At 46.1% G+C, this 117,494-nt stretch overlaps 3 protein-coding genes and 1 long non-coding RNA gene across 4 annotated transcripts; 2 read left to right on the top strand and 2 right to left on the bottom strand.

The window, feature by feature from the left end:
- The first annotated feature begins 14,375 nt into the window (after nucleotides 1–14,375).
- Nucleotides 14,376–54,833, top strand: dnase2b (deoxyribonuclease II beta). The gene is made up of 7 exons (XM_052010676.1): nucleotides 14,376–14,484; nucleotides 24,560–24,623; nucleotides 29,698–29,875; nucleotides 34,708–34,786; nucleotides 45,036–45,197; nucleotides 46,945–47,142; nucleotides 54,422–54,833. Exons 1-7 carry the CDS (start codon nucleotides 14,427–14,429, stop codon nucleotides 54,787–54,789), a joined length of 1,107 nt encoding a protein of 368 aa, XP_051866636.1. The 5' UTR covers nucleotides 14,376–14,426; the 3' UTR covers nucleotides 54,790–54,833.
- Nucleotides 54,834–55,740: 907 nt separating this feature from the next.
- LOC127567715 (uncharacterized) lies at nucleotides 55,741–57,219 on the bottom strand. The gene is made up of 3 exons (XR_007955939.1): nucleotides 56,633–57,219; nucleotides 55,968–56,048; nucleotides 55,741–55,887 (listed from the first exon to the last, which is right to left on the bottom strand). It is a non-coding gene; the product is annotated as an uncharacterized LOC127567715 (long non-coding RNA).
- A 978-nt stretch (nucleotides 57,220–58,197) lies between these two features.
- On the top strand, nucleotides 58,198–90,630 carry rpf1 (ribosome production factor 1 homolog). Its single transcript, XM_052010677.1, has 9 exons — nucleotides 58,198–58,420; nucleotides 69,128–69,184; nucleotides 80,069–80,149; nucleotides 80,472–80,567; nucleotides 82,154–82,307; nucleotides 84,324–84,406; nucleotides 85,275–85,456; nucleotides 88,872–88,998; nucleotides 90,262–90,630. Exons 1-9 carry the CDS (start codon nucleotides 58,223–58,225, stop codon nucleotides 90,301–90,303), a joined length of 1,020 nt encoding a protein of 339 aa, XP_051866637.1. The 5' UTR covers nucleotides 58,198–58,222; the 3' UTR covers nucleotides 90,304–90,630.
- A 3,838-nt stretch (nucleotides 90,631–94,468) lies between these two features.
- Nucleotides 94,469–117,254, bottom strand: LOC127567714 (guanine nucleotide-binding protein G(I)/G(S)/G(O) subunit gamma-5-like). Its single transcript, XM_052010681.1, has 4 exons — nucleotides 117,190–117,254; nucleotides 115,906–115,922; nucleotides 107,437–107,590; nucleotides 94,469–96,086 (listed from the first exon to the last, which is right to left on the bottom strand). The coding sequence occupies exons 1-3, from the start codon at nucleotides 117,252–117,254 to the stop codon at nucleotides 107,463–107,465; spliced, it is 210 nt and encodes a 69-aa protein (XP_051866641.1). The 3' UTR covers nucleotides 94,469–96,086; nucleotides 107,437–107,462.
- Between the last annotated feature and the right edge of the window lie 240 nt (nucleotides 117,255–117,494).

The following is a 117,494-nucleotide window of genomic DNA, read 5'->3' as shown; positions in this document are numbered from 1 at the left end:
CGATTCAGGAACAGCTTCTTCCCCTCCGCCATCAGATTTCTGAACGGTCCATGAACCCATGAACACTACCCTGTTATTCCTTCTTTTCTGCACTGTTTATTGATTTTTGTATCTTTTTTTAAATCGTAATTTTATGTCTTTCCACTCAACTGCTGCCACAGAACAAGACATTTTGTGCCAGTTAAGTCAGTGATAATAAATCTTATTCTGATTCTGCTAGTGATATGAATGCCTAGGAACATTGTGGGCCAAAGGGCCTGTTCTGTGCTATACTGTTCTATATTCTATGTTTCACATTGTGGTACTCCCTCCACAGATGCCGGCTGACCCACTTAGTTGCTCCAGCAGTTTGTCGTTTCCCACCCGTTCTAACGCTCCTTCAAATCAGCATTGTCATGTCTCAGGGTTCAACAGGAGTCAAGGAAACCAACAGAGAAGGAAAATTAAAGCATTGAATTACAGTCGTGTCTGTAGCCATTTACACCCACACCAAGTTAATAACTACAGACACACATCCCACAATCACAGCTGTTACCTGGTATGAATAGTCAGATATTTACCCAGTTAGGTTTCATTGAAGCATTGATGATTCCTTCAGGGTCCCTGGGGTAGTGGCCACATGTTTTGCGGCAGATGTTAGGTTTTAAGTGACCATCAAGTTCCTGATCCTTTAACTCAAGACATCCCCTCAGGTCCCACTGTGTCCCCCACTCTCAGACCAGCAGCATAGATGCCAGGGGAAATGTGGTGATCAAGACAGCTTGTCCATTCCCCAAATCTGGCTTTGACACCCCACCACATCCCACAGGAGAATCCTCCCTTCGTTTAGGCTCACCTCTAAAGATAAGGAGGATCCCTAAGTCTTTTCCTGTGATGCCACCTGGTCTCTGGATGTTTTCAAGGACGTGGTTCCACTGTACAGGATGGAGACACAGGAGACTGCAGATGCTGGAATCTGGAGCAACACACAAACTGCTGGAGGAGCTCAGTGGGATCTGTTGGGGGGAGGGGGGTGCGTTGGGGAGGTGTTAGAGGAATTGTCAATGCTTCAGGTCAAAGCCCTGCATCAGGGCAGCAGATTTGTCTGGGATGGAGTGTTTCAGCTGTGAGAAGACACTGAAGAGGCTGGGATCAAAGATCCCCACCATCCAGACCGTGCCATCTTCTCGCAGCTCCCATCGGGCAGGAGGTACAGAAGCCTGAAGTCCCACACCACCAGGTTCAGGAACAGCTACTTCCCTTCAACAATTTGGTTCTTGAACCGACCAGCACAACCCCAATCACAAAGTTTAGCAACACTGTGACCACTTTGATCACTTTGCACTAAAATGGACTTCGCATTTTTTGTTCTAATTTTTATAAGACTATAAGATATCTTTATTAGATAGATAGATAGATAGATCTCTTTATTAGTCACATGTACATCAAAACACACAGTGAAATGCATCTTTGCATAGAGCGTTCTGAGGGCAGCCCGCAAGTGTCGCCACGCTTCTGGCGCCAACACAGCATGCCCACAGCTTCCTAACCTGTACGTCTTTGGAATGTGGGAGGAAACCGGAGCACCCGGAGGAAACCCACGCAGACACAGGGAGAACGTACAAACTCCTTACAGACAGCGGCTGGAATTGAACCCAGGCTGCTGGCACTGTAAAACATTACGCTATCACATGTACATTGAAACACACAGTGAAATGCATCTTTTGCATCGAGTGTTCTGGGGGCAGCCCGCAAGTGTCGCCACACTTCCGGCACCAACATGTTCTTTCTTGTAAAAGTTGTGTATAATTGATGTTTAATGTTTGTTTTTCTTGTGAATGCTGCTTATCTGATGCTCTGTGCCTGTGATGCTGCTGCAAGTAAGTTTTCCATTGCACCTGTACAGACATGTACTCGTGCAGATGACAATAAACTCGATTTTGACTTTGACTTTGGTTTCTTTGGAGCAGAAGGGCCTGAGGGGAGACCTGATTGAGGGATACAAAATTATGAGGTCATTGATAAAGTAGACAGTAGGAAGCTTTTCCTCATAATGGAGATGTCTAAGCCCAGAGGGCACAGGTTGAAGGCTAGGAGTAAGAGCGCAGGCACTTGCCTCGCCAAGCTCATGGACTGCAGTATGGTCTGTAACCCTGGTGACTCAAGTGCTTGCTTAGACACTTCCTAAATGTTGCAAAAGTCTCTGCCTCCACTACCTTCTCAGAGAGTCTATTCCAGATTGCAGTCTCTCTCTGGGTGGAAAAATTCTTCCTCAGATCCCCTCTAACCGTCTTATTTTTCCATTATTTGGGAGAAAGTTTCCCTACCCCTATCTATGATTTTATCATTTCATCCATGGACTCTGTTTACACTTCTCGCTGCCTCGGAAAAGCAGCCAACATCATCATATTAACTCTATCTATGATTTCATACTTTGTACACCTCAGTCAGGTCCCCCCTCTACCTCCTCCGCTCGAAGGAAAACAAGCTCAAACCATCCAGTGTCTCCTCATATCTGAGACATTCCGTTCCAGCAAACTTCCTGGTGAACCTCTGCACCCTCTGCAGTGGACACCTCGTCCAATTTTCCCATCACAAATCCTGGTACCTGTTCCCACAAAACACTTGCTCACTAACTCTCACACTAGCATCGATGGGCTGAATGGCCTGCTTTTCTGCTGTTACAATTCCATGCTTCTTGTCCACCTGTTTACCAACGCTGTCCACTGCCACCAATTTCATCCTTCTCAAAATACCCCTCGCCACCCACTTTAAAAATAATACCCACCCTAACCCATCACAGAAACCAGCCTCCCCTCCATGGACTCTGTCTACACTTCTCGCTGCCTCGGTAAAGCAGCCAACATAATCAAAGACCCCATCCGCCCCAGACATTCTCTCTTCTCCCCCCTCCCATCAGGCAGAAGATACAAAAGCCTGAAAGCACGTACCACCAGGCTCAAAGACAGCTTCTATCCCACTGTTACACGACTTTTGAATGGTTCCCTTATATGATGAGATGGACTCTTGACCTCATAATCTACTTTGTCATGACCTTGCACCTTATTGTCTACCTGCACTACACTCCCCTGTAGCTATGACACTTTACTCTGCATTCTGTATTGTTTTACCCTGTACTACCTCAATGCACTGTGTAATGAATTGATCTGTACGGTCGGTGTGCAAGACAAGTTTTTCACTGTACCTCGGTACAAGTGATAATAATAAACCAATACTAAGTTGCTCCTCAGGTTCCTATTAAATCTCTTCCCTCTCACCTTAAACCTATGCCCTCTAGCTCTTGATTCCTCAACACTGGGAAACAGACTGTGCACATTGTCACAGAGTCATACAGTTGCCTTTTTCTGTGTTGTACAACTTTATGACTCTATATGTCAACAAATGTCATAGAAATGGACGACCTTTTTGCCCATCTAAACTAATTCTTTTTGCCTGCATTAGGACTGCATCCTCTGTACCTTGTCTATTTAAGTGTCTGTCAAAATACCTTTTAAAGATCGTTTGTGTTATTTTTGACAATAAAAACAGAAAATGCTGGAAACTCTTGGCAGGTCAGGCAGCATCTGTGGAAAGAGAAACAGCCAACATTTCAAGCCCTAGAATTGACAAAGGGTATTTGATCTGAATCATTATTTCTCTCTCCACAGATGCTGCCTGACCTGCTGAATGTTTCTAGCATTTTCTGTTTTTATTTTCGATTTCCTGCATCTGCAGTTTTTTGATTTTCAATTCCTGTTTTGATTTGTCTTTTAGCACCTGGGCCTCCCTCCCCATCACACTCTCGCTCTGACATGACTTAAATTGGTAAATTGGTTTATTATTATCACATGTACCAAGGTACAGTGAAAAACTTTGTTTTGCATGCTGATCGTACAGATCATTTCACCACCTCAGTGCACTGAGGTAGTAGAAGGGAAAACAATAACAGAATGTACAATGAAGTGTTACAGTCACAGAGAAAGTGCAGTGCTGGCAGACTTTTTTATCTCCAATAAGGCGCAAGGCCAGGACAAGGTAGATTGTGAGGTTAAGGGTCCATCTTAATATACTAGGGGACTATTCAATAGTCTTATAACAGCAGGATAGAAGACTAAAAATAAAGAAACACTTCCTTTACTCCCGCCTTTACACCAGCCAACTGCAGCTGAGGCCAAGATTAGATCAGCCATGATTTTATCCAATGACAGGACAGGTTTGAGGGACCAAACAGCCTACTCCTGCTCCCAATTTACATGTAACCTGCTGCTCCATCTCGACAGATTGCTTCGCTCAGCACCCTTACCATTCCCGTTGTTTTTAAGAAGGAGCTGAATTTGCAGATACATTACACATTAAATTCACCGCAGCAAATTAAACTGGTAATTAACCATTTTAATGAGGTGATAATTGCCAACACAATTCCAATCAACCTCTTTACCCTACAAAAGAAACTCAAACAGTTGAGTGGCACCTCTGCAGGTGCTAATCCTTTTTTGGGAACTTAAAAATGTATAAGAACTAATAGGGCAGATATTGAGGGCAGCACAGTGGCAGGTTGGTAGTTAGACTGGATTGGATTAGCTAAATTACCCTTAGACTACGTGGTGGCAGGAAATTTAGAATCAGAATCAAGTTTATTATCACTGGGCAGGCATGGTAGTGTAGCGGTTAGTGTAACGCTATTACAGCGGCAGCGACCCGGGTTCAATTCCTGCCTCTGTCTATAAAGAGTTTGTACATTCTCCCCGTGTCTGCGTGGGTTTCTTCCGGGTGCTCCGGTTTCCTCCCACATTCCAAAGACGTATGGGTTAGGGAGTTGTGGAAGTTGCCATGTTGGCGCCGGAAGCATGGCGACACTTGCGGGCTGCCCCCAGAACACTCTACACAAAATGATGCATTTCACTGTGTGTTTCGATGTGCATGTGACTAATAAAGATATGTCGTGAAATTTGTTGTTTTGCAGCAACAGTACAGTGCAAAGGTATGAAATTACTATAAATTACCAAAAAAATCAATAGTGCATGTAATAAGGAATAACAAGGTAGTGTTCATGGGTTCATGGACCGTTCAGAAATCTGATGGCGGAGGGAAAGAAGCTGTTCCTGAATCATTGAGTGTGGATCTTCAGGTACCTGTACCTCCTCCCCGATGGTAGTGACGAGAAGAGGGCATGTGCCAAATAGTGAGGGTCCCTAGTGATGGATGCTGCCTTCTTGAAGGTGGGGAGGATTGTGCCCGTGATGGAGCTGGCTGAGTCTACAACCCTCTGCAGCCTCTTGCGATCCTGTGCATTGGAGCCTCCATACCAGGCTGTGATGCAACCAGTCAGAATGCTCTCCACTGTACATCTGTAGAAATTTGTAAGTCTTTGGTGACGTACCAAATCTCCTCAAACTCCTAACAAAGTAGAGCTGCAGGCGTGCCTTCTTCCTGATTGCATCAATATGTTGGGCCCAGGATAGGTCCTCTGAGCTGTTGACGCCCAGGAACTTGAAGCTGCTCATCCTTTCCACTGCTGACCCCTCAATGAGGACTGGTGTGTGTTCTCCCGACTTCCCATTCCTAATGTCCACAGTCAATTCCTTGGTCTTGCTGACGTTGAGTGTGAGGTTGTTGTTGTGACACCGCCTAACCAGCCGATCTACCTCACTCCTGTACACCTCCTTGTTGTCATCCGCGATTCTGCCGACAACAGTGGTGTCATCAGCGAATTCATAGATGGCGTTTGAGCTGTGCTTAACCACATCGTCATGAGTGTAGAGAGAGTAGAGCAGTGGGCTAAGCACACATCCTTGAGGTGAGCCTGTGTTGATTGGAGAAGTTGACGGACATGCAACAGGGATTAGGTTACGGAGATGGGATTTTTCTCAGAGTTTACATTGGCTGAATCACCTCCTTCTAACGATTTTACAGAGAGGTAACAGACTATCAATGAGGGCAGTGTAGTTGATGTAGTCTACATGGACTTCAGTAAGTCCTTTGACAAGGTCCCACATGGGAGACTGGTGCAAAGGTTTGTAGCCCAAGGGATCCAGGGCAGGTTGGAAAATTGTATCTGAAATTAGTTTGGCAATGGAGAGCAGAGGGCGGTAGTGGACGGTTGTTTTCATGACTGGAAACCTGTGACCAGTGTTGTACCTCAAGGATTGGTGCTGGGACCTTACCGTTTGTTATATCCATTAACAACCTGGATGTGAATGTAGGAGGAATGATTTATAAATTCACCAACGGTATGGATTGGTGGTGTTGTTGATAGTGAGGAAGTTAGTCTTCAGGTACAGAACAACTTTGAGGCATTGGGGAGATGAGGGGAGAAATGGCAGGAGGTAAATTGGTAAATTAGTTTATTATTGTCACATGCACTGAGGTACAGTGAAAAACTTGTCTTGCAGATCAATTCATTACACAGTGCATTGAGGTAGTACAAGGGAAAACATTAACAGAATGCAGAATAATGTGTTACAGTTACAGAGAAAGTGCAGTGCAGGCAGACAATAAGGTGCAAGGTCATAACGAGGTAGATTGTGAGGTTAAGAGTCCATTTTATCGTACTAGGGGACTGTTCAATAGTCTTATAACAGCGGGATAGAAGCTGTCCTTGAGCTTGGTGGTGCGTGCTTTCAGGCTTTTGTATCTTCTGCCTGATGGGAGGGGGGAGAAGAGAGAATGTCCGGGGTGCAAAGGGTCTTTGATTATGTTGGCTGCTTTGTCGAGGCAGCGAGAGGTATAAACAGAAGTCCATGGAGGGGACTCCGGTTTCCGTGATGTGCTGAGCTGTGTCCACAACTCTCTGTAGTTACTTGCGGTCTCAGGCAGAGAATGTTGGAACTTAATCTTGAAAAGTGTGAGATGTATTTTGGAAGGACTAATAAGGTTACAATGTAGACAATAAAAGAAAGGGCTCTAGGAGGTTCTGAGGAACAGAGAGACCAAGGACCCTTGAATGCAATAGCAGAGGTGATGAAGCAGGCACACAGGGGACTTGCCATCACTGGTCAGGGCACTGAATACCACAGCTTTATAAACGGTTAGTTTGGCCACAGCTGGTATAGTTCTCTATGTGCAGCCACACTGTAGGGAGGATGTGATTGAAGTGCAGAGGGTGCCAAGGAGATTCACCAGGATGTTGCCTGGGATGGACCACTTCAGTGAGACTGGAGAAGGTTCGGTTTGTTTTCTTTGGAAAGGAGGATGCTGAGGGGGCCCTGATAGAGGTGTATATAATTAGATAGATAGATAGGTGGATAGTGAGAAACTTTACCCCTTAGCAGTGCGGTGTCTATACCAGAGCACATCAGTTCAACCACTTAGTTCTTGAACCAACCGGCACAACCCTAATCACTACAGTTTAGCAACACTGTGACCACTTTGATCACTTTACACTAAAATGGACTTTGTATTTTTTGTTCTAATTGTGTTATTTCTTGTAAAAATTGTGTATAATTGATGTTTAATTTATGTAGTAAATTGGATCAGCAAGTTTGCTGATGACACTAAGATTGGAGGCGTTGTGGACAGCGAGGAAGGCTTTCAAAGCTTGCAGGGGGATCTGGAACAACTGGAAGAATGGGCCAGAAAATGGCAGATGGAATTTAATGCAGACAAGTGTGAGGTGTTGCATTCTGGAAGGACAAATCAAGGGAGGACATACACAGTAAATGGTAGGGCACTGAGGAGTGCGGAGGAACAAAGGGATCTGGGAGTTCAGATACATAATTCCCTGAAAGTGGCGTCGCAGGTAGACAGGGTTGTAAAGGCAGCTTTTGGCATCCTGGCATTCATAAATCAAAGTACTGAGTATAGGAGTTGGGATGTTATGGTGAGGTTGTATAAGACATTGGTGAGGGCAAATTTGGAGTATTGTGTGCAGTTCTGGTCACCTAACTATAGGAAGGATATCAGTAAGATTGAAAGAGTGCAGAGGAGATTTACTAGAATGTTGCCGGGTCTTCAGGAGTTGAGTTACAGGGAAAGATTGAACAGATTAGGATTTTATTCCTTGGAGCGTAGAAGAATGAGGGGAGATTTGATAGGGGTTTACAAAATGATGAGGGGCATAGACAAAGTTAATGCGAGTAGGCTCTTTCCACCTAGATTAGGAAAGATAAATACGAGAGGACATGGCTTTAGGGTGAAAGGGGAAAGGTTTAGGGGGAACATTAGAGGGAACTTCTTCACTCAAAGAGTGGTGGGAGTGTGGAACAGGCTGCCATCTGATGTAGTAAATGCGGGCTCACTCTTAAGTTTTAAGAATAAATTGGATAGATACATGGACGGGAGAGGTCTGGAGGGTTATGGACTGGGTGCAGGTAAATGGGACTAGGGGAATAACATTTCGGCCCAGACTAGAAGGGCCGAATGGCCTGTTTTCTGTGCTGTAGTGTTCTATGGTTCTATGGTTTTTCTTGTGAATGCTGCTTATGTGCTGCTATGTCCCTGCAATGCTGCTGCAGGTAAGTTTTTCATTGTACCTGTGCACATGTACAGGCATGGTACACGGGCAGGCACGATAGTGTAGTGGTTAGCGTAACGCTATTATAGCGCCAGTGACCTGGGTTCAATTCCGGCCGCTATCTGTAAGGAGTTTGTACGTTCTCCCCGTGTCTGCGTGGGTTTCCTCCGGGTGCTCCGGTTTCCTCCTACATTCCAAAGACGTATGGGTTAGGAAGTTGTGGGCATGCTATGTTGGTGCCGGAAATGTGGACACACCTGCAGGCTGCCCCCAGAACACTGTACGCAAGGATGCCTTTCTCTGTGTGTTTCAATGTACATGTGACTAATAAAGATATCTTATGTACGTGTGCATATGACAATAAACTCAATTTTGACTTTAAGGTAAGGGGTAAGAGATTTTCAGGTGGTTTGAGGAAGACTTCTGTTTCCCCAGAGGGCAGCTGAAATCTGGAACTGACTGTCTGAGGGGTGGTAAATGATGTGGATGGACCAGCCAGGTAAATCAGCTTAGAAACGACACCTCCCTTTCTCACAAGCTTCCCAAACCTCCCCAGAGCTCACAGCAACTGACATGGCCAGTAAGGCCAGAAAAGGCTGGAGGGTGTTTTGCCAGCGGAACCTCAGCCGAACAACTGCCAATTTCCGCTCCTAATTCATTGATGGCATCCAGATTTCAACACCTGTGACTGGAACTCAATTAGGGATAGAACACTTACAGTAAATGGTAGGATGCCAAGGAATTTGGAATATTGTGAGCAATTTTGAGCCCCCTATCTGAGGAAGGATGTACTGGCCCTGGAGACGGTCCAGAGGAGGTTCACAAGAATGATCCCAGGAATGAAAGGGTTAATGTATGTGGAGTGTTTGATGTTTCTGGGCCTGTATTTGTTCGGAAGGATGAGGGGGGATCTCACTGAAACCTACCAAATGCAGAAAGGCCTGGATAGAGTGGACGTGGAGAGGATGTTTCCATCAGTGGGAGAGTCCAGGATCCAAGGGCACAGCCTCAGAATAAAGGGACATCCCTTTAGAACTGAGATGAGGATGAATTCAGTCAGAGGGTGATGAATCTGTGGAATTCGTTGCCACAGAGGGCTGAGGAGGCCAAGTCATTGGTGTATTTAAGGCAGAGATTCATAGGTTCTTGATTGGTAAGGGGGTTAAAGGTTACGGGGAGAAGGCGGGAAAATGGGGTTGAAAAAAAAATCAGCCATGATTGAACAGCGAAGCAGACTCGATGGGTTGAATGGCCTGATTCTGCTTCTATATCTTATGGAATGTTGATGAATAGAGGGACATAGAACAGTGAAGCACAGGAACAGGCCATTCAGCCCACAATGTCTGCACTGACCATGATGCCAATCTAAACTAATCCCACCTCTCTGCACCAGGTCCATATCCCTCTATTTCCTGCCTGTTCGTGTGTCTGTCATTGGGGTCCAAATCCAGTTCCCAGAAAGTGATAGCACAGGTGGATAGGGTGGTGAGGAAGGGGTGTGGCACGCTTGACTTCAGAGGTCAGGGCATGGAATATAAAGCTTGGGACATTATGTCACAACTTTGCAAATCAGTGGTTAGACCACACTTGGAGCATTGGGTGCAGTTCTGGTCACCACACTGTAGGAAGGATGTGGTTGCATTGGAGAGAGTGCAGAGGAGACTCACCAGGATGTTGCCTGGATTGGAGGACTTTAGTTATGGGGAGACATCGGACAGGCTGGGCTTGTTTTCCCTGGAGCAAAGGAGGCTGAGGGGTGACCTGGTAGATTATGAGAGGTATAGATAGGGTAGATAGCCAAAGTCTTTTACTCATGGTCGGGGTATCAGATGCAAGGGGGCATGGGTTTAAGGTGAGAGGAAGGAGTTTTAAAGAGGTGGGGGAGGGTTACAGCAAAACGAAAGAGCTGGTTGTTGGATGGGTAGGAATAGAGAGGGTTAATAACTAGTGAAACAGGATGTAGCTCATGCTGATGTGGTCACAGGGAATCACCGATAAGGTTGTAACTGCACCGTGGTGCAGAAGTTTGATGACTATGTTACGGCACGCCACTATTGTGGCCAAGCTTAGATTTGCTGTTAACTAAGTTAGATTTACAGATAACTAAATGTTTTATTCTGTAATCAACACTTAGTTTTACTGTCAGTTAAGCCTTCTGTTTATTGGAATTGGTATTGATTTATTATTGTCACTTATACCGAGGTACAGTGAAAAACTTGTCTTGCATACTGATCGTACAGGTCAATTCATTACACAGTGGAGTTACATTGAGTTAGTACAGAGTGCATTGAGGTAGTACAGGTAAAAACAGTAACAGTACAGAGTAAAGTGTCACAGCTACAGAGAAAGTGCAGTGCAATAAGGTGCAAGGTCACAACAAGGTAGATCGTGAGGTCAGAGTCCATCTCATTGTATAAGGGAACCGTTCAATAGTCTTATCACAGTGGGGTAGAAGCTGTCCTTAAGTCTGGTGGTACGTGCCCTCAGGCTCCTGTATCTTCTACCTGATGGAAGAGGAGAGAAGAGAGAATGTCCCGGGTGGGTGGGGTCTTTGATAATGACATAATCAGGGAAATGTAACAATCAAAACTTAGTTAATTAAGTTTTCTGTGTAATCACGTATGCAGAGAGGTGTACAAGGCTGTCCCGAAATCGTGTTCGGCTAGTTCAGCTTTGTCTGGTCTCCCGCTGCGCACCAGTTTCAATAAGTCGCCCGTTGTTCGGACACCAACTCTGTGTTGCCTTTCTCGTTCGCTCCGACACTTAGGAAGTGGAGGGTGGTGAACACAACCCCGTCATCATCAGCGGAGCTGCAGTGGAGATGCTGTAGAGTCCATGCCGATCTTCAACAACCTAGTCACATTAATCCCATTTCATTCTCCCTGTAATCCCATCAAATCCCATCAACAGTGAACTGTGGGTTGTATCTGGTTGTCAACCAATTGTTAAGGTGCTTCAAAACAGGAAGATGAGCAAAAGGTAATGAGCGAAAGCAAAAGGTAAAAGGAAGATGACCAAACCACAGGTAATCAGAATCGGGTTTATTATCACTGACTTACAGTAGATGGCACGAAATGTGTTGTCTTGTGGCAGCAGTACAGTGCAAAGACAGAAAGTTACTATAAATTACAAAAATAAATAAATAGTGCAAAAAAAGGGAATGACGAGGCAGTGTTCATGGGTTCATGGACCGTTCAGAAATCTGATGGCGGAGGGGAAGAAGCTGTTCCTGAATCGCTGAGTGTGGGTCTTCAGGCTCCTGTACCCCCTCCCCAATGGTAGTAACGAGAAGAGGGCATGTAAACTCTGATGGGAGGCTTACTGACTAGAGGAATCCAGCACAGTGCCAATTGCGCAGTGACTGGTTGCATCACGGTCTGGTATGGCAATTTGCTCTCCACTAAGCTGCAGAGCGTAGTGGACTCGGCCCAATACATTACGGGCACATCCCTCCCCACCATCGGGAGTATCTACGGGAGGCGCTGCCTCAAGAAGGCAACATCCATCATCAAAGATCCCCACCATCCAGGCCATGCCATCTTTTCGCAGCTCCCATCGGGCAGAAGGTACAGAAGCCTGAAGTCCCACACCACCAGGTTCAGGAACAGCTACTTCCCTTCAACCATTCGGTTCTTGAACCAACCGGCATAACCCTAATCACTACAGTTTAGAAACACTATGACCACTTTGATCACTTTGCACTAAAAAGGACTTTGGTTTTTTAGTTCTAATTGTGTACTTTATTGGAAAAATTGTGTTTAATTTATGTTTAATTTATGCTTAATTCATGTTTTTCTGTGAATGTTGTGTATCAGATACTATGTGCCTGTGTTGCTGTTGCTATGTTGGCGCCGGAAGTGTGGCGATACTTGCGGGCTGCCCCCAGAACACGCTACACAAAAGGTGCATTTCACTGTGTATTTCGATGTACATATGACTGATTAAGATATCTTATCTTATCTGCAAGTAAGTTTTTCATTGCACCTGTGCATACATGCACTTGTGCAGATGACAATAAATGTGATTTTGACTTTCAAAAGGAAATGGGGTCTCTGCTCGAACTGGATGACGGTGCAGGGTTATGAGCTGGGACTCTGGACTGGACAACACAGAGGGTGGCAGCTCCTCCCTCCTGCACTGGAAGGTGATGGGGTTCAATGCCTTTGGGAACTTTCACACCCATTTCTGTATTTCCTCCAGACACAGGAGGAAGCCATTTCAGCTCAGTGCGTCTACGGTGGTTTACAGAGCAATCCCACTCTTCCCGCACTCCCAACAACTCCCCCCAGATTCCACCCCTCACCCACACAATGGGGGAATCTTACAGTGGCCAATTAACCGACCGACCCGTACGTCCTCGGGATGTGGGAGAAAACCGGAGCACCCAGGGGAAACCCACTCGATCACAGGGAGAACGTGCAAACTCCACACAGACGGCGCTGGAGGTTGGGATCGAACCCGGGTCTGTGGAGCTGTGCTGTTTGTGATTTTTTAATGCATTTGTTTCAATTTCTTCTTTCTTAAATCTACTAATGAATTTTATTTTATTTCTTGAGACTTACTCAAGTACAAGAAGACACATTGAAACAACTGTTCAAAAGTATTGTGTGCAGTTCTGGTCACCCCATTACAGGAAGGATGTGGAGACTGTGGGGAGAGTGCAGACAAAGTTCATCAGGACGCTGCCTGGATCAGAGGGCATGAGCTATAAGGAGAGATTGGACAAACTTGGATTGTTCTCTCCAGAGTGTTGGAGGCTCTGGTGAAACCTGATAGAGGTTTTTTTTAAATTATGAGAGGCATAGACAGGGTAGACAGTCAGAATCTGTTCCCCAGGGTAGAAATGTCAAACACCAGAGGACATGCTTTTAGAGGGGGGATGTTCAAAGGTGACGTGAAGGGCAAGTTTATTACACAGAGAATGGTAGGTGCCTAGGGGTAGCATGCTATGTTGGCACTGGAAGAGTGGCAACACTTGCGGGCTGCCCCCAGCACATTCTTACCAACGTAAAAAGACGCATTTCACTGTGTGTTTCGATGTACATGTGACCAATAAATAAATATTAGTGGTGGAAGCAGGCAGTTTGGTGGAGTACAAGAGGCTTTTAGATAGACACATGAATATGAAGGGAACGGAGGGATGTGGATGATACACAGGAGGAGGACGTTTAGTATAAATTGCTATCAAGATCGGCACAACATTGTGGGCCGAATGGCCTGTCCAGTGCTGTACTCTTCTGTGTTCTATGTTTTATGTTCTATGTAAAAGCCTTTGGCATTGGTTGAACTGTAACCAGTCATCTGAGCATTGGGGGAGCAGGGGGGCAGGGTGCACTGCCTGAGGTCTAATCGCTGCTCAGGGCCCACCCCACGAGCTCGCCAGACGCCCCCCCCCCACCTCTGGGGAGGGTATGTGCGGGATGTATGGAGAGTGGGTTCAGGCAGCGGGATGTTGGGGAGGAGAGGAAGGAGTGGGGAGAACAGTGAGATACAGAACACCGCAGTTGCCCGAAATCTGAAATGAAAGAGAAAGCCTTAAATACCCAGCAGGTCAGGCAGCAGCTGTGGAGAGTTAATGTGGCAGATTGTTGACTTTTCATCAGAAGTTGACAGCTCTGATATAAACCGGATACAAGCTGGAAGGTGATGTGATGTTGTTGAATTTAATGTTGACTACTGAGGGCTGTGACATGCCTCGTTGGAACATTAGTTTCATTGCAACAGTGTAAGAAGCCAAACGCTGAGAGGTCAGAGGGGGAAAGATAAAGTTAACCAGGTTTTATGACACAAAACTCATGTTTAATGATTCCCAGGTAGTGTTCTAGTGCTGTCATTGATGCTGTTGAAACAAAGGCCAAATCCCTTCAACCATTCAGTTCTTGAACTAACCTGCGCAACCCTAATCACTACCTCAGTATAGCAACACTAGGATCACTCTGCACTACGAAAAGTGTTTTCTATCCTAATTCTGTTCTTTCTTGTATAATTTTGTATAATGCGTGATGTCGTGGATGTTGTGAATCTGACGCTGTGTACCTGTGATGCTGCTGCAAGTAAGTTTTTCATTGCACCTGTGCACACATGCAGTTGTGCAGATGACAATAAACTTGACTTTTTGCTCAGATATGATATTACAGTGGGACGGACACAAAGAAGCTCACCTCCTCCAGAAATGCAAGTACTCTGCTTGCCTCCAACTCTAACCTACTGCGAAGATCCCACTTTCCAAATTCTTCTGTCCTGTCCTTGCCAGCTACATCTTTCCCTGTCTGCGCTCTAAACTTTGGAATTCTTTCCTCAGGAGCTGGAACTCCTCCCACCCCTCTGCAGAAAACCTTTCAGAAGCATTCCATAATGTCCTCTTGTGAGCATAGGAGCAGGAGCAGGCCACTCGGCCCCTGGGCTACCATTTAATAGGATCAGGACCATTCTGACTGTGACCTTGATCCTCATACCCGTCAACACCCCAGTAACCTTACACCTCCTTGATTAGGAAGAATCCATCTAATCTGCCTTAAAAAAAGACTCAGCTTCCACCGTCTTTTGAGGAAGAGAGTTCCAAACACTCATAACCCTCAGAGATAAAGAATTTCACCTCACTTCCATCTTAAGAGGGCAACCCTTTATTTGTAAACAGTGAAACCTAGTTGTAGTAGACATATCCTCTCTGCGTCCACCCTCAATGTTTCACGCCCTTTCATTCTTCTTAACCAGATGATACGAGCCAAGCCTGTCCAATCTTTCCTCATAAAATAGCATTACCTTGAACTTTCTTGTGGGTTTTTTTATGCGAAAATGGGTGGAAAGATATGTTGTGATGGGGACATTGTGATTTTGCAATGGGATATAGATAGATAGGGTGATTGGGTGAAAATCTGGCAAATGGAGATTGTTGCAGGGAAGTGTGAGGTCATATATCTGGGATCAAGAGCATATGGAGGAATTTAAAATAGAGGGATATGTGGGAGGAAGGGGTTAGATAGTCTTAGGCGAGGTTTAAAGGTTGGCACAACATTGTGGGCTGAAGGGACTGTATTGTGCTGTACTGTTCTATGAGTCTTAGAGGAATCAAAAGGTGGATTATTATCTAAATGGAGACAGGCTGCAAATGGGTGAAGTTCAGAGGGATCTAGGTGCACTGGTGCATGAATCACAAAAAACTAACAGGCAGGTCCAGCAAGTCGTTAAGAAGGCATACGACCTGTTGGCCTTTATTGCAAAGAGGCTGGAGTTTAAGAAGAGGGAGGTCTTGTTACATTTGTGTACAGGGTGTTGGTGAGGACTCTTCTGGAATACTGTGCACAGTTTTGACCTCCTTATGTAAGAAAAGATGTAGTAACGTTGCAGGCAGTCCAAGGGAGATTCACCAGGCTAATTCTTGGGATGAGAGGGATGTCCTCTGAAGAGAGGCTGAAGAGTTTGGGTCTGTATTTCTTGGAGTTTAGAAGAATGAGGGGTGAACTTATTCAAAGTGTAGTGGTTAGCGTAACGCTATTACAGCGCCAGCGACCCAGGTTCAAATCCAGCTACTGTCCATGAGGAGTTTGTATATTCTCCCCTTGTCTGCGTGAGTTTCCTCCAGGTGCTCCGGTTTCCTCCCACATTCCAGAGACGTACAGGTTAGGAAGTTGTGGGCATGCTATGTTGGCACCGGAAGCTTGGCAACACTTGCGGGCTGCCCCCAGAACACTACGCAAAAAGATCTATTTAACAGCGTGTTTTGATGTACGTGTGACTAATAAAGGTATCTTATCTTAGATTCTAAGGGGGTTTGCCAGGGTAGATGTTAAGATGTTTTCACTAATGGGTGAATCATGAACAAGGGCACATAAGGGGGCTGCTTATTTAAAACTGAGGTGTGCAGAAATTTCTTCTCTCAGAGGGAAGTGAATCTCTGGAATTCTTTGCCCCCGAGAGTGGTGGAGGCCAGATCATCGGATATATTTAAGGTGGAGAGAGATAAATATTTCAATGATCGAGGACATAAGGTTATGGGGAACGGGCACAGAAGGAGTTAAGAACATTGAACATAGGACAGTATAGCACAGTACAGGCCCTTTGGCCCACAATGTTGTGATGACCTTTAAACCTCACCTAAGACCATCTAACCCCTTCCTCCCACATATCCCTCTATTTTAAATTCCTCCATATGCTTATCTCTTGAATTTGACCAATGTACCTACCTCCAACACTGCCCCAGGCAGCGCATTCCATGCCCCAACCACTCTCTGGGTAAAAAACCTTCCTCTGACATCTCCCTTGAACTTCCCACCCATTACTTTAAAGCCATGCCCTTTTGCATTGAGCATTGGTGCCCTGGGAAAGAGGCGCTGGCTGTCCACTCTATCTATTCCTCTTAATATTCTGTACACCTCTATCATGTCTCCCCTCATCCTCCTTCTCTCCAAAGAGTAAAGCCCTAGCTCCCTTAGTCTCTCCTCATAATGCATATTCTCTAAACCAGGCAGCATCCTGGTAAATCTCCCCTGCATCCTCTCCAATGCTTCCACATCCTTCCTATAATGAGGCGACCAGAACTGGACACAGTACTCTAAGTGTGGTCTAACCAGAGTTTTGTAGAGCTGCATCATTACTTCGCGGCTCTTGAACTCAATCCCTCGACTTATGAAAGCTAACACCCCATAAGCTTTCTTAACTATCCTATCCACCTGTGAGGCAACTTTCAGGGATCTGTGGATATGGACCCCTAGATCCCTCTGCTCCCCGAAACCAGGCTTGAAGCCCCGAGTGGCCTCCTTCTGCTCCTATTTCCTGGTGTTCTTGTCTCTGGTAGTCGTGCTGCGATGCATCTGAGGTATCTCACTGTGTGAAAGGCACAGCAAGAATGTTGTTGTAATCTGGTCCAGGTCCAAACCGTTGCAGTCAATAGGATGGGAAAAGGGCAACCAGTTAACCATGAAAATCAAAACCAAAAAGCCTGCAGACAATGGAACTCTGAAACACAAAGAGAAAATGCTCAACAGGTCAGGCAGCATCCGTGGAAAGAGAAACCATCAATGTTTTGTGTCTGTGACCCTATGTCAGAACTGGGAAAGTGAGGGATGCAAATTAGCTTTCAGTAGGAGACAGGGTAGGAGGGATGTGCAGAACAAAGGGAGTGTCTGTAATCGGAGAAGGTTCCTCTCACTGCAATAGTGTCTGACCTGCTTAGTTTTTCCAGCATTTTCCATTTTCCATTTATCTCTCATTTCACCTGCATAGGTCTGGCGTGCTGGGCAGGTCCATCATCTTATCATTAAGAACTCTTTGCACAGACCAGGATGATTAAAGTGCTGGTAACTGCCCCCATTCAGCCTCGACCATGAAAGCTCCCCAACCGCTCTACTTCCTCAGGAGGCTAAAGAAGTTTGGCATGTCCCCGCCCGACCATCACCAATCTTTATCGATACACCATAGAAAGCATCCTAATCAGATGCATCACGGCTTGGTATGGCAACTGCTCTGCCCGAGACCACAAGAAACTGCAGAGAGTTGTGGATACAGCCCCACGCATCATAGAAACCAGCCTCTCCTCTATGGATTATGTCTACACTTCATGCTACCTTGGTAAAGCAGCCAACATAATCAAAAACCCTCCCACCCCGGACATTCTCTCTTCTCCCCCCTCCTGTTGGGCAAAAGATACAAAAGCCTGAAAGCACGTACCACCAGGCTCAAGGAGTCCTGAAGAAGGGTCCTGACCTGAAACGTTGACCACCTGCTTTTCTCCACGGATGCTGCCTGGCCTGCTGAGTTCCTCCAGCATCATCGTGTTTTTCATCAAGAACAGCTTCTATCCCCTTGTTATAAGATTATTGAATGGTCCCCTTGTACGATAAAATGGACTCTTGACCTGACAATCTACCTCATTATGGCCCTACACATTGTCTGCCTGCATCGCACTTTCTCTGTAACTGTAACACTTCATTCTGCATTCTGTTATTGTTTTCCCTTGTACTGCCTCGATGCACTGATGTGATGAAATGATCTGTATGGATGGCATGCAAAACAATGCTTCTCACTGTACCTCGATACATGTGACAGTAATAAACCAATTTACCACAGATACTGCCTGACCTGCTCAGCTTCCCAGCATTTTCTGTTTTTGTAGCCAATTAACCATCACTCATTTCATGCTATCGTTCACTGTCAAGAACCACCCCCTCTGTGTGGGCAGTGAAGTTTGACACTCGAAGTCAGCAATCTCACAGGCAGGGAGCTTGCACCCCTCTCTCGCAGCCCAAGAGAATGCACTCTTCAGTTCTGAGTAGGACAGGCTGAAGGAGACACAATTAAAGATCCCCAAGAGATGTCTGGGTACAAAAATATACAATGTTTGCCTAAAGTGTTTCACTTCTCCTGCATGTTAGGCGCAGGTGAGGGGTTAAACTTCAGATTTTTTTGTGAAGTTTTATCACCCAAGATTTTGGATGTGGTAACAATGGTTAAATGACTGGACTTTTTATCCAGAGGGCTGCTCAGTTGGTCCAGAGTCAATGGTTCAAATCCCACCATGAACTGGCAATTTAAATTCAAGGACACAAAGTCCGCGTGATCCACCGACTTAATATCTCTGGATCCGCGCACTTGCGTGGTTGGCTGGGTGTGGCTGGGAGTGTTGGTAGGTACAGTCCGTCCTCTGGAGCTCTCTCCAGTGGCATTGGGTTCATTCTGTTTGGAATAAGATGGATTGCTTTTGATGTCTTGTGCTCTCAAGTAGAACAAAGAACATAGAACAGAACAGCACAGGAATAGTCCATTCGGCCCACAATGTCTGTGCCGACCATGATGCCAATCGAAACTAATCCCATCTGCCTTCACATATCCTTCCATTCCCTGCCAGTTCATGTGCCTGCTTAAATGCCTGTTGAACACTGGTATTGTATCTGCCTCCATCACCTCCCCTGGCAGCATGTTCAGGTATCTACCACTCTCTGAGTAAAAAACTTGCCTTGTAAATCTCCTTTAAGCTTTACCTCTCTCACCTTAAACCTATGCCCTCTAGTATTTGATGGTTCCAGCCCAGGAGAAAGACTGTCTATCCTATCTATGCCTCTCATAATTTTATAAACCTCTATCAGGTCTCCCTTCAGCCTCCGATGCTCCAGAGAAAACAACCCAAGTTTGTGCACCCTCTCCCTATAGCTAATACTCTGCAATCCAAGCAACATCCTGGTGAACCTCTTCTGAACCCTCTACAAAGCCCGCAACAGAAATGCCAATGGATGGTGTGTGGTCAGAGCCAGGGTTGGGGTGGCTTTGACCAGTTGAAACCAACAAGCTGAAACTTACATGCCAGTTGTTCCCTCCCTAGGGGCACCGATCGCTGGACGTTGCTGCAGTTGTCAGATGTCTTTGTGGTATCCCCTTTTATTTGTTATCAGTGGGAAGTCCATGCCCCTATCCCTCAAGAATAACAAGGATTCGGTGTAATTAGACAAGGAAGGACAAAAGATTATTGTCATTAATACCGTTGTTGGCCACAGGTGAAGTACTGGAAGACTGGAGGGGGGCTAATGTTGTACCTATATTTAAGGAGGGCTGCAAGGACAAGCCAGGGAACTACAGGCCTGTGAGCCTAACACCAGTAGTGGGGAAGTTACTGGAGGGGATTCTGAGGGACAGGAACTCCTGGCATTTGGGCGGGCAAGGACAGATTAGGGACAGTCAGCATGGCTTTATTTGTGGGAGGTCATCTCCCACTAATTTGATTGAGGTTTTGAGGAGGCGACCAAGAGAATTGATGGGGGCAAGGTCATGGAAAAACTACTGGACCTACTAAACCATTACATTCACCTGTGATCTTCCAGGGAGGAAATGTGGCTGATATGTGACTCCAGACCCATTAATATAATTGACCCTTATCTGCTGCACTCAGATTCAGATTGGTTTCTTGTCAGATCCACCAGGTTACAATGAAATTCCTTGCTCCTGCTATTCTACTGTGATCTGCACTTGTGCAGTGTGATAGCAAGTTGGCTACAAAGCAGACAGTTAGGGTTAAAGACAGTTACCAGGGCTGGCGACTGATAAAGTGGGCTCAACAAGGATCGAGGATAAGATAAGATCTCTTTATTAGTCACATGTACATTGAAACACACAGTGAAATGCATCTTTTACGTAGAAGTGTTCTAGGGGCAGCCCGCAAGTGTCACCACACTTCCGGCGCCAACATGGCATGCCCACAACTTCCTAACCCGTACGTCTTCGGAATGTGGGAGGAAACCGGAGCACCCGGAGGAAACCCACGCAGACACGGGGAGAACGTACAAACTCGTTACAAGACAGCGGCCGGAATTGAACCCGGGTCGCTGGTGCTGTAATAGCATTACGCTAACCGCTACACTACCGTGCCTATAATACAACATAGAACACTACAGCACAGTACAGGCCCTTCGGCCCACAATGTTGTGCCGACATTTTTTCCTGCTCTAAGATCTACTTAACCCTTCCTTCCCACATAGCCCCCTATTTAAAGTGATTTATGCACAATATTAGCCTTTTAAAAGATTTATTGTTAAAACAAAAAGATTGATGATGTAAAATGTATCACCAGCTCAGGTGTGAAGAAATCAAAAGCAATTTTTAAATCGCTCTTTGCAGGGGTGGTATTGGGGGAGTTGGTTATTTTTACTAAATAATGAAAAGTTAAAGCTCTGGAGATACCTCATGTCAAAATACTGACAGGATGATTTTAAAGCAAAGTTAATGCCAACCAAATGCCCACCTGAGCTAATCCCATTTGCCTGCATTTGGCCCAAGTCCCTCCAAACCTTTCCTATCCATGGGCCTGTCCAAAGGACTTTAATATATTGTTATTATATCTGCCTCCACCACTTCCACAGAATCAGAATCAGGTTTGTTATCACTGACACATGTCATGAAATGTGTTGTTTTGTGGCAGCAGTACAGAGCAAGACATAAAAATTACTATAAGTTACAAAAATAAATAAATAGTGCAAAAGAGGAATAACGAGGTAGTGTTCATGGGTTCATGGACCGTTCAGAAATCTGATGGCGGAGGGGAAGAAGCTGTTCCTGAATCGCTGAGTGTGGGTCTTCAGGCTCCTGTGCCTCCTCCCCGATGGTAGTAACGAGAAGAGGGCGTGTCCCGGGCGGTGATGCAACCAGTCAGAATGATCTCCACTGTACATCTATAGAAATTTGCAAGAATTTTTGTTGACATACCGAATCTCCTCAAACTCCAAATGAAGTAGAGCCACTGGCGTGCCTTCTTCATGATTGCATCAACGTGTCGGGCCCAGGATAGATCCTCTGAGATGTTGACGGCCAGGAACTTGAAGCTGCTTGGCCTTTCCACTGCCAACCCCTCAATGAAGACTGACAGTTGGTTCCGTATACCCACCACCCTCTGTGTGAAAAACTTGCCCCTCAGGTCCCCTTTAAATCTTTCCTCTCCCACTACCCTGGGACAAAGACCGAGACCATCTACCCTGTCTGTGCTCCTCATCATTTTATAAATGTCTATAACCTCAGCCTCCTTCGCCCTGGGGAAACAGTCCCAGCCCATCCAGTCTCTCCTTATAGCGCAAGCCCTCCAGTCCAGGCAACATCCATGTGAATCTTTCCTGTACCGCCTGTAGCTTAATCACAGCCTTCCTGTAGTGTGACGGCCAGAATTGTACACAATACTCCTAGTGCAGCCTACCCAATACCTTGTGCAACTTTAACATGACATCTTGTTCCCAGTCCCTCATCCGATGAAGGCAAGCATACCATATGACTTCTTCACCACCCTGTCTACCTGTTGCCACTTTCAGGGAAGTGTACACTTGTACCCCTAACTCTCTCTGTTCTAAAACACTACAAATGATTTGAATGCGAATGCTTGATCAGTAAGTTTGCGGATGACACGAAATTAGGAGGTGGTGTTGGTAGTGGAGAAGGTCATCGTAGATCACAGGGGGATCTCGATCAGTTCGGGAAGTGGGCCATGGAGTGGCAAATGAATTTCAATACAGGTAAGTGTGAGGTGATGCATTTCGGAAAGTCAAATCAGTGTAGGATTTATATTGTGAACAGTAGGACACTAGGGAGTGTAATGGAACAGAGGGACCTAGGAGTACAAGTGCATAGTTCGTTGAAAGCAGCGTCACAGGTAGACAGGGTGGTGAAAAAGGCGTTTAGCACGCTGGCCTTCATCAGTCAGGGCACTGAGTACAGGAGTTGGGACATTATGTTGCAGTTGTATAAGTCATTGGTGAGGCTGCACTTGGAGCACTGTGGACAGTTTTGGTCACCGCGTTATAGGAAAGACGTGGTTAAACTGGAAAGAGTGCAGAGAAGATTTACGAGGTTGTTGCCAGGACTCGAGGGACTGGGTTATAGGGAGAGGTTGGCCAGGGTAGGTCTTTATTCCCTGGAACGTAGGAGAATGAGGGGCGACCTTACAGAAGTTTTTAAAATTCTGAGAGTCATAGATAAGGTGGACAGTAACAGTCTTTTCCCCAGGGTAGGGGAGTCCAAAACCAGGTGCATAGGTTTAGGGTGAGAGGGGAAAAGGGACCTGAGGGGCAACTTTTTCACGCAGACGGTGGTGAGTATATGGAACGAGCTGCCAGAGGAAGTGGGTGAGGCAGGTACAACAGTATCATTTAAGAAGAACTTGGACAGGTACGTGGAGGGGCGGGGCTTGGAGGGATATGGGCCGGACGCAGGAAATTGGGACTAGTTGGGCGGGCACTGTGGTTAGCATGGACTGGTTGGGCCGAAGGGCCTGTATCTGTGCTGTATTACTCTATGACACTATGACTCTACAACCCAGGGCCCTGCCATTCACTGTGTATGTCCTGCCCAAAATGCATCACTTCGCACTTGTCCGAGTTCAATTCCATCTGTCATTCTCTTACCCACTTTCCCAGTTGATCCAGATCCTGTTGTAACCTTAGACGACCTTCACTGTCCACCACACCACTGATTCTGGTGTGACCTGCACACTTACTGATCATGCCACCTACACTCTTAGCCAAATTTTAATGTCAATGACAAACACAGGAGTGGCACACCAGTGGTCACACACTTCCAATCTGAAAAACAACCCTCCACTACCACCCTCTACCTCCTACCACCAGGCAAGTTTTGTATCCAATTGGCCAGCACACCTTGGATCCCATGTGTTCTCACCTTCTGGATCAGCGTACCATGCGGATAACTTCCAGCGGCCTGCCCTCATCAACCCTCTTGGACACCTTTTCAAAAAACTCGATCAAATTCATCAGACACAATTTCCCATGCATGAAACTACACCTTCACTTCAATTGCCCGAACCAGGCTCAGATGAAGGGCAGATGGTGCTGTTATATGGTGGCGATTTAAAGATTGTATGCATGACCTTCCCCCAGGACCAGACCTACTGATGGTTCAGCACACTCTGGCCAAGGTGCGGGCAAGGGAGGCTGAGAGCCATGTTGGCTGAGTTGTCTCCACTGGGATCCATTCAGAGAGGGAATGTCAGAGGGAATGAGTTCCTAGATTCAACAGGGAACAGGAAACAGAAACTGTTGTGACGAGATGATCTGTATGGATGACACACAAAACAAAGTTTTTCACTGTACATGTGACAATAATAAACCAATTTGCCAATTTACTTGCTGGATGATTGGAGTTTTGCTGTACATTGTGTCTGTATACCTTTAAGAACTACGTTCACCATGCGGTATGACTTTGGATGCATTGGTGTATCAGCCACTGCAGTTGGTTGCGTGATTTTCATCTTCAATGAAGGACAAATGGCTAAGAGCTTGGTGTGGTTCACTGGTCTTTCAAACTGGTGAAGACGCTCGAAACTCCACAGTGTGAGGGTGTCACAGCTCAGCTGCATTCTAACTGTCTGACCGTGTTGTTCTGAAGATGTCGATCTCCCCGGGCATGTGAAAGACAAACAAATCCCGAGCGCAGCAGGATTTGTGTAAAGAGGAACCGGTGACTTGACTAATTGACCACAGTGTCACTTCTGCTTTCACAGAGAAATTCGGTGGATCGAATCTGGCTGGTGAGAGCTTCTTCTGCAGGAGCTGAACAAGTGACAGTGAGAGGATTGGATTGTTAATTGAGCAGCTCCTGAAATGAAGGCAGAAGCTCTCTGTAATCTGCTCTTTCTGATAACAGGTCACGTCGGTCCCAGTGTCGCTGAGATCTCCTGCAGAAATGAATTGGGCCAAGCAGTGGATTGGTGAGTACAAATCAGATGGCTGTACATGGAACATACAACACAGGAACAGGCCATTTGACCCCACCAGTCCATGCTAGTATTTTCTCCACTTAAGCCTCTTTCTGTCTTTCTTCATCTAAATGAGTAGTCTAGGACTTCATTCCTTGGAATGTGGGAGATTGAGGAGTGACCTTATAGAGGTGTATAAAGTCATGAGGGGCATAGATAGGGTGAATGCACACAGTCTGTTTCCCAGGGTTGGGGAATCAAAAACTAGAGGGCACAGGTTTAAGGTGAGTGGTGAAAGATTTAAAAGGGACCTGAGGGGCAACTTCTTCACACAAAGAGTGGTCAGTATATTGGAACGAGCTGCCAGAGGAAGTGGTTGAGGCAGGTACAATAACAACATTTAAAAGACACTTGGATAAGTACATGGATAGGAGAGATTTGGAGGGATATGGGCCAAACGCGGGCAAACGAGACTAGCTTGTGGGCACCATGGTGGGCATGGATGAGATGGGCTGAAGGGCCTATTTCCATGCTGTATTGCTCTCTGACTCTAAATCCATCAGCGAGACCCTCTGTATATTCCCTTCTATCTCATGGGCTTGTTCAGCTTCACCTTAATCCCTCTCCCTTTCTTCGCCAACTCGTTTCCCTCTTTCCCAGTTCTGATGAAGGGTCCTGGATCTGAAAGATTAACTGTTTCTCTCTCCACAGGTGCTGACTGACCTGCTGAGTGTTTCCAGCATTTTCTTTTTTATTTCAGATTTCCAGCAACTGCAATTTTCTCCTTCAACCCATCCATACCAGTCACTTGGCATTCAGGATGAAGTAGCTAATTGGATTCAACATTGGCTTAGAGGGAGAAGCCAGATAGTGGTAGTGGATGGTTGTCTCTCTGACTGGAGGCCTGTGACTAGTGGTGTGCTGCAGGGATCGGTGCTGGGTCTGTTGTTGTTTCTCATCTATATTAATGATTTAGATGATAATGTGGTAAACTGGATCAGCAAATTTGCAGATGAAACCAAGATTGGAGGCGTAGTGGACAGCGAGGAAGGCTATCGAAGCTTGCAGCGTGATCTTGACCAGCTGGGAAAATGGACTGAAAAATTTCAGATGGAATTTAATGCAGACAAGTGTGAGGTGATGCACTTTGGGAGGACAAACCAAGGTAAGACTTGTACAGTGAATGGTAGGGCTCTGAGGTGTGCGGTAGGACAGAGGGACCTGGGAATACAGATCCATAATTCCTTGAAAGTGGCGTCACAGGTAGATAGGGTCGTAAAGAGAGCTTTTGGCATATTGGCCTTCATAAATCAGGGCATTGAGTACAGGGGTTGACCAGTGGTGTACCACAGGGATCAGTGCTGGGACCCTTGTAGTTTGTGATAAATATTGTTGATCTGGATGTGAACGTAGGAGGTGTGATTCGTAAATCTGTGGATGACACAAAAGTTAATGGTGTTGTGGACAGCGAGGAAGGTTGTGTAAGGCTAGATATCGATCAGATGGAAAGTTGGGCAGAGTGTTGGCAGATGCAATTTAATCCTGACAAGTGTGAGATGATGCATTTTGGCATTAAATTGGAGCATTAAGGAATATTGATGCAGAGAAGACTTTTTTCCTGATGCCTTCAACCTGAAGTGTCGACAGTTCTTCTCCCCCCCCCCACATATGCTGCTCGACCCGCTGGGATCCCCCAGCAGATTGCGCGTTGCTCCAGATTGTTCTTCCTTTTCTGATTCCCAGCAGGCCTGATATCATCCCGATAAACCTCTGCATCCTCTCCCATGCCTTTTGATGATATGGCAACAAGAACTGTACACAGTACCCCACCTGTGCTGTAACCAAGTCTCAAAGCAGGCGTTAAATGTCAAAGGTGTCAAAGTCAAGTTTATTGTCAGATGCACAGGTACATGTATGCACAAGTACAAACTTACTTGCAGCAGCATCATAGGAACGTAGCATCAGGTACAAAACATTCACAAGAAAAACATAAATTAAACATAAATTATACAAGAAAACACAATTAGAACAGCAAAAAACAAAGTCAATTGTAGTGGTCAATGTGTTGTTATTCTGCAGTGATTAAGATTGTGCCGGTTGGTTCAAGAACCAAATGGTTGAAGGGAAGTAGCTGTTCCCAAACCTGGTGGTGTGGGACTTCAGGCTTCTGTGATGCATCCGGATAGAATGGTTTCTCTGGTGCATCGATAAAAATTGGTGAGGGTCAAAGGGGACATGCCAAATTTCTTTAGCCTCCTGAGGAAGTGGAAGAGCTGGTGAGCTTTATTGGCCGTGGCGTCTCCGTGGTTGGACCAGGACAAGCTATTGGTGATGTTCGCTCCTAGGAACTTGGAGCTCTCAACCCTCTCGACCTCAGCACCATTGTAGACAGGAGTGTGTGCACTGACCCCCTTCCTGAAGCTCTTTTGTTTTGCAGGAGTAGCTCTACACTGCATTTCTTGCAGTCCAGCTGACCTGTGACTCTGTTGGTTCTGTGCCAGACTGTGAGCATCTGAAACAAAATATTCCCTGGCGCTGGCATTCCTATTGCTTGGCAAACATCTTGCGCATGAAGGAAGCTTCCTGCAATTAAGGGATGGTGGAGAGTGAGTGAGAATTTTTTGTGAATGAGGTGGTTTGTCTGCCAGACTCAGGGGATCACTGTGCTTCATTTATGCCACATGTTCCAAGCACCGGGTGTTAACGTTGGTCAACAGTAAGTGAATTCATTTCACTTTGGAATCTTTTGGTTTAAGGAAACCATTTTCTGCACAGAAGCAGCTGAGGCAGCCATTGTCTTCAGGTGAAGTGAGCAGGGGAGGGTTGGGCGATGATTAGACCAATTGCTTTGCATCAGTATTTACCAAGGAGAAGGACGTGGAGGTTTATTCCTCCCAGACTGGCACACATCTTACACTCATTCTGCATGCTAATTATGTTAAAGTCAAGGTCTAAGTTGAGTTTATAGTCACATGCACAAGTCCATGTGTGCACAGGTGCAATGAAAAACTTACTTGCAGCAGCATCACAGGCACAGAGCATCAGATAAGCAGCATTCACAAGGAAAACATAAATTAAACATAAATTATACACAATTTTTACAAGAAAGAACACAATTAGAGCAAAAAAAAGTACAGTCTAGAACAAAGTGGTCATAGTGTTGCTAAACTCTAGTGATTAGGGTTGTGCCGGTTGGTTGAAGGGAAGTAGCTGTTCTAGAACCTGGTGGTGTGGGACTTCAGGCTTCTGTACCTCCCGCCCGCTGGTAGCTGCGGGAAGATGGCACGGCCCAGGTGGTGGGGACCTTTGATGATGGATGTTGCCTTCTTGAGGCAGCGCCTCCTGTAGATACTCCCGATGGTGGGGAGGGATGTGCCCGTGATGTACTGGGCTGAGTCCACCACTCCCTCCAGCTTCTTACATTCCTGCACATTCGAATTGCCGTCCCAGACCACGACGCGGCCAGCCGGGATACTCTCAACAGTACATCTGTCAAAGTCTTTTGGAGTGTTTGGTGACAAGCCGAATATCCTTAACCTCCTAAGAAAGTAGAGAGACTGGTGCGCTTTCTGAAGGAGACTGTTTGGCCCATCATATCCATACTGGCTAAAGATAAAACTTTAAGTTAATTCTACTTCTCACCTCTGGGTCCATATCCAGATAAAAACAAAAACAGATCGGTAAGTTCCTCACCCCTCTCCATAATGGATTAGAATATGAAGAACACAAGATTTTTAATTATGATATGTAAATATTTGTGTGCATGTAAAATACATATTTTATGCATATAATAAAGAATGGCCACCTTGGATGTGTGTCATCATTCCACTGAATCATTGAGGGAGAATTATTTTGTGACTGATGGAAAGTTGAATCCTCACAGTTCCACAGAAGAGGGCAATTGAAGCAAGGCTGTGATCAGTGGTGATTGGACATTCTTGAGTTTTCTATGTTTCACCCTCTTATATGATTATAAGGGGCATAGATTAGGTAGATAGAGTCTTTTTCCCAGGGTAGAAATGTCAAATACTGGAGGGCATAGAGTCATAGAGTCATACAGCACGGAAACAGGCCCTTCGGCCCAACTCTTCCGTGGTGCCCACCAAGCTAGTCCCATTTGCCTGCGCTTGTCCCTTATGCTTCTAGACCTTTCCTATCCATATACTTACGGAAATGTCTTCTGAATGTTGTTATAGCTTTAAGGAGGAAAATTTAAACAAAATTTGTGAGGTAAGTTATTTACACAGAGAGTGGTGGGTGCCAGGAATGTGCTGTCAGGGGAGGTGGTGGAGGCAGATACAATAGGGACGTTTAAGAGGCATTTAGACAGGCAGGGAATGGAGGGATATGGATCATTGTTGGGGCACGGTAGCGTAGTTAGCATAACACTATTACAGCGCCAGTGACCCGGGTCCAATTCCGGCCTCTGTCTGTAAGGAGTTTGTACGTTCTCCCCGTGTCTGCGTGGGTTTCCTCCGGGTGCTCCGGTTTTCTCCCACATTCCAAAGACGTACGCATTAGGAAGTTGTGGGCATGCTATGTTGGCGCCGGAAGCGTGGCGACACTTGCGGGCTGCCCCCAGAACACTCAACGCAAAAGATGTATTTCACTGTGTGTTTTGACGTACGTGTGACTAATAAAGATATCTTATGATGGGATTAGTTTAATTTCGCATTAAGGACCCAAGGACAGTTTCTATCCCACTGTCATAAGACAATCAAAAAGTCCCCTAGTACGATAAAATGGACTCTTGACCTCACAATCTACCTCGTTGTGGCCTTGCACCTTACTGTCTGCCTGCACTGTACTTTCTCTGTAACTGTAACACTTTATTCTGCATTCTGTTACTGTTTTCCCTTGTACTACCTCAATGTACTGATGTGATGAAATGATCTGTATGGACGGACGGCATGCAAAACAGAGTTTTTCACTGTATCTCAGTACATGTGACAATAATAAACCAATTTACCAATGTACCAAATTAAGACACCATCATGTTCCTGTGCTGTACTGGTCTAAATACTATGCACTATGTACCGTTTATCTGATTTCCTTCTATCTTTTCTCCCATGCCTCTTTGCCATAGGTTTGCTATGTACAAGTTGCCCAGGCACATGGAACATGAAGCAGCTGGGCTGGGGCTGCGGTATATGTACCTGGATCCATCGACTGTAGACTGGCAGCAAGGCAAATTCCTGGTCAACGCGACAGAGAGTGCGGTGGGGAGAACCTTACAGCAGCTTTATTCAACATATAAGACAAAGGCAAGTGTAAACAGTGCACCGTGGCCAAACTGCGTCTACAGAAAGGAAACATGTCCCCTGGAGCATTCCATGCGTGTGGTGGTATAATGTTTAACTTATTAGAACCATAGAACCATAGAACACTACAGCACAGAAAACAGGCCATTCAGCCCTTCTAGTCTGTGCCGAAATTTTATTCTGCTAGTCCCATTGACCTGCACCCAGTCCATAATTCTCCATACCTCTCCTGTCCATGTATCTATCCAATTTATTCTTAAAACTTAAGAGTGAGCCCGCATTTACCACGTCAGATGGCAGCCCGTTCCATACTCCCACCACTCTTTGAGTAAAGAAGTTCCCCCTAATATTCCCCCTAAACCTTTCCCCCTTCACTCTAAAGCCATGTCCTCGCCAGAATGATGAGTTCAAATCCCACCAGGGAAAGAAATTCAAATAACTAATAAATATGGAATTTTTAAAAAAATCTAGCCTAACTGATGGAGATAACTGAATTGTTGCAAAACCCATCTGGTTCACTAATGGGCTTCAGGGGAGGTAACCCTGGTCAGGTCTGTGGTACCTGGAGGTATGTGGTCTGGTCGATATGTGACTCCAGACCCACTAACGTGGTTGACTCTTTCCAGTGAAGTGGCTCAGAATTGGTCATTGGTAAATTGGTTTATTATCGTCAAATGCACTGAGGTACAGTGAAAAACTTTGTTTTGCATGCCATCCATACAGAGCATTTCATTACAACAATACATTGAGGTAGTACAAGGGAAAACAATAACAGAATGCAGAGTAAAGTGTTACAGTCACAGAGAAAGTGCAGTGCAGGCAGTTCAAGGGCCATGACAAGGTAGATTGTGGTCAAGAGTCCATCTTATCGTACAAGGGGACCATTCAGTAGTCTTATAACAGTGGGATAGAAGCTGTCCTTGAGCCTGGTGGTCCGTGCTTTCAGGCTTTTGTATCTTCTGCCCGAAGGGAGGAGGGAGAAGAGAGAATGTCTGGGGTGGGTGGGGTCTTTGATTATGTTGGCAAATAAATGTTGACCTTGTCAGCAAACCTCCACATTCTGTGAGCCAACCAAATTATTCCTTCGGCACTTCAGGAGTAATTTGGGAATTTGGGAGTAACTGAGAAATTTTATCACCTCTCAGGCTCAGCATTTTCACTAGAAATTGATCTGCTAGATCTTGAAACAGTGAAGAGCACAAACCAAGAGAGGATGCTCGCATAATGCAGACCACACAATCCCTTCCAACGGCCGCAACCCCATGGAGTAACACTGGAGAGCCAAGCATTTAGGGTGGGATCATGTGGAGGCGAAAGTGGTCCCATCTTACATGGAATGATATTGTGTAGGGGGATTCAGCCCAACTGATACTGAGATTCCTCCACCTTCTTGTTGAGGCATCATGGGCAACCCATAAATCCACCTCTGATATTTGCTTCAGACATTCCCTGAGGGAATGAGTTCCACATTCCTACTGCTCCTGGGGTAAAGAGGTTTCTGCTGAATTCCTGGAGCAACACACAAAGGTCAGGCAGCATCTGTGGAGGGAAATGGACTGTTGACGTTTCATGTTGTGCTGAATTCCTTCCCTGTTCAATTAAAGACTACCTTACCCGGACTCTCCGACGGGGAAACCATGCTCTCCAAGTCCATTCTATCATAATTCATCCCACCTGATAGCTACAAGCTTGCAGTTTTGATACCTTCCTTGCAAATTGATAGGACGCAGAGCTGGGCTGAGAAATGGCAGATGGAGTTCAATCCGGAGAAGTGTGAAGTGGCACACTTTGGAAGGACAAATTCCAAGGCAGAGTACAAAGTTAATGGCAGGATTCTTGGCAGTGTGGAGGAGCAGAGGGATCTGGGGGTTCATATCCACAGATCCCTGAAAGTTGCCTCACAGGTGGATAGGATAGTTAAGAAAGCTTATGGGATGTTAGCTTTTATAAGTCGAGGGATCGAGTTTAAGAGCCGCGAGGTAATGATGCAGCTCTATAAAACTCTGGTTAGACCACACTTGGAGTACTGTGTCCAGTTCTGGTCACCTCATTATAGGAAGGATGTGGAGGCATTGGAGAGGATGCAGGGGAGATTTACCAGGATGCTGCCTGGTTTAGAGACCATGCATTATGAGGAGAGACTAAAGGAGCTAAGGCTTTACTCTTTGGAGAGAAGGAGGATGAGAGGAGACATGATAGAGGTGTACAAAATATTAAGAGGAATAGATAGAGTGGACAGCCAGCACCTCTTTCCCAGGGCACCAATGTTCAATACAAAAGGGCATGGCTTTAAAGTAATGGGTGGGAAGTTCAAGGGAGATATCAGAGGAAGGTTTTTTAGCCAGAGAGTGGTTGGGGCATGGAATGTGCTGCCTGGAGCGGTGGTGGAGGCAGCTACATTGGTCAAATTCAAGAGATTACCAGATAGGCATATGGAGGAATTTAAAATAGAGGAATATGTGGGAGGAAGGGGTTAGATAGTCTTAGGCAAGGTTTAAAGGTCAGCACAACATTGTGGGCCAAAGGGCCTGTATTGTGCTGTACTGTGCTATGTTCTATGTTCTAAATCTTCATCTACTCGAGGTTGTCACTGCTGGCAAGGACTATTTATTATCCATCCCCAAACCATGGCTTATTCAGTGAGTGCTGAAGAGCCATTTACATTGCTAGGACCTGGAGATATATTCAGGCCAGACTAGGTAGGCATGGGAGATTTCATAGAGTCATACAGCGCAGAAACAGACCCTTCGGCCCACCACATCCATGCTAACCATACTAGTCCCATTGATCAGCACTTGTCCAGTAGCCTTCTATGCCTTGGGGATTCAGATACTTCTTAAATGTTGTAAGAGTCTCTGCCCCCACCAACCCCTCGGTGTGTTCCAGATGCCAACCCCCCTCTGGGTGAAAAGATTCTTCCTCAGGTCCCCCCCTAAGCCTTTTACTCCTCACCTTAAGCTTGTGGTCTTAGATACCTCTGCCATGGGGAAAGGTTTCCTACTATTGACCGTGTTTATGCCTCTTAAACACCTCCTTAGCTTCCTCTGCTCCAAGGTAAACAAATCCGGCCCTCCTCTCCTCTCTGCATCACTGAAATGCTCCATCCCAGGCAACATTCTGGTCAATCTCCTCTACACTCTCTCCAGTGCAATCACATCCTCCCTCTAGTGTGGTGACCAGAACTAAAGACACTAATGAACCAGATAGGTGTTTATGAAAATCTGGTAGTTTCATGATCATTGTTACTGGGTCTGGTTTGTTTAATTGCAGTAATTACATGGGATTCAATCTCATGTCTCTACCTCTACAGTCAGCAACTTAACAATTCTCATGTTCCACCTTCCCCTCCTATCAGATTTCACCATCTGCAGCCCTTTGTCACCTCCACCTATCACAGCAGTGTAGCGGTTAGCGTGACGCTATTACAGCGCCAGTGATCGGGGTTCGATTCCCGCCGCTGTCTGTAAGGAGTTTGTACGTTCTCCCCGTGTCTGCGTGGGTTTCCTCCGGGTGCTCCGGTTTCCTCCCACATTCCAAAGACGTACGGGTTAGGAAGTTGTGGGCGTGCTATGTTGGCGCTGGAAGTGTGGTGACACTTGTGGGCTGCCCCTAGGACACTGCACAAAAAGATGCATTTCACTGTGCGTTTCGATGTACACGTGACTAATGAAGATACCTCGACTATCACCTCCCAGCCTCTGTCACTATCCCCACCCTCCCCTCCTCCATCTGCCGATCACCCCTCCTTGCCTGGATCCACCTATCTTGCTCCACCCCTTCCCCTCACCTCTTTATACCGACTATCTCCCCTCTATCTTTCAGTCCAGATGAAGGGTCTCGACCCAAAACGTCCTGTCCATTTCCCTCCTGTCCAGCTGAGTTCCTCCAGCATCTTATTTCTTACTGCCCAAGCCCCCTTATAGTCAGAGTTATAGCATGGAAACAGGCCCTTCGGCCCAACTGGTCCATGCCGACTGGCCCATCTAAGCTAGTCCCATTTGCCTGCATTTGGCCCATATCCCTCTAAACCTTTCCTATCCATGTACCTGTCCAAGTGCCCTTTAAATGTTGTTAATATTCCTGCCTCAACCACTTCCTCTGGCAGCTCGTTCCATGTACTGACCACCCTCTGGGTGAAAATGTTGCCCCTCGGGTTCCTAGTAAATCTCTCCCCTCTCACAAACCTGTGTCCTCCAGTTCTTGATTCCCCAACCCTGGGTAAAAGTCTGTGAGCATTGACCCTATCTATGTTGTTCAATTTTGATGGTCCATTAACTTCCATTGCTCTGCCCTCCTGGATCCCTTCACTCCTTTGCTCCCTTTAGACTCTACTTCCCAGGAGGATGTGGCCTCTTTAAGATAAGATAAGATAAGATAAGATAAGACAAGATCTCTTTATTAGCCACATGTACATCGAAACGCACAGTGAAATGCATCTTTTTTGCGGAGAGTGTTCTGGGGGCAGCCCGCAAGTGTCGCCACGCTTCCGGCGCCAACATAGCACGCCCGCAACTTCCTAACCCGTACGTCTTTGGAATGTGGGAGGAAACCGGAGCACCCGGAGGAAACCCACGCAGACACGGGGAGAACGTACAAACTCCTTACAGACAGCAGCCGGAATTGAACCCAGGTCACTGGCACTGTAATAGCGTTACGCTAACCGCTACACTACCGCGCCTGTCCACTTCCAAACTGCAGTCCTCACCCTCAGCTACTTTGAAGATTACATGCCACTTACCTGCCCAGTCTATAAGTTTATAACAGCTTTACTTGTGCGGCTTTATGGGACGTATTTCTTGGGTCAGTGTCTGTCATCATTATTTCCTTGGAAACAGGTCAACGACAGTGCTTATCTCCTCTACAATGATGCTGCGCCATCGATGCCCTATGACAAGTACCATGGACATACAAAAGGTAAGTAAACCTTACACACTGTTGGCGCAAGAGTTGTTTGACTGGGATTGGAGCTGATTGTGAACGGCAACGGGAATGTGTGTGCCTTGCATCCATCAGCCAAACGTCACTGAATCATAGAACGGATGGCCAATCAGCCCGCTGAGTCTGTGTCAGCTCCCAGTTGATTCCATTCAATTCCATTCCCCCACCCTTTCCTCATGGCTTGGTAAGTTATTCCCTTTCAAGTGCGAGAAACAATCTGCGGGAGGAACTCAGTGGGTCGAGCAGCATCTGTGGGAGGAAAGGAACTGTTGATGTTTTGGGTCGAGACCCTGCATCAGGGACCTTCTGGCCATTTGGCCTGAAACGTTAATGTTGTTTCTCTCTCTACAGACGCTGCCTGGCCTGCTGAGTGTTTCCAGCATTTTCTGTTGTTATTTAGTCCTGCTGATGTCAAGCTTCTTAAGTACTGTTGGAACGGCACTCAGCCAAAACGTTCGATTGATCAAATGTATTTTCCAGCAGGCTGCAGTGAGATGAAGGAATCTGAGCCGATTTCTTCATCTCCACTAGACAAAACAGTCCGTCTAAGTTCAGTGCTTTTACCGATACTCCAGCAGACATCAGTTAACTCTGCAGGGACTGCAAGCTGAACTTGGTCTATATAGACGGATATGCACCAAACACAGGCAAATAGGACTAGCTAAGTTAGGCAACTTGGTCCGCATGGATGAGTTGGGCCGAAGGGCCTGTTTTCTGTGCTGTTTAGCTCAATGACTCGATATCTGTCATTCTGTAATTGACATCTCCGAACCTTTTGGCCCGGTGTAGTGGTATAAAATACCTTCAAGGAGACAACTCTGTTTCATTTTGTGTTAAGTATCTTTCTCATTGGGAATGCGTAGAGTGCACTGAAACCAATAACAATTGTTATTGGATCACTGGAGTTGGAATTGGTTTATTATTGTCACATGTAACAATGCACAGTGAAAAACTTTTGTCTACCTCATCAGGTCCTTGTCTCCCTGCACTGCGCTTGGATGAATGATCTAACCATCCAGATAGATCATTCATCCAAGTGCACTGCAGGGAGAGAAGGGCCATGATGAGGTAGATTGAGAGATCAAGAGTTAATCCTTATCGTAATAGGGAACCATTCAAGAGTCTTATAACAGCAGGATAGAAGCTGTCCTTGAGCCTGGAGGAGCACGCTTACAAACTTCTGTATCTTCTGCCTGATGGCAGGGGGGAGAAAAGAGAACATCCGGGGTGGGAGGGGTTCCTTGGCTGCTTTCCTGAGGCTGCAGGAAGTGTAGGCAGAGTCAACGGAGGGGAGGCTGGTTTGGAATGAGTGGCAGCAGACCTGTGTACAGCTTTCAAGGGATATCGTATTTTGGAGTCATATTTGAATAATCTAATCAATAATGGAAGAACATTACACATTAACTGATGGCTGTTGACCATTGGGTGATATATTGGCCAACAAATGTCACGTTCTCCCATTGGTAGATAACAGGGTGGAGAGAAGTAAAATCCTCAATAACTATTTAGTATTGCACTGTGTTTGCTCAATACACACACACGCACGCACGCGCGCGCAGTTGCTGACCAAATCTTATCGCAGGTTTCCTCCTTCCCCCCCCTCTCCCCCCAACCAATGGTTCGGGGCGAAATTGTCACTTTTAAACTTTGCTTTTATATTTGTCTCTCCAAGTTCAGTTCAGTTGTTCTGTGAATTCACCTTTCGTGGCCAGCCCTCAAACTTCACGTCAGCGAGAGTTTGTGAGCCAAGGCAAGACTGTCCTGTGTTAGCGGAATGTTTAAACCTAGGAACAGCACAGCTAAATTTGGTCTCATTCTTCAACCCAATTCATCCTTCCAACAGGGGATGGACCCACAGCAGAACAATCCTCATCTCATACAAGTAGATAGGGTGGTAAAGAAGGCATACGGCACGCTTGACTTCACTGGTCGGGGCATTGAGTATAAGAGTCAGGAAGTCATGTTGCAGCTGTATGAAGCTTTGGATAGGCCGCACTTGGGGTATTGTGTGCAGTTCTGGTCGCCCCATTACAGGAAGGGTGTGGAGGCTTTCGAGAGGGTGCAGAAGAGGTTCACCGGGATACTGCCTGGATTAGAGAGTACTAACTATAAGGAGAGGTTGGACAAAGTTGGGTTGTCTTCTCTGGAGTGTCGGAGGCTGTGGGGAGACCTGATAGTTTATAAAATTATGAGAGGCATAGGGTCTTTTTCCCAAGATGGAAATACCAACCACTAGAGGGCTTTGCTTTGAGGTGAGACGGGGAAAAGTTTAAAGGAGATTTATGAGGCAAGTTTTTTACACAGAGGGTGGTCGGTGCCTGGAACATGCTGCCGGGGAGGTATTGGAAGCAGATATGATAGCAATGTTTAAGAGGCATTTAAACAAGTGCATGAACGGGCAGGGAATGGAGGGGTTCGGATCGTGTGCAGGCAGACGGGATTAGTTAATGTTGGCGTCATGGTCAGCACAGACATGGTGGGCCGAAGGGCCTGTTCCTGTGCTGTACTGTTCTGTGTTCTATGTTCCATAGCTTAATGACTTAGATAAACAAAAAGATTTGCATTCCCTGGTCTGTCTCCCAACCTGTGGTTATAAAAGTGTGCACAGGAAGATCCCACAAACAGGAAGGTGAACGGGTAATTTGGTCTGGGTGTTAGTTGAGGGATCCTAGGAGAGCTAATATACTTGAGGAATGTTCTTCCTCAAAGTAATGGCATGGGATCTTTTATGCTTTACGTTCCATCCTTCCATTCCCTTCAAACATTCAGTTCGGCACAACCCTAATCACTACAGTTTAGAAACACTATGACCACTTTGATCACTTTGCATTAAAATACAATTCCTTTATTCTAATAGTGTTCCTTCTTGTAAAGATTGTGTAGAATTTATGTTTAAAGTATCTTTTTCTTGTGAATGTTGTGACCCTAATGCTATGTGCCTGTGATGCTGCTGCAGGTACATTTTTGGTATTGGTATTGGTTTATTATTGTCACTTGTACCGAGGTACAGTGAAAAACTTGTCCTGCATACCGATCGTACAGGTCAATTCATTACACAGTGCAGTTACATTGGGTTAGTACAGAGTGCATTGATGTAGTACAGGTAAAAACAGTAACAGTACAAAGTGTCACAGCTACAGAGAAAGTGCAGTGCAATAAGGTGCAAGTTCACAACAAGGTAGATCGTGAGGTCAAGAGTCCATCTCATCGTATAAGGGAACCGTTCAATAGTCTTATCACGGTGGGGTAGAAGCTGTCCTTGAGTCTGGTGGTACGTGCCCTCAGGCTCCTGTATCTTCTGTCTGATGGGAGAGGGGAGAAGAGAGAATGACCCAGGTGGGTGGGGTCTTTGACTATGCTGGCTGCCTCACCAAAGTAGCAAGAGGTTAAAGACAGAGTGCATACATGTACTTGTGCATATGACAATAAACTCGACTTTGACTTTTCTGGGAGGGGCTGAGGGGACCTCAGTTTATGTCAGCACCAAAAAAGGTACCTCAGACAGGGCAGCACTCCATACTGTACTGCACTGACAGCCCAAGTCTTTTGGAAGAGGGATTCTGGATACCTGAACCTGTGACCCAGAGGCCTCATTGTTGAGATCAGCGAAATAGTCTGTAAAAAATGTCAGATGACTCACAACCTGTGAAGGGCAGAGGTCCCAACATGCTCAGCTGTGAGAAGGCTCCTCCACCTGTGGTTTTGATTTTAATTTGTTCATAGAATGTCACTGACGGTGCCAGAATGTATTGTTCTTCCCTCTTTACCCCTTTAGTTAACCAAGTTGTTGTTATGGATTCATAGAGTCATTAGTGGTACTTGGTTTCACATGTACCGAGGTACAGTGAAAAACTTTTGTTTGCGTACCATCCATACGGATCATTCCAAATATCAGTGCATTGAGGTAGTACAAAGGGAAAACGATAACAGAATGCAGAATAAAGTGTTACAGCTACAGAGAAAGTGCAGTGCAGGCAGACAATAAGGTGCAAGGGGCACAGGGTGGATTGAGAGGTCAAGAGTTCATCTCTTAGTGCATGAGAGGTCCATTCAAGAGTCTTATAACAGTGGGATAGAAGCTGTATTTGAGCCTGGTGGTCCGTGCTATCAGGCTTTTGCATCTTCTGCCCATGGGAGGGGGGAGAAGAGAGAACGTCCGGGGTGGGAGGGGTCCTTGATTATGTCGGCTGCTTTCCTGTGGCAGCAGGAAGTTATACAGCATGAAAACAGGCCCTTCAGCCCAACTTGTCCATGCTGACCAACTTGCCTACCTCAGCCAGTCCCAGTTGCCTGCACTTGGCCCATATCCCTCTGAACCTTTCCTATCCATGGACCTGTCTAAATTGCTTTTAAATGCTGTAATCATACCTGCCTCTACCACTTCCTCTGGCAGCATTTTCCACACACCCACCGCCCTCTGTGTGGTAAAATTGCCCCTCAGGTCCCCTTTAAATTTTTCCCCTTTCACCTTAAACCTGTGCCTCTAGTTTTGTTACCATTCACCTTATCTATTCCCCTCACGATCTTATAAACCTCCATAAGGTCACCCCTCAGTTTCCTTTGCTCCAGGAAAAGAAAACCAGCTTATCCAGCCTCTCCTTATAACTCAAGTCCTCCAGTCCTGGGAACATCCCTGTGAATCTTTGTTGCACCTTCTCCAGCTTAACGACATCCTTCAGCTGGGTGACCAGAACTGCACACAGTACTCCAGGTGTGGGCCCACCAACATCTTGTACAGTTGTTTCGGCCGGACCAAGTAAAGAGAGCAGTTCCCTGAAAAATATTTGGGAACCAAACGGACTTTTGCAACGGTCCTATCGCTTCAGGGTCTCTGTTACGGAGGGAAACCTCACGATTTATTTAATTACTTTAAGTTCCTCAGTGGCTCTGGTGGGACTTGAACTCATGTGTCTGAATTAATAGTATCTGAACCACCAGGCAACCGTATCACTCTTGTAGCAAGTTGATAAAGTAACCATGGGCCATCTGCATTGCAAACCTGCTCTCCAATAACCTTTGTATGTAAACCTTTATCCTTAAGCAGTAATTTTCCATTCGTTAGCTATGTCACTGGATTTGTTGAACTGCTGCCAATACTTTGTTTGAGGATCGTTTGGTCTTATGGAGGCAAATAGGTGATTGAATGTCAGAAGGTAACCAGTGGACATTAGGACGCTGGTGATAGAATCCTATCATCACACCCTCTAGTGGTTGAGCTACCCAAAATATAAAAACAGCTTCGTAAACAGAGCTCCAAGTTAAACTCCTGAATTGTCAGTGTTGTTCTCCAGATCGATAATTGCCATTATAACAGCAACACCACCCACAGAGCAGAGCAGAAACATACAGAGGTTCTTAAATTAACTTTTGGTCTGTATTCCTAAAACAGAAATAGGCTAAATTAGACTTTTTGAAGGTAAATGTACCTCCTCCCCGTTTTCACCTTTTAAAAATAGTAGTGACGAGAAGAGGACGTCTTCAAGGGGCGGTGCCACATGAAGGCAGCATCCATCACTAAGGACCCTCACCATCTGGGACATGCCCTCTTCTCATTACTACCATCAGGGAGGAGGTACAGGAGCCTGAAGACCCACACTCAGTGATTCAGGAACAGCTTCTTCCCCTCCACCATCAGATTTCTGAATGGTCCATGAACCCATGAACACCTTTATTTTGCACTATTTATTTATTTTTGTAATTTATAGTAATTTTATGTCTTTGCACTGTACTGCTGCCGCAAAACAACACATTTCACGTTATTTAAGTCGGTGATAATAAACCTGATTCTGATTCTGAAGAAACTTATTTTTAACATAAAAGCTTGAGGAACTCAAGAGTCTGCAGATGCTGGAACCTGGAGCAACAAACAATCTGCTGGAGGAACTCAGTGGGCCGAGCAGCATCTGTTGGGGGAAAGGAATTCCTGATTCAGGGTTTCGACCCAAAACATCCACAGTTCCTTTCCCCCCACAGATGCTGCTCGACCCACTGAGTAGATCCAGCAGATGATTTGTTGCTGGAAGGACTCAGCCAGTCAAGCAGCATAAGATAAGATAAGATAAGATATCTTTATTAGTCACATGTACATCGAAACACACAGTGAAATACATCTTTTTGCGTAGAATGTTCTGGGGGCAGCCCGCAAGTGTCGCCACGCTTCCGGCGCCAACACAACATGCCCACAACTTCCTAACCCGTACGTCTTTGGAATGTGGGAGGAAACCGGAGCACCCGGAGGAGACCCACGCAGACACGGGGAAAATGTACAAACTCCTTACAGACAGCGGCGGGAATTGAACCCGGGTCGCTGGCGCTGTAAAGTGTTACGCTAACTGCTACACTACTGTGCTTGTACACTACACTATCTGTAGAAAGAGAAGCTAGTCAACGTTTCAGGTCAAAGACCCTTCATCAGAACTGAGAAAGGGAGAGAAGGCAAGTTGGTTTAGGTAGCAGAGGAGGTGGGAGAAGACACCAGGTGGAATAAAGGAAATGTCAGTACAAGTCCTCCCCAGGTTACGAATGCTGGACTTACGAACAGCGGTATGTATGACCGTGTGTTTGGGAGACCGGCAGGATGGATTTTTCGGCTGTTGTGGGGCTGCAGGCATCTTCTGCCAGGTAGGAATGGGGCATTTCTCCGTGCCCTCTCTCCTTCTCTCCCCGCCCACACTGAGCTGCAACAATCGGGGGCTGGGTGGAGCTGGGCAGAGCTGGGAGAGCTGAGCAGACTCACTCGCTCACTCACTGAGTCAGTGACACCGGCTCGCGGCCGCTCTCCCCATGCCTGCTCGGCCTCCCCTCACCGCTGTTTCTGTGACCCTCTCCCACACACTGTTCTTGCTCATTTCCGACTTACTAACAGTTCAGGTTGCAAACAGCTCTCAGGAACAGATCCAGTAATCGGGGGCTGCCTGTAATAGAAAGAAATATTGGACCAGTGTTAATGGACAGTAAAGCTCCCTTGTCTGTGTAACGAGTTGCTGTTGTGGAGCTGGGGGTGATGTTGTTGAGTCTGGCCTGCTGGGATGTGCTGTGCAGTTCGGAATAAAATCATCCAGTCATACAGCACGGAAACAGGCCATTCGGCCCAACTCGTCCATGCCAACCAAGGTGCCCTTCTAAACTAAACCCATCCCTCCCTAAGCCCACATCCCTCAAAACCTTTCCTATCCATGTACCTGTCCAAGTGTCTTTTGAATGTTGTTATTGTACCTGTCTCAATCACTTCCTCTGGCAGCTTATTGTGGCAGGCACGGTAGTGTAGCGGTTAGTGTAACGCTATTACAGCGCCAGCGACCTGGGTTCAATTCCGGCCGCTGTCTGTAAGTAGTTTGTATGTTCTCCCCATGTCTGCATGGGTTTCCTCCGGGTGCTCCAGTTTCCTCCCACATTCCAAAGACGTACAGGTTAGGAAGTTGTGGGCATGCTATGTTAGCGCCGGAAGCGTGGCAACACTTGCGGGCTGCCCCCAGAACACTCTACGCAAAAGATGTATTTCACTGTGTGTTTCGATGTATATGTGACTAATAAAGATATCTTATCTTATCATCTTATTTTATCTTATCTTATACAGATCACCCTCTGGGTGAAAAAATTGCCCCTCAGATTCCCATTAAATTTCTCCCCTCTCACCTTAAACCTATGCCCTTTAGTTCTTGATTCCCCAACCCTGGGAAAAAGACTGTGTGCATTTGCCCTATCTGTGCCCCTCATGATTTTATACACCTCCATAAAATCACCTCTCATCCTCCTAATCGCCAATGGTAAAAGTCCCAACCCGCTCAACCTCTCTCCATAACTTGGTCCCTCCAGTCCTGGCAACATCCTCATAAATCTCCTCTGCACTCTTTCCAGCTTAATGGCGCCTTTTCTATAACAGGGTGACCAAAACTGAACACAATACTCCAAATTCTTCTTCACCAATGCCTTGTACAATTGCAACATAACATCCCAACTTCTATACTCAATGCCCTGACTGATGAAGGCCAGTGTGCCAAATGCCTTCTCCACCACCCTGGAACAAAGAAGGCAGCAAGGAATGGTAGCACGAGTGACCAGTCCTGAAACAAGCAGAAGGCGCAGGTTATCTGAAGTTGGCTCTCCAAAATGTCCTCATTCTTCCTGGAATGTGGCTTCCCCTCGGTCAGAGTGGATGGAGCTCTCAATAGCATTGAGTACAGCAGCCAGCAGGACACTGTTAACAACAAGACCCTTAATGGTGCTAATGTAAAGAGGGATCTTGGGGTCCAAGTCCATATCTCCCTGAAAGTGGCTGCACAGGTTGATAGGGGGGTAAAGAAGGCGTATGGAATGCTTGCCTTTATTAGTCGAGGCACTGAGTTCAAGAGCCAGGAAGTTATGTTGCAGCTTTATAAAACTCTGGTTAGGCCAAATCTGGAGTATTGCATTCAATTCTGGTCACCCCATTACAGGAAGGGTGTGGAGGCTTTGGAGAGGGTGCAGAAGAGGTTCACCAGGATGCTGCCTGGATTAGAGGGCATGAGCCATGAGGAGAGGTTGGACAAACTTGGGTTGTTTTCTCTGGAGCGGCGGAGGCTGAGGGGAGACCTGATAGAAGTTTATAAAATTATGAGAGGCATAGATAGGGTAAACTATCTATGGGGTAGACTATAGGGTCAAAATGTCTAATACTAGAGGGCATGCTTTTCAGGTAAGAGGGGGTAAGTTTAAAGATAAGATAAGAGTTCTTTATTAGTCACATGTACATCGAAACACACAGTGAAATGCATCTTTTGTGTAGAGTGTTCTGGGGGCAGCCCGCAAGTGTTGCCACGCTTCTGGCGCCAACATAGCATGCCCACAACTTCCTAACCCGTATGTCTTTGGATTGTGGGAGGAAACCGGAGCACCCGGAGGAAACCCACGCAGACACGGGGAGAACGTACAAAATCCTTACAGACAGCAGTGGGAATTGAACCCGGGTCACTGGCGCTGTAATAGCGTTATGCTAACCACTGCACTACCGTGCCTGCCCAACTGCTGTGGGGCAAGGTTTTTACACAGAGAGTGGTGGGTGCCTGGAATGCACTGCCAGGGGTGGTGGTGGAGGCTGATGAGATAGAGGCACTTAAGAGGCTCTTAGACAGGCTCGTGGATGTGTAGAGAATGGAGGGGTACGGACATTGTGTAGGCAGAAGGGATTAGTTTAGTTCAGTATTTAATTACTAGTTTAATTAGTTTGGCACAACATTGTGGGCCGAAGGGCCTGCTCCTGTGCAGTACTGTTCTATGTTCTATGTTCTATGACACTAGTTTGGAAGAAGTGTAAGTGAATGAGAATCAGGTTTATTATCACTGACAAATGTCATGAAATGTGTTGTTTTGCGGTAGCAGTACAGTGCAAGACATAAAATTACTATAAGTTACACACTCAGTGTAAGTCCCTTTAAGATAGAGAGTGTGTGTGTTTGTGTGTGCGTGGCGTGCTTACGTCGATAGAAGATAAAGGACGTAATGACGTTGTTGAAGAGGTCAGAAGAAGAAGGAGAGAGAGAGAGAAGGGAGAGAGACACCAGCCTGCTAGTTTTCTCTATCGATGGATGAGAAACTATAACTGTGTCTGCCAGTGAAATCCATGTATGGAAGTGGGAGGTAATCCGGTGGAGTTCACTTTGTTGCTGAACTGTAGAAGGAAACAGGTATTTGTGTGTGGACGACCACGATTCGGATGCTTTTCGGGGTGAGGAAGTCACTACCGAGTAAACACTGAAGTGTCGCTTGGGTTCCATCGTGGAACATTTGGATTTCGTATTTACTCTCTCTGTTTCTCTACGTCTACGTCTTATCTTCAGACAACGGTGGTTGTTGAAGAAGCCCTTGCTCATGTTTCACCTTATGGCTTGCGGAACTGAACTTTAAGAACCATTCCTGAACTGGGAGTTTTGGACTTTGTCACACACACACGAAGAGTTTAGTTTTGGGGTTAACGTTCAAAGTTTAACATTTTTGAATTCTAACATACTAACATTTTTACTTTTATTTTACGTATTATCATAAGTAGTGATTAATAAAATAGTTTTTAACACTGAATCATACTCAGTGTGTTTCTTTTGTTGCTGGTTCGTGACAGAAATAAATAGATATTGCAAAAGAGGAATAATGAGGTGGTGTTCATGGGTTCATGGACCGTTCAGAAATCCGACGGCAAATGTTTGAGACTAACATTTGTGGCCTTCAATATTCCACCGTCTTCTAATTCCAGGGGTCCTGATGTTTGACAAAGTCCAGGGCTTCTGGCTGATGCACAGTGTCCCAAACTTTCCTCCTGATGTCACAAAGGGGTATTCATGGCCATCTTCTGGACGGAAATACGGACAGACTTTCCTGTGTGTTACAGTCAAATACGATCAGGTGACGGTAATCGGTAAGGAATTATTATTGTGCCTTGTTTGGGTGAATCTTTCTGTGGCATGTGTTGGAGATAAGCAGATGTATAAACTCTGCTCCATCTTCCTCACCCACAGTGTGTGTCGTTCTGGTCACTGCACTACAGGAAGGATGTGGTTGCACAGGAGAGAGGGCAGAGGGGATTCACCAGGATGTTGCCTGGATTGGAGGGTTTTAGTTATGGGGAGAGAGTGGAGAAGCTGGGTCTGTTTTCCCTGGAGCAAAGGAGGCTGAGAGGTGTATAAAATAATGAGAGGCATAGATCGGGTAGATAGTCAGGATCACTTTCCAGTGGCAGGAAAACAGGAGGGTATAGGTTTAAGGTGAGAGGTGTGATATTTAAAGAGTATCTGTGGGAAATGTTTTCTTTTTAACAGAGGGTGGTTGATATCTGGAACATGCGGCCAAAGGAGCCGGTGGAATCAGGGACAATTACTTTGTTTAAAGACATTTAGACAGGTACTTAAATAGGCAAGGCATAGAAGGATACAATCCTAGTGTGGGCAAATGGGATAGGTGTAGATGGGCAGAAAGGTCAGCATAGATAGGGTGGACCGAAGGGCCTCTTTCTGTGCTGTAGGACTCCGTGACTCTAGTAGCAGGCAAGAGGCACAAAGGGAAGGGGGGTGACTAGGAGATAAGATTTCTTTATTATTCACATGTACCTCAAAACACACAGTGAAATGCATCTTTTGCGTAGAGTATTCTGGGGGCAGCCCGCAGGTGTCGCCACGCTTCCGGCGCCAACATAGCATGCCCACAACTTCCTAACCCGTACGTCTTTGGAATGTGGGAGGAAACCAGAGCACCCGGAGGAAACCCACGCAGACACAGGGAGTGCATACAAACTTCTTACAGACAGTGGCTGGATTTGAATCCAGGTCGCTGGCCCTGTAAAGCATTATGCTAACCGTTACACTACCGTGCCTGCCGTGATGAGATTAGGATTATGTGTTTTCTATCTTAGTCCTCACTGCTGTCACTTGGCATTCAGGGCTCCCAGAGGGGACTGGCTGGAAGCAGAGTGAAGTTGTACTACTTTGAAAGAGCCATCCCCTTAACCCCACTGCCTTGCCTATTATCCCCACCCTGCTCTCTGTTTCTCCCCTCTCCCCATTTCTCCCACTCCCTTGTCCATTAATTGGTAATCAGTTTATTATTGTCACATGTACCAAGATAGAGTGAAAAGCTTTTGCTTGCGTGCCATCCAGACAGATCATTCCGTGTGTAAGTACATCCAGGCAGTACAACAGGATAACAGAATGCAGAATAAAGTGTTACAGCTACAGAGAAGGTGCAGTGCAGGCAGACAATAAGGTGCAAGGGCCACAACGAGGTAAATTGAGAGATCAAGGGTTCATCTTTACCGTTCAAGAGTCTTATAACAGCAGGACAGAAGCTGTCCTTAAATCTGGTCTTACATGTTCACAAGCCTTTGTACCTTCTGCTCAATGGGAGGGGGGAGAAGAGAGAATGTCCGGGGTGGGTGGGGTCTTTGATTACGTTGGCTGCTTTACCGAGGCGGTGGGAAGTGCAGACAAGAGTCAATGGACCTGCTGAGTTCCTCCAGCAGTTTGTTTTTTTGCTTCAGATTCCAGGATCTGCAGTCTCTTGTGTCTCCATTGGTCTAAGGTGGAGCTTATTTCCACCTTTGCCTTTCACTGTGGTGAACGACAGCCCCTCTCACTGACACCTCTAATGGGCATGAACATTTGTCTTTGTAGGTGACCAGTTCTTATACTCGAACCCCCATGTCTACAGTTGGACACTTCCTCACCTCTTCCTGCCTGAACTCTCCCACCTGCAATTTGTCGCGAAAGGTGGTAGCACTGCTCGGTCTCCGTGGAAGCGGCACGCCAAACTCACGTCCTCGGGGGGAGTCCAGTTTCAGAGCTTTGCAAAATACAAGCACTTTGGAGATGGTAAGGGTGCAGGTAGTTGGGCAAAGCAAACTCCCAGCAATGTGCTCCTGTCAGGGAATGGAACGGGGGAGGGGGAACAAATTGTGGAATCCTGTAATACAGAAGAAGGCCACTTGGTCCATCATATCCGGTCTAGCTCTTTCAATGGATCTCTTCTCCCTACTGCAATCTTTCCCACCTTATCCAGTTTACATGGAACACAGAACATAGAACAGTACAGCACAGGAACAGGCCCTTTGGCCCACAATGTCTGTGCCAAACACAATGCCAAAGTAAACTAAACCTCTTCTGCCTGCACATGATCCGTATCTCTCCACTCCCTGTATATTCATGTGTCTGTCTAACAGACTCTTAAACGCCGTGATCGTATCTGCCTCCACCCCCACCCCTGGCAGCACATTCCAGGCGCCCACCACTCTCTGTGTAAAAAAACCTGCCTCGCACATCTCCTTTAAACTTTCCCCCTCTCACCTTAAATGCATGACCTCTGCGATTGGACATTTCTACCCTGGGAGAAAGACTCTCTGCCCTAACTATGCCTCTCTTAATCTTAGAAGTTTATAAGGTCTCCCCTCAGCCTCTGATGCTCCAGAGAAAACAACCCAGGTTTGTCCAACCTCTCCTTATAGCTCATACCCTCTAATCCAGGCAGCAACCTGGTGAACCTCTTCTGCACCCTTTCCAAGGCCTCCACATCCTTCCCGTAATGGGGGCGACCAGAACTGCACACAATACTCCAAGTGCGGCCAAACCAAAGTTTTATACAGCTGCAACATGACCTTCTGACTCTTATACTCAATGCCCCGACCGATGAAGGCAAGCGTGCTGTACGCCTTCCTTACCACCCTATCTACTTGTGTGGCCACTTTCAGGGATCTATGGTCTTGGATCCCAAGATCCTTGTGTACATCAATGCTATTAAGGGTCCTGCCATTAACTGTAGACTTTCCCTTTACAGTTGGCCTCTGAAAGTGTAATACCTTAGATGTGCCTGGATTAAACTCCATCCGCCATTTCTCTGCCCATATCTGTCACTGATCTGTATCAGAATCAGAATCAGAATCAGGTTTATCATCACTAACATATGTCGTGAAATGTGTTGTTTTGCGGCAGCAGTACAGTGCAAGACATAAAGATGTAAAAATTACCATAAATTACAAAAATGAATAAATAGTGCAAAAAAAAGGAATAACCAAGGCAGTGTTCATGGGTTCATGGACCGTTCAGAAATCTGATGGCGGAGGGGAAGTAGCTGTTCCTGAATCATTGAGTGTGGGTCTTCAGGCTCCTGTACATCCTCCCCAATGGTAGTAATGAGAAGAGGGCATGTTCCGGGTGGTGAGGGTCCTTAGTGACGGATGCCGCCTTCTTGAAGGCAGGTAGGGTTGTGCCCGTGATGGAGCTGGCTGAGTCTACAACTCTGTGCAGCCTCTTATGATCCTGCACATTGGAGCCTCCATACCAGGCGGTGACGCAACCAGTCAGAATGCTCTCCACCGTACATCTGTAGAAATTTGCAAGAATCTTTGGTGACATACCAAATCTTCTCAAACCCCTAACAAAGTAGAGCCACCAGCGTGCCTTCTTTGTGTTTGCATCAATGTGTTGGGCCCAAAGTAGATCCTCTGAGATGTTGACACCCAGGAACTTGAAGTTCCTGCTGTCCCCTTTGACAGCCCTCTACACTGTCCACAACGCCACCAATCTTTGAGTCATCTGCAAACCTACTAACCCACTCATGTACATTTTCATTAAAGTCATTTATATATATGTCACAAACAACAGTGTCCCTGTGGAACACCACTGGTCATAGACCTCCAGCCAGAATAACACCCTTCCACTACCCTCTGTCTTCCTTGGGCAAGCCAACACTTTATCCAGCTTCCCTTTGAAAGTTGAGACTAAACCTGGCCTGGATCAGAACAACTGACTGCAGAAATCAATTCCTGCCTCTTATCCGTCTGCCAATTATCGATCCAGTTATTGATCCTCCTGTTTGCTCGTTTTTCCCATGTTCAGTTTCCATGTACACCACTGAGGTAAGGTTTCTTTATTAGTCACATGCACACAGAAACACGCAGTGAAATGCATCTTTTGCGTAGAGTGTTCTGGGGGCAGCCCGCAAGTGTCGCCACGCTTCTGGCACCAACATAGCATGCCCACAACTTCCCTAACCCATACGTCTTTGGAATGTGGGAGGAAACCGGAGCACCCGGAGGAAACCCACGCAGACACAGGGAGAACGTACAAACTCCTTACAGACAGCGGCTGGAATTGAACCCGGGTCGCTGGTGCTGTAATAGTGTTACGCTAACCGCTACACTACTGTGCCCAGTGAGCCGCTCACACTTTATCTAATTGAATAATTTTTTGGGTGTCATGGAACAGGCTGACATTTATTGCCCATCACTAATTGCCCTTCAACAGTGTGATTCTAAGACCATTTAAGGATGAACCACATTGGTGGGTTTATCAAGTCAAGTCAAGTTTATTGTCATGTGCACAAGTGCGGTGAGGTACAGGTACAATGAAAAACTTGCTTGCAGCAGCATCACAAGCATGTACTGTGGCATGCAGAAGTTTGGGCACCCCTGGTCAAAATTTCTGTTACTGTGAATAACTAAGTGAGTAAAAGATGACCTGATTTCCAAAAGGCATAAAGTTAAAGATGACACATTTCTTTAATATTTTTAGCAAGATTACTTTTAATTTCCATCTTTTACAGTTTCAAAATAACAGAAAAAGGAAAAGGGCCCGAAGCAAAAGTTTGGGCACCCTGCATGGTCAGTACTTAGTAACACCCCCTTTGGCAAGTATCACAGCTTGTAAACGCTTTCTGCAGCCAGCTAAGAGGCTTTCAATTCTTGTTTGAGGGATTTTCACCCATTCTTCCTTGCAAAAGGCTCCTAGTTCTGAGAGGTTCTTGGGCAGTCTTGCATGCACTGCTCTTCTGAGGTCTATCTTAACAGTTGGAGAGGTGTTCTTTTCATGAAATTCTGCACCCTTTTTTCTCCAAACATACCTTTGCTCATTGCGGCCAAAAATTTCTATTTTAACTTCATCAGTCCACAGGACTTGTTTCCAAAATGCATCAGGCTTGTCTAGATGTTCCTTCGCAAACTTCCGATGCTGAATTTTGTGGTGAGGATGCAGGACAGATTGGAGAAAAACGGGTGCAGAATTTCATGAAAAGAACACCTCTCCAACTGTCAAGCACGGGGGTGGATCGATCATGCTTTGGGCTTGTGTTGCAGCCAGTGGCACGGGGAACATTTCACTGGTAGAGGGAAGAATGAATTCAATTAAATACCAGCAAATTCTGGAAGCAAACATCACACCGTCTGTAAAAAAGCTGAAGATGAAAAGAGGATGGCTTCTACAACAGGATAATGGTCCTAATCACACCTCAAAATCCACAATGGACTACCTCAAGAGGCACAAGCTGAAGGTTTTGCCATGGCCCTCACAGTCCCCCGACCTAAACATCATCGAAAATCTGTGGATAGACCTCAAAAGAGCAGTGCATGCAAGACGGCCCAAGAACCTTTCAGAACTAGGAGCCTTTTGCAAGGAAGAATAGGCGAAAATCCCTCAAACAAGAATTGAAAGACTCTTAGCTGGCTACAGAAAGCATTTACAAATTGTGATACTTGCCAAAGGGGGTGTTACTAAGTACTGACCATGCAGGTTGCCCAAACTTTTGCTTCGGGCCCTTTCCTTTTTTTGTTATTTTGAAACTGTAAAAGATGGAAATAAAAAAGTAATCTTGCTGAAAATATTAAAGAAATGTATCATCTTTAACTTTATGCCTTTTGGAAATCAGGTCATCTTTTACTCGCTTAGTTATTCACAGTATATTCACAGTAACAGAAATTTTGACCAGGGGTGCCCAAACTTTTGCATGCCACTGTAGGTACAGACAATACACAGAATATAAAGTATTGTGTTCAGTTTTGGTCACCTCATTATAGGAAGGATGTGTAAACTTTAGAGAGGGTGCAGAGGAGATTTACCAGCATGCTGCCTGGATTGGAGAGCATGTCTTATGAGGATAGGTTGAGTGAGCTCGGGCTTTTCTCTTTGGAGAGAAGGAGGATGAGAGGTGACTTGATAGAGGTGAACAAGATGATAAGAGGCATAGATCGAGTGGACAGAGACTTTTTCCCAGGGCGACAATGGCTATCACAAAGGGACGTAATTTTAAGGTGATTGGAGGAAGGTATAAGGGGGATGTCAGGGGTAAGTTTTTTACACAGAGAGTGGTGGGTGCATGGAACGTACTGCCGGCAGAGGTTGTGGGGGCAGATACATTAGGGACATTTAAGAGACTCTTAGACAGCCACATGAATGATAGAGAAATGGGGGGCTATATGTGGGAGGGAAGGGTTAGATAGATCTTAGAGCAGGATAAAATGTCGGCACAACATCGTGGACTGAAGGGCCTGTACTGTGCTGTAATGTTCTATGTTCTATACTACGATGGGATTGGAGTGATCTTCTGCTTTAATGCTCCCATCAGGTGAAGGGAGACAAAAATCTGGCTATAATAAGTTAGGTTTTATGGGCTGGGATTGGGGTGGGGGTTGGTGATGGGTGGGGATGGGTTTGGTGAAGGATTATAGAACATAGAACAGTACAGCTCAGGAACAGGCCCTTTGGTCCACAATGTGCCGAACGAATTAAACTAGTAATTAAACACCTAACTAAACTAATCCCTTCTGCCTACACAAGGTCCATATCCCTCCATTCTATGCACATTCATGTGCCTATCAAAGAGCCTCTTAAGCATCGTACCTGCCACCACCACCAACCCTTTCAGCACATTCCAGGCACCCACCACTCGCTTGGAACAAAAAGCTTGCCCCGCACGTCTCCTTTGAACTTTCCCCCTCTCATTTTAAATGCATGTCCTCTAGTATCAGACATTTTGACCCTGGGAAAGAGATACTGACTGGCCACTCTGTCTACGCCTCTCATAATCTTAGAAACTCCTGTCAGGTCTCCCCCCAGCCTCTGATGCTCCAGAGAAAACAACCCAAGTTTGTCCAACCTCTCTTTATCGTTCATGCCCTCTCATCCAGGCAGCATCCCGGTAAAACTAGAGAAACAAAGGACTGCAGATGCTGGAATCTAGATGAAAAACACGATGATGCTGGAGGAACTCAGCAGGCCAGGCAGCATCCGTGGAGAAAAGCAGGCGGTCAACGTTTCGGGTCAGGACCCTTTTTCAGAACTGAAGGTGGGAACAGGGGAAGCCCAGTATATAGGAGGGAAAAGCAGAGCAGTGATAGGTGGACAAAAGAGGGGCGGCGGGGTGGGCACAGGGTGGTGATAGGGAGATGCAGGTAAGAGATAGTGATGGGCAGGTGTGGGGGAGGAGGGGAGAGCAGATCCACCCGGGGATGGGTCACAGGTAAGGAGAGAGAGGAAAAAAGGCTAGGAAAGGGAAGAAGAGAAGAAGCGTGGTGGGGGGGGGGGGTGTGTGGGGAAGGGAGGTGGGGATTACCTAAAGAGGGAAAATTCAATGCTCATGCCGTTAGGCTGCAAGGTTCCAAGATGGAAAATGAGGTGCTGTTCCTCCAGTTTGCGCTTGGACTTCTCCTGGCAGTGGAGGAGGCCGAGGACTGACTCATCAGTGATAGTGTGGGAGGGGGAGTTGAAGTGACTGGCAACGGGGAGATGCAGATCGTGGTTACGGACAGAGCGCAGGTGTTCTGCGAAACGGTCACCTAGTCTGCGTTTGGTCTCACCAGTGTAGAGGGGGCCACACTTGGAGCACCGAATGCAGTAGATGATGTTAAGGGAGGTGCAGGTGAATGTTTGGGTCCCTGGATGGAGGTGGTGTAGGGGCAGCATTCAGGTGAACCTCTTCTGCACCCTCTCCAAAGCCTCCACATCCTTCCCTTTAATGGGGTGACCAGAACTGAATGCAATTCTCCAGATGCGGCCTAACCACAGCTTTATAAAGCTGCAATATAACTTCCTGGCTCTTGAACTCAAAGCCTAAACTAATAAAGGCAAGTGTGCCGTATGCCTTGTTTACCACTCTATCTACTTGTGCAGCCCATTTCAGGGAGTTATGGACTTTGACCCCAAGATCCTTCTGTACGTCAATACAGCACGGAAACATGCTCTTTCGTCCAACTGGTCCATGCCGACCAAGATTCCCATCTAAGTGATTCCCATCCGCCCGCATTTGGCCCATATCCCTCTAAACCTTTCCTACCCTTGTACCTGTCCAAGTACCTTCAGAATCAGAATCAGGTTTATTATCACTGTCTTAGATGACGTGAAATATGTTATTTTGCGGCAGCAGTACAGTGCAAAGACATAAAAAATCTATAAATTCCAAAATCAATAAATAGTGCAAAGAAAAGGAACAATGAGGTAGTTTATGGTTCATGGATGGTTCAGAGATCTGATAACAGAGGGGAAGAAGCTGCTCCTGAATTGTCAAGTGTGGGTTTTCAGGCTCCTGTACCTCCTCCCTGATGGTAGTAACGAGAAGAGGGCATGTCCCGGGTGGTGAGGGTCCTTAGTGATGGATGCCGCCTTCTTGAGGCACCGCCTCTTGAAGATGTCCTCAATGGTGGGGAGGGTTGTGCCCGTGATGGAGCTGGCTGAGTCTACAACCCTCTGCAGCCTCTTGCAATCCTGTGCATTGGAGCTTCCATACCAGGCAGTGATGCAACCAGTCAGAATGCTCTCCACCGTACGTCTGTGGGTCTTTTAAATGTTGTTAATGTACCTGCCTCAACCACCTCATCTGGCAGCTCATTCCATAAATGGACCACCCTCTTGGTCAAAATGTTGCCCCTCAGGTTCCTATTAAATCCCTCCCCTCTCACCTTAACCTGTGCCCCCTAGTTCTTGATTCCCCAACCCTTGGAAAAAGGCTGTGTGCATGATTTTATACACCTCTATAAGATCATCCATTCTCCTACGCTCCGATGAATAAAGTCCCAACCTGCTCAACCTCTCTCCATAACTCAGTCCCTTGATTTCCAGTAACATCCTGGTAAATCTCCTCTGCGCTCTTTCCAGCTTAACGGCATCTTTCCTATAGCAGGGTGACCAAAACTGAATGCAATATTCCAAATGGCATCTTGTACAACTGCAACATAACATCCCAACTTCTATACTCAGTGCCCTGACTGATGAAGGCCAGCGTGCCAAACACTTTCTTCACAATGAAACGGGTTAGGGTGACAAGTGTGCGACTTATTCTTGTGATACTTTAGTGCATACAATGCATTCACTGTTGGGAGTTCTCTTGTAGATATATACACAGCGTGGGCTGCTCAGACCTTGGAGACGGATTTGTTGTCGGAGACTTGGAACAACGGTAAATACGAGCTGCCTACCAACTGCTCCCTCCCCAAACACGTTTACAATGTCAAGAGGGTCAAACTGCCAGGACCTGCTTTCTTCTACACCAACAACGACCACTCCAAGTGGTGCGTGTCTCTGCGCCCTGTCGACGGGTGGACTTGCGTCGGGGATCTCAATCGCGCCGTCGGCCAGATGTGGAGGAGCGGTGGGCTTCTGTGCACGCGGAACCCCCTGCTGTACAGAGCCTTCAGGCAATCTGTGTCCTGGTACAAGAATTGTTCGGGGTACCCTGTGATGGAACAGGGAGAACTTTGACGTTGAGGTTTAACAATTATTTCAGAATCAGAATCAGGTTTATTATCAGACTTATACAACGTGAAATGTGTTGTTTTGCAGCAGCAGTACTGCGCAAAGACATAAAAATCTTTATATTACAAAATAAATAAACAGTGCAAATAAAAGGAATAACAAGATAGTGTTCATGGGTTCATGGACCGTTCAGAAATCTGATGGCGGAGGAGAAGAAGCTGTTCCCGAATTGTTGAGTGTGGGTCTTCAGGCTCCTGTACCTCCTCCCTGATGGTTGTAACGAGAAGAGGGCATGTCCCGGGTGGTGAGAGTCCTTAGTGATGGATGCCGCCTTCTTGAGGCACCGCCTCTTGAAGATGTCCTCGATGGTGGGGAGGGTTGTGCCCGTGATGGAGCTGGCTGAGTCTACAACCCTCTGCAGCCTCTTGTGATCCTGTGCATTGGAGCCTCCATACCAGGCGGTGATGCAACCAGTCAGAATGCTCTCCACCGTACATCTGTAGAAATTTGTAAGTCTTTGGTGACGTACCAAGTCTCCTCAAACTCCTAACAAAGTAGAGCTGCAGGCGTGCCTTCTTCCTGATTGCATCAATGTGTTGGGCCCAGGATAGATCCTCTGAGATGTTGGTGCCCAAGAACTTGAAGCTGCTCACCCTTTCCACCGCTGACCCCTCAATGAGGACTGGTATGTGTTCTCACGACTTCCCCTTCCTGAAGTCCACAATCAGTTCCTTGGTCTTGCTGACGTTGAGCACGAGGTTGTCGTTGCAACACCACTCAACCAGCCGTTCTATCTCACTCCTATACGCCTCCTCATGGCCTCCCCGCATCATGTCTGACATGGAATTTGTTGGTTTGCAGCAGCAGTACAGTGTAAAGGCATAAACATTACTATAACTTACAAAATAAATAAATTGTGTAAAAAATGGAATAATGAGGAAGTGTTCATGGGTTCATGGACCATTCACGCTTTCACACAATGGCTCTTGGAGGATAATCTTGGCCCTCCTTCCCCAGCAGACCGGTGTGACCACCTCTAGATAGAGAACAGGCATGTTGCTTCTGGCTCGGCTGATCAGTTGAACCAGTGTCACCAACCTGTGACTTTGGTAAGAAATAAATTAATTCTTGTTGGTTGGATGACTTCCATCGAATCCCGTTCCCTCCCGACTAGCATTACTCACGTTTATGGAGGCACAGGAGATGGCAGATGCTGGAACCTGGAGCAACAATCTGCTGGAGGAACTCAGCCGGTCGAGCAGCGTCTGTGGAGGGAAAGGAATTGTCGACGTTTCAGGTTGAGACCCGGCATCAGGGCTGAGAGCGGAGAGGGGAGATGGCCGGTACAGAGAGGGGAGGGGGAGTGGCGAGACAGGAGGCCGAGGTGATTGGTGGACTGAGGAGGGGTGAGGGATGACGGGCAGGTGGTGCCTGGTAGGGGAGGGGATGGAGTTGGGAGACAGAGGGAGGTGGATGGAGGCCGAGAAAGTAAAATAAGAGGCAAATAGAACGAGGTAGGCAGAGGGGAGGTGAAGGTGGGAGACGGCTGCTGGAGGGAGATGAGCGGGAACACAGAGGGCCACCAGAGCTGGACTCTGATAAGTAAAGGTGGTGAGACTGGGAACCATTAGGGGAGAGGTGTACAGCAGGTAGAACCAGAACCAGGTAGGGGAGGGAGGGAGGGGGGGTGAAGCCTGTGGGTGAACTGTGTGTGTAGTGGGTGGTTGGATCCAGGAGGGGAGGGGGATGGAGATGGGAGGGGCTGGGGAGGGGGGATATGGGAAAGAAACGGGAGGATTGGATCTGAGGGGGGGGGGAGGGGTTAAAGCACACTAGGAGCAATGATTACCTGAAACTGGAAAACTCAATGTTCATGCCATTGGGTTGTAGATGACCCAGGCGGGATATGAGGTGTTATAGAAACATAGAAAACCTACAGCACAATTCAGGCCCTTCGGCCCACAAAGCTGTGCTGAACATGTCCCTACCTTAGAAATCACTAGGCTTACCCATAGCCCTCTATTTTTCTCAGCTCCATGTACCTATCCAACAGTCTCTTAAAAGATCCTATCGTATCAGCCTCCACCACCGCTGCCGGCAGCCCATTCCACACACTCACCACTCTCTGAGTAAAAAACTTACCCCGGACATTTTGAATTGAACCTGGGTCACTGGCGCTGTAATAGCATTACACTAACTGCTGCACTACCATGCCTGTCCTGAAACTCTCCCCTGAAGATAAACCAGAAGATGTAGCAGCAGAACTAGGCCATTCGGCCCATAGAGTCTGTTCCAACATTCAACCAGGGCTGATATTCTGTTCCTAACCCCATTCTTCCCCCTTCTCCCCGCAACCCTAAACTCTCATACCAATCAAGAACCTATCCGTCTGTGATTGACAAGGATCAGCTTCAGTCTTTAAGGAGACAAAGCCTCAAAGCCTTGGTGTGTGTGTGGGGTGGGGGGGGAGAGAAACAGAGAGAGAGAGAGAGAGAGAGAGAGAGAGAGAGGGAGGGAGAGAGAGGGAGGGAGAGAGAGAGAGGGGAGAGAGGGAGGGAGGGGGAGAGAGGAAGGGAGGGAGGGGGAGGGAGGGAGGGAGGGAGGGAGGGGGAGGGAGGGGGAGAGAGGGAGGGACGGGGAGAGAGGGAGGGAGGGGGAGAGAGGGAGGGAGGGGGAGAGGGGGAGAGAGGGAGGGAGGGGGAGAGAGGGAGGGAGGGGGAGAGAGGGAGGGAGGGGGAGAGAGGGAGGGAGAGGGGAGAGGGGGAGAGGGAGGGAGAGGGGGAGAGGGAGGGAGGGGGGGAGAGGGAGGGAGGGGGGAGGGGGAGAGGGAGGGAGGGGGGAGGGGGAGAGGGAGGGAGGGGGGAGAGGGAGGGAGGGGGGAGAGGGAGGGAGGGGGAGAGGGAGGGAGGGAGGGAGGGAGAGGGAGAGGGAGGGAGGGGAGAGGGAGGGGGAGAGGGAGGGAGAGGGGAGAGGGAGGGAGGGGAGAGGGGGAGAGGGAGGGAGGGGGAGAGGGAGGGGGAGGAGGGGAGAGGGGGAGAGAGGGGGAGAGAGGGAGAGGGAGGGAGGGGGGGAGAGGGAGAGGGAGGGAGGGGGGGAGAGGGAGAGGGAGGGGGAGAGAGGGAGAGGGAGGGAGGGGAGAGGGGGAGAGGGAGGGAGGGGGGGAGGGAGGGGGAGGAGGGGAGAGGGGGAGGGAGAGGGGGAGAGGGAGGGAGGGGGGAGAGGGAGAGGGAGGGAGGGGGGGAGGGAGGGGGAGGAGGGGAGAGGGGGAGGGAGAGGGGGAGGGAGGGGGGGAGAGGGGGAGGGAGGGGGGGAGAGGAAGACTCTGCGCCTGCGCACTCGGCTCCGCGGGAGCCCGGCGGGAGCGCCGCTAGGTGGCGGTGCGGGCCGCTGACGTCACGGGCCCTTTCCCCGGAAGCGGAAGCGGTGTGCGAGGGTTGCCATGAGCCGGCGCGGCGCCACGATGGGGCCGAAGGAGCGGCGGCGGCGGGAGGTGGAGGCCGAGGCCCCGGGCCCCTCCCCGGGCCCCTCCCCGGCCCCGGCCGAGCCCCAGCTCCCCGCCCGCCTCCCCGTCTCCGAGATCAAGAACAAGCAGCGGCGGCAGCTGATGTACCGGCGGTGGCGGCAGCTCCAGCGCAGGGTGAGGGCAGCGGGGTCAAAGGGATCTGGGGTCAGGGTGAGGGGGCAGCGGGGTCAAAGGGATCTGGGGTCAGGTTGAGGTGGCAGCGGGGTCAAAGGGATCTGGGGTCAGGTTGAGGTGGCAGCGGGGTCAAAGGGATCTGGGGTCAGGGTGAGGGGGCAGCGGGGTCAAAGGGATCTGGGGTCAGGGTGAGGGGGCAGCGGGGTCAAAGGGATCTGGGGTCAGGGTGAGGGGGCAGCGGGGTCAAAGGGATCTGGGGTCAGGGTGAGGGGGCAGCGGGGTCAAAGGGATCTGGGGTCAGGGTGAGGGCAGCGGGGTCAAAGGGATCTGGGGTCAGGGTGAGGGGGCAGCGGGGGTCAAGGGGATCTGGGGTCAGGGTGAGGGGATTGTCGGGGTCAAGGGGATCTGGGGTCAGGGCAAGGGGAGTGTCGGGGGGGTCCAAGGGATCAAGGTCAGGAGGAGGAGAGTAGTGGGTCAGAGGGATCTGGGGTCAGTGGTCAAAGAGATCAGGGTCAGGAGGAGAGCAATGGGTCAAAGGGGTCAGGGGTCAACGAGATCAGGGTCAGGAGGAGGAGAGTAATGGGTCAAAGGGAGCTGGGGTCAGGGATCAGGATGAGAGGATTGTTGGGGCGGTCAAAGGAATCTGGGGTCGGGGGATCTAAAGGGCCGGGGGGGGGAATGAGATCAGGTACCCAGATGTTAAATGTCATAGATCAGTAGGGGTTGGGTGAGGGGAATCTGGAATCAGGGGCTGTTGGGATCTGGGGTCAGGTCAATGGGATTGGGTTGGGATGAGAGAGGTTTGGGGGATCTGTTCAGATGAGGGGAGCCTAGGATCAGAGGTCAGGGATCAATGAGATCTGGGGATCAGGAGGTCAATGGTAAGTTGGGTGTGGTTAGAGTCGGGGGGGGCGAGGGGTCTGGTTATGGGATCGGTGAGAGCAGTGTGTTGAGGGAATGTCATGGATAGGATCTAGCATCAGTGGAAGAATGGGTTGTCAGGGGAGAATGTGCACCAGAATGGCAGAGGGAAAGGGGTTAAAGGCGGCGGGGGGGGTGGAATTGGTTCCATTCTCTAGGGAGCAAATGGAGTGAAATCTGGCATCGTGGATTCAGTTTAGAGACTCGGTGGTTGGCTATGGACTGGGGTGGAGTGAGGGGCTTGGATCCAGCTGGGAGGGCTGGGTGATTTATGCCCTGGACCCTGAGGAGGATTCCCTGTAGAGGCAGGGGAGGCAGGGCGTGTGCTGGAAGACGGCGAGCTGCCGGTGGGTGGAGGGAGGATGGGGAGAGGCTGCAGATGGAGAAAAAGAGAGTGCTTGAGTGTAAACAGAAGGAGAGCTGAGGGGACCAACAGTTGTTATGGGGGGGTAAAGCAGGGACCATCTGCAGGGAGGAGGGAATGGGGAGACGGATTGCATGTGCGTTAGTGGGGAAGGTGAGGAAGCGGGTTGCATGGCGGTTGCACTAAGAGGTAAGGGGAGGGCAGTGGCAGATAGTCAAAGTCAAGTTTATTGTCAATGAACAGATGCTCAAGCAACAGATTTGTGCAAAATCTTGGTCTGGTTTGTTGCGTTGGTGTGCTGATAACCGAAGACGGGTTTGAATAATTCAGTCAAAGTGTTTCCTTGAACTCTCATCTGTTTTTATTGTTTGGCTGAATCCTGCCATCTGCTTGCCATTTGCTACCCTGGATCCTTGTGTTATTTATAATCTATAATTTTGCATTATCAAGGCAGCTGTTTGGATAAAATTGCAATTAAGCAGCTAAGCAGCAGGACCTTGCTTTGATTCCTCTGTTTTTATCTGATGGTGGCAGCTGTTGCTATTGACATGAATTTTGAGAATGGAGACAAACAAAGATCTGCCTTTTGCTTGGGAGCTTCACTTCGGTGTGTGTCGTTGCTCGCCTTGGAGGTGGAAGGTGGCCTTGGGCTAGTCCTCTGACTAGCTGCATTTACGCATTCCCTAAGTTCCATTAGGTTCGAGCTACCATTACGTTCCAAAGATGCCTTATGGAGTGGTGTAGGTGCAGTGGAACAATCGAAAAAAATCGTCAAAATTAATCTATGATTGAGACATTTCTCCACAGAAAACCACGCGCTGCACATTTTTGTATTCATAAATATGCAGCTCAGTTCTCCTGGGATTGAGGGTTTGACCAACAAACCTGATTGGGTCTGTAGCCAAGAGGTTGTGATGGTGCTGGGGGGGAGATGGGAGAGGATAATATTGGGTCATGGGCTTGCTGACGCTCTAGGTTGTGGATATGTGCGAGAGTGGTGGTGGAGTGGGCGATGGCGGGATTGGGACTTCTCCCACTGCTGGGGTGAGGAAGAGCTAGGGAGGAAGCAGGAGCCAGAAAATCAGCTGGAGGTGTCTCGCCGTCAATGGAAGATACAGATCAATGGCTGATGCAGGTCATTGTAGTATTGGGTAGGTGTTTGGATGGTAGATTTAGTGTGTGGAAAGAGGGAAGTTCACGTGTCCCACTCAGACGCTCTTGTCCAGAACTGCCCAAAGGTGAGTTTCCACAGAGTCGTTGTAACCAGCACGATAAATAGAGGGGAATCAATGGATATGGTGTATTTGGAATTTCAGAAGCAATGATCAAGTCCAAACTTACTGTTGATGTGAAGTTGAGTGTCCACTTTTAGGGGGTGCAGAGAGGTTTCAAGGGGATATGTGCAGGCTAAGGGAATGGGACACGAGATAGCAGGTAGAAAATATTGTGGAGAAATATGAAGTCTTCCATTTTAAGATGGGATAGAGTAATAATTTTTAATGGCGAGAGATTGAAAGGTTTTGTTGCTCAGAAGAACCTGGCTGTCCATATTCACAAGTTGTCAGCATTAGATTTTATTCCCTTTCTCTCAAGTACATGTCCATTGCCATTGTCTTGAACTGCTTCGCGTGGGAGCAAGTTCTGTGTTTTTATCAGTCTCCAGGTAAATAAATGTCTCTTGGTTTCCTTACAGCGTTTATTAGTGCCCTTGGGGTTGGACTCTCACCAATAAGTGGAAGTGATTTCAAAAGACCTCTTTTGGGCTACATCGTAGCTTTCTGGTTTGTAAAGGGGCCCAGCCAGTACGGAAAAGTCAGTCTACCTGGTTCTGTGAATTTTTCTTACAACTGCTCTTACAATGTTTCTATGCAATTTATAATCTGACATGATATACATATGCTTCGGGGCAGAGTTCAGGAGAACCTCTTTTTGCACCTTGTGAAGTTCTGAAATGCATTTCTAGAAACAAAAGCCATGTCAAGCCTTTAGGATTGAATTGGATAAGTAGGAAGGGTAAATGATTTTGTAAATGAACACGCAGAAGAGGTTAGGATTACCGGTCAAGCAAAGGATAAACAAACTTACTTGGAGTATTGTGTGCAGTTCTGGTCACCCCATTACAGGAAGGATGTGGAGGCTTTGGAGAGGGTGCAGAAGAGGTTCACCAGGATGCTGCCTGGATTAGTAGGTATGAGCTGAAAGGAGAATTTGGACAAACTTGGGTTGTTTTCTCTGGAGCGTCAGAGGCTGAGGGGAGACCTGATAGAAATTTATAAGATTAAGAGAGGTATAGACAGTTGGAACCCAGGATAGAAATGTCAAGTACCAGAGAATACGCACTTAAGGTGAGAAGGGGAAAGTTTAAGGGAGATGTGTGGTGCAAATTTTTATACAGAGAGAGTGGAACGGACTGCCATGGGGATTGGTGGAAGCAAATTCAGGGAATGGAGCGATATGGATCAAGATCACGTGCAGGCAGAAGAGATTTAGCTTAATTCGGCATCGTGTTTGGCACAGACATTGTGGGCTGAAGGGCCTGTTCCTGTGCTGCACTGTTCTGTTGTTTGTTAGGGTGAGCAGCCACTTTCCTTACAATATTTTCTCCATAAACCTACATTTTGGAGTGAGAGAGAAGGATTGCCGTCACTTCAAGTATTTATTTTAGTTATTTTTGGTGGCTGCTTCTGGTTCTTTTCAACACTTTATATTAATAAACCATCTGGGAATCTTTCCTGTGTCATGTCAATTGAAACAGATTCAAGGTAACTTTACAAAAACAGTGAAGGTTTCCTGAATATCAGGTTCGTGGGAAGTTCAGTATGACTTACTTGGGTAAAGCAAAGCACTTCTGTGACAAGTGGACCATCGCGATCTCTTTGGGGACAGAGGTGACCTGCACAAGAGGGACAGGTCGCATCTGGACTGGAGGGGCACCAATATCCTATCAGGGAGATTTACTAGTGCTGCTTGGGGGTGTTAAACCTAATCTGCAGGGGGCTGGGACCCAAAGTAGTTGTGTAACAGACTACTGTTATGGAACCTGGTGTGGAGGCTCCAATTCACAGGATCGCAAGAGGCCGCAGAGGGTTGTAGACTCAGCCAGCTCCATCACGGGCACAACCCTCCCCACCATCGAGGACATCTTCAAGAGGTGGTGCCTCAAGAAGGCAGCATCCATCACTAAGGACCCTCACCACCCAGGACATGCCCTCTTCTCATTACTACCATCGGGGAGGAGGTACAGGAGCCTGAAGACCCACACTCAATGATTCAGAAATAGCTTCTTCCCCTCCGCCATCAGATTTCTGAACGGTCCATGAACACTGCCTCATTATTCCTTCTTTTTCACACTCTTTATTTAGTTTTGTAAGTTATAGAAATGTTATGTCTTTGCACTGTGCTGCTGCCGCAAAACAACAAATTTCACGTCATATAAGATGGCGATAATAAATCTGATTCTGAGAAAGAATCAAATATAGAGGTTAAAGCAAGTGAGTCCAGGCAGGGGTAGGACAGGGAGTGTGGAAGCTCTAATAGGCTTTACTTTAATGCAAGCAGCCTCACAGGTAAGGCAGATGAACTCGCGGCATGGATGGGAACATGGGATTGTGATATTATAGCTATTAGGAAACTATGGACGGGGCTGGCAGCTCAGTGTTCGAGGGTACTGATGCTTCTGGCATGACGGAGATGGAGGAGGGGGCGACGTTGCGATATTGATTAGGGAGAACATCGCGGTAGCGAGGGTATCTTCAGGGGGCCATATGGGTAGAACTTAGAAACGTAGAGGATTATACTCTAGGCTCCCCAGTAGTCAGAATTAGAGGAGCAAATAAGTAGGGAGACCATAGATAGGTGAGGGAACAATAGGGTTGTAATGGTAGGTAAATTTAAATTCCCTACTGTTGACTGGGATTAAGTGGAGCAGAATTTGTTAAGTGTATCCAGGAAAGTTCTTTTGAAGCAACATGTAGATGGCCCCACTAGAGAGGGGGCTACACTCGACCTCCTCTTAGCAAATGAGGCTGGCAAGTTGCTGGTGCGTCAGTGGGTCTGCAGTTTGGGACCAATGACCATAATTCTGTTAGTTTGGGTCCAGTGACCTTAACTCTATCAGTTTCAAGATGGTCATGGAAAAATATAGGACTGGTCCTCTGTTGCGGGAGGGTTAATTCTGAAGGCATCAGACAGGAATGCGCAAAATTTGATTGGGAGAGGCTGCTTGCAGGTAAAGGGATGTCAGGTGAGCGGGAGCTGTTTAAAAGTGAGATAGGAAGAATTCAGGGTCAGTGTGTTCCTGTCAGTGAAGGGCACGGCTGGCGAGATTAGGAAACTTTGGTTGACGAGATGTGTGTCTGGTCAGGAAGAAGGAGGCATATGTCAGGGATAGGTAGTTGGGGTCAAGCAAGTCCTTTGACGTAAGAAGGAAATTAGGAGGGCATCAAGGGGTCATGAGATATCTCTGGTGGGTAAAATAAAGAAGAATTCTGAAAGATTCTTTGTATATTAATGGCAGAAGGGTAGCTCGGGAGAGAGTAGGTCCCCTCAAGTGTGCTAATCTATGTGTGGAGCCATGGGAAATGGGTGAGGCCTTCAACGAATACTGCTTGTCTTTATTTACTGCGGAGAAGGACATAGAAGCCAGTGAGTTTGGGGGAGATCAGTGACATCTTGGAGCATATCAGCATTACGAAGGAGGTCTTGAAACGCATAAAAGTGGATAACTCCCTGGGACCTGACCAAGTGTATGCTAGGATGTAATGGGAAGTAAGGACGACGTTGCTGGGCCTTGGCAGAGATTTTTGTATCTTCATCACCCGCAGGTGAGGTACTGGAAGCTCGGAGGATAGCTAGTGTTGTCTCTTTATTTAAGAAGGGCAGTAGGGATAAGCCAGGGCACTACAAGCCAGTGAGTCTTGCATCAGCGGTGGGAAAGGTGAGTGAGACAGGATTTATTTGCATTTGGAAAGGCAAGGACTGATTAGGGATGGTCAGCATGGGAAATTGTATCTCACGAATTTGACTGAGTTTTTTGAAGAGGCGACCAAGAGGATTGATGAGGGCAGGACTGTAGATGGACTTCAGCAAGGCCTTTGACAAAGTACCACATGGGAAGCTGGTTTGGAAAGTTAGATCACATGGGATCCAGGGTGAGATAGCAAATTGGATACAAAATCAGCTTGGTGGTAGGAGGCGGAGGGTGATGGTGGAGGGTTGTTGTTGAGATTGGAGGCCTGTGACCAGTGGTGTGCTGCAGGGATCGGTGCTGGGCCCACTGTTGTTTGTCATCTATATTAGTGATTTGGATGAGAATGTAGGTGGCCAGGTTAGTAAGTTTGAAGATGACACCAAAATTGGTGGCGTGGTGGACAGTGAAGAAGGTCACAACTGGATCTAGATAAACTGGAAAAGTGGGCCAAGGAATGGCAGATTGAATGTAACTCGGACACGTGAAAAGTGATGCATTTTAGGAAGTTAAATCAGGCTGGGACACAAACAGTGAATGGCAGGACCTTGGGGGATGTTGTTGAACAGAGAGATCTTGGGGTACTAGTATATAGTTCCCTGAAAGTAGCAATACAAGGTGGTGAAGAAGGCGTATGGCATGCTTACCTTCATTTGCAAGGTTGACTGGAGCTGTGTAGAACTAGACTGAATTACTGCACTGTTGCTGGTCATGTGAGCAGTCTGAAAGGTTGAATTTGCAAAAGCCTCCCCACCATCCAAAGGGTCAACTTTTTAATTTGCACCCAGACCAGCATTTATTGGCTGTCCCAAACTGCCCCCTGAACTCTGTGGCTTGCTGGGCCATTTTAAGAGTGTGGGTCTGGAGTCACATTTAGATTGGATAAAGATGGTAGATTTCCTTCCCTGGTGGGTTTTGGTCACAATATTGCAAGGCTTCACCATCATCGATACTAGCTTTTTATTCTAGATCTACATAATTGTCTGAATTAAAGTTCCCCAGCCACTGGGGCAGGATCCCATTTCCAATCTCTGGATTACTGATACAGGCCTTTTGTTACTAGTCCAGTAACAATCCTTAGTTTAGTGTAGCCCTACCATCAGGAGAGCATTGGACGACTGCTCATTATTTGTTAAAATTGCTTCATCCACAAGAACAGTAGGAAAGCCCCACATTCAGCACCATGTACCTGACTAGCTTGTTGATACTGTTACAGTGATCGATCTCCCACCTTCTGTCGTGTGTATTACAACCATCGGATCAGTAGCACCCAGAAGGACAAGCAGCAGTTCAGTAAGAACATCGTCCCCAGTGGTAACCACCCCGACTGTCGTGTGATGCCTTATTTCCCCTTCAGTACTCCCAAGTTCCCAATTCCTATTGTATGGGAGTTCCATCACAACTAGCAGTTCACAAAAGACGACAGCAGTTCCCCGGGCAACTGGGGAAGCATTAATTGTAATTTGTCAGCCCTGATTGGATTGAAGAATGCGGCAGTGTTTCCCTATGTAAACTCTCTGCAGGATGTAAGTGTGTAATTTTGGACTGAAGCTCTAATGCATTGGTAATTGGTTTATTATTGTCGCATGTACTGTGATAAAGTGAAAAGCTTTTGTTTGCCTGTCATCCAGACAGATCCTTCCATTGTACAAAAGGAAAAAAAAAACAGAATGCAGAATATAGCGTTACAGATACAGAGAAAGTGGGAGGTGGACAAATCAGGTGCAAGGGCCACGACAAGGTAGATTGGGAGATCAAGAGTTCATCTTTAGAATATAGAAACATAGAAAACCTACAGCACAATACAGGCCCTTCGGCCCACAAAGTTGTGTGGAACATGTCCCTACCTTAGAAATTACTAGGCTTACCCATAGCCTCTATTTTTCTCAGCTCCATGTACCTATCCAACAGTCTCTTAAAAGACCCTATCATATCCGCCTCCACCACCGCTGCCGGCAGCCCATTCCACACACTCACCACTCTCTGAATAAAAAACTTACCCCTGACATCTCCTCTATACCTACTGCCCAGCACCTTAAATCTGTGTCCTCTTTAGTGTGTAAGAGCTCCGTTCAAGAGTCTGATAACAGCTGTCCTTGAGCCTGGTGGTACGTGTTCTCAAGCTTTTGTATCCCCTACCCAATGGGAGAGGGGAGAAGAGAGAATGTCTGGGGTGGGAGGGGTCTTTGATTATGTTGGCTGCTTTCCCGAGACAGCGGGAAGTGTAGACGGAGGGAGGCTGGTTTGCCTGATGGACTGGGCTGTGTTCACAACTCTCTGCAATTGCTTACGGTCTTGGGCAGAGCAGGTGCCATACCAAGCCGTGGCGCATCTGGAAAAGTTGGTGAGGGTCATCAGGGACATGTCAAATTTCCTTGGAGAGTGCTGCGTTGCAATGGTACCTTTTTCCCAGATGTGGCTAATGGTCATGGTTTGGGTGGATGTGAAGATATACTGAATCCAATTGTACAATATGAACAAGAGCTGGAGTCTGCCCAACCCATCGACTGACACGGCCTTGTATACAGAAGCAAAATACCGCAGCTGCTGGAAAACTGAAATAAAACCAGAGGTTGCAGGGAAAACTCGGCAGGTCAGGCAGTGTCTATGGAGAGAGAAGCAGAGTTAATGTTTCAGTCGGTGAATGAAAAGTTCTGGTTCTTGGAGGCAAGTCATTAAGCTGAAACGTTAACCATTTTGCTCTTCACAGGTGCTGCCTGACTGGCCTGGTGGGATTTTCTGGGTTTATTTGTAGCCTTTTAATGCTTAACGGGATATAGCTCTCCTTCAGGCTATGTGCACCCTTGCTGAGAATAACTTGGCATTCATTTTCATCCACATAATTGTGTCTCCACTTCAAAAATAAGGATTTTGAGGAAGCGGTGAGGTATTTTATAAATGGAATTTTTTTTCTTTGCCAATACAATAAGCCAGCATTGTGAAAGCTCTGCAGCCAGACAAGAACTGAAACGTCTGATGTATTTTTATTAAATGTTCCATTTGCTGCAGTAAAAATGTGACCTGGCTGACGATGTTCAAATAAGTGAGTAATGATCTTTTCATGTGGGAAAAGATGCATGGGAAACATCTGGGTGTGTATTCAGGGAGAATTTCAGTGGCATTGTATAATATTTGCTTTCAAAGTTTCCATTTCCTTGAATGGAGTTTCCTTAATTTACAATATACACGAAGTCCTTCTTGCGTTTGAGGGACAGAGGCAGGAACTTCCTGCAGATAACAAAAACGTGAATGTCATTAGGGCTACTTGCAATAGCACTCAGGCTAAATCAGCACTTGCAGGAATATAATTTACAGGTTACGAGCAGGGACTGTGACTGACTGCTCCGCAAACACTCAGCGTGGACTTGATGTGCTGTGAAGAAGTTCTGTGATGTTTTAGTATAGTATTGAGGCTGCTGCATCCTGTGTGTATTCTGTCGTTAGAATGAGACATTAAACCATATGAGTATCAAAGATCCATTGGTGTTACATTGAAGCAGAGCAGGAAGTTGTGCCGGCCGATACTTATCCTTCCACCTTTGTCATTATTACATTGCCATTCGTGAAGACAAGCAAACTGGCTGCAGCAATTCCTGTTGTGCAACCACAGAATTTACCTTCAAACATACTTCATTGCCTTTGAGGCTTCCTGGGACCCCCGAATGGGGTCATAGAGTCATACAGCACGGAAGCAGGTCCTTCGGCCCAACTCGTCCATGCCAACTCTGTTGCCCAGCGAGCTCGATCCATCTGCCCGCATTTGGCCCATAGCCCTCTAAACCTCTCCTATCCATGTATTAAGATTAAGGTATCTTTATTAGTCACATGTACATCGAAACACACAGTGAAATGTGACTTTTTGTATATTGAGAATGTACTGGTGGCAGCCGCAAGTGTCGCCACACTTCCAGTGCCAACATAGCACGCCCACAACTTCCTAACCTGTACGTCTTTGGAATGTGGGAGGAAACCGGAGCACCCGAAAGAGACCCACGCAGTCACAGGGAGAACGTACAAACTCCTTACAGACAGCAGCGGGAATTGAACCGGGGTCGCTGGCGCTGTAATAGTGTTATGCTAACCGCTACACTACTGTTATCTAGATGGCTTTTAAATGTTGCTAATGTGCCCGCCTCAACCACTGTTTCTGGAGTGAAAGGTGAATGCAGGTCTTTCAGTCTAAGGACATGCTGAATTGGGCGATCCCATATAGTTAAGCCAAGCCTAAATTCGTTTTCATACAACCATTTTAGCATTGGCTTTGTGGTTGATTTGCCCCGTGGTGTAGCAATAGTGCTTACCCCCACTGCAATCTTACAAGCTGCCTCCAACATTTCTTTTGAGAGGTAACTGAGGCTGACTCTGGGTGTTGTGAATACGGGTGGGTTTTCTGATGGGGAGCAGAACTTGTGCCTCTTCTGACATTGATCCTACTTTATCTTTTCCTATTGTTCAGGAACAACTGGAGGCCAAAAAGAAACGGAAGAAGGAGAGAGAAGCGCTGGGAGACAAGGTGACCGTCACTTGTAGTGTGTTTAAAGTTTACCGGGAAGGTGGGAGTTCGGATACGTGGACAGGCCAGAGAACTTGGAGCTTCTCTTCCAAGCGCAAGGGAACTTAAGCAGGCAATTAATAGTGATACAAGAGACTACAGATGCTGGAATCTGGAGCAACAGACAAGATCTTGTTTGTTGCAATGAATAGTGGCATTCAAAACCACAAATATTTTGATGGATTAAATAAGGAGGAGTTGTTTTGAGGCAGCAGAGTATTTAACCAGAGGACTCGAGTCTAAGGCAATGGGTGATGTTTATGTCGGCAGTGGGGAGGTTATAATCTGGATGAATGACTGAAGGCTGGTGAAAGTAGGTTTAATTAGTAACTTCAAAAGGGTAATGTATAAGTACTTGAATGAAGAAAGCTTGTAATTGAAGGATGGGTGAGTGCTCGAAAACAGGCCCTTCGGCCCACTGTGTTGACTATCAAGCCTCCAGTTTTACACTAATTCTAATTTTATTCTGCCAACATTAACCATTAATTCCATAAGACCATAAGATAGAGGAGCAGAATTAGGCCATTTGGCCCATCGAGTCTGCTCTGCCATTCAATCATGGCTGATTTCTTTTTCAAACCCATTCTCCTGCCTTCTCCCCGTAACCCTTCACCCCCTTACCAATCACGAACCTATCCATCTCTGCCTTAAATACACCCCAGATCCCAACTCCCTGCAGATTCCACCACTCATATAAACACTGGGGCCAACTAACCGACCAACCCACACATTTTTGGGATGTGGGAAAATACTGGAGCAACTGGAGAAAGCCCATTGGATCACAGGGAGAACATGAAAACTCAGCACAGACAGCACTGGGGGTTAGGATTGAATCCAGCTCACTGGAGCTTTGAGGCAGCAGCTCTACTGGCTGTGTTACTGTGCCACCTTTGGAAAAGTTTATTGGAAACATTTACCAAAGAGCCAGCAATAATTCAATTAGTCTTTGGTGCTCTATGATTTTATGTTATAATTATTGCAAACTGGGAAGGCATTAACTGTGAATTCTGTTCAGTTACCTTTTGTTCCTCAGTCCTTTTACCCTCTGCAACAGATTTTGTGTTCCTGCCATGTAGAACAAAAGGCAAAAATCTTAAAATTGGAGCCAGTCGAACCTGTTTAGGATGAAGCCATCCAGCATCTGGACAGCCAGCGGCTCTTTCCCAGGGCACTGATGCTCAATACAAGAGGGCATGGCTTTAAAGTAAAGGGTGGGAAGTTCAAGAGAGATATCAGAGGAAGGTATTTTTACCCAGAGAGTGGTTGGTGCATGGAATGCGCTGCCTGGGGTGGTGGTGGAGGCAGGTACATTGGTCAAATTCAAGAGATTACTAGATAAGCATATGGAGGAATTTAAAATAGAGGGATATGTGGGAGGAAGGTGTTAGATAGTCTTAGGCAAGATTTAAAGGTCGGCACAACATTGTGGGCTGAAGGGCCTGTATTGTGCTGTACTGTTCTATGTTCTATGTTAAGCCAATAAAAGATTCTTCACCCAAAGGAGAACGGAAATCCAGTGGTCTATCTCCAAAACTGCTGATGCAGAGGGTCAATTTGAAAATTTCATGCCTGAGATTAGTGGATGAGACTGAGGTACGGAACTGGGAAGAGCTGGAGAAGTTGCTCGATTTTCCCCTCTGTAATCCACAGACACCCAGCCAATTGCAACACCCACAACTGCTGCCTCAAACAAACAAGGTTTGATGGCTGACTTCTCCACACAGCTGAACAAGGATGAGAGGCAGGGCATGTTTATATGTTCTGCGTAAACTCAGTCCTGCATTGTGGGTTGCATGGCCGTTGTCTGTGAAGGTATGTTATTTGTTAAACCATTCCATATCAAATGTGTGAATGAGTCTATGAGCACAGATAAGGATGGCGAAATATCACCTGAGATCATCTTCAAAGGAGGTGGAATCTGACAGATCAGACAGAACGTGGTACAGGGGTACTATATTGTTTTGGTTTGAATGAGGTGTGTAAAATTATGAGGGGCATAGACAGGGTGAATGACCACAGTCTTTTTCCCAGGGAATCAAAAACTAGAGGGCATAAGGTTAAAGTGAGAGGTGAAAGATTTAAAGGGGACCTGAGGGGCAACTTCTTCACGCAGAGGGTGGTGCGTATGTGGAACGAGCTGCCAGAAAAAGTGGCTGAGGCAGGTACAATAACAACATCCAAAAAACATTTGGATAACTACATGGATAAGAGGGGCTTGGAGGGATATGGGCCAAACGCAGGCAAATGGGACTAGGTTGGTGGTCGGCATGGACAGGTTGGGCCGAAGGGCCTGTTTCCATGCTGTATTTCGCTGACTCCAGTGAGAAGCACCAGAACCAAATGTGTAACTAAAATTGGTACATTAACAAGATTGTTAATGGAAACAATTATAATCAAGATTCCAAGGAACTGATTGAAAAATTTAATTACTACTAAAATAAACTAAATTAAGATGGGCATGTCAGGGCAGGTGGCGTTACTGGTATTGATTTATTATTGTCACTTGTACTGAGGTACAGTGAAAAACTTGTCTTGCATACCGATCGTACAGGTCAATTCGTTACACAGTGCAGTTACATTGAGTTAGTACAGAGTGCATTGATGTAGTACAGGTAAAAACAATAACAGTACAAAGTGTCACAGCTACAGAGAAAGTTCAGTGCAATAAGGTGCAAGGTCACAACAAGGTAGATCGTGAGTCCATCTGGTGAAGGCTATGATGACCCATGGCTGGCACATCTGCAGTGCTTGCAGCTTAAGGAACTTTAGCTCAGGGTTAATGAACTGGAGTCTGAAATGTGGACAGTGCAATGCATCAGGAAGGGACGGAGTTAGTTGGACACCAGGAGGCAGTCGTGCTCCTTCGGCACTGCAGAACTGGTCAGTGATTCAGCATGGGAGGGTGTGACTCAGACTGAGACAGCTGTGGAGATCTGCAAGGCAGCATTGGAAGAAGTTCAGCCCTTGCTCTTGCCCAATAGGTCTGAAGTTCGTGCAGCCTGTGTGAACAAGAGGAGAGATTGCAGGAAGATGTGCAAGCTGGTACAGTTGGGAAAATAAAATGAAGTACAGTCGGATAGGGGACAGTGTGGTTCAGGGGATAAATGCTGTGGTTGTGACTGTGAATTCTGAAGACTGTTGTGCCCACTCGATGCAAGAGTTATGGATATCTTCTTGTGGACAGGAGAGGAAGTTTCTGTGAGACGGGGAAGATTCAGTTGCTACGGTGCACGTAGTTAGCAAATGCATAAGTACGACTAAGAAAGGGTTTCTGCTGGGGGGTTATCGACACCCAGGGTTTAGGTTTAAAAAGCAGAGTCACAGATACAATAATCTCAGTGCCACAGTCTGAGCTACGAGTAAATTGGCATAGGGTCAGTAAGAGTTGAATAGGTGATGCAAAGATCGGAGTGGGAAAGTGGGTTTCAATTCATGGGACACTGGCACCAGCTCTAGGAGGGAGCTGTTCCATTGGGACAGAGTTCACTTGAATCCAGCTGGGATCAGCATCCTGTCAAATCACACAACCAGGGCCGTGGATAGGACTTCAAACTAAATAGGTTGGGTGGAGGAGGGGCAGGTTCAGGTGACAGAGGTTGTAGAAATTTGCAGAGGAGGAATAAGGCAGCAGTGTAGGGTGGCGATGTCAGTAACCAGGACAGGAAGGGAAGAGGCAAGCACCTACAAATGCACTCAGAGCTGATGAACTGTGAAAAAATGAAAGGTTCATTATCTGAATACACGCAGCATTGATAACAAAATGGATGGATTGATTGCAGAAATAGATGGGTATGTTCCAACTGTCATCATCGAGATGTGTTAGTCAGGTGACTGAGGCTTTGGTATGACATTTCAGATGGGTAGGCAGGAAGGAAAAGGTGGGGTAGCTCTTAATAAAGGATGAGATCACTATGGCAGCAAGAAGTGATCTTGTCTTGGAACATCAAGATGCAGAAACGGTTTGGGTGGAGGTGCGAACTGCAAAGGAAAGAAGTGGTGGTGGGAGTTGTCTGTGGGCCTCCTGATAGCGCAGAGTGTAAGTCAAGAAATAACAGATACTTGTTAGAATAGTATGGTCGGGGACTCTGGGAAGAGTTGTTATAACATGATAGAATTTCACATTTGTGTGAGAAACCCAGGTCTGAAACTAGTGTCTTAAACTCAAGCGAGGACGATTACAGAGGTGTGAAAGTAGTTGTATACAGCGAACTGGCAAAATAAATGAAAAGGTAAGATGGTAGATAAGCAGGAAATATTTAAGGATTATTATATATTAAATTATTATATTAAATACATAAAATATTTAATATCTAATAAACCATTGGACCAATCTTGCTTGTGGGATCTTACTGAAGCCTTTGTAGACTACATCAACTCCATTCTTGTGATCAATGCATTTTGTTGGCAACACACACAAAATGCTGGAGGAACTCAGCGGGTCGGGCAGCATCTATGGAATGAAATGAACAGTTGACATTTTAGGCCAAGACCCTTCGTCAGGACTGGGTCTCGACCCGAAACGTCGACTGTTTATTTCCCTCCATAGATGCTGCCCGACCCGCTGAGTTCCTCCAGCATTTTGTGTGTGTTGCTCCAGATTCCAGCATCTGTGGAATCTCTTGTGTCAATGCATTTTTTTTAAATTAAAATTTTTATTTACAGCGTGGTAACAGGCCCTTTTGGCCCAACGAGTCCACGCCACCCATTTTAAACCCCCAAATTAACCTACCCGTACGTCTTTCGAATGTGGGAGGAAACGGGAGCACCCGGGGGAAACCCACGCAGACACGGGAGAACATACAAACTCCTTACAGACAGCGACGGGAATCGAACCCCGATCACTGGCGCTGTAGTAGCATCGCGCTAACCACTATGCTACCGTTACCTCTTTAAAAAAAATTTCAGTCAAATTAATCTTCCTCTAAGAAAGTGATGCTGACAGCCTTTGATTAATCCATGCCCTTACATCCGTAGGTTAGTCTTCTTCCTTGGGATTTTTTTGTCCAGTATCATCCTTATGACTGATTTTAGATCCACTGGCTGGCAGTTACTAGGCTTGCTCCTTCAATAAATGTATGGTATTTGCTGTCCTTCAGTCATCTAGCACCTCACCTGTGGCCAGTAAAGATTTAAGAATTTTCTCCGGGCCCCAGCAATCTCTTCCTTTACTTCCCACAGCAGCCTGGGATACATCTCATTAGGCTTCAGGGATTTATCCATAGTAAGCCTGCTTTTTAATGTTAATATGTTCCAGAATTTCACCATCCTTGAATTCTCCAGCTACAGTGCCCTTCTGCTTAGTGAATACAGATGAGAAGTATTCATTTAAGACCTGTGTCCTCTGGATCCACACACGCATTGCCATTTTGTTCCTGAATAGGCCTTGCTCTTTTGCTGGTGGCCCTCTTGCCCTTAAATTCTGAAATTTTCCATATATTTTTGTAATTTTTGAAGTGATATTTCATGCCCCCTATTTCCATGCCTGATTTTTTTTAAGTATCCTGCTGCACATATTATACTCCTGAAGTACCTCCCTGATTTCAGTTATCTACACCTATCACATGCTTCCTGATACAGGGTCTCAACCCGAAACATCCCTCTGCCTCCACAGATGCTGCCTGACCTGCTGAGTTCCTCCAGTTATTTGTTTTTTGCCCAGCTTCCAGCATCTGCAGTCTCTTGTGTCTCCTGTTACAAGATTCCTTCTTTTCCTTTATCCAGCTCTTGATATCCCTGGACATTATTATTTCCTTTCACCATTATAGGAACACATTGGCCCTGAACTGTCACTATTTAATCTTTAAAAGCTTCCCATTTGTCTGATTATGGACCTACCTGCAAGTAGATGCTTGCACTTAACTTTCACCAGGTCCTGTCTTCAGATATAGAAGTTGACCTTCCCTCAATCCAGGATCTTAATTTCCGTACCATCCTTATCCTTTTCCATAACTTCTTTGCAGTTTTTAGAATTCTGGTCACTATCTCCGAAATGCTCTCCCACTGACAGTTCAATCACTTGTGCAGCTACATTCACTAAGATTAGGGATGACCTTATAGAGGTATATAAAATCATGAGGGGTGTGGATAAGGGGGATGGTCACTGTCTTTTCCCCAGGGTAGGGGAGTCTAAAACTAAAGGGCATAGATTTAAGGTGAGGGGAAAGATTTAAAGGGGACTTGAGGGAAAGCTCTCACACAGAGGGTGGTGGGTATATGGAATGAGCCCTCCAGCCCACGATGTTGTGCTGACATTTTATCCTACTCTAAGATCTATCTAACCCTTCCCTCCCACATAACCCCCTATTTTCTATTATTCATGTGTCTAAGAGTCTCTTATATGTCCCTAATGTATCTGCCCCCACAACCTCTGCCGGCAGTGCATTCCACGCACTCACCACTCTCTGTATAAAAAAACTTACCTCTGACATCCCCCCGTACCTTCCTCCAATCACCTTAAAATTATGTCCCTTCATGTTAGCCATTTTTGCTTTGGGAATAAGTAAGTGTCTTTGAGTCCACTCGATCTAAGCCTCTTATCATCTTGTACACCTCTATCAAGTCACCTCTCATCCTCCTCTCCAAAGAGAAAAGCCCTAGCTCACTCAACCTATCCTCATAAGACATGCTCTCCAATCCAGGCAACATCCTGGTAAATCTCCTCTGCACCCTCTCTAAAGCTTCCACATCCTGCCTATAATGAGGCGACCAGAACTGAACACAATACTCCAAGTGTGGTCGAACCAGAGTTCTATAGAGCTGCAACATTACCTGGCGGCTCTTGAACTCAATACTCTGACTAATGAAGGCCAACACACCATACACCTTCTTAACAACCCTATCGAGCTGCACGACAACCTTGAGAGATCTATGGACGTGGATCCCAAGGTCCCTCTGTCCCTCTGTTCCTCCACACTGCTAAGAGTCCTGCCATTAACCTTGTATTTTGCCTTCGAATTCGATCTCCCGAAGTGTATCACTTCACACATATCCGGGTTGAACTCCATCTGCCACTTCTCAGCCCAGCTCTGCATCCTATCAATATCCTGCTGTAATCTACAACAACTTTCTACCCTATCCACAACCCACCACCCTTTGTATCATCAGCAATCTTACTAACCCAACCTTCCACATCCTCATCCAAGTCATTTATAAAAATCACTAAGAGCAGGGGTCCCAGAACAGATCCCTGCGGAACACCACTCGTCACCGACCTCCAGGCAGAATATGCTTCATCTACCACCACCCTCTGTCTTCTGTGGGCAAATCTGAATCCACACAGCCATGTTTCCCTGGATCCCATGCCTCCTGACTAGGTCCAGTACTGCCCCTTCTTTAGTCAGACCAACTACTTACTGGCTCAACAAGCTCTCCTGGATACAGTTGAAAAATTCCACCCTCTCTGAGCCTTTCATGCTAATGCAGCCCCAGTTAGTATTGGGGAAGTTGAAATCCCCTGCTGATATAACCGTATTACTCTTACATGTACCTTAGGGGTGTAGATAAGGGGGATGGTCACGGTCTTTTCCCCAGGGTAGGGGAGTCTAAAACTAGAGGGCGTAGATTTAAGGTGAGGGGAAAGATTTAAAGGGGACTTGAGGGGAAGCTTTCACACAGAGGGTGGTGGGTATATGGAATGAGCTGCCAGAGGAGGTGGTAGAGGCGGGGTCGATTACAATGTTAATTACATAGATGGGGAAGGTTTAAAGGAATACGGGCAGAATTAGAGTGGGAGTAGGCCATCTGGCCATTCAAAACTGCTCTCTGATTCACCAAACTCTATACTGATCACCTTATGATGAAGGGTTAAGCAGGCTGGACTATACTCACTGAATTTTAGAAGAATGAGAGGTGATTAGATTGAAATATTAGACCCTGATGCAGCATGGCGGGATAGGTCCTGAGAGGATCTTCCCCCTTGCAGGGAGAATCTAGAACTAGGAACCATAGTTTCACAAAGAGCAGTCGCATGCTCCGAGATGAAAGGGAACTACTTAGAACCATAGAACCATACAGCACAAAACAGGCCCTTCAGCCCACCATGTTGTGCTGTCCATCAAACCACCCTCACACTACCTAACCCCTTCCTCCTGCATATCCCCCCATCCCACACTCCTCCATATGCCTATCCAACAAGCTCTTGAACCTGTTCAATGTATCTGCCTTCACCACCACCCCAGGCAGTGCATTCCATGCACCAACCACTCTCTGGGTGAAGAACCTCCCCCTGACATCTCCCCTGAACCTCCCACCCATAACCTTAAAGCCATGCCCTCTCGTCTTGAGCATTGGTGCCCTGGGAAGGAGGCGCTGACTGTCTACTCTATCTCTTCCTCTCAGTATTTTATATACCTCTATCATGTCTCCTCTCATCCTCCTCCTTTCCAGTGAATAAAGCCCTAGTACCTTAAGCCTCTCCTCATATTTCAATACTCTCTAATCCAGGCAGCATCCTGGTAAATCTCCTCTGCACCCTCTCCAATGCCTCCACATCCTTCCTATAATGAGGCGACCAGAACTGAACACAGTACTCTAAGTGTGGCCTAACTAGAGCTTTGTAAAGCTGCATCATCACCTCGCGGCTCTTAAACTCAATCCCGCGACTTATGAAAGCCAACATCCCATTGGCCTTCTTAACTGCTCTTTCTACCTGTGAGGCAACTTTCAGTGAACTGTGAATATGAACCCCCAGATCCCTCTGCTCCTCCACACTGCCAAGTACCTTGCCATTCACCCAGTACTCTGCCCTGGAGTTTGTCCTTCCAAAGTGTACCACCTCACACTTCTCTGGATTGAACTCCATCTGCCACTTGTCAGCCCAGCTCTGCATCCTATCAATATCCCTCTGTAAGCTCCGACAGCCCTCCACACTATCCACAACACCGCCTATCTTAGTGTCGTCCGCAAACTTACTAACCCAGCCCTCCACCCCCTCATCTAAGTCATCTATAAATATTACAAAAAGTAGAGGTCCCAGAACCGATCCCTGCGGGACACCACTAGTCACTGCCTTCCAATCCAAGGGCACTCCTTCCACCACAACCCTCTGCTTTCTACATGCAAGCCAATTCCTAATCCACACAGCTAAGCTTCCTTGGATCCCTTGGCCTCTGACCTTCTGAAGAAGCCTACCATGAGGAACCTTATCAAATGCCTTACTAAAATCCATGTAAACCACATCCACCGCACTACCCTCATCAATCTTCCTGGTCACTCCTCAAAGAACTCTATCAGGCTCGTGAGGCAAGATCTTCCCTTCACAAAGCCATGCTGGCTGTCCCTAATCAGTCCATGATTCTCAAGGTGTTCATAAATCCTATCCCTTAGAATCCTTTCTAACAGCTTACTCACCACAAACGTGAGACTCACCGGTCTATAATTCCCTGGCCTATCCCTATTACCTTTTTTGAACAAGGGGACAGCATTCGCAACACTCCAATCCTCTGGCACCACCCCCGCAGACAACGAGGACTCAAAGATCCTTACCAGCGGTTCAACAATCTCCTCCCTAGCCTCTCGAAGCAGCCTGGGGAAAATCCCGTCAGGCCCCGGAGATTTATCTGTCTTAATATTATTTAACAACTTCAACACATCCTCTCTCTTGATATCTACAACCTCGAGAACATTACCCCTACCAGCACTCCCTTCCGCATCATCAAGACCCCTCTCCCTGGTGAATACGCGAAGAGAAGTACTCATTGAGAACTTCTCCCACTTCCGCCGCCCTCCAGGCAAATTCTCCCACCTTTGTCCTTAATCGGACCTAACCTTTACCCTAGCCATCCTCCTACCCTTCACGTACTTGAAAAAGGCCTTGGGATTTTCCTAACCTTACAGCCAAAGCCTTTTCATGTCCCTTCTAGCTCTCCTCAGCCCTTTCTTAAGTTCCTTCCTCGCTACCCTATATTCCTCATGGGCCCTGTCTGAACCTTGCTGCTTATACCTCACATATGCTACCTTCTTCTCCCTAACAAGTCGTTCCACCTCTCTCGTCACCCACAGTTCCTTCACCCTGCCATTCCTTCTCTGCCTCACCGGGACATATTTATCCCTAACATCCTGCATAAGATCCCTGAACATCGACCACATCTCCATGGTACATTTTCCTTCAAAAAGGACATCCCAATTTACACTCCCAAGTTCTCTCCTTATAGCCTCGTAGTTCGTCTTTCCCCAATTGAAAAACCTCTTGTCCTCTCTGCACCTGTCCCTGTCCATGACAATTTTAAAGGTTATGGAGCAATGGTCACTGTCCCCCAAATGCTCACCCACCAATAGATCCTTCACCTGTCCCGGTTCATTTCCTAAAACTAGATCTAACACGGCATTCCCTCTAGTCGGCCTGTCGACATACTGCGTCAGGAATCCCTCCTGGACACATTTAACAAATTCCGTCCCATCTAAACCTTTGGCACTAATCAGGTTCCAGTCTATATTTGGGAAGTTGAAGTCTCCCATTATAACAACCCTGTTATTTTTGCTTCTCTCCAAACACTGCCTACCAATCTGCTCCTCTATATCTCTACCGCTACCGGGGGGCCTATAGAATACTCCTAGTAGAGTAACTGCTCCTTTCTTCTCTCAGAGAGCTGTGATTTTTGGAATTCTCTGGCCCAGAGTGCTGAGGAGGCTTTTCACTGAATATTTTCAACGCTGATAGAAAGATAATGGGATACGGACAGGAAAGTGGAGTTGAGACCGACAGTCAGATCAGACATGATGTTAATTGAATGGTATGGAAGACAGCCAGTGAGAATGTGGATTCATTTTTAATGCTAATCATAAAATTGCCACTCAGATGTCTTAAAGTGTCTAACTTTGCACTCCGGTTATGGCTTTTGGTTCTAGGCTCCACCGAAACCAGTTCCAAAGACGATTGAAAACCAGCGGGTGTACGATGAAACAGTTGTGGACCCGAACGACGAGGAGGTAATTTTCCAAGTGTTGACAAAAGTTCTGTAAACCATAGTAAAAGACTGCCTCTGGCATGTTCCCCTGGCTGCATTTTACTCAGGGGTACATTTCTACTGTTGAGTTAAATGCCCATAGTCTTTTTCTGGTGAATCTCTGGTTGAAAGGACTGCAGTTTTGTGTGTGGAGGGTGGGGACCACAAGTTTCCTTTATGCTGGGTGCTCATGAGATTAAGCCACACTGACGTTCTCATGTCAGCCTCGTGGTTATTATTACAAATGTTGTGTCTGGGGGAATAGAATGTGTATTTAAAATAAAATTAAATTAAATCCTCCACAGGTGGCTTTCGATGAAGCAACAGATGAGTTTTCGTCCTACTTCAGTCGGGAGAAGACCCCTATGATCCTCATCACAACATCTGATAGGCCTCGAGGGGTATGTCAAAGGAATAAATACACAACAGAAGGGGCTTGAAATTGTGAAGGAGAAATATTGACCATCTTCTTCTTTTAATCGATGTGCTGACTTACAGGCACCTGACTAAGTTTTCATCCTCCCTGTATAAGCCTTGGTTGTGATAATTTAAGTACCTCTAACCTTTACCCACCACCAAACCAGCCTCCTTTCCATCTGTACTTCTTGCTGCTTTGGGAAAGCAGCCGACATAATCAAGGACCCCTCCCACCCCAGTCATTCTCTCTTCTCCCCCCTCCCATTGGGCAGAAGATACAAAAGCCTGAGAGCACGAACCATCACACTCAAGGACAGCTTCTACCCCGCCGTTATCAGACTCTTAAACGGACCTCTCATACACTAAAAGGTGAACTCTTGATCTTCCAATCTACCTCGTCATGGCCCTTGCGCTTATTTATCTGCACTGCGCTTTCTCTGTAGACGAAATTCTGCATTCTGTTTTTCTTTTTACTACCTCGATGTACTTTGGCATGACACACAAACAAAAGTTTTTCACTGTATCTTGGTACACGTGACAATAATAAACCAATTCCAATAACCCATACACTCTCGGCTTCACTCAAGAATACATCCATAAACCTTTCTGCCTCCGCCTTTGAAACTTTCCCAAGGACCCATCCTATCAAAATAGCTTTCAATCTCACTTCCTAATTACCACTTGCCATGGTGTCCTTTCTAATTGAGGTTGATAGTGCTGCTGCCTCACAGTTCTGGTGACCCATGTTGGATCCTGACCTGTGATGCTGTCTGTGCGGAGTCTGCATGTTCTTCCTGTGGCCGTGTGGGTTATCCATGGGTCCATCGGTTTCCTCCCACATCCCAAAAAAGTGTGCTTGTAGGTTAATTGGCTGTGTCAATAACCCCCCCCCCCCCCAGTGTAGGCAAGTTGTAAAAGGGCAGCAGAGAGAGAACAAATTGCAGGATTACTGGGAGGTAAGGAGGAAATGGGACTAAGGTTAACTATAGCGATGAGATTATACCCAGCAAGAGTGGAGATGGTGGGTAATTTGCTTGGTAATCAAGATCGGTAATCAATCTGTAATCTTGCTAATCAAAATCATACTGCTTTTAGCTGCATAGAAATTTTTTCTCACAGTGTCCGGAACTCTCTGCCCCTGTGGGTGGTGGAAGCTGAATCATTAGAAGTGTTAATAGATCGAGGGTGTGGAGAACCGTCACAGAAGAGGAGTTAAGGCCAGCATAGATCAGCCATGTTAATGTTAAATGGTCAGGGGCCTGATGCCTTACTTCTGCTCCTGATTTCTTGTCTTCATATGATTTGATATTAAGCATACAATTTATGTGTAACTATTTCCTCCCTGCGTTTCTCTGGAGGCTTTTTCTTGTGTTCATTGGGAGAAGTTGCTGTTCTTTCTGTACCTCTGCTTTTTTGTACAGACTTTTACCTGAGTAAATCGACTTTGTTTCCTCCACATCAGGTTTATTAATGTGAATCGTACACCCCGTCCTATCTCCAAAGCTGTCTGGAATAGTGTTGTCAATAAATATTCTGTGCTTTTTAAATATCTGTTGTACTTGGTTCTCAGAGAACAGTACGACTATGTGAGCAGCTGTCAAAGGTGATTCCAAATTCACACGTCTACTACAGGAGAGGACTGGCTCTGAAAAAGATCATACCACAGTGCATCGACAGGGGTTTTACCGACTTGCTCGTCATCAATGAAGATCGGAAAATACCAAGTATCCTTCACACTTTTTGTTGGAAGTTGCACTGAGTTTCCTCCCGGTCATCAATATTCCCATTTAAATTTGGGTACATTATTTGGGGTATTTCCATGCACTAGAATCCTCTGCATATCTCTGATATTGTCAGCAGACTAATTACTTGGCTCATATTCAAACGTTATTTTTGCAACAACTTGCTTTAGACCATGGCCTGGTCGTCAACTATCATACGTTTTGGCAGGGTTATTTTATTAACCAAAAGAGTGGGTGTTAGGCCATTTTATAAACTTCTGTGAACTGGCTGTGGTTTGCTTGGATGATGAGTCATTAAAGGAGAAAGCTATGTCTTCAGCTCTGAAAAAGATGCAAATAAGTGGGAGTCCTGCAGAGAGATTTGTGGTATTAACCCTTGTGGAAATGGCAAATCCCACAGCACTGCTTCAGTTATGCTGGTGTAATACCACGTTAATTGTTCAGCTGAGACTCGAGACTGCAGATACTGGAATCTGGGGCAACACACAAATCTGCTGGAGGGACTCTGCAGGTCAGACAGCATCTGTGGGGGGGGGGGGGGGGGGGGGGGGGGGGGGTGGTGGGAGAAGGAATTGTCGATGTTTCAGGTCGAAACCCTGCACCAGAACGGAAAGTGAAGAGGGGAGATGGCTGGTATAAAGAGGGGAAGCCGGAGTGTCAAGACAGGAGCCCGAGGTGATTGGTGGACTGAGGAGGGGTGTAAGATGACAGGCAGGTGGTGCCAAGGGAGGGGAGGGGGTGGAGTTGGGAGACAGTGGCAGGTAGATGGGAGGCGGACAGAGAGAGAGAGAGAGAGAGAGAGAGAGAGAGAGAGAGAGGACAAAAATTGAGAGGCAGGTGGGGGAAGGGAAGTGTGAAGGTTGGAGACAGTTGCTGGAGGGAGATAACTGCAGCTGTTCTTTGGGGAACTCCTGCTCTCCTCGAGAACACATGATTCTAGAACCCTACTGCTTGGTTGACATTGAATGGCCCCAAGGAAGCAGAGGGTGGATACGGTGATGCGGGGTTGTATATTTCACCAGATGGAGGATCGAGAGCGAGAGCGAGTTAATCCGCTGCCTTTCTCAGTGCCATGGGTGTACACTGCTGATATGCAGAAACACAACCCCGTTATCTCCATAAGATGTTACGATGTACCAATGCAGGTGCAGCTGCAGCTACCCACATCGATCTACCAATCTTCAAGGCTGGGTGGAAGCTTCTGATTACTGCCTGCTGTGAGTAATTCAGATGCAGTAAGACAGAAATCTAGCTGGGGTGAAATCCACTCTCATAGATCAGGTGAGAACCTAAAGGTATTGGATCTTTGGAGTGTGTGGTTCCTGAGTGGCTTTGCTTGAGTAGCGTGCCTGGCCCTGGAACTTTACTGCAATCCAACATTTATCTGTGTATTTCTTTTTAAAACCTCGGTTCCTGCTCCAGATTGTATGGAGTCCAGGTGAAGGGTCTCAGCCAAAATGTCGACTGTCCATTTCCCTTCGCAGGTGCTGCCTGACCAAGATCATAAGAGCAGAATTAGGCCATTTGGCCCTCCACAGCTCTCTGTAGCAACCAATTCAGATTCACCACCTACTGGCTGAAGAAATTCCTCCTCATCTCAGTTTTAAAAGGACGTCCCTTTATTCTGAGGTGTGCCCTTGGATCCTAGACTCTTCACTGATGGAAACATCCTCTCCACGTCCGCTCTATCCATGCCTTTCACTTGCTGAGTTCCTCCAGCTTTTTGTGTGATGCTCCAGATTCTAGTATCTGCAGTCTCTTGTCTCTCCACTTAAATGATCTTTGTTTGATATTTAACACTGAGACAGCCTGTGTAAACATTTACTCTGGAAATCCTGTGAGTAGCTCAGTACTCAATGGTGCTCAGTATCTGACACTTCGGTGAGTTTTTGAGCTTTCCCAACTCCTCCACCATTTATTAAAGAAAATCTTCTGTCTCCGCACTGAAAAGGTTTCACGTAAGCAGAACTTCAATTTTTCTTAACCAAATACCATCAGATGGATTAGTTATTAGCCACCTCCCCAATGGACCTACGGCACATTTCAAGATGTCTAATGCCCGCCTAGCCAAAGAACTTAAGGTGAGAGGTGGAATGAAATGTGTTTGTATGTACTGGAAAACGTCAGTGGATTTTGTTTTTTAATCGCGATACCTGCTGGATATATTCATGTTAGAAATCCCTTTGTGAATAATGTCATGTTTGCATTTATTTATTTTTATTAAATGTTACCTTCTCAACCAATACTGTACAAACAAGGCTGGCCTGTGGAGCATTGCCCTGGATCTTGGACTGGAGTCTATTGATGTGCTCTCACAGTAGAGATCGTGTCCACAGTCCCGGTGACATTGTTGGGGCATTGCAGATTGATTGCCTTTGTTAGACTGTAAGATCTAGGAGCAGAATTAGGCCATTCAGCCCATCGAGTCTACTCCGCCATTCAATCATGGCTGATAATTTTTTCCAACCCCGTTGTCCTGCCTTCTTCCCGTAACCCTCAACAACCTCACCAATCAAGAACCTATCAATCTCTGCCTTAAATGCACCCAATGACTTGGTCTCCACAGCCCTCTGTGGCAACGAATTCCACAGATTCACCTCCCTCTGGCTGAAGAAATTCCTCCTCAGCTCAGTTCTAAAGGGATGTCCCTTTATTCTGAGGCTGTGCCCTCGGATCCTAGACTCTCCCACTGATGGAAACATCCTCTCTATGTCCACTCTCAGGATAGAATGGACGTGGAGAGGATGTTTCCATTAGTCCGAAAAACAGTCTCCTGGATTGTTGTTGGGTTCAAATAATTCATGAAGAGATGATCACCTGAGCCAGGGACTGGAATGGTTTGAGTGTTGCTGAAGTGTGCCTTTCATGCGCCATGGTTGAATGATATCTGGCTGCAGATGTTACACATTCTGAAATAAAATTAAATGACTTTCCTGGTCTTTGTGGCAGAGGAGAGGAAAGGAACCAACAGGACACGACCCGGAGGTGATCCTCAATAACTTTTCCACTCGACTGGGGCACGGCATTGGGAGAATGTTTGCTTCACTGTTCCCTTACAATCCACAGTTCGTGGGGCGGCAGGTGGTCACTTTTCATAACCAGCGTGACTATATCTTCTTCAGATTCCACAGGTACACTTTAACAGCATGTGTTGATCAAACAGTGCTACAGTTTTTACGGCATCTTGCTGGAGTGTGCACGTTTTCACTTCTCTTCCTGAAACCCTAACGGAACAGTTAAAAGTTGTGATAAAACAGCAATGCAGAAGATTGTCCTGAAATCATAGAGTCACACAGCACAGAAACAGGCCCTTCGGCCCAACTCGTCCATGCTGACTGTGTTGCCCAGCGAGCTGGTCCCATCTGCCCGCGTTTGGCCCACAGCACTCTAAACCTCTCCTATCCATGGACTTATCTAGATGGCTTTTAAATGTTGCTCATGTGCCCGCCTCAACCACTGTTTCTGGCAGCTCATTCCAAATACGCACCACCCTTTGCATGAAGAAGCTGCCCCTGATGTCCCTTTTAAATCTCTCGCCTCTGATCTTAAACCTCTGCCCTCTTGTTTTTAGCACCCCCTCCCTGAGAAAAAGACAGTGTGCTTTCGCCTTGTCTGTGCCCCTCATGAGCTTGTACACCTCTATCAGGTCGCCCTCAATCTCCCTTGTTCCAGAGAAGCCCTAAGAAAAGCAGGATATAAAACCATAAAAGCAGCAAACAGGAGGCAGAAGTTTCTGACTAACGGGCGAGGGAATTCCAGTGGGGTTGTGGTAATGGAGTGATTAATTTACCAGTCCAGAGTCCATGAGAAGTAGGAGCAAAAGTCGTGTGGTCAGTCTGCTCTGCCATTGGGTGAGATGGTGGCTGATCGGACCTTGGCCTCAATTCCATTTTTCTGCCTGTTCCCCATACCCTACCACTCCCCTGTAGTCCAAAAATCTATCTGTTTTGGCCCCATACATGTTTAATTATTCTCTCTCTCAGCTCCCGAAATTACAGAATTCCAGAAATTGAGGGGAGTTCCTCCTCCTCTCCGTTTGAAAATGGATAACCCCTTATCGTGAAACCATGACCCCGAGTTCTAGATCCACTCAGCATCTACCGTATTAATCCATGGGTGCTTCAATCAATCACCTCTCATCCTTCTGAATTCCACTGAGAACAGGCCCAACCTCTTCGACGTTTCCTCATAAAAATAATTCCTTCACCTAGGGAATCAATCTAGTGAACTTTCTGTGGACCGATTCCACTGCAAAAGCATCCCTCCTTAAATCAGGAGACCAAAACTGTCCACAGTGTTCCAGATCTCACCAACACCCAGGGTAATTATAGAATCAGAATCAGGTTTATTATCACTGACTTAGATGACATGAAATGTGTTGTTTTGCGGCAGCAGTACAGTGCAAAGACAGAAAATTACTATAAATTACAAAACTAAATAGTGCAAAAAGGAATAATGAGGTGGTACTATTAGAGCAAGATATCCCTACTTTTATAGTCCATCCCCTCATCGTAAAGGTTACTGTTCCATTTAACTTCCTAATTACTTTCTGTCTCTGAATGCTAATGTTGTATTTCATGGGTGAAGACTCCCAGATCCCTCTGTCTCACAGCATTCCATACCCTCTCTCCATTTAAACAATATCCTGCTTTTCTATTCTGCTCTCAAAGTGAATGACCCCACACTTGCCCACAGTACGCTCCATTTGCCAAATTTTAACCTATTCACAAACCTATTAAAAGACATTTGGACAGGTATATGGATAGGAAGGGTTTAGCGTGATAAGATATTTATTTATTAGTCACATGTACATCGAAATACTCAGTGAAATGCATATTTTTGCATAACTGAGAATGTGCTGGGGGCAGCCCGCAAGTGTCGCCACGCTTCCAGCGCCAACATAACATGCCCACAACTTTCTAACCCGTACGTTTTTGGAATGTGGGACGAAACCCACGCAGACACGGGGAGAACATACAAACTCCTTACAGACAGCGGCCAGAATTGAACCTGGGTCGCTGGCACTGTAATAACGTTACGCTAACCAGTACACACCAACACAGGCAAGTGGGACTAGCTTAGATGGGCACCTTGATCAGCATGGACCAGTTGGGCCAAAGGGCCTATTTCCGTGCTGTATGACTCTATCTCTCTGCAGACCGTTAGTGGTCTCACATTTGTTTTCCAGTCTCGCTTTGTATCATCCGTTGATGTACTTGGTCCCTTCTTCCAAGTCATTAACATAGACTCTATAAACAGTTGAGGCCCCAGCATTGATCCTTCAGGCACTCCATCAGTAGTCGAGTAATCCAGAGCTCTGGAATATTGATCAACAGGCGTGAATCTGAGTCTCACTACCGTAAAATGGAAGCTAAATTCAAGAAATTAATCCAGAAGTTAGTATTGGTAAAGGTGATTATGAAACTACCAGAGCTATATAGAATGTATCTGGTTCACTGAAAGGCTACATAGTCTAGCCTTTGTAACTCCAGGTTTCTGAAATGGAGACAATAACTAGTGACCTTGCCAGTGATGTCCATGTCCAAAGAATATAGCTCTTGTAAGCTCTTCATTATCGTATTTGGTTTGAAACACTCTTTAGCAGTTCATTCTGGCTTGTAATTACTTTATCCCCCCACCCTTCACAATGCCCGTAGTTCTTGGGTCACCGATTTTAAACGCTGGATATTTTGTGACCTTGCAGCTACCAAATAGATTGGTGGACATCATGTCTGGAGCTCTGATCTAGGGAACTAGATGTATGCTTAAAGGGAAATAATTAACAGGAACTGAAGGGAAAGAACATCGGTCTAATTGCATCGCTCTCTCTCGCTCAAAGTGCCAGCACAGAGACTGGACAGGCTGGGACTGTTTTCCCCAGAGCGAAGGAGGCTGAGGGATGATTTTATAGAGGTTTATAAAATCTTGAGGGGCATAGGTGGGGTGGATGGTCACAGTCTTTTTCCCAGGGTAGAGGAGTCTAAAACTAGAGGGGCGCAGGTTTAAGGTGAGAAGGAGAGATTTAAAGGGGACCTGAGGTGCAAGTTTTTCATACAGAGGTGGTGGGTATATGGAACGAGCTGCCAGAGGAAGTGGTTGGGGCAGGTACAATTACAACGTTTAAAAGATATTTGGACAGGGGCATGGATAGGATAGGGTTAGAGAGATATGGGCCAAATGCAGGCAAATGGAACTAGCTTGGATAGAGTTGGTCCGAAGGGCCTGTTTCCATGCTGTATGACTCTCTATGACTTTATGACACTGGTAGAATAGGCTCAAGGTCAATGGAGTGACTTGTCAAAGTGATTGACATGCCCAGTAAATCGAGTAATTGGGAAAAGAGGGAAAGGCTCTTGAATCTTGGCAAATGGGACGAGCATCTGATCTGTGTGTGCCTTTATATTTGCATCAGAATGGGCCTGATAGGTTTTTAACTCTATCAATGTATTGTTTAATTATGGCTGTATGAAACTTTTGACTAATAAAGTAGTATCTTGAACTTCGTCGAGTTAATTGGGAGACACTGGCAGTGCTTCTTCTTTCCAGGTATATATTTCGGAATGAAAAAAAAGTTGGTCTTCAGGAACTTGGGCCACGTTTCACCCTGAAACTTCGATCTTTGCAGAAAGGGACATTTGATTCAAAGTATGGAGAGTACGAATGGGTTCACAAGGTCAGTTATGCAGACAGTTTTGTTGCCTTGGCCTACATTTAATATGATCTTTTCCATTTGAAAGAATTTAATACAAGTTGGTTAGGTTTTATATTTATTGCTGTGATCTATTGAACCTTCCAATATTCTGTTTGGCATCTCAAATCAAAATATCAGAAGCTGTTGGAATAAATATTTAGAGTTGATGCATATTTATCCATAAAGATGTATTATGTTTTATACACTTTACTCTGCATTCTGTTATTGTTTTTACCCTGTGCTACCTCAATGCACTGTGTAATGAATTGATCTGTATAAACAGTATGCAAGACAAGTTTTTCACTGTACCTCAGTACAAGTGACAATAATAAACCAATACCAATTTTCTGTTCAGAAAAGACAAAGTTACTTAGCTTCTCTCTGCCCGTGTTTCCAGCATTTTTGGCTTCTCATTCAGATTGCAGATTTTTGATTTTTAATTTCATTGATGGGATTTTAATATTTAGATTTGATTTGAGCCATCTCTGTTCTCTACAGCTGGCTTGCAGTGTAGCTCCCACTGTCAAGTACATTTTAAGAAGATACTGTGCTTTGCTTCAGGTCTTCCAACATGTATCAATAGTCCCTTGTATGTACAATGCAACAGCGTACAGTCGATATGTTTTGTTAGCAGAGATGTTGAAGGATGAATCTCTACCACTGATTGGGATTACGGGATAGATTGTAGAATATTTGCAGATGTCGGGTGCAGAGGACATTTACCAGGATGCTGCCTGGATTAGAGAGTATGGATTATGAGGAGAGACTAAGGGAACTAGGGCTTTACTCATTGGAGAGAAGGAGGATGAGAGGAGACATGATAGATGTGTACAAAATATTAAGAGGAATAGATAGAGTGGACAGCCAGTGCCTCTTTCCCAGGGCACCAATGCTCAATACAAGAGGGCATGGCTTTAAGGTAATGGGTGGGAAGTTCAAGGGAGACGTCAGAGGGAAGTTTTTCACCCAGAGAGTGGTTGGTGCATGGAATGCACTGCCTGGGGTGGTGGTGGAGGCTGATACGTTGGTCATGTTCAAGAGATTGTTAGATAAGCATATGGAGGAATTTAAAATAGAGGGATATGTGGGAGGAAGGGGTTAGATAGTCTTAGGAGTGGTTTGAAGGTCGGCACAACATGGTGGGCCGAAGGGACTGTATTGTGCTGTATTGTTCTATGGTTCTAATGTATGTCTGCTCTTTTATTGTATACTGTTGCTGACTCTTGCCCATTATTTCTCTTTAAGCGTCATGAAATGGACACAAGCCGCAGGAAGTTCCATCTGTAACGTAGAACCCACTGGGACTGGATACAGCCATGAAACACCGACTGTTGCTACATCTTACGTATTTTGGATAACCTGAAGTCCAGCAAAATGGCCTCACCATTTTCATGCAAAACTGACATTAACTGAGGCTGTAAGAGTACATCACGGAGGAAGAGATGTCAGATTGCTGAATTCCTTGCAAAGTTTCTGCTAAAAAGAATCATACTTCCAAATTTGGAAGTTCCTCTCTGGGGTGTACTTGCTCCCCAAATATAAAGGATTCCTTATAAATACTGTTTTGTAAAAGGATTATAGATTTGGATCAATTAAATCATTCATTTAAATATACCCAGCCAGGATTGTTGTGTGTTAGGTAAATACAAATTTACTTAAAACAGCTTTATTCTTAAGATTCTGTAAAGATAGAGATGCAACATCATTTAAATTCTGCTGGTTCCAAGTGGTCAATCTTCAGAAGAATAGTTCACAGGAGAGGTTTCAAGCTACATCCCAGGTGACTTTGGGATTATAAAAAAGGCGGAAGTTTTCAGTATTGAATTATTCTTAGGGGAAAGAATAAAGGGGTGATTAAGATTTGACAAAGACATGGAAAATTGGGGTACTACGCAACTGGAGGTCAAAATTAAAATTTTGGTAAGAATTAGTGAATGTGATGTTGACTTGCTGGTGTTCATCAGTTGATTCCAAAGAAAGGGATTTAGTATAATCCTGGTCTTCATTAGGTGTTTGTGGAGAGGTTATGGTGTATGTACTCAGATGCTATTGAGAGAAGGTACATTTATGTGGCATCTTTCACACCTCCAAGGCAGCCCAAAGCACTTGAATGATCCCTGTGTTGTCCTGATTGCTTGTGGAACAACGCTGGTCATCGTTTAAAAGTGGCTTTCCTAAGCCTGCCTGTCTCCTGGAGACTGAGTGAGTGGCCAGCCATCAACAACGTATGGAAAGAAGACGGCGCGGTTTTGTGCAAGGGAGATCATGTTTCAGTAATCTTGAGTTTTTTGAGGAGGTAACCAAAGAGGTTGATGATGGCAGGGCAGTATTGTCCATGGGGACATTAGTAAGGCTTTTGACAAGGTCCTACGTGGTGGGCCGATCCAGAAAGTTAAGGCACAAGGGATCTGTGGCGTGTTGGTGAACTGGATCCAAAATTGGGTGATAGTAGACATAGAGGTGGATGGGTGTTCGTCCGACTGAAACCTGTAACAAGTGGTGCACCACAGGGACCTATATATTGTGGCTGAGAATGTAGGTGCTATGGTTAGTAAGTTTGCAGACAACACAAAAGTTGGTGGAGTTGTAGATAATGAAGAAGGTTGTTTAAGATATAGAGGGACATAGATCAGCTGGAAAGTTGGGCAGAGTGGTGGCAGATGGAATTTAATCCAGGCAAGTGCAGGGTAATACACTTTGAGAGATCAAATTCTGGTAGGACATCTAGAATAAATGGCAGGGACATTAGGAGCGTTGATGTACAGAGAGATCTTGGGGCACAAGTCGATTGGTTCCCTGAAAGTGGCGACACAGGTGGATAGGACAGTGAAGAAGGCATTTGGAATGCCTGATTTCATTGGCCGAGGCATTGAGTATAAGAGTTGGGACATCATGTTGTGGTTGTACAAAACATTGGTCGGGCCGCACTTGGAGTATTGTGTGCAGTTCTGGTCACCACACTACAGGAAGGATGTGGTAGCAATAGAGAGAGTGCAGAAGAGATTCACCAGGGTGTTGCCTGGAATGGAGGGCTGTGGTTATAAGGAGACTGGATAGGCTGGGTTTATTTTCACTGGAACGTGGGAGACGAAGGGGTGACCTGATCAAGTTTATGAAATAATGAGAGGCATAGACAGGATAGATAGTCTTCTTCCCGGGGTAGAGGAGACTGGAACCAGAGGGCACAGGTGAGAAATTTAAAGGAGATCCGAGGAGCGGGTTTTTCACACAGCGGCGAAAATCTGGAACGGGCTGTCAGGGGAGGTGGTGGAGGCAGATACGATTACAACGTTTAAAAGGCACTTGGACAGGTACTTGGATAGGAAAGAAGTAGAGGGATATGGGCCTAATGTGGGCAAACGTAATTAGTGTAAATAGACATCAGGGTTGGCATGGATGAGGTGGGCCGTGAGGGCCCGTTTCGATGGTGTACAGTTCCATGATTTTGTCCCCCCCCCATGCTTGATCAGAAAACAATTGGGTTCCACCTTTTTAATGAACTTGCTGCAGGAAGATTGTGCCACAGATTCTAGTTCTTCGTTTTGGAACCTGGAAACAATGTTATGCAGTGATTTCACAATCTTTCAGTGTGCGATTTCATGCAAGGGCTGGAGGAAGAGAGGAGAGATTTCACCCATGCCTTTGCTGACAGTTTGAAGAAGCTATCCTCTTAGTCCCATTGCCTAACATCTTCCAATGAGGAAGGCCTTGACTTACACTGTGGTGGCATTCGGCATTCACCTCCCTTTAGTGAAATCTCAAAGGGTCTCCTAACCAGTGAAGTTTAAAAGTGTAATCACTCTTGTACCATAGGAAGCACAATGGCCATGTACAAGAAGCTCCCACCTTATGAATGACGAGATAAAACAGACATTTTGGATGGTTGTTGAAGTAAAAACAATGCCATAAAAATCCTTGTCAGTCAAGTAGCAAGACTTGAGCGCTCGGCTCACCATCCCTTCTGAAAGGCAGCTGTACACCCCTTCTGCTCAGATCCCCAGAGAGGAATTAAAACCAGACTCTTCTGACTCAGAGGCAAGATTGCAACCTGCAGACCCCTCAAATATACTAATGAGCTTAAGTACATCTCCAAGTCCCTTGTGAAAGTTGGCTCCTAAATCTGAAAACCAGCAACCTTCCAGGCAATGTATCCCAATCATAACCTAGTTAAAAATCTTCCTCGGGGCTTACTTTACCAATTACGCCTCGCTACAGGAAGGATGTGGAAGCCATAGAAAGGGTGCAGAGGAGATTTACAAGGATGTTGCCTGGAATGCGGAGCATGCCTTATGAAAACAGGTTGAGTGAACTCGGCCCTTTCTCCTTGGAGCGACGGAGGATGAGGGGTGACCTGATAGAGGTGTATAAGATGATGAGAGGCATTGATTGTGTGGATAGTCAGAGGCTTTTTCCCAGGGCTGAAATGGTCGCCACAAGAGGACACAGGTTTAAGGTGCTGGGGAGCAGGTACAGAGGCGATGAGTGTGTGGAATGGGCTGCCGGCAATGGCGGTGGAGGCAGATATGATAGGGTTTTTTAAGAGATTTTTGGATAGGTACATGGAGCTTAGAAATATAGAGGGCTGTGGGTAAGCCTAGTAATTTCTAAGGTAGGGACATGTTCAGCACAGCTTTGTGGGCTGAAGGGCCTGAATTGTGCTGTAGGTTTTCTATGTTCTATTTTAAATCTCGAGGCAGTAAAAACAGTCATCATCGTAAATAATCAATAATTTACACTGGCTACCCCAGCTGATTTCAATCAGCAGCTCATTTATTAGCTCACATTTCATCCCCACCTCTTGCTTGACATGACCAGATCCTGAATTTCCATAATGAGAATACTGCTGGTTCTGCATTGTAATACTTGCGGCTTCGGAGACGAAAGCTGTTGCAAGTTCCTACATTACCTGCTGATTACGGAATTAGGTACTTTCTCAATGTTAGAATGAAGCAAACATTTGCACTTATGCCATTAGACAGCACACATATTGGTGCAAGATAATATCAGCCTTTTTACCCACCTCAGAATCCATAGAACTGGAGTGGGAGCAAGTTATCCTTAACCCCTAGGGCCTGCATATTTATTATAGTTTCAAATACCACAGAAATTACCACTTGTTTATAATAGTGCTCACTCATGGTGGTTAGATGTTGAGGCCCAGACCAATCTGTAACAACTATCAATAAGTGTGACCTAATTCCTCAGGAGCACAACTGCTCAGTTAGTCTTACTTTGAAGTGGTAGCACGTTTAGTGCGGCTTTTTAAAAAAATATTAATTTAAGGAATGTGGGCTTCACAGGCTGAGCCAGCGTTTAATTGCCCATTCCGCCCTCAAGAAGGTGGTGATGAGCTGCCTTCTTGAACTGCTGCAGTCCCTGAGGTGTGGGTACACCCACAGTGCTGTTAGGGAGAGAGTTCCAGTTCTTGGCAGGTTATGAATTGTTTGTCAGAGGCAGAATAGGAAGAACCTTTATTTCTGATATGGAGTGCTTGGTGCTTACAAAAAGAGAAAGACTGACGTTTCTTTACAGTGAGAACCGCACAAAAAGACAACCCCGCGATTCAGCTCAGCAAATGACTGAGAATTAAATGTTTCAAACGCAACGTGGTCCACGAAACTGATCTTTTGCAGTTAGGTGCTTCACTCCCTTTGCCACCTTGCTAGTTCACAGTGAAAACTGCAGAATAATTAGCTTGCCAGTGACTCCTAATCTGCACATTTTTAAGTTTATTTTGATCAAAAGGAAAAGCCGATGCTGCAACACCACATAACGAACTATGTTGTGTCCATTTTGAATTGATCAGGTACTGCATATACCAGGGCTTAAGGTTGTAAATAGTTGTGTGTTTTGGCCAATACTTGGCTGACAGAGTAATACCTTACATGAGTTACTTTCCCCAGAACCAGCAAACCACTCACTGGTCTTTGAACCGTTTTTTTTACTTCTAATGGGCATGAAATATACCTGAACTCCCTATGTATAGAACCTGACAGCAGCCACATCACATTACCAATGTACAACACACACACGTCAATGTAGCCTCCAACCTATTAATACAGCTGTTTCCTTAATCATCCATGCATTTACTGCTACAAGGTTGACAGATCCTTCAAAAGTTGATGAGAGTAACAGAACATAAAAGACCAAATTATAAGATTATGGGAAATTCTACTCATCACTGGGTACCGAATTTAATCCTTCCTAGTTTAATAATTATCTTGCTCTGTATAGAATTCCAGACAACCCATTTCCCCCACTAATGCTGCAAGATTTAATTTAAAGGACGTGCATATTACAGTCAAGACTGGTGTTTAATGCCCAACATAGTGGTGAGCTACTTTTGTGAATCCATGTGCACGCGAGGTTGAGAGTGCCAGGATTTATTGTCAGCCACATTGCTTAGTTGGACTGTAGCAAAAGTCCTTCTGGAAGGTCTTTTCAGGCAATGTTCAGCAAATGGCCTTTAAGCACTTTTAATGAAGTCACAGCTATAACTAGTACTGCGAGGTATCTCAAACAATACTGCAAAAGTTGCTCTGATTCTCAAGAAACAGTTTCTAAATTACAGCTGCTTCTTCAACTTATATATGACATCTCAACTATTAGTTTTGGCAGATAAATGTCTTGGATGAATTAACACCATAAAATCCACTGCACTCAATGCTATGGCCAATGATATACTGGGAGTCGAGTTTGGTGTGTTGGAATAAGTGTTCAAACTTGTACACTAGTATATACAGTATCCTTTCAAAATGGGTTTAACCAAAAAATACTCGTCAGATATTTATTAAAATGTCATTAGCTGTGTCCAAAGTTTTGCACAAGCAACTAACGTACCTACAGCACCTCATTAAGCAACAAGCTAGGTGTAAATCAGTATCAAAGAGCAGCCAATTTACAAAGTGACAGTAAAGAAAGTTGGCACAGATTTTAAGAGGCTTTTAAAAAGATCCAACATGGCTTGTCCATTGGTTTAAAGGCCACCGAGAATCAAGATTAGTGTAAACATCTTCATTGTTTTCAGAACATGCACCAAGGGTGAATTTCCCATTGAAGACCCAAAAAACCTGCAATGAAAAGAAGATAGATTCATGCAAAGATTAATACACAATGATGGCTGCATCGAGTACGGGAGTTGGGACATTGAGTTGCAGTTGTACAAGTCGTTGGTGAGGCTGCACTCGGAGTACTGGGTACGGTTTTGGTCACCCTGTTATAGGAAAGATGTGGTTAAACTGGAAAGAGTACAGAGAAGATTTATGAGAATGTTGTCAGGACTGGAGGGCCTGAGTTATAGGGAGAGGTTGGCCAGGCGAGGTCTTTATTCCTTGGAACGTAGGAGAATGAGGGGGCGACGTGTTTAAAATTATGAGAGGCATAGATAAGGTGGATGGTAACAGTCTTTTCCTTAGGGTAGGGGAGTCCAAAACTAGGGGGCATAGGTTTAGGGTGAGAGGGGAAAGATTTATAAGACACCTGAGGGGCATCTTTTCCACACAGAGTATATGGAACGAGCTGCCAGAGGAAGTGGGTGAGGCGGGTACAACAGTATCATTTAAGAAACACTTGGATAGGTACATGGAGGGGCGGGGCTTGGAGCAGTATGGACTAAACACAGGAAATTGGGACTAGTTAGGTGGGCACCATGGTCAGCACGGACTGGTTGGGCCGAAGGGCCTGTATCCGTGCTGTATTGCTCTATGACTCTACGAAGATCAGAGGCTGCAACATTCCTACAGAACAGGACAACACAAACCCCCATCTGACTTGGAAATAAAATTCAACTGCAAAACAAATAGACACTTACATTTTGTTACAATTAAAACCAAAATTTTAACAAAATCTCTGTCTCCATTGCCACTATTGTTCCCAGGCCAATCCAAGCAGAATTCTCAAACAGAGGGGCTAGGAGCAGTAGGCCATTCAGCCCACCATTGTTCCACATTCAAAAGATGTCACTCTTGATCTGCTATCTCAAACACCACCTCCTGCCCTTTCCCCATTGAAAGGCTCCAATATTGAATAGCTCCAATATTCAGAAAGCTATCAAACTCAGGTTGTGAATGCAATCATTGACCGAGCCTCCACAGCTCTGGGGCACAGAATTCCAAAGATTCTGAGTGAAGAAATTTCTCATTTCGGTTGTTAATCGCTTCATCCTGAGACCATGGCTCGAGTTCTGGATTCCTCAGTCAGGAGCAGAACCTTTCCCTATTTCCAACCTGACGAGCCCACTTAAGAAGTTTTTTTTACCTTTCCACAAGGACACCTCTTGTTCTCCTAAACTTGAGAGAGAAGAAGCCGCGCCTACTGAATCTCTCCTCATATGAAAGGTTCACCATCCCAGGAATCAGTGCAGTGAATCTTCAATGAACCCCCACGTTGATGCTATGGCCAAGAAAGCACACAAGTGCCTCTACTTTAGAAGAAAGGTAAGGAAATTTGGCATGTCCCCTTTGACCCTCACCAATTTTTACAGATGCACCATAGAAAGCATCCTCTCTGGATACATCACGGCTTAGTATGGCAACTGCTCTGCCCGTGACAGCAAAAAACTGCAGAGTTGTGGACACAGCCCAGCGCGTCACGGACACCAGCCTCCCCTCCATGGTCTCTGTCTACACTTCCTGCTGCCTCGGGACAGCAGCCAACATAATCAAGGACCCCTCCCACCCCGGTCATTCTCTCTTCTCCCCCCTCCCGTCAGGTAGAAGATACAAAAGATACATACCACCAGGCTCAAGGACAGCTTCTTATCCCACTGTTTATAGACTCTTGAATGGACCTCTTATGTGATAAAGATGAAGTCTTTATCTCCTAATCTACCTCGTCATGGCCCTTGCACCTTATTGTCTGCCTGCACTGCACCTTCTCTGGAACTGTAACACTTTATTCTGCATTGTTTTTTTTCCCTTTCCTACTACTTTGATGTATTTATGTTTGGAATGATCTGACTGGATGACATGCAAACAAATGCTTTTCATTGTATCTCAGTACAGATGACAATAATAAACCATTTACCAATTACTATAACAAGTACATCCCTTTTTAAAAAGGAAAGAAACTTAGATCCAAATTGCACATAAAGCTCCAAATGTAGACTCAGCAAGGTCTGATATAATACATCATTCCTCTTGGAATCGGTTTGTTGTCACATGTACCAAGATACAGTGACAAACTTGTGTTGCGTACCATTCATACAGATCAATTTATACAGTGCATTGAGGTAGTACAAGGGAAGACGATACAGAATGCAGTGTACAGAATTTGTATTCAATACAGAGCGTGTACTCAACTCCTCTTTCAATAAAGGCCAATGTTTCATTTGCATTCCTGATATGCCCACACGTTAACTTTCAGTGACTTGTGTACTGAGACCCCAGGGCCCCTTTGAACATCGTGCACCAAAAAAATACCCAGCATTTGTTTCTGTTTTGATGTGGACAACCTCTCAACCTTCCACACTCTGTCCACCGTGCTGTTGCCCAATCACTTGTCTTCTCTCACATTCCAACTCAGTTCTGTGTCTTTGCCAATGATACACGTGGTCCCCTCAACCAAATCTTTAATACAGACTGTGAACAACTGGGACTCAAAGCATTGAATCCAGTGATACACAGCTTCTCACAGCTGGCCAACCTAAGACCCACTCTCCATTTGCTTACTAACCCTCAACCTTACCCCCAAATCCACATGCTCTAACCTTGTTCACTACCTTTCTGTGTGGGACCTTATCGAAAGCCTTCTGAAAATGTTAACAAACAATGTCCACTGGTTCGCCCTCATCTAGTCTCCTCAAATATCTCAGTCAAACAAGATGGACGGAACACTGGCTGAAGTGAAACAGAGCGGATGTAAGTGGGTCCTTTCTTGTGTGGCAAGATGTAATGGGTGGTGTGGCACGGGGGTCAGAGATGGACCCTCAACTTGTAATTTATACAAATACCTGAGCTGAAAGTGTTGAAGGTATGGTTGCTAAATTTGCTAACCACACAAACATAGATAGGAAAGTAATTTGTGCAGAGGACATGAGGAGGCTTCAAAGGGATAGGGATACATTGTTAGGGGGAAAAGATCTGCCAAATGGAGTATAATTTGGGAAAAATATTCATTTTGGCAGGAAAATAATATTTTAAAAAAACACATCTCAGTGATGAGAGATTGAAAAATTGGAGTTAGAGATTGCAGTCATACAGCACTTAAACAGAGCTTTCGGTTCAGCTCGTCCATGTTGACCAAAGTGCCTACCTAAGCTAGTCCCATTTGCCCCTGTTTGGGATATCCCTCTAGGAAAGGTTCAGAGGGATATGGGCTACCCCCATATGGATGGCCCATATCCCTCTAAACTTTTCCTATCTACATACTTATCCCAATGTCTCTTAAATGTTGTTATTGTACCTGCCTCAACCACTTCCTCTGGCAGCTCGTTCCATATCCCCACCACCATCTGCAGGAAGAAGTTGCCCCTCGGGTCCCTATTAAATCTTTCCCCTCTCACCTTAGACCAATGCCTTCTAGTTTTTGATTCCCTCTCCTTGGGAAAAAGACTGAGTGCATTCACCCTGTCTATGCCCCTCATGATTTTATACACCTCCATAAGATCACCCTTCAGTCTCCTATGCTCCAAGGAATAAAGTCCCAGCCTGCTCAACCTCTCCTATAAACTCAGGCCCTTGAGTCCCGGCAACATCCTCGTAAATCTTCTTTGCACTCTTTCCTATAACAGGGTGACTAAAACTGAGCTCAGAGGTGCAGAGGTATCGGAGTGTCCATGATTCACAAAAGGCTAGTATGCAGGTACAGCAAGTAATAAGGAAAACTGACAGGATCTCATTGTTTATTGTGAGGGGAATTGAATATAAAAGTAGGAAGGTAATGCTTCGATAATGTAGGGCATTGTGAGACTATGAGTAGAGCCACAGCTACAGCAGAGATACAAGGAGGAAACAGGCACTTCAAGCCCACACCACCATCCAAGCATCCATTAACACTAATCCAACATTAATCCCACATTTTATTCCCTACATATTCCCAGCAACTCCCCCACCCCAGATTCTACCACTCTCCTCCACACCAGAGACAAATTACAGTGGCCGATTAACCTACCAACCTGCACGTCTTGGGGGTATAGGGGCAGGAAACCGGAGCACCCGGGGGAAACCCAGGCAGGCACAGGGAGAACGTGCAAACTCTACACGGACAGCAACCCAAGGTCAAGGTTGCAGGACTGAACAGGGGTCACTGGAGATGTGAGGCAGCAGCTCTGCCAGCCGCACCACTGTGCTATGTAGAGTTTTGGTCTTTTTATTTAAGGAAGGGTGTTAATAAATTGGAGTTCAGAGAAGATACTGTACGAGCAGGTTGTCTCATAAGGAAAGGTTGTGAAGACTAGACTTGTATCCAGTAGCGTTTAGGAGAATGAGAGGTGATGATTGGAACAGACAAGATCCTGAAGGGTCCTGACACGGTGGATGTGGAGAGGATGTTTCCTCGTGGGAGAATCTTTAACTAGGAGTCACTGTTTAAAAATAAGTGGCCATCCACTTAAGACAAGGCAATTTTTATCCTTTTCACAAGCTTCAGAACTCTGCTCCTCAAAGGACAGGCGGAAAGAAGAGTATGTGAATCTTTTTACGGCAGAGGTACATAGATTCTTGACAAGCAATCAAGATCTCATTGAAACCTATTAAGTACTGGATAGAGTGGATGTGGAGAGGATGTTTCTATCAGTGGGAGAGTCTACGACCAGAGGGCACAGCCTCAGAATAGAAGGACGTCCCTTTAGAACTGAGATGAGGAGGAATTTCTTCAGCCAGAGGGTGGTAAATCTGTGGAATTCATTGCCACAGAGGGCTGTGGAGGCCAAGTCATTGGGTGCATTTGGCAGAGATTGAGAGGTTCTTGACTGATGAGTGGGGGGGTAAGGGTTACGGGAAGAAGGTGAGAGAATGGGGTTAAACAAAAATCAGCCACGATTGAATGGCGGAGCAGACTCGATGGGCCGAATGGCCTAAGTCTGCTCCTATATCTTATGGTCTAAGCAAAGGGGTCAAAGGTTAGCACAGAAAGGCAAAGTTAAGGTTAGAACCAGATCAGCTGTAATCTTATTAAATGCTGAGTATGTTTAAGGAGCCAAGTGGTCCAATCCTGCTCCTCACTGGTAGATCACAGAGTCACAGGAAGTTTCGAAGGAGAGGGCAGCATTCACCTCCATCTTCCAGCACTGGGTCCACACATTGCAAGTACACACTGTCCAGAAGCGGTTCACTGGGTCATTCCTGGGATTAAGAGGTTGTCTGACAAGTAAACGTTGAACAGATTAGGCCTCAAATTCAGAAGAATGAGATTGAGGGGTGACCTGATAGAGGTGTATAAAATCATGAGGGGCATAGACACGGTGAAAGCACACAGTATTTTTCCCAGGGAGGGGGTGCTATAAGCAAGAGGGCATAGGTGTAAGATCAGAGGCAGAGATTTCAAAGGGACATCAGGGGCAGCTTCCTCACGCAAAGGGTGGTGCGTATTTGGAATGAGCTGCCAGAAATAGTGGTTGAGGCGGGCACATCAGCAACATTTAAAAGCCATCTAGATAAGTACATGGATAGCAGAGGTTTAGAGGGCTATGGGCCAAACACGGGCAGATGGGACCAGCTTGCTGGGCAATGCAGTCGACATGGACGAGTTGAGCTGAAGGACCTGTTTCCCCGCTGTATGACGCAAAAAGGTGATCTTATTAAAGATATGAGATGATGAAAGAGCTTCACAAGATGCTGATACTTCCCCAGGTGATGGTGTCCAGACCCTAGGGAGATAAGTTTCAGGGACTCTCCATTTAAGACAGAAATGGGGGGGATTTTCATCCGAGGATTGCAAATGTTTGGAAGTCCCCAGGCCTGGCGAACTGTGAACTTCTCACCAAATGTACAGGGCCTGTGATAGATCAATTTTAATCGGGAAAATGGTTCTAGGGCCAAGATCTGACATTAGTGAATGGTGTAGCAGGCTGCAGGGAGTTTATGGCCTAATCCTTACCTCCCCTTTCTATACAGGTAGAAGCAGAAAACATTTATCATATTGAAACAATACCAGCTGCTTTAAATCAATGCGCCCTGGTTTGTGATTCTGCTGCTTAAGGAAATTACTCTAGTTCTCTCATAAGTTTATGCATCTCAATTAAGTCTCCTCTCAGGTTCACCTGTTCCAAAGAAACCAACCACAGCTTAAGCAGTCTCTCCTCATAACTTGTCTAGAACATGCTCAATGCATTTTCAACCAGGTGTAACACAGCGCGTGGAAAACTCAAGAGAGCGTAAACATGAATTAATGAAAAGAAAAGTAGCGTTTGCCAATTCTCAGTTTTCTGGGGATCTGTCTGGGAGGGTGAATAGAGGGGAGACAGTAGATGTGGTATATTAACATTTGCAAAGGCCAATTAATGAGGTGCTACAAGAAACATAACAAGAGTCTGGCGGACAAGAGTATACTGTGGGGAATTGGACAGTCATTCACTTTGGTATGAAGTACAAAATATTTTTTTTAAATGACGAGAAACTGCTGAATGTTGGTGTTCAAAGGGATTTGGATGAGCTTGTAGGGGAATCCCAGGGAGCCAACATGCATCAAAACAAAACAAAGGACACGTTGTCTTTTTTGAAGTTGTTCGAAGCACATCTGAGGAAGTCTTACGGCAACTGTACAGGGTTTGCCAAGACCGTGTGCAGATTTGAGGAAGGACATATTTGTCTCATGGGTGATGCAATGAACATAATGAAAAGGACATTAAAAAAATAGGAGAAGGCTACTCGGTCCCTCAAGCCTGCCCTGCCATTCAGTATGATCATGGCTGATCTGCTCCAGGTCTCAGAACACAGAACAGTAAGTACAGCACAGGAACAGGCCCTTCGGCCCACAATGTCTGTGCAAACGTGATGCAAAATGAAACTAATCCGATCTGCCTGCACGTGATCCATATCCCTCCATATTCATGTGCCTGTCTAAATGCCTCTTGAACACTAATCTCGTGTCTGCCTCCACCACCATCCCGGCAGCCAGTTCCAGGCACCCACCGCTCTCTGTGCGAAAAAAAAGTTACCTCGTAAATCTCCTTTAAACTTTCCCCCTCTCACCTTAAAGCTAATTGGTTTATTATTGTCACATGTACCGAGGTACAGTGGGAAACTGTGTTTTATGTCCTCTAGGATGTGACATTCTACCCTGGGAAAAAGATTCTGTCTACCCTATACTGTCTGTAAGGAGTTTGTACGTTCTCCCCGTGTCTGCGTGGGTTTCCTCCGGGCGATCTGGTTTCCTCCCACATTTGAAAGACGTACAGGTTAGGAAGTCGTGGGCATGCTATGTTGGCGCCGGAAGCGCGGCGACACTTGTGGGCTGCCCCCAGAACAATCTACATCAAAAGATGCATTTCACTGTGTGTTTCGATGTACATGTGACTAATAAAGAGATCTTATCATAACTTTTAAAACCTCCATCAGGTCTCCCCTCAGACCACGAAGCTCCAGAGAAAACAACCCAAGTTTGTTCAATCTCTCCTTATAGCTCATACCCTCTAATCCAGGCAGCATCCTGGTGAACCTCTTCTGCACCCTCTCCAAAGCCTCCTTCCTGTAATGGGGTGACCAGAACTGCAGTCCTCTGTGCCAATTCCCCATAGCTCTCAATCCCCTCCAAGCTTTCAAAGATTGATCTACCTCCTCATTTAAATACTCCCAGTGATCCATCCTCCACCACCACCCTCCGGGGCAGAGCATTCCAGAGATTCACCATCCTCGGTGAGATGATGGGGGCTCATTAATTGATTCCTGGATTGAAAAGTTTGCCTAATGGGGTTCGATGAGTAGAATGGGTCTCCAGGGGCTGGGAGCTTCTGTAACTAACATCTTTCGTAGAAGGTTGAGGAGGTTCGGCATGTCACCGAACCCTCTAACAAACTTCTACAGATGTACTGTTGAAAGTATCCTGACTGGTGGCATCACGGTCTGGTACGGCAATTCGAATGCACAGGAGCGCAAGAAGCTGCAGAGGGTAGTGCACTCTGCCCAATACATCACGGGCACATCCCTCCCCACCATCGGGAGTATCTACAGGAGGTGCTGCCTCAAGAAGGCAACATCCATCATCAAAGATCCCCACCATCCGGGCCGTGCCACCTTCTCGCAGCTACCATCGGGTAGGAGGTACAGAAGCCTGACGTCCCACACCACCAGGTTCAGGAACAGCTACTTCCCTTCAACCATTCGGTTCTTGAACCAACCGGCACAACCCTAATCACTGCAGTTTAGCAACACTGTGACCACTTAGCATTAAAAAGGACTTTGATTTTTTTTTGATCTAGTTGTGTTCTTTCTTGTAAAAATTGTATATAATTTATGTTTATGTTTTTCTTGTGAATGCTGCTTATCTGATGCTTTGTGCCTGTGGTGCTGCTGCAAGTAAATTTTTCATTGCACCTGCGTATATTACAATAAACTTGACTTTGACTTTGCTTGAAAGGATTACTGGGCTCTACAGGGGGACGTTGAGAAGTCTACAGTCTTAGCTGAGCATTTGGGACTGGAGTAAGAATATACTTCTTTATGCAGAGGGTCATGAATCTTTGGAATTCTCAATCCCAATGGGCTGTGGATGTTCAGTTGGTGAACTTCTGCCAGGGGGACATTAAGAGGCTTGAGAGTCTATGGGAATCAATGGGATATGGGGGCAGGCAGGGAAATGGGGAATGATCTTCTGACAATGGAGGAGACTCGAGAGGTAGTGTTCCTTCCCAATCCCAGTTCTGCTGCTCTGTTGGGAAGTGTAATCGAACATTCATGTCTAGCTGCAGGAGAATTTGCCCCCTCCCTTCCCAACCTCACTTTACCCTTAACAATGGCAGACACAACACAGGCACTGAGGTGTCTCTGCCCCATTTAAAAAAAAGAGTAGAACACAACTGCAAAATACTAAAGTTAGGCAGCAAATCCTCCAGCACAATTATTCTCAACACTGGTGCCCCACAAGGCTGTGTCCTCAGCCCTCTACTCTACTCCCTATACACTCATGACTGTGTGGCCAGATTCTGCTCTAACTCCATCTACAGGTTTGCAGATGATACCACCGCAGTGGGCCGTATCTCAAATAACGATGAGTCGGAGTACAGGAACGAGATAGAGAGCTTAGTGACATGATGTCATGACAACAACCTTTCCCTCAATGTCAGCAAAACAAAAGAGCTGGTCATTGACTTCAGGAAAGGGGGCGGTGTACATGCACCTGTCTACATCAATGGTGCTGAGGTCGAGAGGGTTGAGAGCTTCAAGTTCCTGGGAGTGAACATCACCAATAGCCTGTCCTGGTCCAACCACGTAGATGCCACGGCCAAGAAAGCTCACCAGTGCCCCTACTTCCTCAGGAGGTTGAAGAAATTTGGCATGTCCCCTTTGGCACTCACCAACTTTTATCGATGCGCCACAGAAAGCCTCCTATCATCAAGCATCAAGTATGGCAACTGCCCTGCCTGGGACCACAAGAGACTGCAGAGAGTTGTGGACACAGCCCAGCACATCATGGACACCAGCCTCCCCTCTGCGGACTCTGAATACACTTCTCATTGTCTTGGTGAAGCAGCCAAAATAATCAAAGACCCCACCCACCCGGGTCATTCTCTCTTCACCCCTCTCCTATCAGGCAGAAGATACAGGAGCCTGAGGACACATACCACCAGGCTCAAGGAAAGCTTCTACCCCACTGTGATAAGACTATTGAACGGTTTCCTTATACGATGAGATGGACTCTGACCTCACGATCTACCTTGTTTGACCTTGCACCTTATTGTCTACCTGCACTGCACTTCCCTGTAGCTGTGACACTTTACTCTGTATTCTGTTATTGTTTTTGCCCTGTACTACCTCAATGTACTGTGTAATGAATTGATCTGTACGAATGGTATGCAAGACAAGTTTTCACTGTAACTTGATCCAAGTGACAATAATAAACCAATAGCCTATCCTCAACATCACCATTCACCCCTCTTCATACAGAGAAACTCCAAGAATCTACCACTCTCAGGAACGTGGTGGGTGCCAGATAAGCCAATTTCCCAGACCACTGGCTCCTTAATACCACAACACCTTTTAATACTTTTTGCTTTAAAGATGTAAGACAGATTATAATTTGCACCAGGTAGGTTCAAGCCAGGTCCCCAGCAAACTGAAGCAGGCAGTTTGGAGGAGTTTAAGAGGCTTTTAGATAGACACATGAATATGAAGGAAATGGAAGGATACGGATGATACACATTTAGTATAAACTGGCATCAGGATCGGCACATCATAGTGGGCCAAATGGCCTGTCCAGTGCTGGACTGTTCTATGTTCAAACTGGACAGGAGCACGGCAAATCTCACCTGGTGAGCCAGATGTTGAAACAGCAGGATCTCCGAATGGTCGGACATCAGCTTATCGGAGTCTTGCTGTGTCAAGTGTCATTACTGTCAGCCCTTCCATCAGAAAGGACATGATGTTCCTTTATCGGCCCTCCAGGAGTCACTTAGTGTGCAGGCGGTCTGGTTTGGTCAGGAGTAGAGATCTAGGCCAAGGAGGGTATGGACCAAGTGCTGGTAAATGGGATGAATATAGATGGGTACTTGAAGATCAGCCCAGACATGCTGGGCCGAAGGGCCTGTTTCTGTGCTGAATGACTCTCTGACTGAGACTGGACGAGATGTTATGCTGAGACCGGACGAGATGTTATGCTGAGACCGTCACAGGTAGACCGGGAGGTGAAGAAGGCGTTTGGCACACTGGCCTTCACCAGTCAGGACATTGAGAATGGGAGTTGGGAATGTTATGTTGCAGTTGTACAAGATGTTGTTGAGGCCATATTGTGTACCGTTTTGGTTGCCCTGTTTATAGGAAAGGAGTCATTAAGCTGGAAAGAGCACAAAAAAGATTTACAACAATGTTGCCAGGACTCAGGCTATAGGGAGAGATTGAGAGGTTGGGACTTTATTCCTTGGAGCATAGGGGTGACATTGTAGAGGTGCATAAAATCACGAGGGGCACAGACAGGGTGAATGCACACAGTCTTTTTTTCCCCCAGGGAAAAGCTAACAAAAAGCTAGGTTTAAGGTGAGTGGGAAAAGATTTAAAAAGGGACGCAAGGGGCAACTTCTTCACACAGAAGGTGGTCAGTATACGGAACGAGCTGCCAGAGGAAGTGGTTGAGGCAGGTATATCAACAACAACATTTAAAAGACAATTAGACAGGCACATGAATAGGAAGGGTTGAGAGGGAGGCAGGCCAAATGGGATTAGCTTGGATGGGCAATTTGGTTGGTATGAACATTGGGTTGAAGGGCCTGTTTCCGTGCTGTATCACTCTAATTGTACGTTTGAAGGGAAAACCAGACAGATATTTACTTACCAAAAGAAAGTAGAATCCCATTTCAGTTACAATATCAAACAAGGTTTGAAGGGTCTGAAGGGATTGGTATTTGGATGTATTCCTGTCAGTAATGGATCCTGCTGTGCATTCTGCAGACAAAACTGCTTCAGGTCTGTTGCCGCTTGAGATACCTGTGGGTTTTTTTATCGATGGGGTAGGGATGGTGGGGGGGGGGGGGGGGGGGGGAAGAAAAACAAGAGTTAGAATTGATTTCAGTGTCTCTCACAGCACGCTCAACTTTAATGAGTGCAGGCAGCTTGATGGTGATTACCCCGGTCTGTCTCATGAACCATAAGACAGATTTCATCGTGGCATTGTGAAGCGATCACAGGGAGATGCCACTGGCTCATCACCTACCTGGGAAACAGAATTCACAAGGATAAGTGGAGGAGAGGCACAGGATAACACAATCTGATTCATGCCAGAGGACACCAGGCTTACATTTAAGTTAATTGGTTGAAGGTTATGCACACTGCACTTTCTCTGTAACTGCAACACTATATTCTGCATTCTGTTTTCTTTTTACTGCCTCTCTAACGCACAGGAACGCAAGAGGCTGCAGAGAGTAGTGGACACAGCCCGATCCATCACGGGCACAGCCCTCCCCACCACTGACAGCATCTAGAGGAGGCGCTGCCTCAGGAAGGCAGCATCTATCATCAAGGATCCTCACCATCCAGGTTATGGGTCTTCTGGCTGCTTCCCATCGGGCAGGAGGTACAGAAGCCTGAAGTCCCATACCACTGGGTTCAGGAACAGTTACTTCCCTTCAACCATTCGGTTCTTGAACAAACCGGCACAACCTTAATCACCACTACAGTTTAGCAACACTGTGACCACTTTGAACTAAAATGGACATTGTTTTCTTCTGTTATAATTGTGTTCTTTCTTGTAAAAATTGTGTGTAATTTGCTTATGTTTTTCTCATGAATGTTGCTTAATGATGCTCTGTGCCTGTGACGCTGCTGCAAGTAAGTTTTTCATTGCACCTGTATACACATGGACTTGTGCATCTGACAATAAACTCAACTTTGACTCGTTTCTCAGTCCTGAAGCATTAACAGCTTCTCCCTCTACAGACGTTGCCTGACCTGCTGAGTGTTTCCAGCATTTTTTGTTATTTAATTTCACTGGAGCCAAGTGCTTTTACATTGTGCAAACATATTTCTTGCCTAACACTTGAAATTTGTAATAACAAACTCCCTTCCATTCCATGGCAATTGCCGAGCAACTGAAGCCTAGAAAGACAAAAATGTAAAGTTGGCTGCTCTTCATGTCACAGGCAAGAAGAGTCTGCACCTGCTTATTGTTACACGTCAGTGAAGTCCCAGTCGAGAGAAACACAGCAACGCTCTGCACAAAAATTTTACCATTTTAAGGAAAACCACTTCGATGACAGCAGAGGAACAGGCATTCGGCCAATCAGGGTAGGCTGGTGATCATTTTCCATCAATTATTAGCACAACCTTCCCCTTCATGTGTGGAGACTAGGCTGACAGCTCATCCCCTGTAAACAGCCTTTCTTTCTTCCTGCCCACTTTCACGTTGAACAGCACCATGGAAATACAAAGACCAAGAGAGAAAGTGTATTTGGATCCATGTTGTTTGGAGTCTAGAAAAATGAGGGTATTGGTGTTGGTTTATTATTGTCACTTGTACCGAGGTGCAGTGAAAAACTTTTTTTGCATACCGTTCGTACAGGTCAATTCATCACATCAGTGCATTGAGGTAGTACAAGGTAAAACAATAACAGAATACGGAGTAAAATGTTACAACTACAGGGAAGTGCAGTGCAGGTAGACAATAAGGTGCAAGGTCATAACAAGGTAGATCATAAGGTCAAGAGTCCATCTCATTGTATAAGGGAACCATTCAATAGTCTTATCACAGTGGGACAGAAGCTGTCCTTGAGCCTGGTGGTACGTGCTCTCAGGCTCCTGCCTGATGGGAGAGGGGAGGCGATCTTATTGAAACATAAAAGACCCTAAGGGGGACACGACAGACTCGTGGAGGAATGTTGAGTGAGAGGACACGGCTGAGATTAGGGGGCAGTCATTTAAAAATGAGGTGCGGAGGAACTTCTCAGAGAGTGGTGAGTCTCTGGAATTCTCTGCCCCAGAGGTCTGTGGAGACTGGATCACTGAGGGTACTTCATGAGAAAGCAGATCATTTTTTGAAAGATCAGGGGGCTGAGGACAATGGGGAACTGGCGTGGAGGAGGAGATGAGGGCTGGGGCAGATCAGCCATGGTCACATTGAATGAGGGTAGGGCAGAGTTGAGGGGCCAAGTGGCCTTCTCCTTATGTCTTTACCACCTCCTCCTCCCACTTACTTTTTTTTACGCTGTAAGGCAGTGTAGCAGCTGAGGAGACAGGTCGGTGTGGGAGTGGGAAGGAGAGTTAAAGCGAGAGGTAAATTGGTTTATTATTGTCACATGTACCGAGGTCCAGTGAAAAACTGGTCTTGCATACTGATCGTACAGGTCAATTCGTTACACGGTGCATTGAGGTAGTACAAGGGAAAACAATAACAGAATGCAGAATAAAGTGTTACAGTTACAGAGAAAGTGCAGGAAAACAATAAGGTGCAAGGCCATGACGAGGTAGATTGTGAGGTCAAGAGTCCATCTCATTGTACTAGAGAACCGTTCAATAGTCTTATAACAGCGGGACAGAAGCTGTGCTTAAGCCTGGTGGTACGTGCTTTCAGGCTTTTGCATCTTCTGCCCAATGAGAGGGGGGGAGAAGAGAGAATGACCCGGGTGGGTGGGGTCTTTGATTATGCTGGCTGCTTTACTGAGGCAACGAGAGTGTAGACAGAGTCCATGGAGGCTGGTCTCTGTGGTGCGAGGTAACTGGAAGTTTGAGATGGCCGCTGTGGACAAAGTTACAGTGTGGGACTGTGTCTCACACACACGTGGACTGAAGCTTTTGGCACGGATACATTTAAAGGGAAGCGCGTTAAGTACGGGAGTGAATTATACAGATTGCAAGAGACAAAGGGTAATCAGTGGCAATGTTCTGTCACAGAGTAGCCCAGTCTCTGCTGTAAAATGCTATGTAATTTTCTCCAAGTCTAGAGGTATTCAATGGAATACCGCCTGCCAAGTTCAGAGAAGCGCTGGTTATTGGCAACATTAACCTGAACGAGCAGAGTAAAGCAGGTATTCGCCCTGTCAAAGATCTCCCTGCACCATTGACTCTGGAGACACAAGAGTCTGCAGATGCTGGAATCTGGAACAACACACAAACTGCTGCAGGAACTCAGCAGGTCAGCAGCATCTGTGGAGGGAAATGGACAGTTGATGTTACGGGCCGAGACCCTTCATCTGCACTGGAAGATAAAGGGGAGGAAGCTGGTATAAACTTTCCTCCTCTGTCCCTGTTTTCTCTCCCACTGAACTACCTGCGCCCCATCGCCATGTCTCTTTCTGCTCCAGCATGGCAATACTTGTGGGCTACCCCCAGAACACTCTGCACAAAAAATGCTGTGTGCATCTCACTAATAAAGATATCTGATCTTATCTCATCTTAATCTACCTCGTTATGGCCTTGCATCTTATTGTCTGCCTACACTGCACTTTCTCTGTAACTGTAACACTTTATTCTGCATTCTGTTATTGTTTTTACCCTGTACTACCTCAATGCACTGTGTAATGAAGTGATCTGTATGGACGGTATGCAAGACAAGTTTTTCACTGTACCTCGGTACAAGTGACAGTAATAAACCAATTTACCAAACATTTGCAACAATCTATTAACACAAACAGTTATAACATGAAGGATCTTGGGGTAAAGGTGACACATGGCACACTTGCCTTCATTAGTCGAGGCATTGAGTTCAAGAGTCAGGAAGTTAGGTTGCAGCTTTATAAAACTCTGTATCGGGAGTATTGCATTTAATTCTGGTCGCCTCATTACAAGAAGAATGTGAAGGCTATGCAGAGGGTGCAGAAGAGGCTCACCAGGATGCTGCCTGGATTAGAGGGTATGAGCTATAAGGAGAGGTTGAACAAATTTGGATTGTTTTCTCTGGAGCATCAGAGGCTGAGGGGAGACCTGATGGAAGTTTGTAAGATTATGAGAGGCACAGATAGAGTAGACAGCTGGTATCTTTTTCCTAGGGTGGAAATGTCTAATACCAGAGGGCGTGCTTTTCAGGTGAGAGGGGGAAAGTTCAAGAGAGATGTATGGAGCAGGTTTTTTCCTACAGTGATGGGTGCCTGGAATGCACTGCCAGGGGTGGTGGTGGAGGCAGATTTGATAGAGGCATTTAAGAGGCTCTTAGATAGGCACATGAATGTGCAGAGAATGGAGGGAGATGGACCATGTGCAGGCAGAAGGGATTAGGTGTCATTACCTTAATTAGTTCAGCACAACATTGTGGGCCGAAGGGCCTGTTCCTGTGCTGTACTGTTCGATGTTCTATGTACAGGGGCTCCCTGGGTTATGGATAACTTGACTTAAGGAGATTCAACTTATGGCAAATTCTCCCATACTTTCCTGTCTTGAAAAATGCTTTTGAAATGTTAGTTACAGAAATGTAAACTAGTATTCACTAACAACTGGATATAGTATATGTTCCATTAGTTCAATTATGGGTGGTGTTGATAGATACCATACAACATAGATGATATTCAATGAAATAAAAGATTTACAGGAAGTATGCAGAGTGATATGGGTAGCTATATAGTCTAATGAATACTGTTCAACAATATGGAGCAATTATATTCTGAGAATAGCTTCCAGTTCCCAATCCTAATTAATTTGATTTTTCTGAAACATTGTTTCGTGGGTGAATTATTGGCTGGGCTCGTAGAAATCCACCGCATTAATATCAATAACGTCCTTTTTTAATGCATTAAAGAACAGACCTACTGTGGCTATATACACTCTGGGACATTTTACATCATTAAATACAGTTTAAAATACAGAATCACTGTAGGATCTCAATAAACCAAAATCCTGCTGTCTGGATCCTAAGTTCCTCTTGCCTATCCTGTACACGCTGACCTGCACTGACTTACGGAAAAATTGGAATACAGGGAATTCTCAGGAACGGAACTCTTGCGTAATCCGGGAACTGCCTGCAATGAACAACAGGAGTTTTGGCTGAACCAACACATAATGCCAAAGGAACTCAGCGGGTCAGGCAGCATCTATGGAGGGAAATGGACAGTCAACGTTGCGGGTTGAGACTGTTGGATAGGGTCCAGATTGTTGTTTTTCTTGTAGTTTTAGTTATATTTGCTGACATTTTTGTATAATCAGGTGTTTGCCTGTAAACTTTTAGTAACTTACAGTATATTTGGCTCTGTACTTCTGTAGTTTCTTTGTCTGTCAGACTGCAGTGTTAGGGAGGTGTAAGTCAGACCGTACTTTTCCACTGTCCACCTTATCAGAAGACCCCTTATCTTACTGGTTTAGACCAGTTTGCAGATACAGGGAGAGCATGAGGCCAAGTTCTTTGTTACTTCGTTTTACTTGCCTTACTTGCAGTTACAGGCTGACACTGCTTGACCTGTACTTTGATGAACAGCTAATAAAACGGCTGTAACCGTCAGATTTGCACCTCATTCTTGACTTCTGAAGTACCTTCTGGATAACATCGTCTCCAGATCTAACAAGACCCTTCATCGGGGCTGGCTGGAGTTCTGCTCAACCCTGGTGAACTAGCCGAAGGTTTACAGTCAGGCTGTTGGTGGCAGCTTCCTCCTGGCTCGGAGAGAGCACAGGGATGGGAAAGGAAGAGAAGCAAAGTTGTGATAAGAGATCGCGGTAACACAAAGGCACCACGGCTGGGAAAGAACAAATGCCAGGTGAATTGGCCACTGAGGCTTAAAGGTTTCCAGTGACAGGGCTTTACAACAAAGATTATTTGAAGGGGAAAGCTCCAGAATTCTGGGCTATAGTTGGGGAGTGACTGCTGGTGTGGGACCGGTCAACGTTGGGGAGCATGAAAGCAAGAATCCAGAGAGAGCTACCTGGAGATGAAATGAAACAGCACAAATGTTGTAAGCTCCTTAATCAAAGCTTCATAAAAGCAATGACTTTAAACTTTCAAAGTTTTGGGTTTGAATTCTCGGACTAAGTCCCAAACATCACTATTAAAATATTAAAACATTGAATGAATGGTGGGGTGATTCAATCACAGGTTTGCTGCCATAACTTATGCTGTTGCACAATTTAACCAAGTTATCTGTGTAGGACACAATCACCAAATTTACACTGGATCCAGACACCATTAATAAACTTAAGGATCACTTCTAAAAAAAAGCAGCAGGGTTAAGCCAACTATCGACAAGTTGCACATAGACGACCCTCACTCCCTGTGCTGGTGATTAAAACTGAAAGATTATAAAGACTGAAAGCAGTATTATTCAATTTGAAACCAGATGCTTCATTCTAGACCAATTGAATTAAGAAAGTTGGAGGTGTAAATTGGCTATGGTAGATTATGAAACTGCATTAACAGTAAACACGCAAAGTCTTGAAGAATTAATGGATAGCTTACAACAAATTTCCATTTAAGGGACAAATATCCAAAATGAAATGAGATCTAGCCGTGGCTAAGAAATTAAAAGTAGTATTAGATCAAAGAAAAAGGCTTATAATGTTACCAAAAAGAGCAGCATTAAAAAAATTTCAGAATTCAGCAAAGGAGGGCCAAGAAATGGATAAAAGGAAGTAAAATACAAGAGTAATCTAGCAGGAAACAGAAAAACAGACTGTGAAAGCTTCAATAGTTTAAGAGAAAATAATTTTGATGAAGTTAACAGGGGTCCCTTACAGACTGGGAGCAATAACCAGCTCAGGAACAGGTCCTTCAGCCCACCATGTCTGTGCCGGCCATGATGCCAAATTAAACTAATGCCACCTGCCTGCACACAGGTCCATAACCCTCCACTCCCTGCCTGTCCATGAGGGATCAAGTATCATATATCCAAGTTTGCTGATGGCCGTGAGGAGGATGCAGGAAGTCTTCATGTGGATATTGAAGGGTGAATGAGTGGCAGGTGGAATAAAATGAAGGTCATCCATTGGGGGAAAGAAACAGTGGAGTATCTCATAAATGCTGAGAGACTGAAATGTGTTGGAGGGACTCTAGGTGTCCTTGTACAAGTACAGATAACTTCCTGCAATAAAAGGACATTATTGTTTGCCTGACTAAGTACAAACAATTAGCAAGGCAAACAGTATGCTGGCCTTTATTGCAGGAAGGTTTGAGTACAAGAATATAGAGGTTTTACTGGAATTACATAGGGCTATGGGCGAGATTTCACCTTGGAATATTGTACATAAATTATAATAATACTCTTCCTACCCAAGAGATGATAAACCTGTGATTGAGGAAGATCCTCTAGGCTGGATCCTGGAATTGGGAGGGGACTGGACTCTGGGAAAAGATTAACCAGACCTGCACAATACTCCCTGGAACTTAAAACACAGAACACTACAGCACAATACAGGCCCTTTGGCCCATGATATTGTGCTGACATTTTATCCTGCTCTAACTCTTCCCACATAGCCCTCCATTTCTCTATCATTCATGTGTCTATCTAAGAGTCTCTTAAATGTCCCTAATGTATCTGCCCCCACAACCTCTGCCGGCAGTGCGTTCCACGCACCCACCACTCTCTGTGTAAAAAAACTCACCCCTGACATCCCCCTTATATCTTCCTCCAATCACCTTAAAATTATGCCCCCTCATGTTAGCCATTGTCGCCCTGGGAAAAAGTCTCTGACTGTCCACTCGATCTATGCCTCTTATCATCTTGTACACCTCTATCAAGTCACCTCTCATCCTGCTTCTCTCCAAAGAGAAAAGCCCGAGCTCACTCAACCTATCCTCATAAGACATGCTCTCCAATCCAGGCAGCATCCTGGTAAATCTCCTCTGCACCCTCTCTAAAGCTTCCACATCCTTTTTATAATGAGGCAACCAGAACTGAACACAATACTCCAAGTGTGGTCTAACCAGAGTTCTATAGAGCTGCAACATTACCTCACAGCTCTTAAACTCAATACCCCGACTAATGAAGGCCAACACACCATACGTCTTCTTAACAACCCTGAGGGATCGATGGACGTGGACCCCAAGATCCCTCTGTTCCTTCACACTGCTAAGAACAGGAGATCATAGTCATACAGCATGGAAACCGGCCCTTCAGCCCAACTGGTCCATGCCCACCAAGATTCCCATCTAAACGAGTCCATGTTTGACCCATATCCCTCGAAACCTTTCCTATCCATGTACCTGTCCAAGTACCTTTTAAATGTTATCAATGTACCTGCCTCAACCACTTCCTCTGGCAGCTCGTTCCATATACTGACCACCCTCTGGGTGAAAAAGTTGCCCCTCAGGTTCCTATTAAATCTCTTCCCTCTCACCTTAAACCTGTGTCCTCTAGTTCTTGATTCCCCAACCTGGGAAATAGACTGTGCGCATTCACCCTACCTATACCTCTTATGATTTTATATACCCCTGTAAGATCACCCCTCATTCTCCAACGCTCCAATAAAAAACGTCCCAACCTGCTCAACCCCTCTCCATAACTCAGGCCCTCGAGTCCTGGCAACATCCTCGGAAATCTCTTCTGCACTCTTTCCAGCTTAATGGCATGTTTCCTACAGCAGGGTGACCAAAACTGAACACAGTGCTCTAAATGCAGCTTCACATTGAACCTCATTACATTAGGGACATTTAAGAGACTCCTAGATAGACACACGAATGATAGAAAAATAGGGGGCTATGTGGGAGTGAAGGGTTAGATAGATCTTAGAGCAGGATAAAATGTCGGCACAACATTGTGGGCCGAAGGGCCTGTACTGTGCTGTAGTGCTCTATGTTCTCATCTCACTGAAACATACTAAATTCTTATGCGGCTTGGCAGGGTAGATGTCGGGATGGCGTTTCTCCTGTCCAGGTTGTCCAGAGCAAGGGTCCAGTCCCAATGCCAAGGTAAGGCCATTCAGGACAGAGACGAGAAGATATTCCTTTACCAGAGGATAGTGAATCATTGGAACTATCTACCTAAGCAGGCTGTAGGGGCTCAGTCACTGAGTACATTCAAGAGAGGGATTGAGAGTTTCTAGGATATTAAGGGAATCATGGAATAAAGGGGCTAGTGCAGGAAAATGGTACTGAAGCAAAAGATCAGCCATGGGTCTCATTGAATGGCAGAGCAGAGATGGAACATAGAACAGGCCCTTCGGCCCACCATGTCTGTGCTGACCATGATGCCGAATTAAACTAAATCTCTTCTGCCTGCACATGGTCCACATCCCTCCACTCCCTGCACATTCACATGTCTGTCTAACAGCCTCTTATGCACCTCTATTGTATCTGCCTCCACCCCCACCCCTGGCAGCACATTCCAGGCACCCACCACTCTCTGTGTTTGAAAAACTTGCCCCGCACATCTCCTTTAAACTTTCCCCCTCTCACCTTAAATGCATGTCCTCTAGTACTTGACATTTCTACCCTGGGAAAGATACTCTGACTGTCTATTCTATCTGTGTCTCTCATAATGTTATAAACTTTCATCAGGTCTCCCCTCAGCCTCTGCCGCTCTGGAGAAAACAACCCAAGTTTGTCCAACCTCTCCTTATAGCTCATACCCTCTGATCCAGGCAGTTCTGCACCCTCTCCAAAGCCTCCACATCCTTCCTGTAACGGGACGACCAGAACTGCACACAGCACTCCAAGTGTGGCCTGACCAAAGTTTTATACAGCTGCAACATGGACTTCCTGACTATTGTACTCAATGCCCCAGCCAATGAAGGTAAGCCTGTCATACACCTTCTTTACCACCCTATCTACATGCATGTCCACTTTCAGGGAGCTCTGGACTTGAACCCCAAGATCCCTCTGTACATCAATGCTGTTGAGGGTCCTGTCATTTACTAAGGATCCTGTCCCCTTACATGTGCCTTCTCAGGGATGATGGGCAGAATGGCCTACTTCTGCTTCTACTTCTTTTAGCAGCACTGTTACAGGTCCTTTAAAACCCACACCAGTACCCGTCAGAGCACAGG

The sequence above is a fragment of the Pristis pectinata genome, chromosome 3 (assembly GCF_009764475.1).
Source record: "Pristis pectinata isolate sPriPec2 chromosome 3, sPriPec2.1.pri, whole genome shotgun sequence".
NCBI classification, from domain to species: Eukaryota; Metazoa; Chordata; class Chondrichthyes; order Rhinopristiformes; family Pristidae; genus Pristis; species Pristis pectinata.
The sequence above is the reverse complement of the archived record's forward strand: the minus strand, read 5'-3'. Positions and strand labels throughout refer to the sequence as shown.

Excerpts from the sequence above, each read along its gene's own strand:
- dnase2b (XM_052010676.1), top strand. The coding sequence starts at position 14,427 with ATGCGTGATGTCGTGGATGTTGTGAATCTGACGCTGTGTACCTGTGAT. Across the intron at positions 34,787-45,035 it reads GTACCATGGACATACAAAAG|GGGTCCTGATGTTTGACAAA; the intron begins GTAAGTAAACCT and ends TTCTAATTCCAG. Across the intron at positions 45,198-46,944 it reads CGATCAGGTGACGGTAATCG|GTGACCAGTTCTTATACTCG; the intron begins GTAAGGAATTAT and ends TTGTCTTTGTAG.
- rpf1 (XM_052010677.1), top strand. The coding sequence starts at position 58,223 with ATGAGCCGGCGCGGCGCCACGATGGGGCCGAAGGAGCGGCGGCGGCGG. Across the intron at positions 84,407-85,274 it reads GCCTAGCCAAAGAACTTAAG|AGGAGAGGAAAGGAACCAAC; the intron begins GTGAGAGGTGGA and ends TCTTTGTGGCAG. Across the intron at positions 88,999-90,261 it reads AGTACGAATGGGTTCACAAG|CGTCATGAAATGGACACAAG; the intron begins GTCAGTTATGCA and ends TTTCTCTTTAAG.
- LOC127567714 (XM_052010681.1), bottom strand. The coding sequence starts at position 117,254 with ATGACAGGCTTACCTTCATTGGCTGGGGCATTGAGTACAATAGTCAGG.